The sequence below is a fragment of the Mytilus trossulus genome, chromosome 4 (assembly GCF_036588685.1).
Source record: "Mytilus trossulus isolate FHL-02 chromosome 4, PNRI_Mtr1.1.1.hap1, whole genome shotgun sequence".
Taxonomy (NCBI): Eukaryota; Metazoa; Mollusca; class Bivalvia; order Mytilida; family Mytilidae; genus Mytilus; species Mytilus trossulus.
In genome coordinates this window covers 77,060,615-77,163,135 of record NC_086376.1, presented here as the reverse complement: position 1 = coordinate 77,163,135, position 102,521 = coordinate 77,060,615, and the positions used below count along the sequence as shown (strand labels likewise).

General features: G+C 31.7%; 4 protein-coding genes across 5 annotated transcripts; 2 read left to right on the top strand and 2 right to left on the bottom strand.

Annotated features, from left to right (window-relative positions):
- Window positions 1–6,133: 6,133 nt before the first annotated feature.
- On the bottom strand, window positions 6,134–24,249 carry LOC134716013 (protein farnesyltransferase/geranylgeranyltransferase type-1 subunit alpha-like). Its single transcript, XM_063578673.1, has 8 exons — window positions 23,984–24,249; window positions 22,050–22,164; window positions 11,854–11,958; window positions 9,568–9,678; window positions 8,683–8,844; window positions 8,226–8,288; window positions 7,446–7,620; window positions 6,134–6,940 (listed from the first exon to the last, which is right to left on the bottom strand). Exons 1-8 carry the CDS (start codon window positions 24,117–24,119, stop codon window positions 6,812–6,814), a joined length of 996 nt encoding a protein of 331 aa, XP_063434743.1. The 5' UTR covers window positions 24,120–24,249; the 3' UTR covers window positions 6,134–6,811.
- A 5,249-nt stretch (window positions 24,250–29,498) lies between these two features.
- LOC134716012 (polycomb group RING finger protein 3-like) lies at window positions 29,499–38,761 on the top strand. 2 transcript variants are annotated; one of them, XM_063578671.1, is made up of 8 exons: window positions 29,499–29,656; window positions 31,726–31,865; window positions 33,242–33,338; window positions 34,798–34,853; window positions 35,843–35,902; window positions 36,692–36,921; window positions 37,525–37,605; window positions 38,002–38,759. In XM_063578671.1, exons 2-8 carry the CDS (start codon window positions 31,757–31,759, stop codon window positions 38,047–38,049), a joined length of 681 nt encoding a protein of 226 aa, XP_063434741.1. In that variant the 5' UTR covers window positions 29,499–29,656; window positions 31,726–31,756; the 3' UTR covers window positions 38,050–38,759. The 2 variants fall into 2 exon arrangements, with proteins under 2 accessions (XP_063434741.1, XP_063434742.1); XM_063578672.1 differs by lacking the exon at window positions 29,499–29,656 and having other exon boundaries at window positions 38,002–38,761.
- Window positions 38,762–43,988: 5,227 nt separating this feature from the next.
- On the bottom strand, window positions 43,989–55,311 carry LOC134716011 (polycomb group RING finger protein 1-like). Its single transcript, XM_063578670.1, has 8 exons — window positions 55,283–55,311; window positions 51,143–51,245; window positions 49,576–49,728; window positions 48,474–48,533; window positions 47,535–47,643; window positions 46,609–46,750; window positions 45,466–45,546; window positions 43,989–45,097 (listed from the first exon to the last, which is right to left on the bottom strand). The coding sequence occupies exons 1-8, from the start codon at window positions 55,298–55,300 to the stop codon at window positions 45,056–45,058; spliced, it is 708 nt and encodes a 235-aa protein (XP_063434740.1). The 5' UTR covers window positions 55,301–55,311; the 3' UTR covers window positions 43,989–45,055.
- Window positions 55,312–55,683: 372 nt separating this feature from the next.
- LOC134716010 (BLOC-3 complex member HPS1-like) lies at window positions 55,684–101,852 on the top strand. Its single transcript, XM_063578668.1, has 16 exons — window positions 55,684–55,808; window positions 58,950–59,102; window positions 59,479–59,600; window positions 61,206–61,314; window positions 62,058–62,209; window positions 63,553–63,766; window positions 64,187–64,235; window positions 69,238–69,332; window positions 70,156–70,303; window positions 71,341–71,531; window positions 74,768–74,932; window positions 78,055–78,167; window positions 79,129–79,324; window positions 99,192–99,350; window positions 100,060–100,173; window positions 101,106–101,852. The coding sequence occupies exons 1-16, from the start codon at window positions 55,695–55,697 to the stop codon at window positions 101,367–101,369; spliced, it is 2,358 nt and encodes a 785-aa protein (XP_063434738.1). The 5' UTR covers window positions 55,684–55,694; the 3' UTR covers window positions 101,370–101,852.
- The last annotated feature ends 669 nt before the right edge of the window (window positions 101,853–102,521 follow it).

Sequence of the window (102,521 nt, the reverse complement as noted above, 5' to 3'; positions counted from 1 at the left end):
CCTGTGAGGAGGGTGAATTTTGGGACTATTAAAAGATATCTATTTGGTCCTAGGTGCAACTCTGCATGTGAGCTGCAACAACTCATTAAGTGATTTGAAGTTGGACTGTTTTATTAAGGCAAACTTTCTACCATATCCAACATAACCTCATTTTCAGTGTCAGTCGCGCCCTGAATATACACAAAATGTACATGAAATATTTGCCACTGAACTTTAACTGACAAACAACAATTAATCAATAGACTCAAATTACTGTTTTACGATCGCAACTTTTGATTAGACGTGGCATTATGTACATGTAACTGCATTTTTCAAATTATTTTTTTATCTTTATACGTGATCAAAATAAAAGGAGTTGTCTATATTATTATATGCATTCATTATTTTTTTTTAATAAATCCGATGCCATCCCTTTAAATTTGATATATGCTACAATTACTATATATCTTCGACATAGAAACGGGGGTGGTCCTTAGATTAATTGCTTTTTGGTGGATATCGCCATTTTCTACCTCAGGAATAGATACCTTGGCTGTATTTGGTATAACTTTTAAGAATGGTTTACCATTAATGCTCTTCAACTTTGTCTTCGTACTTTAATTGGCCTTTTTTATTCGAGCGTCACTCATCAGTCTTTTGTATATTCGAAATTGTAATCCAGGTAGCTATGAGGAGTCAGTAATTTTCAGCGCCATTGGTCTTTTCCTGACAGACAATATTCATTAATGGTGGAAGCCGCAGTTCCCATAGAGAAACATGGATTTTCGCCAGGTTACCTGGCAGTCCTAGGCAAAGATTGGAATGATAGGCACCTGCCACATGTAGGGTTCAAAATAGTGTCAACAAGCTAGTGATACAGTAAATGAACTACTCCGACCACTCGGCTACCAATGCAACCACTACTGTGGTGATTTATAAGAGTCCTTTTGATACAGTAAATGAACTACTCCGACCACTCTGCTACCAATGCCACCACCACTGTGGTGCTTAAGGATGTTTGCTCCTCCATTTTTGTATTTTTTGCCAGATTTTCGAAATCCTCTGGTTTTATTTATCCATATATTGTCATTATTAAAATTTGCCCACCAACCCCTTCTTTTATTTTCATAATTTCATTACATAAAGTTTAAAAAGCCAGATTTCAAAATTTTATAAAATTCTAGTTATTTTTTTTGAAACAAATAAGGTGCCAATGTCAAATATATGAAAAGTCTAGAGAGAATTATTTCCCGCCAATTTTCAATGGCTTATATATCGAAAACAGCACACAAAACCTCCCATTTTTTTCTACTTTTTTGTTTCTTTATTAATATACTATCAATTCATAATAGTCGTTTAAAGAGCTTGTTATTTTTTAACATAGTAGCGAACTTTGTGATACTCCATACAGAACATACATTTTTGATAGAAATGAGTCCTGAAATATGTTTAGCATCCAATGCCGAGACACGACACCGTATATTAAACAATTATGATTGATTGTGGTTAGCTTAACGCCCAGTGGCAAATATTTCATGTATGTTCAGGACAAGGATAAACAATAGGTAGCATATTAACCTATTGCAATAAAAATTCATAATTTCAAATAAAATTTGTAGATTTAGCTTTTTAAGTCCTTATATTTGTATAAAATAACATTCGTTTACAGTGGAACATTGTTTTAACAATGAATTAGCTACAATTTAAATTTGCTTGCTAGTCACTCTCTGTGATGACACATAGATATATCCGGCTCATTTCCCAATCATTCTATCATGAATGGAAGTATATTCATGCAATTTTCATTCATAGTCTATTTCAAAAATGATAAAAAGTTCTTTATATTGGTATGTAAAATTTTTAAACGTTTCAAATTTATGAAATTATATTCGTACATCAATTGTTTTAATACATCAATAACAACAACTGAAATATATTGCATTGATTCATTTTGTAATTATTCAAAATTATATCAGAAACCTAAACATAATTATAAAAAAAAATTAACCTGTTAAGGGGAGACAATTCTCGTATAACTTTTTCGAATAGACAACTTTCGAGTTCATCCGTCACCGGAAAAAACTCGTCAATTATACGCGCCTTTATCGGGGTTGCACTAATGACAGGATGATTGCCCGGATAGTGACAGGACGGTTGACCGGACGACATATAAATAGTCATAACTTTTTTGTTATCCGATAGATTTGTTTAATATTTGTAAACCTGAAAGATATTAAACTATATTTTATGAAAATAAAAAAAAAAGAGAAAAAATAATTATTTTTTAGCAAAAAAAGTTGACCGGACGGTATTCACACTCGCCAATATACGCTATATATATATTCAACTGGTCGACGACAAATGTTAATATCTCTTTTGTTTTACAATATTTGTCCATGAAACTCAGGAATCTGTGAGATTTATAAATATATTATACGAAAATATAAACTTGATTGCCAAAAAATGGGTTTTTCTCAAAAAAAAGTTGACCGGACGGTATTCACCCTCGGCGATATACGCTATATATATATTGAAATGGTCGACGACAAGTGTTAATATCTCTTTTGTTTTACAATATTTGTCGATGAAACTCAGGAACCTGTGAGATTGAATAATATATTACACGAAAATATAAACTTTAAAGTAAAAAAGAAAAAAAAATCTGCAAAAAAAGTTGACCGGACGGTATTCACTTTCGACGATGTACGCGTTGATTATATTGAACTGAGCGACAAAAAAATGTAAATATTTATTTTTATAAACAATATTTTTTCATAAAACTGAGATATTTGCGAGATAAATAAATATATGCTATGAAAATATAAACTTTATGATAAAAAAAATATTTTTCTTAAAAAAAAATTTGACCGGACGGAACTATAATTCGCCGATATATGCCTTAATAATATTAAATTGATTGACACAAGTGTTAATATTGTTTTTTTTTTTACCATATCTGTCCCTGAAATTTATCAACATTGGAGATGAATAAATATATTTTACGAAAAATTAAACTATATATTTAAATAATAAAAAAAAAAAATAAAAAAAATTTGACCGGACGGATTTTACATTCAATTGATATATATATATGCCTTAAATATATTGAACTGATCGACACAATACTTAATATCTCTTCTTTGGTTATATTATTTTTAATAGCAATATTTTATGAAAAAAATAACCTTTAAAGAAAGGATTTGTATAGTGAAAAATCCTTCTTTATAGTTAATAGTTTATATTACTATCGAATAAATGAAATTGTTTCAATTTGTTCAAATGGTAAAAATTGGCGGCAACAAATTGTTAACCGACCCCTTACGTCTGCCAGAATAATTCTGCCCCCTGCTCACCAACGGGGAGGTGGAAGTGGGAATTTCGAGCAGGATATACCTTTTATTTCAAAATTACATCGTTATTACAAAAAAACAAATGTGGATCATTCACAAAGCAAATACAGGAAACAAAACCTTACATTTAGCACTATCACAAATAAAATAGCACCAACAAAACATAAAACTGTTTACATTTGAATTCAATTAAACACTCTTAAACTGTAAAAGTCTTACTGGAGCTATCCAGAACATAAATACACTGGTCATTCGCTGATTGCAATGAAGTTACCCAGTGGGATTTGCCAGTATGGTGGATTTGAACAGTTGGACACCCCCTTTGTGAAAAGCTACCAAACTTTTCTGACCAAGACTTGGTAGCTTCGTCAAAAACAGGTGAAAGTCCTGTTGGCTGAAATCCAGATATGTTTGGAAACTGCCGTGAAATGATTCCTGAATTTCATGGACAAATATTGTAAAACAAAAGAGATATTAACATTTGTCGTCGACCAGTTGAATATATATATAGCGTATATTGGCGAGTGTGAATACCGTCCGGTCAACTTTTTTTGCTAAAAAATAATTATTTTTTCTCTTTTTTTTTTATTTTCATAAAATATAGTATAATATCTTTCAGGTTTACAAATATTAAACAAATCTATCGGATAACAAAAAAGTTATGACTATTTATATGTCGTCCGGTCAACCGTCCTGTCACTATCCGGGCAATCGTCCTGTCATTAGTGCTTCTCCCTTTATCGCAGTCATCTGTGCGTTTAGGGGCGTCGTCACTTCCTTACAAGGTTGAGCGAGTGGTTGGAAAATTATAATTCTATATTGTACGAATTATTCGGCAAATTGAATTCTAAAAATAGACAATCAACACTGCTGTCATTAGGGAATTGTCAGTAAGTACCTACAGAGCAACCATTATTTCTAGTTTATCCTGCACAAAAACGATCACTAAGACGCTTGATGAACGTAAATAGTGCAGGGATACAGGCGAGCCCCTCTATCTGGTAAATGACGTCATAAAGGCGTGCATAATTGACGAGTTTTTGCCGGTGACGGATGAACTCGAAAGTGGTCTATTGGCACATAATACCACGGAATGTCACTCATCATACAAATGGCACATCAATATAATTAATTAACTGCGCAATCGTGCTCCACCTTCAATGATGATTCTGGATTATAAATATAACCAAAAGTTGTTAATCTATAGATGGTGAAGACTAATGAAAGCTAACCCACTGTAAAAAAAAATTTTTGCACTTTTTTAAAACTTTATCAGAAAAATTCTCGAGCCACTTGACTTTCATAGCTCAAAATTAACGTTTTTACAGAATTTTGGAATAAAGTAGTTACAGATTATTCGCTTCTCAAAGTGTAAGACGCAATAAAAATCGTATGCTTGCACAATCTTACCGAAATACGGATTTAATTAAGTCCTAAACATTTTGATATTTCTTCGTATATCTTTATCGAAAACCGGTTTAAACATATCACAAATACACAAAAGGATCCGACTAAATACCTATTTTCCGATAGGGTCAGGTAAAATTGCTACAATAGGTAGACCCTCCATTAAGAGGTCACAGAGTAAAGGGCAAAACGTTTGAAAGGTCACTAAAAAATGTACAGGACAATGGATGGGCCCTTGAATCTGGCAACTTATAGACACCTCTTATTGTTGCAAAGGTTCTCGAGTCTTAACCTATAGAGGGTTTCTTTCCACAATTATAAAATGTCCCCTTTCTGAATGGAATTTAGCAATAAATTTAAACCTTCAACTTTGGCAAGGGTTTTATTATTTGACATATGACCTTGACTTCTGAATAAATAGCATTAACTGTATTAATTTTACATACCTGCCAAATGTCACTATTTGCAGAGGATTGTAGGTCTACGAAAGCCATCTTGCATGGAAACCCAAATGGACATTTTATAATGTTGTCAGGTATTATTTTAATGCACCAGATATGCATGAAACATTCAAACCCTCTACACTGATGCTCAGGACGAAACATTTAAAAATCAAAAACTTTTGAAGTTCAAACTGATAAAACCAAAATTGTATTCAAAGCCAGACAAAGAATCTGAGCTATGCATGGGGAGATAATTCTATTATTATTTGAATATCCTTACTAGTTAGTAGTGAGTACTGGTTCCTGCAAAACTGAGGACGACCAAGAAACACCTGGCATAGGGACACAGAATCGGAAATAAAGCAGCAAGGACACAACTGGAACACACTAGAAAAGCTTGCCCAAAATCGAGTTAGATGGAGGGAGTTCGTCAATGGCCTATGCTCCCCGGAGGAGCCAAGGGCCTAAGTAAGTAAGTACTGGTTCCTGGACTGGTTATTTGTTCAAGAACTACCAATCTCAGCAGAGGTTATCGACCAAGTGGTAGTAAATGGTATTTAAGTACCAAATTTACTGCACCAGATGCATATGTTGACAGTTTTAACATCTCTTGAGTGATGATCAATGCTTAAGTATTTGAAAATCTGAAACCCTAATTCGTTCATGGTCTCTGAAGAATTCTCAATCTAATGTGCATACAAGACCAATACAACATTCTTTCTTCATATTTAAGATGCTAACTGTATCCTTGGTCTTTGATCTTGAAATTAAATATGGCCCATGTTCTCTTGTAAACAAGTGTCCACTTGACACTTCAGTTACACATGCTTTTATTAACCTTTAATTGCAACACACAAACTGAAAGAGCTTCACGAGAAGAGAACTTCACTGTAAGATTTACCAATCATTACAGGGCCTGTAGATATCAGTTACAAGGCATTAGAAAACATAGCAATATATTGACTTTTTATTATAAAGGGAAAACAAATATATAACAAAATATGAACATCCTGGCTTCGCTTAACAAAACCATTAAAGCAGCCTTCTCACAGAGCAACACATCTCAAAACTAATTTATACTATTGTTAACATAACAAAAATTTCATCATTACAATTGAGTAATACATTTATTTCATATAATTTCTTGACAATGTTTACTGGGAGAAAAAAACAGGTATTTATCTACAGTATTAACATTTTGATCTGAACATTTACTTTAAAAGATGTAAAATTTCATATTTCAGTGGTATGATTGCATATTCTAGTAGAAGATTTTGTGTTACATTTGAAACAACCCATAAAACAAACTATCATAGAAGATTTTGCGTTACATTTGAAACAACCCATAAAACAAACTATTGAATTTTCTTCCGTGTTGACTTGAGAAGTGAATATTTCTGCAAACAACAATCTTTCTACATCTGTGAAAACATCTAGTATTCCGTTATCTATTAACAATATGTTTTAAAAACTATTTACACACAGACTCATATAGCAGTGTTGGTTTAAATATGCTCATGGCATAATGCAATTACACAAAATGGCTGGAGGATAAGTGTATAATCACACGTATACATGGGAATGCATACGAAGACAAGTGAGGTTAACCAAACATTCTATATTGAGCTGATGCTATGATACAACACTTTGTTCTGTTGTTGGTGTTGTACTTTGTCCATATTTATTTGATAAAACACGAGATACATAGTTCCAATATTCACTTCTTATAGTGTCAAATTCATCTGCTAATGATGTGCACATCTGAAAAGATAACATATTTTCATTTAAAGAAGCAGCCTAGCTAAATATTCAAAAAAGATTTTTCAAGTTATTTTTCACACACACACACACATATATATACATTCTCTTTACTTTCTATACAGCATAGTGTGGAAAGTATGTTATGACGAAACTTGCATAAAATGTAGTATTGGAAAATATTGCAAATGTTAATTTTTAATAATGAATTCTGTATTAATTGTAATCCCTGAACTCTGTATACATTTCTGTTGAATGTTTTTGTTTTCTTTTTAAGCTATGTTATCCCCTTTTCTTTTTACACATCTTTTATCATCAAACTTTTAATACAGGGTTTTCCAAATGGTTTAAATGCAGTAATCAGGATACATATAGACTTTTTGTCAAGAAAAAGTATTTTTCTTGGGGTTAGGGTTAGTATTTTTCTTGACAAAAATTCCCCTTATGACTCTAAATGGTGTAAAAATGTAAAAATGTAAAAATTTGAAATATTTGTTTTTACAAGTACCTGTACAGATTTTTTGAGTGTTTCCTCTTGATCACCATTATTATTTTCTAACATTTCTTCGTATGCATCAATCATACAAGCTATTAAATAGGGTGATCGATATCTGTCATTGTATAGTTGTTGACAGAATTCCATCAAACCAGGATATGTACTTAATTCACGGTCTAACAACACCCTGAAAATAGACAAATGGTCATTAGGTCAATTTTAGTCCTTAATTCAGGTCTAGCATCTCTGAAAATAGACAAAAGGTCATAAAGGTCATTTATAGTACATAATTTACAGTCTTAAAATACTCTGAAAATAAACAAAAGATCATTGGGTCATTTATAGTCCTTAATTCAGGTCTAGCATCTCTGAAAATAGACAAAAGGTCATAAAGGTCATTTATAGTAAACAATATGACCCTTTTTGACAGCAAGATATACTATCTATAAAGATAACTGTATCCACAATTATACCAAGATGTTGTTAAATGAAATTGGATAACATACATTTATCTTGATTTTCAATAACATATGATCAAATTGCTGAAAGATCCCCTCCTAAATTTTGAAAACTACCATATTGCAATGACAATAATTTCTTTGGTGTTAATTAGATACACCCATTTGGGCTAATACCCTCAAGGTGTATTTAATACTACAACTTGTATATATAAATGGTTTTCCAAACATAATTGCTTGTCCATATTTACAAATGAAATTTCTCAAATTTTAGAACTATTTGTTTTTTAAAATGAAACTGTGTTATCTCCTCTTGTACTCAATATTAACTTACCCTTTCAAATAGTTCCATGCACTTTCATTGTTGGGGGCTTTTTTGATGAAATCTTGTGTGTAACTGAAATTAAAAAGATTTGTGTGTTCAAAATTAAATAAATAAATAATAAGAGAGGAATATAGGATATTTTGAGTTAAACAATAATGAAAAAATAAAAGCAAATCAGGTGATATATTAGATATCAGACGATTTAAAAGCAAAATAAATAATTCTCAATAATGCAATCCATGTTGTTGACCTAGTGAATATATTGTAAAACTTGCAGGATTGTTCACTGGGTACGTGTACCTATGAATTTACAGCACAATGCCAAATTATGAAAGAAAATTCAGATTTTCAAAATTCATATTTTTCTGCTATTTTTTGTTTATAAATCTTTAGTTACTCTTAGACCTCATTTAGGTTCAACAACAGTGAATATCTTGATTTTTATATCAATACAAAGAAGAATTACCTGACTTCACGATCGACAACTTCATCGTTGAAAGCTGTTGTGTTGTTGATGACAAAATATCGTTGATTCCAGGCTGAGTTGTTCCTTAGGTCGTCTACGAGTAATTTGTTGACATAATCTAATTCATTATCCCATAGATTAAATTCTCTAATAACCCATTGCCTAAAGAAAAGAGATTTGAATCTATTATAGCAATATGACATTGGATTTGTATTTTAAATATCTGATGTAATCAAAAACTTCATTAGTGACAAGTTTAAACTAAATATTGTTGATTTTGTTTATTCTGTGTTATTGTTTTGTTTTAAAACAAGCAAATAGTTATAATATTTTACATTCTAGTTTAACTGATGTGTACATTTCAATCTGAATAACAGTACTTTAAAACTTTCAAAACATTGACGAACAAATAGTACACATGTGTATTTATATAATTACGATATACAAAAGAATAATCAAGTCTAAAAACGGCATTATAAAAATTCTTACATTTAAATATCTTATATCATATTATCATGATTATACATAATATTTGTACAGTTGCACATAAAATTGTGATTAATTTGGACATTTTTAGAAGTTTGTATAATTACTGACAAATTGTCCCCACTGGTAACAGTTTACACTGGTGCCTTGTGGTATACCTGAAAAACATATTAGCAACAGACAAAACATTTAAACATTTTAAAATAAATGAGTGTTTAAAAGTCATTCTAATTTGAGAATGCATATATACTATTTATAATACACCTATCTTTAAAATTTTCTATTAACAAATATGTACCTTTTTGTTATGTCTGTTGTATATCAACACTGCCCTCTGTAAACTCGAGTCAAAATTTACAGAAGGCAATTAATCATACGACACTTAAGATTATGGCATACCGATGTTGCCAAGCATGGTAATTTTTTGCGTCCCCTCTAAGTATTTTTGCAGTAAATTCTAATTCTTCTTTTGGATCTCCTAACCATTCCACTATGACCCTTCTGTGATGCCTGTAAAACATAAAATATGGAATAAGGAAGACATTCAAACTTTCCCAATTAATGGGGGATATATCAAAAACAAAGAATTTAACTTGAAAAGAGTAAAAGGTAGAAATAAAGCTCATTCACAAAGTTAATTATTAATTTGTCTCTTGAATAGAAACCTATATATTTAATTTTCGAAATATCATGAAACCAAATACCTGAACATTTTTACATACTAAAAGAATATAAAATTTGACATTATTTTTCAACTCAAAGTTGAGATATGAGTAGATTTATTTGAGGTTTGAGTCATCATTTCTAGGATGTAATGAGCAGAGGCGGATCCAGGGGGAGGGTTCCGAGGGTTGGAACCCAACTTTGTTTGGACGATCAATGCATTTGAATGGGGACATATAGTTGGGACATCCCCCCTTGTCCTGGGTTGGGAACCCCCTTTTTGAAATGGCTGCTGGGTCAGTTTGTTGTTTTAATTTGCTTATAACAGCAACACATAGATATGTTGTACAATGAAATCTAATGTCAAATACTACACACACACAATGCTATCAAAATCTAAAATTGTTTTGGTTAAACCATTCTGGATTGATTCACATAATAAGTTTCTATCAGGAAACTGCAACATTTTAGCTACTTCCCTTTCCATGTAAAATTATAAATAATTTATATCAGTAATAATAAATAATTTAAAACCGAAAAAAAAAGAGGATTGGATGGACCCTGGATTATGTTTTGCCAGGTCTGGCAGGAAATAAGGTCAACATATGTTTTATTCATTATATGTGTTGTAATATACTTATATCATGTAATCTGGAAGTAACAAGCTACACAACCAATGTTTAACATAGAAATAAACAATAAAAGTTCCTTTGTATATAAAGGTACTTCAACTTTCATACCTTAGAAAATATGGACATGTATAGCTAATAAAAAAGCATTTTTAACTTTGGGTTTCCTTTCTTTTCTTTTCCACCCCAAATAAAGTCCTTTCAATCTTTAAACATTTCTTGCCGAACCCTGAAGTAAATTTTCCTGCACAGAAATTATAAAGACAAAGTTCAATTCAATATCTGATAGGATTGAAAGTATGTCTTTTTGGCACTTGGGCTGCTAACTAATGACTTACCTGAGGTTCTCCTAAAGCAGTTTGAATCAAATCAAACAGATTGCAATTGTGTCAGAACTTTAAATACATAATTGCAATAGGCAGAATGAAACACCAATACTGAATAGGCAAGTCACTGTCATGACTGTAAACTACTAGTAGGAAAGAAGTTGAAAAAAGATGTAATTTTTCATACATGTAGCATCAAATTACTAAGCAAACTGAGTCTAAAAACATTAATCATCGTAACCTGAAGAAAAAATCTCTTCGAGCTTCAGATAATTACATCAGCCAAAAACATGACCAAAAATCTATATATTGAGCTTCACATTTATCAGCCGAACCCCGAGAAAAATCCTCTATGAGCTTCACATATATTAGTCAGACACTGAGAGCAAAATATCTACGAGCTTCACATAATTACATCAGCCCCGACATGAAATATGTCAAATCCCATAATTTTCTAAGTTAAAAAAAAGTTGGGATTTTTAATGTCATCTACCTCTCGTCCCTTAACTTATCAATTTTCCTATGAATTATAACTACGGAGAATGATGACAAATCGTCATACAATGATGTCCACAAATTTGACAATTAAACCTTTGTGTTTCTGATTTGACATGACAAGAAATTAATTACGGGAAACTTAGATACATATCCTCTTGTTAAACATAAAACTAAGATTGATAATTTTATCATTCTTTAATACTGATAATATTTCAATGTAATTTTTCCTGGAGCTATAAAAAAATAATAGCACTGAATCATATCCTTCTTCATTATATAGAATATATAATAAAACTTACTTTCAGACATTTACAGGTTTTTAAGGCATCATTGGCTGACTTATATTTATAGAACTCTTTAAGATTCACGTACAGTACACACAATCAACAGTACCAGTAAAACATTTTCCCATTCTTTCAGAAGTAACAATATGAGGATAGTTCTTATTTTGTGGCCATAGTTTCACTTGAGCTCTATTCTGTGAGCACATTTTTTCATTAATTTAAACAACTTTACTAAGTATCGTCAACTGATGTAGTCTGCCCCTGATCAGATATTTCCTAACTTACCAAACTTGATAATTTTTAGGGTGCTCTGTAATAACTTGTGTTATATATCGTAATTCTTCTTTCAGATCTTTCTTTAATTCTTTCATTATAGTTCTTCTGTAGTGCCTGAAAAAATTTAATAGAATAAAACATTATATTTAACACATGAGTTGCCTAAAATTTCTGGGGTTTCGTTAAAAGACACATTCTTAAGGGTCCAAATATTAATTTTCAGTTTTCGACTTATCCCACATGATTTTCAAATGGCAAGATATTAGTATAACAGTATAAACATTTGGAAATCAGTATATACCCTGCCAGATAAACCTCTGAATAAGTAATTGTAAATCTGTATTCCATGTAACATTTTCACATGGATTTCATGTAAATGGTACAATAGAATTAACAGCTTCAGTTGTTTACCCATAGCAAACAAAAAGATTTTAACCATCCTGCTTTTAAGTGTGGATCAATAGATCCAATTCTGAACATAGGATTATTAAGCAAAGTTTGGCTTAACTTGATCGAATCGTTTCTGTGAGAATTTTATTTTAAAAGTTGGTTTATGGTATACATAAGAGACAGAAACCCAACAACATAGTATTAAAGACATTTGAAGGTCAACCAAGTTTAACAATGAGCAAGCATGCCATAATAGAACTTAAATATTGTAATGACTGTCAAAAAGTGGTGGTCTGAAATTCCTGACCACCAATATTCTACAAAGGACAGACAAGATTTTGGTATCAATTTGAACAAGAAATAAAAGTGAGGACCAGCATTTTTTTTAAGGACCACTGGGGTAAAACGCAAACTCTGGATTTGTGTTTCAGGGACCATAACACTTCATTTCTTATTCATGAGAAAATGTTAAGAACAGAAAACTAAATAAAATATGAAACTTTGATATATTAATAACTTACCGACTATTCAAACATTAAAGATTGCAAGTTTATTTGTTGTAACCAACTATGTTTATCCTCTTTAGATACATGTAAAGCCTTTATTATTGTTTTTATTATTATTATCACTATCAAAAGACGATACTTTGATCTGCCACTTTATTTAAGATAAGTGATAACCCAGATCTATATTCTGACTGACAATTGTGATAGTTTTCAAGGACAGTACAGTTTGTCTAGCAATGACAACACTGTTACTAAACAAAAGTACTTCATGCTTTTAGTAATTTTTTTATATGAAATTTTGTACCTAAAGGTATTCTTATTCCAATAGCCTAATTTATAGTCCAGTACAGAACTGATTAACCACAGAATCAATATTTTCAAGACTTATCAATGAACAAAAGTTCTTTGAAATAAGTAATATAGAGGAATACAATTTTCAAACATATACACCATTTGTCATTTATTCAAGGCATTAAGAAATTCAATACAATACAAATTTAAACCTTGAGTATTGAATTGGAAATAAGCCATCTTTGGTTCAAAAATTCAAATACTTATATGCACAGCCATTAAATATCCCTTTACAAATTAATAACCTTACAATGTTTTGTCCTAATTCAAATGCCATTTAGTTATTTCAAAATCGTCAATTTTTTAAATGTGCGTCATAATAGTCTGATAAACAAACAATATGAATAATTTCAACTTTAATGTGGGTCAATGTTTTTATTTTCAATACACTTTTTTGGCTTATCCTACCCTACAATTTGGTCAATGCGTAACTTTAAAAGTATCAGAATTATATGGTCTTATGGTCAGTGCTCTTTTTTTCAATACTACAATACCGGTAATCCGTTTATCCATTAATCCTAATCTATTTGTAATAATGAATCATTTGTCAAGTGCCCAGTTTATTGTTTTAAGGAGTTGGGTTCAATTCTCCAACATAGAATAGCAATTTTGTGCTTGGATAGGTGTTACGAAAACAAAATAGATATGGGATGTGGTATGAGTGCCAATGAGACAACTCTTCACCTAAGTCAAAATATGTAAAAGTAAACCATTAAAGGTCAAAGAACGGTCTTCAAAACAGAGCCTTGGCTCACACTGAACTGCAAGCTATATAAGGGCCCAAAAAATTACTATGGTAATACCAAAATCATTTAAACCTGAAAAAGCTAAAAATTATACATAATATAATTTTGAGCATTGACAAAAAAAAAATTACTTTACTCCGTCAGTCAGACTTCTTTCTATTGATGAGGTGACGGTAGGTAGGAAGTAAAAAGTGTCAATTAACTTTTACTGTGAATTACTGTGACAAGACACTATAATATGATCTTTCAACATTTAAAATCTTTATAATATATCACCACACAATAAAGTAAAATGATTGAGAAACAAAATCCCCATCAATTTAACAGCTCAGTGTAAAAACTTACAGACCAGAAGAATGTTAAGTAAATTCAAATTTGAAACTCCACATGAAGCTGACAATTCAATACTAACATGATTAACTGGAACAATGGGTTCAGAAATAAACACTACAAAAGTATGATACTGTTCTCTATGGTATGATTGCCAATGAGACAACTCTCCACAATAGACTTTAGAGAAAAAGTCTCATAACTAATAAGAATTATTTTGATAAAAAAAATCAGTTTTAATCATCCAGTTTGTTTTATAAGCCTGTACGAATGATAAGGCAGATACATTCTTTTTATAACCTCTACAGAAAAAAAGCCAGCTAGGAAAAGTCATAATTTGTAAATTTTAAATGGTATAATCAATTTTATGAAACAGAAAGTCCTGTAAACATATAGGTAGGTGGTCTGGAGACAAATTGACCAGGGGACTTGTTTACCTAACACAAACAGTTGATCAGAATATTTTCAAATACCCCAGTAAATTTGAAAATATATGAACACACCTTCACACAAAGTATTCAAGTTTGTTTTCCTAAAAATAAAAGAACTGGAAATCTTGACAAGTACTGATACCTTTGCTCCTTCTGTCAAAATTAAGAAGCTGAATCTACAATGTATCCTTACTTATGATATGTAATAATTTGCAATAGTAACCAACCACTTGGCATCTCTATAGCGACGAGAACAGGCTGAGATCTAATTATCTGAGATTCATTTTAAAATTACAGAGTAAATCAAAAGCAGATTCTGTTTTTGCCACGAGATGAATACTAGCAGATACGGGAATCCAAAATGATATTATGATCATCAAATGCATAAGTGATTTATACTCCACAAATCTCACTTATCATTTTTTTTGGAATATGTCTTTGCAATATATATTATTCAAAGCACCAACTCAACCCCAATTTTTCAATAGCAGTCTGTTAATACATAAAATTCAAAGATCTTCAAAAACGGACTTTCTTTTAAGAAGAAGTAAGCATTCTTTTACTTTAGGGGCGGGTCCAGGTGAGAGCGTAATGGGCATCCATTCCCCATTTAAAAAAAAACATAGACAATCCCCTTCTTTCAGATATTCTAGAAATGCCCCCGACTTTTGCTAAGTGGTCCCTAAATCTTAAGGGTGAGGGATCATTTATGGTTATGTTAGGGAATGTTCTAGGGCTAGTTCTAGCATAAGATTTAGGTTAGGTTTAGTGCTAAAGATAGTTAAGTGTAGCTCTAAATTGTTTGAGAAAGCTAAAGAAGCCATACAAATAGGACCTGGGTTTTTGTAATAGTTACAAAGAATGCCCCTGATAATGCTCTTAGTACTGATTGGAAATATTTTCTCATCAGATTATGTCATCACTGATTACTCATGGAATATCTCAAAAGATTATTGATTTCTGCATTGTTTACCATAGATTTCTTTTAAATCTTGTTGACATCATCATTATTAGTTACTTTTTTGAATTTTTAAACAAGATTTATGCAATTCACTTCACTTTCACCTCAGCATTCTGTCTCAATGCCAAGTTCTGTGAATGGAATATTGATTTATTCTGAATACATTACATATTCTTTGGGAATCAAAACAAGATTTTATTTTATTGATCTTCCAACCTTGGAGAGTAAACATGTTATTCTTTTGTATTTTGGAAACAAGGTTCTACATTACATATTTACTTTGACGTAGGAGATAGGGTAATGGACCAGGGACTCAAAAGAAATAACTATTGTTACATATAAAAGGAATAGACATAAAATAACCTTGAAGAAGAGTCAGTATACTTCTGGCAGTGTATTGATATTACCCTGTAATAGTCGTCAACATAGATAACATTCAAGATAATGAAAAAAATATACATCGATAAGTTCATCACATCATGCTGCAATCTTAAATGCATGTTCATTCTTATGAATGCCTAGTATACACTCTTTGATAACTAACAAGCTGAATTATTTACCCTGTTTAAACTCTGACGTCATGTGTTCTAGCAGAAACAGTAAACCCAGACCTCGTCTTTTGTTTGACTAGGACAAGCAGCATATATATCTATTGTAAGGTCTTTAATTTGACATTGACAGACATCAATCCTCCCCAACTTATTGAAAATACCACATGCCACCACACCAATGTTGGGTTATAAATTTTAAATATTGATGGGGATTGAATGAATTGATGTGGTTTCATAGATGGACTTCTTTAGAGGGAACTAAATTCAGAATGAAATAGAACAAATGTGTCCCATAATGATACAGTATTTTCAAATATAATCAGGTCAACAGCTCAGATCTCAACCACAGGTTTGACCTTGATTTCTTTGAAGACATATTGATTTACAATCAAGATTCTCATTTTTATATATTTACACTGACGTTAACAGTTTTTACTACATGTATTACTTTGATTATAAACAATGATAAAATTAAATACAAAATTTAATAAAGTACATGAATGTTTTACCATATATGAACCAATCCTCCCAAAGAGACATGTGGCTACTTTGAAATAAGACACTTCTGATGGTCCACATAGTCTTACCTCTGTCAGGAGGGGGTGGGGCTTAACCTTTAAATTCTAAAGCGGTGGCACTTTCTGATGGGAACATATAATAACAGTACACCTGATCAGAACAACCTTGCCGGTTTAACACATGAACTAATTATAATTACTCCCACGGGATTTGTATACTTATTAATTATGCAGGTCTAATAATATTGTTTTGTAGTATTACTTCCATGTCAAATGATCATAAACATTATGATATAAATTACCAACAGCCAGAGCTAATTAGGACGTGGAAAGCAACAGATTGCTGCCAGAAATCTTGAGTAGATAGAAACAGCAGGTGGTGTTATGTTTACAAGAAGCATACCCTGACATTCTATTCTCAACTAAAGATGTGAATAGTTGTTTTCCCGTTTTCTATACTACACATGACATTTAAATCTTTCTATTCTTGTATTCTTAGATAAATATAGAAATTATAAAGAAACTAAGGGAGGGGCAAATTTGACCTTTGATGCATTGGACCAATCTTGTAACAGTCTGTGCCAAACTATTTCAGAGTTTGTCTGACCGAAAAAGAAATTTGAACTTTTTTACTAATTATTTTGCCAAAAAAATCTAAAAGGTCTGCCGGATTGACTTGATTTTTTTGCCTGAGATTTTGTCGGTCAGACAGAGTTTGGGATACACTGTTGTAAGGTCTCTTTGTGGTTACAAATGTTTGGAGTATTTATACATCCGTGTCTTTCAAATATTTGTGTTAAAGTATTCCTGTTGTAGATAAATCCAGAAAAAGTCTTTTGTCATCCACAAAGTTATCAAGTGATATTTTCTATTTTTCATTTTCTTGCACTAATTCTGTTCAACCTTATATTCTGGAATACATTAAGGGCGCACAAAAAAACTACCAGATTTGAAATTAGACAGGATGGATATATCTATATCTATTTTTAAATGAAGCCTTAATTTAACTGTTAATACATTTGCAACTTAATCTGTCACCAAATTCACAATTTTTTGTATCTGTTGGCAAATAATTATGATGCTTAAAATTATAAATCTTATACTTTATGGAAAAGATTTGCTTTTGATTAATCTGAAAGTGAACCAGGAAGCAATTACATGTGTACTTTAATGGAAAAGTAAGTCCATTTTTCTGCAGTGCATTTAAATATGCCTGTCCTCCATTTGACATTCAAAAATGTATCGTTTTGCATAATAAATAACCTCTAAATGAATAATATTTTAATAAAATTTATATCCTTTTTTTTAACTACTTGATTGATAACATGTAAGTGTGAACTATTTCCATGTCAGGTATGATCATAAAATTTATTCAATTCAATCTGGGGAAGAAATTGTTTTATGGCCATTAGAAAACAGAAACAACCAGATGCTCCGCAGGGCGTAGCTTTATACGACCGCAGAGGTTGAACCCTGAACAGTTGGGGCAAGTATGGACACAACATTCAAGCTGGATTCCGCTCTAAATTTGGATTGTGATTAAATAGTTGACACAGCATAGGTTTCTAACACAGAATGAATGTATTCAAATGAACTTAAAATTTTTGTTTTCTCTTAGAGCAATTCACTATGCTGTTGAATATGAATCCTCTCAAAAATATGTTTGAAGAAATTTTCTTTTTATTTATGAAATTTCAAATGAGAAAAATTGAACCCAATTTTTTAATCACATCCCCCTTTCCCTTATTCCAAAACTAATTTCAATTAAAATATTCTAATGGAGTTTGCAACAATTACTACTCATTTAAATACATCATAAAATATTAAGATGTAAAAAAACTGCTTGTTATCACTGAATGGTAAAGATTATTTAAATTTATCAGTTGGTAGTAAAAAGTGAATATACATTGTATATTGTATATAACAAAGATTTAAGTTGATTCTGGACAAAGAAAGATAACTCCAATTTAAAAAATTCTTGCAGATATTTCTTGCTTACTATATTGGACAAAGAAAGATAACTCTTAATTAAAAAAAAAATTGCTATTTCACAATATTGTGAAATTAGATATTTCTTGCCATTGCACAATACTGTGAAATTGAAAAGACTTGCTATTGCACTATACTTAATATAATAATTTTAGATCCTGATTTGGACCAACTTGAAAACTGGGCGCATAATCAAAAATCTAAGTACATGTTTAGATTCAGCATATCAAAGAGGCCCAAGAATTTAATTTTTGTTAAAATCAAACTTAGTTTAATTTTGGACCCTTTGCACTTTAATTTAGACCAATTTTAAAACTGGACCAAAAATTAAGAATCTACATACACAGTTAGATTTGGCATATCAAAGAACCCCAATTATTCAATTTTTGATGAAATCAAACAATGTTTAATTTTGGACCTCGATTTGGGCCAACTTGAAAACTGGGCCAATAATCAAAAATCTAAGTACATTTTTAGATTCAGCATATCAAAGAACCCCAAGATTTTAATTTTTGTTAAAATCAAACTAAGTTTAATTTTGGACCCTTTGGACCTTAATGTAGACCAATTTGAAAACGGGACCAAAAATTAAGAATCTACATACACAGTTAGATTCGGCATATTAAAGAACCCCAATTATTCAATTTTGATGAAATCAAACAAAGTTTAATTTTGGACCCTTTGGGCCCCTTTTTCCTTAACTGTTGGGATCAAAACTCCCAAAATCAATACCAACCTTCCTTTTATAGTCATAAACCTTGTGTTTAAATTTCATGGATTTCTATTTACTTATACTAACGCTATGGTGGAAAAACCAAGAAAAATGCTTATTTGGGTCCCTTTTTGGCCCCTAATTCCTAAACTGTTGGGACCGAAACTCCCAAAATCAATATCAACCTTCCTTTTGTGGTCATAAACATTGTGTTTAAATTTCATTGATTTCTATTTACTTTAACTAAAGTTATTGTGCGAAAACCAAGAATAATGCTTATTTGGGCCCTTTTTTGGCCCCTAATTCCTAAACTGTTGAAACCAAAACTCCCAAAATCAATCCCAACCTTTCTTTTGTGGTCATAAACCTTGTGTCAAAATTTCATAGATTTCTATTAACTTAAACTAAAGTTATAGTGCGAAAACCAAGAAAATGCTTATTTGGGCCCTTTTTGGCCCCTAATTCCAAAATGTTGGGACCAAAACTCCCAAAATCAATACCAGCCTTCCTTTTATGGTCATAAACCTTGTGTTAAAATTTCATAGATTTCTATTCACTTTCACTAAAGTTAGAGTGCGAAAACTAAAAGTATTCGGACGACGACGACGACGACGACGACGACGACGCCAACGTGATAGCAATATACGACGAAAATTTTTTCAAAATTTGCGGTCGTATAAAAATTAAAACCAGTTTTTTTGTTGTTATCCAAGTTGAAACAATGACATAGAAAATTGCTTTCAATCAGTACATTTCATTCGTACAAAAGGAAGTCATATTTTGTTTTGTCAAAGTAATTTTCAATGCTAAAATGGGATAACTCTATTAACATAGGTTCCCCCCTCAATATTAGGCGAGATGAATCTGTATTGGAGTCAAATTTTCAACAACATCTGACATCTTATAAAGTTCTATGTTTCTCCAATGTTTGGCTATAATATTTCACTGTACTGACTGAAGCACTGAAAACTTCTTTCAAAATTGTAGTCTCAGGAACAAAACTTAAAGGGAGCCCAGTCGCCCATGGCTCCTAGATTTTGAGCTAGCACCTTAACCTTCAGGTAAATTTCAGTTGAACATATAGAAACTAATAATGAAATATCTGGTCTTGGCTACAAGCTTGAAATTCCCAAGTTTTAGTCCCTAATTATATGAGTAATCGTGGTGTAATTATGAGTTTACAGAATTTCTGACACAATGATTCTGCATAAAAGAAAAGAATGAAAAGACATCTCATAATTTGTTTTTAATATTATTGCATTCAAAATTCCCTACATTCTGACATCATACAAAACAATACTAGTGAGCATATTTCAAGATTTCAATTTACAACAAGTGGTATGTCTTGATACTAATAACTTTTTAATTAATTTCATGCACAACTGTTTTATGTTTTTTCAACAAGATGAGTTTCTGGAGAAGCAGTTCACAAAAAAATCAATATCTGCATAGATGTATAGATATATAAAGTTATTGGTAGAATAGCTACAGCAACTTTGTAGAAACATTAGCATAATTAAGAAGTTGATGTGATTTTTTACAGGATGGTCGTTTATAAAAAAAGATTTTTGTATAAATCATAGGCTAGCTTATTAATGCCTGTTTAACTTATGGAATTTTCAGGAAATATTAAATTTAAAGAAGTGTCAATATCATTATATTTAATAATTGTAATAGAATTATATATTTTATATATATCCAACGCAATCATAGGTTTGAACATAGTTTTCAATTTAGACTCGTTTATATATATATATATATATATACACAACTCGTCTAAACATCAACCCAACAATGTTAGATCTGTAAATTTGTTTTCGCAAATTTCTGGTTCTTCCCTCGCCGGGATTCGAACCCATGCTACTGAGATATCGTGACACCAAATCGCCTGCACTGCAGCCGTCCCGCTAGACCACACAACCACCTGGGCTCTCAAAAAAAGAGCTTTCGGTGGCCATATGTTACCTTTCCACGTCAGTTTTAATCTAGCGGCGTACTACAGTACATGATATATAAGGCATGAAGATGTTATTGTGTTTAGACGAGTTGTATATACATTATGTACACAGCCATGTATCACCATCATTGATGGCGATCCGATGGATACATCTGTTGTAGGGTTGTCACTGACTCAGACGTACTTATATATATATATATATATATATATATATGAGCCTATCAACTCTCTTATAGTATTATTGTATAAATAAAACTATTGGATATTTATATTAAAGCCCCAATCAAAATATTTAATTTACATTTTAGGTCAACTTTATTTCTGTTTTGCCATCAAAAGAGCAATTTTAAAATAATTTCTCCTCTTCAACTTACCCTACAAACAATTGTAACTTTACATTCTTTAAAAAAAAATATTGAAAAATAGCAAAACAATGTGTTACTAAATATAAGCCTGATTATATTCTGGTTTCTGAATGAAAACTTTAAATATGTCAACTATGACAGATGTAGACTATGTTGACACACTGAATATATATGTGATGTTGAAATTATGCATCCAAAAATGAAATTGATTTAGCCAAAATACTGGGACAATTTTACATTGGTTGATTCATAAGTTCTACAATTTGATAGATGTTTTACAAGTTTTGCAAATAAATCTCACCAATATTAACAATGAAGCCAGAAGTTAAGATATTTTTTTTTAACTTTAATACATGTAGTCTGCGGCCAATGAAAGAATACAAAATTATGTAACTCACCATACTGTGTAATTGGCTGCATTAAGCTCAGCTGCGTCTTTGGTCAGGTCTAATGCCCTATCACTTATCTCTTTCTTGGCAACAATGGCACGGAAATAATCATAAACATCCCTGACTAGAAGAAAACAAAAAGAAGTTTAACCAGAATGCATCAGACAATGTGATAACCCAAATATAATTAATAAAGTGCAAGGATCAAAAACAAATTGTATCAAAGGCCCCCAAGACCTTATACAATTAAAGATTTCAAGATTTTATTCATAACCTCAAACATATACATGTGTACCAGGCGACTCTATAAGTACAAACATAAAATGATACATAGCTCGACGGGACAGAAGAAACACAAATACAAATGTTCTTAGTATATTATAATTTTCTTTACGAAAATTGATAATTTCTTTTGAACTTGTAGGTTATGTATAGACAGAAAACCAGTAAATTTGTTCTTGATTGATAATTATGTATAGCAAAAGAGCTGTCAAATTAGTATCCATCAATTTGACAAAAATTCTCATATTTGTTGTATAACACAAAACTTTTCCAAATTACCAAAAAAAAAAAATATTAAACAATTAATGGACCACTATTTTGAAGCAACATTTCATCCATATATGCAATGTAATTAACCATCCATATGACCTTAGAACAGAATAAAGAATAGAAACAGTCAGGGTATGTGTGAAAAAGATGACAACCCGACCTAAGAGTGGAAAACAGGCGAAGGCTACCATTGGGTTTTCAATGTGGAAACAAAATCCTGCACCTGGGAGGTTGTCAGCAATGATTTTTTAAACATTTATTTTGATATTTTTATGAAACTGAACAAAAGTGCTATTAATGCCAGTTCAATTTAAGGAAATATAAAATGTAAACAAGAGAGTAATCGCTGAAATATCTTGCATGCTTTACTGACCGTTGGTTTTATGTTGAAAAGTCTAAACCCTTACCATTTATCAGGTTGGGGATAACCCGCCAAATGGGGAACTATTCCCCAAATGAGTAACAATCCCTCATTTGAGTAATCATTTCATAGTGCTAAAAACTGAATTTTCTAAAAATGGGTCTTTGGAGGTAAAATGGCACAAATTTATAGAAAATGGATCAACTTCTCCCAAAGACCTATATTTTTATTATGGGTTTTAAAAAAGTTAGAAGCCTAGAAAATAGTCAAATTTTCTGATTTTCATAGACTTGTATCTTCTCAGTTAATCAAGATAAGGATAATCATCTTATGGAAAAGTTGCTGCATTTTTCGTGAATATGTGCCATTTTAAGAAATAAAACTCAGTTAAGAAAAAAATGTTTTTTAGCACTACAAAATGATTACTCAAATGAGGGATTGTTACTCATTTGGGGAACAGTTCCCCATTTGGTGGGTTGTCCCTAACCTGTTTATAGTGACCATCATATGATGGGCTTTAATACCCAAACAGTTATTTGGCTCCAAACGGGTTTACTCGGACCTAAGAACTGTTTGGGTTATTGTGTTGACTGCAGCCTACAACTGGATACCTACATGTATATCAGCATCTATCGGTCTTCGGGTCAAGAAATAGTACAAAAAATTGTCAATATGACAACCTGATGACCAACTTTGGGACAATCATAAAACATTGTCATCACATGTAGAAAGTGCACTTTTGAAGATTTGATACCATAATCTGAAAAGGACCTCCCTGTATACTGTTTTTTTTTAACCCTAAAAACAGGTGATGCACAATTTTTCCTGACTCCAACTTTCTAGATGGTGTTAAACACTAGTAGTACATGTATGTCCATTCTAAATTCTAAATAAACAATAAACACAATGAAGCTGCCTGTATTACTGCAAAGGACAAGGAAGTAACATGTAAACATAATTTACAAGGGGCACATGTTACCCCCCTTTTTTCTTAGCAAATAATTTCTCAACTGCATAATGTCATGCTTACATTTTTCCGAATATGCTATCTGAACAATTGGGTGTGGTCCGTCGTCCTGTGGCACAGGCGAAACATCCTTCCATTCTTCTCTTTCTTTGTATGCAACCCAAGGTCCATCGCCACACTCTGATCCGCTGTCCGACATGGCGGTAAAAGGAAAGTGAAATTAATAACACCGGGGTTGCTAGAGGGCGCTTTACAATATTGATTACCGTCTTTGTACTACTAAATATACATTCCTGGCAAAGATTTTAAATCAGACTTTCAAATAAAACGATACTTTATCATGAGTAGTTGAAATGTTATGTTATGTTATGTTATGTTATGTTATGTTATGTTATGTTATGTTATGTTATGTTATGTTATGTTATGTTATGTTATGTTATGTTATGTTATGTTATGTTATGTTATGTTATGTTATGTTATGTTATGTTATGTTATGTTAGTTTTAACAATATTTATTCAAATAATTCATCATGACACGATATTATACAAAGAATATAATATTCAGGATTCAGAAACAAGCAATTTGCTTTTCAGTGACAAATCTGTCTCCTTTACAAAAATAATTCACTTATTGAACAATACATAAATATAAATACTGGCATGCTCTGTAATAAATATATGAAAATGAAAAAGGTGAAAGAAGGAGAAGAAAAAATTTAATGGAAAAAAACAACTAAAAAAAAACAAAAAACATGAATTATTGTTATGTATATGTAAAGCAAAATTATATCCGGGTGAAATTTGATCCTGAGGAAAAAATGTCACAGTAGTTGTTGTTATTTTTTTATCCGGAGGAGAATATTTCCTGGGATATTTTTTCCTTTGCCGTGAAATTCTATCTGGGTAGTTAACTTATTGAATAGTCCTTAGCAAAAACTTATCCTTTACAAACACTATGAAATAATAAAAGTGTATTTGAATTAAACCTCTATTGTAAACTAAAATGTATTATAATGGGATTCATTTCACAAATTATCATTGAAAAAAAATCCTGAAATATGCAAGTAAATATCATTCTTTTAAAAAGAAAATTATCATTAAACCATAGATGGGTATTACATCTATGATTAAACATAAGAAAGAAAACCAGAAATAATTTCAAAGATCGTAATTGTGAAATAATATCCTGATTAAATAAGGTAAGCAAAATACATGTAAAAGTGAGTTGTTTTCAGATCTCAGTACAATTATAATTTAAAAAGTAAAGGTAGAAATATAGTTGCATTACTACTGTTAAACAGTAATTGAAGAAGTTGATTATGATAATATTTTTAACTATATAAATAGTTTTGTCTGGTGAAAAAGATGTAGTTGCATATGGAAATCAGATAAATTATAGCATAACAATATATTGGAACAAAAGCAATTTTAACAGCTGGATAGTATTTACCTGTTAAATTTTATCTGTCTTATTAAAAAATTATGTTGTAAGTCATCTTTTTATATAAATGAATATACAAAAAATAAGATTCAAGGACAAAATTTCACTATGCAATAGATTCAGGAATATTATTATATTAATGTCTTTAAAATATAAATTGCTCATAATTACCTCCCTTTGATAAATTATGCAAATTTGTTCTACCTTTGTGAAACATTTTATAATAATAGTCAGGTATATATTGATTGTGAGTAACTTACTTACTAGTTAATGGGACTATATTTCACAAGGTTCTGTGAAATATTGTATGGCAAATATATACCGGTACATACTATCCGCACAACACAGATAGATTTTCACTCCTCTGAAAAAAATCTACCTGTGAAATACCATGCCTGGAAAAATATTACCGGGACAAATTATCCCCAGGATAAAATATCACAGAGGAAGAAATAAACCGTTACATATACAGTGTGAAATGCTATGGTTCCTATTTAGTGACGAAGCACTAACATAAAGGGTTAAAACGTTTACTTTTAATAAAAGATTTTTGCACCAAACTAAATAAAAGACTATTTTGCTCATCTGAGAGTACTGTTGATCCAAAAAGCAAAGTTTTTGTGTTAACTTGGACAGGAAGACCTGAAACAGAATCTAATAGTGCTTGTCTTAAATTAGTATATATAGGACAAGATAACAGGAAGTGAGATTTTTTTTCTACATCACCACAACGACAATTTGGAGAGTCTACTATGTTACGAAGGAAAAGGTGAGAATTCAATGAGCTTGAATCCATTCTTAATCGAGCATGAAGAATTTGACCAAAAAGATGTCCTATATACCCCACTCATAATACGCTGGGATCTTACTATTTTGGGCACTAATTTGTTTTTTGAATAATTATAGAGATTCACATTTTCTTATGCTAAGTTAAGAGTGTTCCATAGTTTTGTTGTTAGATATAATTTCTTTGTCTTGTATTATGATCATGCCTACTGCCTACTGAATCAGGCAATAAGTTAGTTATGTTATGTTGTTATGGTGTTATATAGATATAGGAAGATGTGGTGTGAGTGCCAATGAGACAACTCTCCATCCAAATAACAATTTAAAAATTAAACCATTATAGGTTAAAGTACGGCCTTCAACACGGAGCCTTGGCTCACACCGAACAACAAGCTATAAAGGGCCCCAAAATTACTAGTGTAAAACCTATGTTATGTTATGTTATGTTATGTTATGTGAGCTCTTTGAAATAAAGACTTAATTTGACAATTAGCATCGTTTTGTAATGTAAAATGCCACCGCAATGTTTTAAATTTTATTTTTGATACAAGTTTTTAAATCAAAAATTTATTATACTGAAATTTCCCATTGTCATTTGGTAGGCACTACTGAGACCCCGGTCGATGACATAGAACACCATTACCAATATTATAGTGTAACATAGAAATGTCATTGTACTCAGTACTCTATCAAAGAAGAAATGTTTGATAACTATAGAAACTATAAAGAGCTTTTGTCGCTCACCTTTGTCTATTTGCAGAAGTTCAACAAAGGACAATCTTCAACAAGAATATACAAGTTTAAGCTTTCTAAAAAGCTATGGACTGATTCGCAATACCCTAACTTTATAAGGTAATATGTGTGCATGTGGGGTTGTTGAATTTGTATTGGAAATGTGGAATTTTTAGATATTGATTGATATAAAATGAATGTACTTTAACGGAGTGTGCATAATCAAGGATTTTATAGTAGGATTTGTATAGTAATATACAAATCCTTGGCGTTAAACACCGATGCTTTAAAAAAAAAATCTTGTTGAATATTTAAACAATTACTAGACAAGTATGATAGACACGACTCTTGAGGTGTGACTAGACTGTCAGAAGTTATAAAATACAGATAATGCTTTTTTTGTAAACATTGTATAGGAACATTGTTTAAAAACAAAGCAATTCGTGCAAATTGCAAAGAAACAAAGCAAATAAACACGTATTAATAATTGATATTTCAATATTGAAAATATCTGTGAAATGCATAATAAAACGAACATGAATTAATGACAGTTAATTAGGTCTGTCACGGAATATAGAATTTCCTTCATAACATAAGTTCCAAAAGAAAAACACATAGTTAATTTTCCGGCATTTGATGTCTAATGCTGGTTGAGAAAAGTCTGTACTGAATTCTTTGTCTCATTTACGCCAATAGCCGTTGCTGTATCTCAGCCTCATAATAATGCAACTATCAACTCTCAAAATCTATACGTGATCAGTAATTTATTCCAGATTTCACTTATACTGTTAACAATGATAATGATTTTTTATTTCACATTCTTGATCATTCTTCAGACAAAAAACTATGAAGGGATAGATTATGGTCATCCTTGTTTCGATTGTACAATCGCAGTACAAAATGGGTCTAGTTATTTGCCAAAATCTACAAATTTGGAGCAGATTTGCGACGTTGTAGTTAGACTGTTTATTTATATATAGAAAAATTGGTAATTTATTGTATCATACGAAATATTTAAACAAGTTACAAATATCAAACCTTGTGTTTTAAGAATATGTTTTTCAAGTAAGCCATTTAAGGGGAGATAACTCTTTTAGTAAATACGCTATATTGGATTGACATGGAATTTTTTTAATTCTTTAATTCTTGTAGCTAGAAAAAAAAGTTCGGCGAAAATGTTTTTTATTTTTATTTTCTTAAAACATATAAAACCTATCATCTCATAATTTATTACAAAATTCTATCTCATAGATTTCTTTTTATGCCACACACAGTGTGATTTTTCATGAATAATCTAACCAAATTTAGGCAATTTTTCACGACCCATTCTTTTATTGTATTTCTACTTCACATTCTTGATCATTCTTCAGACAAAAAACTATGAAGGGATAGATTATGGTCATCCTTGTTTCGATTGTACATTCGCAGTACAAAATGGGTCTAGTTATTTGCCAAAATCTACAAATTTGGAGCAGATTTGCGATGTTGTAGTTAGACTGTTTATTTCTATAAAGAAAAATTGGTAATTTATTGTATCATACGAAGTATTTAAACAAGTTACAAATATCAAACCTTGTGTTTTAAGAATATGTTTTGCAAGTAAGCCATTTAAGGGGAGATAACTCTTTTAGTAAATACGCTATATTGGATTGACATGGAATTTTTTTAATTCTTTAATTCTTGTAGCTAGAAAAAAAAGTTCGGCGAAAATTATTTTTATTTTCTTAAAACATATAAAACCTATCATCTCATAATTTATTACAAAATTCTATCTCATAGATTTCTTTTTATGCCACACACAGTGTGATTTTTCATGAATAATCTAACCAAATTTAGGCAATTTTTCACGACCCATTCTTTTATTGTATTTCTACTAAAAGCATAGTTAAATCTTCATTTTGGCAAAGTATAAGAAAATTCTATTCTTGTTAGATATGTATTTTAAAAGTGCTATGCTGAGACTACTATAACGCAGAGATTGGTCACCTCCTGTACTGACCAGTCAAGGCGTAATTATTTTTGTGTCTCAGTGCTATGAAAGTATTTCAATATGCCTGTGGTGTTATATGTCTTCTGACTATCGGCGTGTTGTGTTTTTTAATGTTGTGTTTGTGTTATTTTATATTCGGTTAAAGCTATGTTTGCCGGTATGAAAAGTAAAATCACAAAAATACGGAAAATTTCGGAAAGTCCATAATCACATGGCAAAATCAAATAACAAAACGCATAAAAAACGAATGGACAAAAACTGACATATTCCTGAATTGGTACCGGCATTTTCAAATGTAGAAAATGGTGGATTTTTAGTGCTAGCCTAACCCTCTCACTTTGATGACAGTCTCCTCAAATTCCGTTTATTGTGAACCGAACCGAAATAAAACTTTCGTATTCTTATCATTCGTTTTCTATCACAAGAAATATATACCTATAAACATGATAAACCTTTAACATTATGTTGGTTTTTTTTAAATTTCATATGCAAGTAATCCAACATATGATTCATAGCGAGCACTTGTCGGGAAAGACGGTAAAGGGGTGGTACTTGTGGAAGTGTAATAATATTTTTGATTGGTTTAAAGATACATAATTGGCCAATCAATAAAGCTGTATTATAAAACTGTAATTGGGACTGGTTCCGGAAATAGAACCAGTTCACAACAATAGACAAAGCACTGATGATTTTTCTACTCTCTTATACTTCTGGAGAAACACACTTACAAACACATTGATTTCCATACAAACAGAAAAACCCTTAAACAAACGATAAAAGAATCATGGTAATTTTTAATAGATTTTACTTTAAAATGTGAACCAGCTACTCGATTTATTTATCATTTATCGGTGACAACCTATCCCATTTCCCCCTGAACTTCAAGATCTTATGGATTACTAGAGTAACTAGCATATGTAAATGGTGGTACAACAATTTCGTTATAGCCCTCTCCCTTTTTTTTAATAGAAGAGACCGAGATATTTTTTCAATTTCGTCCTGAACAGGATGATGCATGAAACATTTGCCACTGGACGTTAAGCCACCAACAATCAATCAATCATTTTTTCAATTACTGTTTTATGCTCCTGTTATCATGACAATTATTATGTTTTGGTACAATTAAATTTAATTTACATACTATCAAATTAAGATTACTTTTTACAGCAGTCACACATGTATACATTTTGTATTTTCATAGACAGAAGGTATCTCACTTTAAAGTTTATACGTATGTAATGATTGTATCTGAGACTACTATAACACATAGTGTTATAGTAGTCTCAGATTGTATGTGCTGCTCATAAGAGCTGAAAATTCCCAATTGAAAATTTGACTATATATTTTGGGCTTTCTATAACTGTCTTTGCCAATGTCATTTTATATTTTAGAAAATTTTAGGATTACATGTACAAAATGTAACTACATGTAATGATGTATCCAGCGGTTGCGATGTGATCTATTTGTATAAAGTTTATACTTCAAAAGGTAGAAGACCTTGAATGCAGATTTATGTACTTATGTTATGAAGTTTCTTTCTGTCTATATTGTCCCTTGATCTCAATTTTCATGGTTTAGTGACTTTTTAAATTTACAGATTTGTTGTCATGCAAATCTCTCAATTTTTATGGGCATGATGAGTAATAGGGTGCATGTAACTAAATTTGGTATATGAGTTCCATGCAATGCATACATGTCTGTCAGACAGAGGTCACTTAAACTTGACATCATTTTCAGTTTCTCACATTCTATAAGCAGTAGGTCTGAGAACATAGTTAAGTGTCCTTTGATTTTTGTTGTCCACAAATATAGTCCCTAGTGTGGACAGTGTGTTACTTGCCAATTTTTTTCTCTACCCCTTCCAAATTTATATTTTCATGATTTATGCCTAAAATACATGTAGCAAGTAGAGGGATGAAATTACACCATAAAAAAATTTGGGTCACAAATTTGAAGGTCAAGTAGTGATTTGGAAGCTATCAAAAGATTTCAAGACCCCCTTAACAAATTTGTTTTCATATTTTGAGTTAGAGCGGATGAAGTTTTCTACAATTTTGATATAATTTGTCCTAAAAGTAGTTCAACACACTGCAAAAATGTTATTCAGAAAGGGCAGTTGGGATTTTTTTAATTTTCATTTATTGTCTAAAGAAAATGCACTACGAAATAACTGTGGTCTCTTACCAGAAGGTCAACTATGTGTGGTGTATGCAATGAATGCAAGGGGTATATATCAGTCTGGTTGGTTTCATCTGCTCTTGACTTCATATTAATGGTTCATTTGTCAATGTTAGGATTTTGTGTTTTGGTTGGTTTCATCTGCTTTTGACTTCATATTAATGGTTCATTTGTCAATGTTAGGATTTTGTGTTTTGGTTGGTTTATAAAATACCGGTACTAATTACAATAGGCCACTAGTTCAGTCAGTATCATTTTCATAGAACATTGATAATGTAAATTTTATGTGATGCTTGTAGTAAAACATAAAAAGTTTATGTTACAACCTTCAAACAAAGACCAATGATAAGTAAATTTAAACAGGCAAGACATTTCAGCGTGTGCACTCTTGTTTGTTTGTTTATTTGTTGATTTAACAACAAACCAGATCATTTTGATAGGATTCCATGACCACTACAAATACAATGTATGAAGAGATATTGGTTTAAGGTTCCTGTTAAAATATTTGGATATCAAACAAAAAGGGGAATTAAAAATCTCTTCTATTTTTACTGGGCTATACATTTTAATCATAACCGTAGCATTTCATTTGTACATGTACATGATGGTACATGTAAGCTGTAATACTTAAAAAAATTAATTCAGATTTCATTCATGCTTACAATTTTACAATTACAGCTATTATGAGAACATTCACCAAAATACCAAAATGATGGAAAAAAGAGTAAAACTGAAAACTGTCAATACTCATATAACATGTACCTTGTGTCGGGGATATCTTATTGAAGCAACAACTATAACAGAATGTTTACATACATGTAAGTATAGTATAGTAGTTTGAAATATTGTTCTGATTATATTGGAAAGTAATTAACAAAGGAAATATTCTGGAAACACAAAAATTTTAATTCTAAAAAGTAGGCTATAACTTTAAATGAGACTTTTTTTGTTTGAGCATTTATAAACCACTTTGTCTGACAGGCATAATAAAAATTAGATAACATTCTCAATTGAAAACATTAAATAGTAGGAGGAATTTTGTTCATATATTAATCTTATAATTGTGATAATATTGCAATTAACATTCTAGATAATGATTTTGAACTTTTGAAAGTAATGATGCAGCCTATTTGAGGCTTTAAGATGGCTTGTTGGTTTAAATCAAATTTTTCATTTAAAATTGGATTTCGCTACATATTTGTATAAATGAACTTTATCTAATTCTAAATAGAAAAATAAAATTAAAAAAATAGGGTCGTCGTTCATTGACACTCACAATCTGCCTTTGAGAGAAGCATACATTTTTGTGAACTTATTTCTGTTGAACTAATAGGAGAAATAGAGGTGATATCGAAATAACAAAAGAACTTTACTACAGAAATCGCTCAAATTTAACAGAAGTTTAGTATAAGTACAGCTCATTTGAAAACTATGATAAAAAAAATATAGGTCACCAATGAATTAAAATATATATATATTTCAATTTTGTTTCAAAAAAATGACATTTTTGCACCAAAGGGAGATAATTCTTCCGAGTTCACAATTTTTTTTTCCTTGGTGGTCCTTGAAGAAAATCTGCTGGTCCTTATGTCAAGTCTATTGAAAAATACTGAAATTGTGTCGGTCCTATGCAATATTTTGGTGGTTAAATCCTGAGGACTGACACTTTTTGCAAACTCTGAATTTGGAGCTTTTTCAGTGATATCTACATTTTTAATTCATCTGGGGCCAACACAAATTGATTTTTTTAATAATTTTTGTACCATGTGATAAAGTAAAAACTACCAAAGGTAAAAAGAAAATTTGTAATGAAAAATAAATGTATAATTTTTTTTCTGAAATTTTTGTACCCTTGAGGCTTTTGATGCCCCCGCTTAAAAGCTTATCTTAAAAAACTAGTCTTAACTGTCGTGAAGCCTGCATCTGTTTGTGGAAAATGGTTCATGCATGTTTACAAGATGGGATTAACTGTGACTCATAGACACATTCTCCATTTATTTTGTAAGGGGTCATCCATAATTGTGTATAAAAGGTACACTTGGTGGGAGGGGGTTAAGAATGAGCATTTTAACAGTACGCTTTTTTTAAATTATCAAATAAAGCAGTCAGATATATTTCATTTTTTTTTTCAATGCAAATTTCTATATTAAACTAAACTATTGTGGATTTGAACTTCTTTTTTTTGTAATTTCAGTCTGCAAGACATGTCTGGTGAAGTATTTACATGAACACAACAAATGTCCTAAGTGTGGAATTCTGATACACCAAAGTCATCCATTAAATTATATCAGGTAACATAACATTAACATGAGCATAGAATTCTGATACACCAAAGTCATCCATTAAATTGTATCAGGTAACATAACATTTACACGAGCATAGAATTCTGATACACCAAAGTCATCCATTAAATTGTATCAGGTAACATAACATTTACATGAGCATAGAATTCTGATACACCAAAGTCATCCATTAAATTGTATCAGGTAACATAACATTAACATGAGCATAGAATTCTAATACACCAAAGTCATCCATTAAATTATATCAGGTAACATAACATTAACATGAGCATAGAATTCTGATACACCAAAGTCATCCATTAAATTGTATCAGGTAACATAACATTTACACGAGCATAGAATTCTGATACACCAAAGTCATCCATTAAATTGTATCAGGTAACATAACATTTACACGAGCATAGAATTCTGATACACCAAAGTCATCCATTAAATTGTATCAGGTAACATAACATTAACATGAGCATAGAATTCTGATACACCAAAGTCATCCATTAAATTATATCAAGTAATATGACATTTTCATACATACAGATATAAGACTATAAGTATTTCATATTGGTACATGGTTCCTACTAAGGAGAGTCAATTAGTCCTGGACTCATCAAAATCTGTCTGAACTCATCATTTTAGTGAGAATCCTGTTGGTCTTATTTATGTTGGTGCTATATCATGCACCCGTTTCTAATTTTAGTAGTGTCTGTAGACTACTGGTAGTGTAATTCAATAGGAATAGAATAAGTTGTGTATAGGATGTATTGGTATGGTTCATTAATTCTGTGATCGGTTCATTATTTATTTAGATATTTAAAACAAAATGTTGAGATGGTTTGTGACTACCATAGAGGAAGTCCAAATAATTATGACGTCTTGAAAGGCTATTATACTTTTAAGCAAAAAAGTATAATAGCCTTACTAGTTGTCTTAATTATTTGGACTACCAAGGAGGCAATCATCTTTCAAGACAAATTGTGTTAAAGTTTAGATATGAAATATTTAGGTTACCATACATTTACATTGTCATGATTGTGCTATCAATTGTTTCTATCAGAAATCAGTGCTTTGTATTCATACCAAAAATAGACTAATTTATATATTTTTATGTGTTAGACTGATCTATCTACAAAATAACTTATTGCACAGTATAATGAAATTGAAAAGCTTTTTGAATTCAATATGTAAAAAAAAAACGCTTTTGTTAATAAAAAAAAGGAGATGTGGCGTGATTACTCATGAGACAACTCTCCACAAGAGACCAAACGACACATAAATTAATAATTATATAGGTCACTGTATGACCTTCAACAATAAACAAAGCCCATACTGCATAGTCAGCTATAAATGACCCCAAAAATTACAAATGTAAAACAGTATAACAAGAATTTTTCTTTGATTTATTTCAACTGAGTTGAATTATTTAAAAAATATATTGCATTTTCATTTTCAGTCATGACCGTACCATGCAAGATATTGTGTACAAGCTGGTACCCAAGTTACAAGAAAGTATGTATATGTTTAACCTAATCTATAAACAAATAGTTTGTGATTCAACCTTGAACATTTTACAATTACAGAATATCACTAAATCTTTGCAAATTTTATAAGAATAATCCTCATTATACCCCCGCTTTAAAAAAGGGGAGGTATACTGTTTTACCTCTGTCTGTCCTTCCGTCAGTCCATCAGTCCGTCCATCCTATGAATATTTTTCGTCGCATTTTTCTCAGGAACAACAATACAAGGATTTCTGAAAATTGGTTTCAGGGTTTATCTAAGTCAGCTATACCGTGTGATGCGTTTTCAGATTGATCACTTGACAACTTTCTGTTTACCGAACACTTGTATGATTTAACACATGATAGCCAAGTTGAAAATTTTCGTCACATTTTTCTCAGGAAGTACAATACAAGGATTTCTGAAATTTTGTTTCAGGATTTATATAAGTCAGCTATACCGTGTGATGCGTTTTCAGATTCATCACTCGACAACTTCCTGTTTACCGAACACTTGCATATTTTTACACTATTAATAATATCCAATTGCAGCGGAGGTATCATCAGTGAGCAGTAGCTCGCAGTTTCACTTGTTTTATCCTAATTTTAAAATGGTTTCTTTTTTTGGCAATGATCCTAGAACCCAATTAGAAATTATGTTTTAATTTGATTCTATGGAACACTTTCTGAAGTCAATGTCTTGATTGGACAAATGTGTAAAGGGTACAAGTTTTAAATATACTTTAGTATTATTTCTCAGTTGAATGGAAAACATACAAACGTTTTTGAATTTCTTGTGATCATTCTTTACTTTAAGTTTTCCTTAAAAAAAAGCCAACACCCACAGTGGAATTTGTTGATTCTGTGCAGATTCTGTAGAAATGAACAAACAAACAAAAATTGTATATATATCAAACAATTAAAAGGATATAGGTTTTTAACACACATTTGCACAAAGCTACGATATATTCATACATTTGTATAAATTTACTTCCACAGAAGAAGCAAAACGTAAAGAAAAGTTTTATAAAGCAAGAGGAATAAAACCAGAACCAACAGGTGAGCTAATTATTTATTAAAGCATTGTCACTTATTTATTATGTGAAAGTTTCAAATTATAAGATTTTAACATCATGTAATATAACTTCATGTATCAAATTGAGTACAGATAAAAAAATGAAATAAAATATAACTGATCAATGAGTTCTGAAATAGGTTATGTTTTAATAACATGATTTGGTCAGACAGGTCATTTGTGTGTATTTGATACCAATTTGAAAGATAAGACAACCTAAATTATTTTTGTATTTCCTTAAACATGTAGAGATCCATAGTTCTACATTGAAAATGTTTTTCACATTTGATCAAGAACTGTAACTGGAAGTAATCAGCCTTTGATGTCAAAATAATGTAGTATCCATCCATGACACAAGATCAGTTAATGCACAACATCAACCTAAAATCCACACAAAAAGCAAAGAAACAGCACTTTTATTGCTGTTTATCTTCTCAAAGTCACAGTGAGCTTTCAACTCGGAGCAAAACAAATCTCACCTTACTGCAAGTTTAAGACTGGCCCTAGCGCCATCTTGTGCAGAATTCATTGCAAACTAGTTTGGATAGACTTTGTAAGATGTAACACCGCCCAATCCATCATGGTCACAAAAGAATATACTGGAAAGAAATACATATTTAAAACAATAGTTCCTACATGTATAGGTAAGTATTAAACTATGTATCATATATTTTAGTAATTTTAAAAGGTATTAGATGAAAGGTGAAGTACTAGCTGGGGAAAAGTTTTGTATAGCTTTAATAGATATTATATTTTTACTTGTATCATTGTAGAAGAACCTCTATTAAATGAAACAGAAATTAAAAAAGAACCAGTAGAAAAAGAAGAAAACAATGACTATCATAGAAATGATGAACAAGTGAATGTATGTTTAGAAGGACAGGATCTAGATATGAAATGTCTACGCAGGAAATTCTTACGATTATCTTCACAAGCAACAGTTAGCCATCTAAAGAAATTCATTGCACTCAAATTATTTGATGATATTAAGAGATTTACAGATGTAAGTAGTCTACAAATACAAAATTATTTGATGATATTAAGAGATTTACAGATGTAAGTAGTCTACAAAATAGTAAAAAAAATACAAACGTCTTTTCATTTTAGTTGATATTTTGATTGGTACACCATTATAATATTTATGCATGTTTAATTTTAATTGTACAAATATTTGTTACTATTTTGATAACTTAACTTTGACTCCTAAATTGATGGTTGAGAATTTATTTGCCTCCATATGAAATTTAAAAGGTTTTAGAATAACCAGCAAAGACCATGTTAAATATTGTGGATATGATTTGAATTTAAGAAATTGTTGTTGGTAAAGTACAGTGTAGGTGCCTAATAAAAGAGAAGCGATGCAGCAATTCATATTTATTAATACTGAATAATATCAAACGTGAATCTCTCATGTTATCATTGCGAAAAAGAATAAAAAAATTCTAAAGCTCTTTACAGATTTTAGTAAAGTTTATTGTTCATAAATGTTTACCAAGATTATGTAAACACTTGAAGATGAAATGTTCAACACATGCTTATTATGATTTGAACTTTACTGATAGTGAAAGTAGTAGTTTTTCATTAAATGTTCATTGTTCAATTTCAGATCGAGATTTTGTGTAATGATGAACTGTTAGGGAAATATCATACACTTAAATTTGTAGCAATAACAAGAAAAAGACAAAAGGTAAGAAATTTCTGGATTAATAAATCTTCTTTTCAGTAAATTGTTATGATTTAAAGTTGATCTTAATTTTATGAAATGATTTCTTAGTTCACAGAATGATTCTATATCATTTTTAAATAAAATTCATAACTTGTTGAAATATGTTAAAATGCAACAGTATTCAAAGTCAACTTTATTGTGAAAATATAAATTTTGCACAATTTTTCTTCAAACTTTAAGCTGTAATAGTGTTAAGAGATTTGAATTTATTGTTGAATTCAAGCTATCAATGGGAGATAATCAAAATACAAACCCTAAGGGAGATAAATTGATACTGCAATTATTGCAAACATACAAATCTTATGAATATGTCAAGTATAAATCATTTATGTTACTTATTTGTTTTTTTTTTCCTAGGATGGACCACTAGTTCTACATTACAGACCAAAAACTATTGAATACTGATGAGAAGACTTCCAAGTGGTTTATTTCCTGTTCTTTATAGACAAATACATATGCATGAAGAACCTGAAGGACATTATTAGACTCCAAAGCATTCATTGCTGTGTAAAATAAAACTTCAGTTTAATATTCATTTTGAATAAGGTGACTTTGAATCAAATGTATTTTACTAAAGGATTGCAGATAACTAAAGTCATTTTGACAATACATTGATTGACAATTTCAGTCAAGCATATAAGTGATATAAGTTTGCTTTCTTGGAGTTTTCACATGTTTAAATATACTTCCTCTTATTTATTGTTTTGTATTTATGCAATATATATTTATTGAATTAATGTTTTTTTATGATATTTTCTTTTTGCAAAAAACTGATGTTTATAAATAGTTTATAATCTTTGGATTAAGATTTATTTATTTTGAACTAGCAGAAAAGTTGTGTAGTTTCAAGAGAAATTTTATTTGATATAAATAATATTATGCTAATTACAGAACTTTTATTTAGAAAAAAAATAACAACTATTTTTATGATCAGTCAATCTCGGCTATTACTGCAAATTTTCAACTGATCCACTATGGCTGAAAGGAATTTCTAAAACAATGCAAAATACAAACAAATGTTAAAATTATGAGAAAAAACTTGGCTTGTGCAGTTCTAAATGTCTAATTTAATGAATGTTTTTTCTTTCCCCTGATTATAAATGCTCTTCTGTATTATAATTTCTTAACAATGTTGTATTCAACAACAGCTAAACGAAAACATATCGAAGTATTTCAGTATTTTAGTCTAAAGCTTAAACTTAGTATGGCCCAAATAAAAGTAGTTGTGATCAGGGTTTCCCTTCTTGATTTATTTTTTATTCCTAAAAATGCCTACTCTAATGTTTTAATTGTCACCTTTTGTAGAGAGTATTGACAAAATAATAGATTGTCCTTATTTGAAAATTGAATTAAAGAAAAGAAATTTCTTCCTCCTTTCCATTGTTTTTTGTTTTTAAAGAAGTGTGTCCTAAACACTATTTTTTGTTTTTTTGGCCTTAATTAATGAAGTAGTTAAGAGTTTATCAATGGTGCTTGTTCCATGAGGTAACATGTTAATTTGTGTATAAATATTCTTTATATATTAGTTTTATTCTTTGATTTGGAGTAGTTCAGGGATCATTGTAATCTGTGTTTTAACAGATGTAGACTGTTGCTAGTATAAATTTATCTAGTACAACTTATTTATACACAGAGGATTGCTAACTGTACAGTCATTTCTAATTTTTATACGACCGCAAATTTTGAAAAAATTTTCGTCGTATATTGCTATCACGTTGGCGTCGTCGTCGTCGTCGTCGTCCGAATACTTTTAGTTTTCGCACTCTAACTTTAGTAAAAGTGAATAGAAATCTATGAAATTTTAACACAAGGTTTATGACCACAAAAGGAAGGTTGGTATTGATTTTGGGAGTTTTGGTCCCAACATTTTAGGAATTAGGGGCCAAAAAGGGCCCAAATAAGCATTTTCTTGGTTTTCGCGCTATAACTTTAGTTTAAGTTAATAGAAATCTATGAAATTTTGACACAAGGTTTATGACCACAAAAGAAAGGTTGGGATTGATTTTGGGAGTTTTGGTTTCAACAGTTTAGGAATTAGGGGCCAAAAAAGGGCCCAAATAAGCATTATTCTTGGTTTTCGCACAATAACTTTAGTTTAAGTTAATAGAAATCAATGAAATTTAAACACAATGTTTATGACCACAAAAGGAAGGTTGGTATTGATTTTGGGAGTTTTGGTCCTAACAGTTTAGGAAAAAGGGGCCCAAAGGGTCCAAAATTAAACTTTGTTTGATTTCATCAAGAATTGAATAATTAGGGTTCTTTGATATGCGGAATCTAACTGTGTATGTAGATTCTTAATTTTTGGTCCATTTTCAAATTGGTCTACATTAAGGTCCAAAGGGTCCAAAATTAAACTTAGTTTGATTTTGACAAAAAATTAATCGGTTGGGTTCTTTGATATGCTGAATCTAAAAATGTATTTAGATTCTTGATTATTGGCCCAGTTTTCAAGTTGGTCCAAATCGGGGTCCAAAATTAAACTTTGTTCGATTTCATTAAAAATTGAATAAATGGGGTTCTTTGATATGCCAAATCTAACTGTGTATGTAGATTCTTCATTTTTGGTCCTGTTTTCAAATTGGTCTACATCAAAGTCCTAAGGGTCCAAAATTAAATTTAGTTTGATTTTAACAAAAATTGAAATCTTGGGGTTCTTTGATATGCTGAATCCAAACATGTACTTAGATGTTTGATTATGGGCCCAGTTTTCAAGTTGGTCCAAATCAGGATCTAAAATATTATATTAAGTATTGTGCAATAGCAAGTCTTTTCAATTGCACAGTATTGCACAATGGCAAGAAATATCTAATTGCACAATATTGTGAAATAGCAATATTTTTTTTAATTAGAGTTATCTTTCTTTGTCCAGAATAGTAAGCAAGAAATATCTAATTACACAATATTGTGAAATAGCAATATTTTTTTTTAATTGGAGTTATCTTTCTTTGTCCAGAATCAACTCAAATCTTTGTGATATACAATGTATATTAACTTTTTACTACCAACTGATAAATTAAAATAATCTTTACCATTCAGTGATAACAAGCAGTTTTTTTACATCTTAATATTTTATGATGTATTTAAATGAGTAGTTATTGTTGCAAACTCCATTAGAAATTTAATTGAGATTAATTTGGAATAAGGGAAAGGGGGATGTGTTAAAAAAAATTGGGTTCAATTTTCTCATTTGAAATGAAATTTCATAAATAAAATGAAGATTTCTTCAAACATTTGTTTGAGAGGATTAATATTCAACAGCATAGTGAATTGCTCTAAGAGAAAACAAAAAAATTAAGTTCATTAGAACACATTCATTCTGTGTCAGAAACCTATGCTGTGTCAACTATTTAATCACAATCCAAATTTAGAGCTGAATCCAGCTTGAATGTTGTGTCCATACTTGCCCCAACCTTTCAGGGTTCAACCTCTGCGGTCGTATAAAGCTACGCCCTGCGGAGCATCTGGTTATTTGTTTGAGGTAAATCATCCCTTTAATTTAAGTGAATTATTTATATGTTAAAAAAAATTGAAACATAATTTCCTGTGTTATGTCCTTATTATCTACAAAGTTTCATGAAATTCTGTTCTATGGTTTCAGAGGAGTTGCCACGACAAGAACAGGAATGGGTCTAAACATAATACTTTGTTCCGTGCAGTACATAATCATCTTTACAAAATGATCCTGGTGATATAATAAGTATTCATTAATGCAAAATGATCCTAGAAATAGAACCACTATTTTTTATTCAAGCGTCACTGATGAGTCTTTTTAAGACGAAATGCACGTCTGGCGTAAATATAAAATTTTGATCCTGGTATCTATGATGAGTTTATTTTCACATAATAATGCTAAAAAATTATTTGTTCTAGTTAATTCCAATACACTGCATTTTCATTTTATTTCAGAACTCAAATGTTTCATTGCCAAAAAAAACCTTTTAATAACATTCATTGTTTTGTTTATTTGTTGTACGTGCAGTTGTACTTTACATGGCTGTGGTACGCTTTTTATGTAAAACCTGATCATGCAAGTTTAATGTACAGAATCATTGACATTTTATATTCATATTATTAAAAATTGTTGATAATTTTTAGGCTTGTTTTATCATTTGTTTTCACGATATTCTTACTTGGTTGGCTTATTCATACAATGAGACATATGACATTTTTACAATTTAAATTCACATTATTTTTTAATTGCATAAGAAATAACAATAAATCACTCACAAAAATTGGTTCATTCACAGAATTCCGAATGAGTAGTTCATAACAATGTACAAAAAAAAACCAATCAAAAAGGTATTAACAAATGTAATCTAGTCTTTATCCTTAAATGCTTAAATTTGGAATTGTTTTTGAAAAGAAAGGACATGTTGTAACAATTCATGACACAAAATCACTACCTGCACACGAAAAACTAGAAGGAAAGGAAAATCCTTTTTCTTGGGATTCTTCATAGTAAAGCTTTCAACACTGAGAAAATAAACTACAAAACTAATTGCCTCAATGCAAGACAGCCACTAGCACCAATATGAACAGAACTCTGCTATATTTATGCATTGAAGAATATGATCCCATTTTGCAGAAGCAGTTGTTGCTTTTTATTGTTATTTTTCTCCATATGAGTGTAAGTTTTTTGTTCAATCTTTTGTGATGTGTTTATCATATGTTCATAACTTAAAAGTATCTGAGGAATGTGTCAAAGAGTCAACAGCCTGACCAAAGAGCAGTAAACAGCCTAAGGCTATGGAACGCCATGACTGCCTTATGTTGATGATCAGCATTATATGCAGTGGTCACAGTATTATATGAAGTGCTCACATCATTATATGCAGTGTTCAATGGGTCTTCAATATGGAAAGAAAATCAGGCATCCTGAGAATCAATTCAGCTGGCCTCCTTGTTAAGAATGTGTATTAGTTCAGCAAAGAAAGATGTCACACTTAACTGAAACATAATTCCAAAATTAAAAAAACATAAAAGACTAACAAAGGATTGAGACTCCTGACTTTTGACAGTACTCAAAGCATCCCACCTGTCTTCTAAAACCAATTCTGTCTGGCCAACATATTTGATAGATGTAAAAAACAAAACAAAAAACCTTAATGTGACGGAGAACAATTGCAACACATGTTTGGGTGTACAGAAGCCAGTTCTTGTATAAATCTGTAATGAAGTGACCTAATTGGATAAAGGAGAAGAAAACAAGATTGGAACAATATATCATGTTTCTAAGATGTAATGTAAAGCAGTATTTGGGTAAATCTGTAATGAAGTGCACTACAGTTAGTATTTAGGAAAATCAGGAATGCAGGGACCTACTCAGCCTACTGGCATAAAGGAGAATAAAACATGATTGGGACAAGATATTATTTCTCTAAGATACTGTGTTCTTGCAATCATGCTATTAAGAATGTGAGTAAAGGTGTAATACCACCATTGATTTTCCCCTATTAGTCTCTGTTAAATTAGCACTTTTCAAAAAAATTGTGCAGAATTTATCTTTGTTTCAAATTAAGAAATACTTGGCATGAGTAAAGTTTTATCCTGTCAAATACCATAGAAAAAAAATCACATTTCATTGCATATAAGAAAATACCTATCACTGGAAGTTAACCAATCACATTTTCCCCAAGGTTTAGTAACCATGTAACCTCAAGTTTACAAAACATTCTATAGAAACCCCAAATAAAAAAAAAATAGTGCTTTGAAATACCCAAGACTATGACACAGAAATGTTGGATTAATTACCTACAAATTCAAGGGAATATTTTTTCTACCCATTTTCTTATACAACCAGATGGGGCGTACCATGATTTGGTGGTATTACACCTAAATCATCATGAAGCCTGGCAGTCGAATACCAAATAGGGTGGGTTTATATGACCTTCAATTGCATGGTTTACTGGATATCGAAAAGACGACTCCTCAACGAATATGTAAGTAATATTCTTTGAGATAGAGATGGGTTCTGACCCTTTCCATCAAAATTAAATTAAACTAACCTACATTCCATATATCATTGATACTGTAAATTCAGAAATTATTGCATTTATTGTTGTGATTTTTAAAAAAGGCAAAATTTTTATATTTATTGTGATTTGGGGAAAATTTGCAAAAGTCATAAGAATGGAATATAGAATGTCAGTTGTTATGCTTGCTACAATCATACACTATACAAACCTCACATTAATTTCTAAATTTACAGTATTTAAATTCTTTCTATATTAACTCTTAAGGTCTATGATCTCATTTACATATATTTGTTTTGCATGATGTAGCATTTTCTTGGATTTTTTTTCAGTTTCTGACCGAGTGGGTCATCATAGAGTACAAAAACAGAAAATGCAACAGTTTTTAATCAACAACCAAGCAATAACTACAACAACATATAAAACATTAAAATTCATATTACAGTAAAATGAGGACCAGCCTCTGGCCAGTCATGTCACAATAATAGTTATCACTGTTCTTATTCAAGAGTCTTTAATCTTTATAAAATAAAAATGGGTCAAATGACTATTGAAAGTTGCAGTTTGTTATCATTGCTTTAAATTGCTAAAATGTTGTAAACAGGACAAGAAGGGGAGATAACTTGCTTAACCACACCATAACATCTCATAATATGCTAAAAATTATCTCCCTTCTACATGGTAATGGTGACTGTTGTTTTCTAAACATTCAGTTGCAAATATTTAATGCATTTTCAGGATCACCCTCCTACTTGACTAACTGATTAATTACTGAAATTTACTGACATAAAATGCCATTGCAATAGAAGTTTTCATATAGGAGTCAATCTTTTTTCAAAACTTTTCATGTATTAGAAATTTAAAAGAACAAGGTTTTTTTTAATTAATGCACTTCATTTACATTATATCAAAAATATTTTGATGCTAAAAATGATCTAAACTTTTCAGCAGCTGGTCAGTTTGAAGAGACCAGTTATAAATGAAAATTGAAAAAGTGTCATGAATCATTGATATCCTAAAAGGGCATGAACTCTTGCATAAGCACAGTAATGATACAATTAGCTATTTGATATGTCACATATAAGCATATATAGCATAGTTTAAGTTTAAGACTATAAATGCAAAAGTGTTTAAAAAATAACAATAGTTGAAAACAGTATAAACATTACATAAGTTTGTCATTTATGAAATTAAATAAATGCACTGTAAACATTCAAAAGAAGAAATAGTTCAATTTGTAAAGGAATATGGAAAAAATATTAGTTTTAGGATGATAAAAATTTCATTTATAAAAAAAATCAAACTTTTGTATCAGTTTGTTTTGTAAGTTTTTCCAGTCTTGTTGAGCAACTCTATGTGACAGAATATTCTATCATATCTAGCACCAAGCCGTCCTGCAGCTCTACTAGGATGCATTTAATGTAAAGTGTCAGAATTCATCCAGGTTTAAAGCAGTAAAATAGAAACATTGGTGATCCCTGGAATAAATTTAAAAAAATATATAGAAATGTACTGATAACAGAACTTAACAATTAAATAATTAGAGACAATCGAGAGAAATTGTTCTGTACCTTTGTACATCTAATTTACAATTCACTGTTTAGACTGCATAGTTTAGTAAAAATTGAAAATATACTCTACGGTAAGAAAATAATGTTCAAAATAAAACAAGTGATTATTAACCATTAATTACAGACAAAAAAAATTACTACAACAAATAGACTCAGTGATGACTTATATTTAATTAAATGTTAAGCTCATTTACCTCACTATGTTATTACTGAGTGTAACTCCATATACAGTGGCAAAAGAGAAGTAACTCTATAATTTGAAGAAAAATATTTACCTTTGGACTCCAGTACATCAGATATACTTGTTTCAGTGACCATTCTTTTGTCAGTTCATGTCCATGGCATATTAGTGTTAACTGAAAATTACAAAATACATTAAAGTAAATTAATATTATTAATGAGAAGTTCTTACTTATGGCATCTTATCCAATAATAAAAAACAACATCCAAAGAGCAAAGTTATACACAATGTTTTTTTTCTTTCCAAATGACATCTTAATTTAAAATTACAGATAAACAATTTCAGGGCATCAATAATAATCATAGGCGGATCCAGGGGGGCCTAGGCCCCCCTTTTGTGGGTAAAATTTGGTTACTTATATAGGGAATCACTGAGGCCAAGTTCGGATGGATGTCTAGAGTAGATAGGATTGACATGGTCATATATAACACCTGTTATGATTGGATATAGTTTTCCCGCCATTAGAACTCAATGAGCCCTGGGTTGTGGCAGGGTTACTAGAGATCGACTCGATATCTCGGATGTTATGATGCGATACAATCAAATTTGAATGTAAACATATTCAGAGTCGGGGCCTTGTACTTCCGGTAATCTAGAGTCCTTACTCTTCAAAATTATTTACCGTTCATATGGAACTAGAGTCAGAACTCGATTTCCATCCGAACTTGGCCTGAAGCATGACTGGAGCAGGCCCCCCCTTAGGTCAGTCAGAGGCCCCCCCCCTTATGGAAAGTGCTGGATCCGCCACTGATTTAATTGTCTGCTTTGACATTTCACCTTTAGGTGGACCATTGGGTCTCTAATCTCTATAGTAAATTGTATTGTCTAAACCATCGTGTACAGAAAGAGGTATATTTCATGACCAAATCAGCAATTCCTTACCGGCTTACCTGCACTTTCTTTTTGAAATAATGTTTCACTGTAAGACTTTGTACTTTTTGGAAGTATTGTTTCACTGTAAGACTTTAATTTTGAAATCTTTTTTTTTTTTTTTATTATTTTTTGGAGAAGATTGTAAAACTTGTGTCTGATAGATTTGTCATTTGAACATTAAAATATGTTTAAACTTAAAAGCCAAGTACATCAATCATGTGAACAAGAGGATTATATATCATGTATAATAATGGCCCTCAAAAACTGTTGGTCCTGAATTATAAGAAAATACATAAAATAATACCTCTGCTTCTGATGGTATCTCTAATCTTTTCATCAGTAGGTTAATAACATCATGAACTTGTAGTCTGTTTGAGCACCGTATGAATTTTTCCTGTAAAGATGGTACCTTGCTGTGACTCCCTCTGACTGGCATTGCATGGACACTGGAAAAATAATAATTATCCATTATACAAAATATGTACCAACAATTATTAACATGATTAATATACCCTTAGAATTAGACAATTATAAATACTCATGGTATCAAATACATATCTGATGAACCCTTACTTATTCTTATATCTCAAAATTCATATTTCTTCAACTATCATATGCGTTTATCATTCAGTTACACTTTTTGATTAGTGAGGGCAGTAAACTAGTTCAAAAGGCTTCATATTGTGTAGATAAGCTGATATTTTAGTTTTATTTACACTATGATATCTTATATTCCATTTATCACTATATTTGTGTGTTTTTCATGATAGAAATTCCTTGTTTTTACCAGAAAAATAACCATGACTTGATAAGTGTGTATCAAACTTATCAACATCTGTGACAAGTCAAACTAATTTTTGTTCTTTAAAACAAAGTTTAATGTCGTGTTGTACAGTTTTGAATAAATCGTGTGTATTATATGTTGGAGAGTATATTTTCAAATTGATTCAGATCATTTCCATTCTCAATCTTATTAACTGTAAATACAGAAATCATTGTGCATGTTGTGTGCATTTATTATTACTATTTTTGAAGAATGAACATTACTGTGAGATTATTTTTTGTGTTTTCAGGAAAAGCTGCATTCATATTTGGGGTATATGCATCAGATATCAAAATGTCAGTTTTCATTTTTATATGCATTATTTGCATTGAGGAAAACCTCACAATAATTTCTGAATTTACAGTATATGGAAAATTTTATCAATCTATTATTTTTTTCTATCTTACTGATATCTTTCTAAACAAATGCTGATCTTTTCATCATACTTGTACATATGTCTATCATCACTGGCTTGTATACAGGTTAGTTTGGGCTCAGGTATTTTCTCCACCACACCTTAACATTAAAATAAATATTTTTTTATTATTCTCATCTCATATTGTTAGCAGCCTGGTTCATATAAAGAAATGAATATAATTTTTCAATTTTTCCTTGGAGTTTAGTACTTTTATTACTATTTGTAAAGGAATTTACCAAAATATTTATATGAATTTACTTTGCAGAAAGAATAACCTTACCAGTATGTGAAAGTAACATTTAGTATATTTCAAAATGATTTACTCCATCAAACAATAACAGTTTATAAAAAAGAAATTGTGCAGATGATTACCTCCCATTTCTTAATAATTTGAAAAATACTGCAAAAAAGATAATCAATGTAATGGATATTGTTATGATGATAACTCATTTAACCTTGAGTAAAACTGGTTTATCCCAACTACATTTTGTGCTTGCTATCTAATCCATTTGATATTCATCGTCTGTTTTCCTGAGGGTACTGGTGATGGTGATTGGTGTGGTCTGTTGGACTGTGTGTCATTTTTTATGAAACTTGATATATCTGTTTTTGTGTATTATATATAATATCACTCTCTTATAAGAAATGCTAATTATAGATTATCGTTGATCATCTCAACGAGATTAGTTTTCTTGATTGAGCCAGGACGGCGAAAACAAGAAAGGCAATTGAATTGAGATGACCAATGATAATCTGTTTCTCATTATTTCACATATGACGACGTTGTCAATTTCATGTCAAATTTGTTAGTAAAGTCACATGTCTTCTTAGCTTCTAGCGATAATTTTCCATCTCAAGCAAGTAGCATGATATGAAACATTATCACAAAAAAGATCAAAGAAAAAATGCACAAAATAGCGATAATTACCTTTCTTTAATTTAGAAAATCCTCTGGAATTGTAAAACTCTTCTCTTCTTTTTTCTTCATCTGCAAAATTTTTTAAATTTCTTTTAAATCTATTTTTTTAAGTCATCAATGTTATCAGTTTCATGGTATTAAAAAATTATTTCATAAATTAACATTGATTAAAAACTTCGATTTGTAAAAAACAAGAGTGTACAAGCTGAAATGTCTTGCCTTCTATACTAATCATTGATATTATGTTGATAGTCCTAAATATAAAGCTTTACTACAACTGTCTCATAAACTAAACATTAACCAAGATAACTATACATTGACCAATGAACCATGAAAATGAGGTCAAAATCGGATGAACCATGCCAGGCAGACATTTTAATTATTCTTCAATACAACAAATATAGTTGACCTATTGCTTGTTGTTTAAGAAAAACAGACCAAAACACAAAAACTTAACACTGAGCAATGAACCGTGAAAATGAGGTCAAGGTCATATAAAACCTAAGCGACTGACATATACATCATAAAACGTTTCCATACACCAAATGTAGTTGACCTATGGCATATACATGTAGTATTAGAAAAACAGACTAAAGCACAAAAACTTAACTATAACTACTTAAAATTAATGAGAATTTAACAATAAAAAAATCTGAACTTTTTTTTCAAGTGGTAATTGAACCATGAAAATGAGGTCAAGGACATTAGACATGTGACTGACGGAAACTTCTTAACATGAGGCATCTATACACAAAGTATGAAGCATCCAGGTCTTCCACCTTCTAAAATATAAACCTTTTAAGAAGTTAGCTAACGCCGCCGTAGCTGTAGTCCTAGCCGATGCCACAGCTGGATCACTATCCCTATGTCAAGCTTTCTGCAAAAAAAGTTGCAGGCTTGACAAAAATGAAGCTGGAGTGGCCAGAAAAAAACCACCATCAATAGGAAGACTGACAATCCGAGTCAATTAAGATTGGAGTTGAGTGCACCTGCGCAAGCAAGGTTTAAACTCACAACTTTAGTGTTGAATTGTTAGTGATAACAGTAGTAAAACTACTTAGACCACTTGGCCACCCAGGCCCCTGGACATATCAAAAAGGTAGTTACTTACTCTCAAACAATGCTGGTACAATTTTATAGACAATATCTTGCATGGTACGATCGGCTCTCAGATGGAGTTGTGGCTGAGTTTCATGTATTTTCACACCACACTGGGGACATGACTTGCTGGTTTGTAAGTATTTCACTATACAACTTTTGCAAACTGAGAAAAAAACAATTATTAAATAAAGAATCATTCAATAAAAAAATATTACAATTTTCAAGCAGAAAGTCAATTTAATGTCATGAGATTGAATAAATTGTAATATACAAAAATATACAACCAAACAAAATAAATGATTGTGAAACTGTATTTTAAAACATAATAATGAATATGAATAAAAGGAAAACTTCTACCAAAAGACACTAAAAATCCCACTTAAAATGTTTCCAAAGGAATACCCTATATAATTATTTTGCTTTAAAATTTCATAATACACTTTATTATCACTTCCTGCTAATTATAATTCATACATATTATTTATCAGCTTATCTCACTTAGTTGCAGTATATTTTTTGTAAATTGTTATGGCCTATGAAGTGACCTTTTTCCTTAATTCATTTGATAAGTTAAGGAGATTGAATATTTGAAAACAAATTAAATTTTGGCACATTCTAATAAAATTGAGAATGGAAATGGGGAATGTGTCAAAGAGACAACAATCAGACGATAGAAAGAACAACAGCAGAAGGTCACTAACAGGTCTTCAATGTAGCAAGAATTCCCGCACCAAGAGGCGTCTTTCAGCTGGCCCCTAAACAAATATATACTAGTTCAGTGATAATGAACGCCATACTTATTTCCAAATTGTACACAAGAAACTAAAATTAAAATAATACAAGACTAACAAAGGCCAGAGGCTCCTGACTTGGGACAGGCGCAAAAATGCAGACCTATTTGTTACATGTCAGGAGCCTGTAAGGCTGTTATTCATTGGTTTAATACTATTGTCTTACTATTATAATAAAAACATTGGCTTATAGTATGGGTTTTGCTCAATTTTTGTTAAGGCTGTACAGTGTCCTATAGTTTTTTGCATTCCAATCATGAAATGTCTAGCTGTCTCAATTGCAGTCAAACCAAATCTCTTTATTTGATCACATACATGTATTGATGCTTGTTTTATTTCCCTGGGTTAATCAAGAACCTTCCATATCATGAGAGTATTATTTTCATTGTTGAAATTTCTCTTATGCTATGGAAATTTATTCCTTTCCGAAACCCATTGCCGGTTGCCGGTGATCTCAAACATCATTGGATGATTTTGATGGTCATAACCTTTTTAGCTAACTGGATGAATCAAAATATGCTAACAGGTGTTAATGAAATTGACAACATAATGGAATGTGAAAGGCACTTGAAGGGGATTTTCATTTAACAAAAAAAGAAAATTTATTTTTTAATCATTAGAGTAACAAATTTTTACATGGTTACTCGTGGATTATCGGATTTATCCAATGTCGATAGTTAAATTATAAATTTTATTTACAATTGATAATCTAACTATCTCCATTGGATGAATCCGATAATCGAGGGGTATCAATGTAAGAATCTATATTTACGAGATATTACTTACATGTGTGTAGACATTCTGTTGTAGTTGTAGCATCAATGAAGTAACCATAACACAATGAACAGGTGATATGTGAATTCAAATGTGAAATATTGATCTTAAGCAGCTGAAAAATAAATAGCAAATTAATCAACATGTAATAAAAAAAATATCAAATCTTATGAAAATATATGAAAATGTTTTATCAGATAATAAAAACTTAGGACTCAAATGATTATCTATAAAGTTTTGACGGAAAATCAAATGTGGGCTTAAAAATTTTAATGCATATGTAAACACTTACATGGAATTTCATACATCTGTTTTTGCTAAAATGAGGAGTTCATAACAATAACCTTCATTGATAATGTAAAAGGGAGATACAGAAAACTTTCAAGAAATGGAAAGCCTTGAAAATTTTGTAATAGTAATACAGATGAATTAAACCATGTTTTTAGGAATTTTAAATAATGGAAAACCAAAAGTACAAATAAAGTTCATCTATAAAAGTATTTAAGTAAAAAATAAAGCAAGACGTGGTCTGCTAGACCAGCTTTTTTTTCTAATATGATGGTTATCAAATATACTTTACAAAATTTCATGCAGTTGTAAAACAAATAACAGGCGTTATTATGATGTAAATTCTGATATGAATCTTACTGTTTTAAAAAAAGGAGTCAGAACAAATCGCCTCACTGGTAAAATGCCCCACACAAAATCGCCCCACTTTTTCACCTACTCACCCCAAACTGGTTAACCAACTCGCCTCACTTGTGAAAAGGGTAAAATACAGTTACGTTTTCCCCTGTCAACTCGCCCCACTTGTTATAAACACCCGAAATTTATTTTAAAAACCTTTTTAACATTCTTAAAATATAATTGCAAATACATTTTCGTAACATTATTTGAGAATAACTTTATACTTGTAAGCTTAGTTATTTGTATAACAATTAAAAAAAAACCCTGTTAATTGTATAATAATCATACAATTTAAGGATTTCAATTAATAACTATATATAACTTTATTGCAAAAACAGAGTTCTTAACAGCAATTTGATTTATATCACTTCACTAAAGTTTTCATGGGTATTGACGTGGGGCAGGGACATAGATATAAAACGGTATTGCATCTTTTTTTATAAGTGGGGCGAGTTGGCATCAATAAAGTCCTCGTGGTTTATCTATTTGTCATGAGTGACATGAGTGGGGCGAGTTGACAGACCGTATTTCAGCGGGATTTAAACCGTTTTCATAAGTGGGGCATGTTATTAACCTATTTGCAATGGGTGTTTACTCTTTTACATAAGTGGGTCGAGTTGGTAAACAAGAGTGGGCAATTTTTTTGAAAGTGGGCCGTGTTTGTGAAAAACTGGGGCGATTTGTCATGGATTCTACAAAATAACCTTGCAATTGCCTTAAAAGATGTAATAACTATATTCGAACTGTGTGGTTTTACTTTTGTTATTATATTTATTTTTGAAACCATGCCATATATGACAGCATTATCCAACACAACAAATAAAACAAATTATTTATTATGGGGAACAGGTTAGAGGTCAAACAGACCAGGAATCCTCTATAGCTAACACTAAACAAAAACAATCCTTAAGCTACTGTGACCTATAGTTGGTAATTTTGTGCCATTTCAGTCTCTAATTGAGAAATTTCTCATTGGCAATCATTATAAACTTAAATTGTACAGTAAATGAAGCTCATAGCCTATCCTGTCAGGAATCTGATGTACAGTAGTTGTCGTTTGTTTATGTAATATATATGTGTTTCTCATTTCTCGTTTTTTTTATATAGATTAGACCGTTAGTTTTCCCATTTGAATGGTTTTACACTAGTTATTTTGGGGCCCTTTATAGCTTGTTGTTCAGTGTGAGCCAAGGGTCTGTGTTTAAGGCCGTACATTGACCTATAATGGTTTACCTTTTTTAAAATTGTTATTTGGATGGAGAGTTGTCTCATTGGCACTCACACCACATCTTCCTATATCTATTTACAATAATTTGGACAAAACAAACATCACTGAACTAGTATATATTTGTTTAGGGGCCAGCTGAAGGACGCCTCCGGGTGCTGGAATTTCTCGCTACATTGAAGACCTGTTGGTGACCTTCTGCTGTTGTTTTTTTATTTGGTCGGGTTGTTGTCTCTTTTACACATTCCCCATTTCCATTCTCAATTTTATATAATACAGTTGCTTCCAACACACAGCTTCTTGGAAAAGGTATGTTTCACAGTTGGTAAATAAATGTCTGATCAATCTGTGTACTCATACCTGCCAACTTTTGAAAATGCCCATGGGGGTTTTAGCACGCGACAACAATTTCAAAGGTTACAATTCTTTGCGACACCTATTTTGCACGTGCTGTTTTGTGGTCTAGAAAAAGTGTCATATTTGTAAGATGAGCTAGCATGTTTTTTTCTAAAGTTTATTTGCATGATTCTAGTTATTATATCAGCAGAAAATATGAACATGTAGCTGTAAGACCAGGAATTATTTTCTTGTGTAAGGATACTAAATAGTTGTTGACTTTTCCAATTCAAAATTATACACAAAGAAGGACCTTTATCAGGTTGAGAACAACACCTAGGGATACTCCCTCAATGTTAGGACATTAAAAAACCCTTTTTAAGTACAAATGAGAATACATTCATATTATTTGAAGAAACTTTTCCCAAAGAACTATACATCTTGTAATCTATCTGGTATTATTGATATATTCTTGGCCTTATATCTTTTTTATTATTAAAAATAATTGGACCCTTCATTTGAAAAAGCTGTTCCAAATATAATATCAGAATTTTCAATTTTTAAGTTCAAATCTACATTTTTCTATTTTATTTTTTACAAGAGTAAAATCACCCCTTGAATAAGGGTAGTCCCTTATTTAAGGGATTCCTCATGATGATGTGGGGGTGGGGTTAGGGTTGGGGGTGTCCATGTGAAAAATAAAGAATAGTACATTATACTTTAAATGATTTGGTAATTTAATTGAATACATAAATAACATTATTTTAAAGCAAGTGTAATGTCAATAAATTAGTGAATAAACTACTTTTTATTATCTTTATGGTAGTACTACATCATTGAAGTTTGTCAATCTGTGTAAGAACCTCCTTGCAGGTGAAAAATCATTTGCCATGTTCACAATTTAACTATTCTGACCAACAAACAGGAATACACAACACAAGTTCAATATCTAGCATGTTAAAATAATCTTGAGAGAAAACGTTTTTGATTGGCTGATTAATTTGATCATGAGAAACATACATTTTGATTGGCTGAACACGATTTTCTTCCATTGAACACAGTTCAAAATCGGGAATAATCATATTTTTTGTGTAGATTTACACCAAATTGTGTTTTAGAGGGTTTTTCAGGAACACGATCGTGCAATCGTGACAAAGAGTCAAAATCGTGTAGTACACGCCTAAATCGTGAAAGTTGGCAGGTATGGTACTTTATATGGGGATGAAGTCCCCAATTACGGTAGAAAAATCAATAAAAAAAAAAAAAAAAAAAAATTCGGGAAAATTTCCTGAATTTTTCATTCTACTAATGAACTCAAAATCGTTAACTTGTTTTCTTCAGATCTACTTCCTGTTCCGGTTTTCCCCGAATTTTCACAGAAATCTGTCTTGTTTGCATGAGACTTTGAAAAACAAATTATATTCATCAGTCTAGTAAAATATAAGATTGGAACTCAATACAAATTCATTTTTAATAATTGCTTGATATGAGAAAACGTTACCTGAGGAAAGCGTTTCTTTTGTTTACATTGAATATGACGTCATAACTTAAAGAACGTCACAGCTAAATCCCGAACAACAGAACCAAAATAGGGAACGTTAAGGTATTTCCGTTTCTTTTATTAACATGTTTGAATTAAAAAAAATTATAGACTTCGTCCCCATTCACAGGTTATGCCTGCCTCATATTATACAATGACCAGATGTCAGAGATATACTTCAAAATATTGAATGACATTTTCTCTATTTTGTAAACATTGAGAATTTTTTAATTTCTTAATGTATATATATATTTCATTGTATATTGTTATTAATTGCATAAGCTAGCATACATTATGTAAAGGAATGATGTTGTATTAATGATTTGTCATAGAAAATTTGGGTAAAATGAAAGTGAAACTGAACCTCTTCTTCCAAATCCATTTCTGGTAATTCCCTTTATACGCAGTTTCGCATAAATTTTGAAAAGGGTGTTTAAGGTATTTATCATGTTTATTTAATTGTTTTAAAATTATTCAATATTTTATTTATAATTACAGAGAAATTATATAATGAAAAGCACTGATAAAAGGGTAATGTAAATTTTTAACAAATATACGAAAATAAAGGAGCCGGCTACATATGGTCTAGATCAGCTGACTGCTTATCCAAATCACAAAAACATAATATAAAAGTTGTTTCGATAAAACATCGAAGAAAAGTAAACACCCTCTGAAACGACAAACTCCGAAACAGTGGTGACATCTTTTTTTGTAGAGAAAGGGAAGTATGACCCGAACGATAACGCTGTATGGAGTTTGCTGAAACGAATGATAAAATGAAAGGGTTTATTGTTGCAAATAGAATAAACGATATTTATTTCATGGATGTTGATGATGAATTTGCAAAACATGTCAACAAACAAGCAAAAGAACAAGGACTGATCAATGAGGTAAAATGTCATCAAAAAGACATCATGTTCAAAGGGGGTCTCATTGGGGTGGGGAGTGTGTGGGGGGTCTCATTGGGGTGGGGAGTGTGTGGGGGGGTCTCATTAGGGTGGGGAGTGTGTGGGGGTCTGATTCCAGATCTTGCTAACTGTTTTGATAGATTCCTGTACCCCCCTTACACTTTGTACTTAAGCAATTCTCAATTTTTTTTGGTGTAATTTCCCGTGACCCGTGAGACTTCATTTCCCCGTTCACACAACAATAATTTGACTTTCACTTAAACCTCAATGAGACCCACTTTAAAAAGACTGTGAGGTTTTATCAGGTTAAGAACAAACCCCCTGAATGGTGATTATACCTGTATAGAGGGATAAAATTATCTCTCTATAGAGGGGTATTTTTGTTTGCACTGGATTTAAAGCAAATTAGGGCAGAATGGCATTTTCTAGGTATATTGGATATAATCTCTATCATTATATGCATCACCATATGCACTTTACTAAAAATTGAGATAACCAGTTTTCTGCTAAAGTGACAAAACTTGCAATCTACATGTATTGTATGCCTATCTGAACACCTGATCAACCACAAAAGGAATAGTTGACCTTTAAATTTCATGTTAAATCTAACAATCATGACAATAGAAATTCTGTTCAGTGAGGCATAAGTGAGTAGAATTTACCTGATCATCACAGCTTTCAATCATGGTGAACAAAAGATTTTATATTTAGTCAGATAAGCATCAATCTGGGCATGTGCATATTAAACTATGTACATCAATTGGTGCATCAACTGTTCCAGGTTACTGCCATAATAAGTAGAGAATGCCAGTCTGCCCTATTTTAAATTAAATCCAGTCTAAACAAAAATACCCCTCTATAGAGGAATAAATTTACCCCTCTATGGAAGGATTATCCCTCTATACAGGTATAATCACCATTCAGGGGGTTTGTTCTCAACCTGTTTATATGAGGAGGATAGGACCTTTATCAGGACTCTGGACTCCAGCGGTTCAATAGTCTGACAGCACCAAACGCTGACAGTTCGATAGTGTGACTATTATAGTGATTCAAACACAGTTATTCAGCATCTATAAATCATATACATTTTTACATGTATTAACTGATCTTCATTTCTTTATTTGCTTTTAACTAGGTAACATGTTTGCTTTTTTTCTATTGACTATTTTTTTAAATTTCATTATGGTATATAAAAACAAAACGAGAAAAGAAAATGAAGATCAGGAAATATGCTCTTTATGTAAACGCTCATATTTGTTTGGATGTTTGGATGTTATTTTATAACAATTCCACATCTGGGGAGGGAATTCAACCTGTTGAAATAGATTTTTTAGAAGTAATGAAGAAAGTCCCTCAGTCCAGCTTATCAACTGATTAGTTTCAGAGTTTATGTGATGTTTTCTAAAGAAGAATATTTGGGCTCACAACAGGTCATTTGGGCCATAATAAATAATAGGTTTGTTTGCTACCTACCCAGAAAAAAGCTGCCTACTCAAATTATTTTATTGTCCTGATTTGAAGAAGTTTTTTTTTAAACAAATAGGCATGAAGACTATTAAACATCTGATACTTCAATTTCTTTTTTTTTAGAAAAGAAAATTTTTTTAAATTTCATTATGGTATATAAAAACAAAACGAGAAAAGAATTTTTTTTAAAATTTCATTATGGTATATAAAAACAAAACGAGAAAAGAAAATGAAGATCAGGAAATATGCTCTTTATGTAAACGCTCATATTTGTTTGGATGTTTGGATGTTATTTTATAACAATTCCACATCTGGGGAGGGAATTCAACCTGTTGAAATAGATTTTTTAGAAGTAATGAAGAAAGTCCCTCAGTCCAGCTTATCAACTGATTAGTTTCAGAGTTTATGTGATGTTTTCTAAAGAAGAATATTTGGGCTCACAACAGGTCATTTGGGCCATAATAAATAATAGGTTTGTTTGCTACCTACCCAGAAAAAAGCTGCCTACTCAAATTATTTTATTGTCCTGATTTGAAGAAGTTTTTTTTTAAACAAATAGGCATGAAGACTATTAAACATCTGATACTTCAATTTCTTTTTTTTTAGAAAAGAAAATGCCTACCTTCATTGTACCTACCTACCCACTGTCTCAACCTTTGGGTAGGGTTTGGGCAAACCAAATTTTTTTTAAGTGTGGCCTTGTTGGTAGGCATCCAGTGGTCATAATTTTACAGACTACCCCTTTTACTGCTGGTTGTTGTCTGTAACTTGCCACTAGACCAAAGTTCTGAACATTTCACCACAAACTCTGATTAAAGTGAAAAAAAGCACCAACTTATCAATGTGTAAAGCATGTGGTAGATCAGTTTTAACTGATGCTAACTGAGTGAACTCACAGTCACTCACTTATATGACTTTTCTTAGGTGCCATCTGCACTCTGTGATTTGACGAGTTTTGACTGTATTTGCAATACATGTAAGTGGTCATGATTACACAAATAAAAATGCATTTTATTTCTGTGTGTCCGTTTATACCTTCAAACCACTTTACATGTAGCCTATTCTGATGTCATCAATGTGGATGAAATTTAAAAAAAAGGAAGGGCAGTTTTGTGTAAAAAAAAGTCAGGATGACAATTTATGTGAAAAAAGTTAGGATAAACTATAAAAAACATAGATGTTGATTTGAAGTTTTACAAAGCATGCTGAACATTGCTGTTAGGTTTAAAATTCAGTTATGTTTACATACTTGATATACATGTACAGAAAAATTTCTTCATTGCTTACACATGTTACACTTACTACATGTACAACTGTTGGAAAAAAACAAAGTTAACAAACCAAAGAAAATGAATTACAGTATGCAAAAATGATATTGAGAAACTAGCACAATGACTGAGCTTAGTTAGATATACGTCTACTTAAATTAATAGTAAAGAATGTTTTTTCAGTTAAAGAAAAATTCACTACACATCAGGGTCCTTATGCATCATAAAGCTGCATGTGCAACAACACAGATTATATAAATTATAAGAAAGAATTGTTTGTATTGTCTTTTACAAATTCTTATTGTTATGATATGACATGTACATTGAAATACATTTCTTGTATGACATAAATATTGATAAAACTGTATTCCAAGGAATTTATTTACAGATAAGTGATGATGAAGCTCACATCCTTGAAGCAAATATTGTCATGCAGTTGTTTTCACCAATTTTTATGTCACAGTGGTTTATGATAGATCAAAGAAAAAATCCATGTAAATCTATAACTTGTGAAAATGGTTTTGTTTTTGTTTTCCAACATGTAAGTTTATTCTTTAGATTGATTTAGACAGACTGGTCACTCAGGCCTTCAGTGTTGTTTCCTTTGATGCCCTTGATACTTTTCTATTAATAAAGTCAAAGTGTTTTTTTTCAAATAACAGTAACCATATTTTTGCAAATGATATTTATTTAATACGTAACAAACTGTTATGATGACAAAATATTTTATTGTCACATTTTCTACAAAATATAGTATATTCCTAATAGTAAGTAAAAGAAATGGGTGATGTAAATGGACCAATCTATTGACAAAGTCAAATATTTTTTTTTCAAATTGAATTTGTTTTCTCTTCTCTGAATTTTTTTTTTTTTTAACTTCTAATGATTTTTGATTTAAAAAATGACGATTTATTTAGGTTGAAGATTTATTGATTGTTGCTATAAATGGAGATGGAAGTGAGACTGAAGAGTACCTGACAAGAAAAACAAATATGTTTGTACGCATGGTAGAATTTCTCTTTGGACCTGTTACTGATGAGTAAGTATAAAGATAAATGTAAGTAATTTTCAGACATCTATTTCTTAATTATTGGATTTGTACATACAAAATTATTGTCTGCTTATCATAAAAATTTCTAAATAAGTGAGCAATTTCCTTTCTTTGGAAATAACTTTTGAATTGACAAATGTAATAAAGTTACTCATCAAGTAAAACAAAAACTGTTTAGAATTTTTTTGAAATTAAAATGAAATTCAGAACTGCCTTAAAATGCATCTGATAAGGTGATTTGGTGTCATTGCCAATAAAATAACTAACCACCAAAAGACCAAATGGAAATGATATAAGCAACTAGAGATATTTGTACAGCCTTCTACAATTAGCAATATCCTTACTGTTTGAAATTTAACAAATTTTTTGATTTAATAATTTTAATGTTTTCAAACGAGAAAACCTTAAATTGATAAACATATTTAGATAAAGAAATATGTGGTATGAGCGCTAATGACTGAATGCGACAACTCTCCATCTAAAATTCACAATTTATGAAATTAAACCATTATAGGTCAAGGTACGGTCTTCAACACAGAGCCTTGGCTCACACGGAACAGCAAGCTATAACCTTACCTTAACCTTAATTCTCTCCATGCCAGAAGTCGCATAAGGCCTCCATGCTGCTTTCAAACCCCTTTCTATCTTTTGCAGCTGTTCTGGCCACATTCCAACTTGACCATTCTTGTTGGTTCCTTTCTCTCTCTGTTGTTCTTCTCCATTCAGGTGCTCATTGTAAAGCTACATAGCTGTTGTTGTCTCTTTCACGCCTTAATATGTGTCCTATCCATGTCCACTGTCTCCTTCTGATTTCACAACTGATGTTTCTTGTGTTAGGAATTTCTTTTAAAGTTTTGTTTGATGTTTTATTTTGCCATCTTATTTTTAGAATCTTTCTTGGGCATTGATGTTTTGAATCCATTGAATAATACAGGTCTAACTTATGACTTATACAGATAAACTTTTGTTTTTCAACCAATTTCTCTTGCATACCATATATTTCTCAGGCAATGGAATGTCCCTCTTGCTTTCTGTATTCTGTTCTTGATATAGCTAATTCCTCCCCCCTCCATGACAGCTCCAAGGTATGTCATCAGCAAAGTCAAGATCTACTAGAACAGTATTAAAGTTCAATCTTATCCCTCTGGATTTGTCTACAATTGTTTTTGGCATGATCCAGTCTATGACTAGAAGGAAAAGAAAACCTGACATAACACAACCATATTTCACCGATTTTCAGCAAGCTATAAAGGGCCCCAAGAAAATACTAGTGTAAAACCATTCAAAAAGGAAAAATAAAAGTCTAATCTATATAATAAAAAATGCATGTATGTGATATGATTTACTTTCAGGATGGAAGGGTTTAATTCTATTTGATTTAATGAATTAACTTACAAAATTTGTTGGATCTGATCATTCTCCATGTGCACTAGAAAATGTTTTCTGTGGAACATAAAATAAAATCACTTCTAAAGTCTATTATATTATTTATAATGTTTTGTTGAAATTATAGCTGTTTTAGTTTGACTTATTAACTGAACAAATATCATCATTTAGTTGTATAACAGACTTCTTTTTTTTTTGTTATTTCAGAATAGGATACAGCAAATTTAGTAAGAAAGCAAACAGGTGGAATCTTCTGAAGGGTATTATGAAAACATGGAATCAACTTGCTTTGGAAGAACATGCTTTTTTAGTGGAGGTAGGTATGAAAAGCAGGAATTAGTTTGTTTTTATATAGTGATTATTTAAAGCTGGTCAGTGCTTTTATTTTTTAACATTTGTTCAAGTTTAAGTTTGTGTTTTTACCTATCCAGTTAATTCATGATCCCAAGCATATGAGGAGGCTACAAGTCATCTAGAAGATGATTGTGTGTACAACATAATACAACCAAACAATAAGTTACTTGTGCAAAATAAAAGAGACTTGTCTCTTTGAAAAATTGTTTAAATTCAATCTTTTGATAGTTGTCTCATAGACAATCATGCCACATGTCCTTATTTTATATTACAGGGTACATATATAAATATAGATTCTATCACTGTATCGAGTGTGGTACCATATTTATCCACTCAAACAGTTAAATTTTGAAATTTAAAATGCAAGGCTCTCCAAGTGTTTAAAATGTTTAAAATTTAACTGTTGAGAGTGCATAAATATCGTATTGCATGAGATTTGGTGGTGGAATCTGTTTCTCTAATTATTTTTAGACAATGTATAGACAATCTTAATCCTTCTCTTTGAAGACCTATGAAAAGATTTTTTTTTTTACATTTGACGTCACAATAGGTTTGTCCAAGGAAAGCAAGAAAATTTGACATCATAATCAAATTTTGATCAATGAAGAACTGATATCAAGCAAAAACTCAATAGTAATCAACATGTCATGAAAGGATAAATCGAGTAAGAATAAGAGAAATATATATTAATATGCATTATTTCAGGCAATTGAGAGAGTACATATTAATATGATAGTTAATGAAAGATGTGTGGATGTATTAGACCATGCTGTCAACAAGTTACAGAATGCAGGAGAGAAGAACACATACCATGGCTTACTCTTTGTTAACAGTAAACTCCTTACTTTGTATTCTGGGTAAGATCAGGAGAGAAGAACACATACCATGGCTTACTCTTTTTTAACAGTAAACTCCTCACTTTGTATTCTGGGTAAGATCAGGAGAGAAGAACACATGCCATGGCTTACTTTTTGTGAACAGAAAACTCCTTACTTTGTATTCTGGGTAAGATCAGGAGATAAGAACACATACCATGGCTTACTCTTTGTTAACAGTAAACTCCTTACTTTGTATTCTGGGTAAGATCAGGAGAGAAGAACACATACCATGGCTTACTCTTTGTTAACAGTAAACTCCTTACTTTGTATTCTGGGTAAGATCAGGAGAGAAGAACACATACCATGGTTTACTCTTTGTTAACAGTAAACTCCTTACTTTGTATTCTGGGTAAGATCAGGAGATAAGAACACATACCATGGCTTACTCTTTGATAACAGTAAACTCCTTACTTTGTATTCTGGGTAAGATCAGGAGAGAACAACACATACCATGGCTTACTTTTTGTTAACAGTAAACTCCTTACTTTGTATTCTGGGTAAGATCAGAAGAGAAGAACACATACCATGGTTTACTCTTTGTTAACAGTAAACTCCTTACTTTGTATTCTGGGTAAGATCAGGAGATAAGAACACATACCATGGCTTACTCTTTGTTAACAGTAAACTCCTGACTTTGTATTCTGGGTAAGATTAGGAGAGAAGAACACATACCATGGCTTACTCTTTGTTAACAGTAAACTACTTACTTTGTATTCTGGGTAAGATTGCAAAATAAGAGGCTTTTATAAGACGGAAAAACAGATATGATTAGATACTTATGAGGAAAAAAAACAATAAAAAGAATGGGTTAAAAAAGCAGATGATTGAAAAGCTGTTAATCCAATGATAAAAAACGATTTTTAACAAAGAAATAGATTCTACTTTCTAAATTAATTGGATCTGAATTATTTATTGTTTTTTTATGAAGTCATTAGTCACTTCAATATTAATTTTAAACATGTTCTAAATCGTTTTTTTTCTCTCTCAGTGATATTCAATAAATTTGTAAAATAATTATAATCATTGTGCAATTAACTTTCAATTAATGAAACGACATTTATAAATATATTTAGTTGTAATTGATAATTCAGAATCTAAAGGTCTGGACTATGGGTGAATTAAAATGTTTGTATCCTAGAATGAAAATTATGTCATGCCATCAGTTGAATTTCTAATGTTTGGATCTTTTTTAACCAATCACAATGTTTTGGTGTATGCTTTTAAATAACTGCCCAGAATGCATTCAATTCAGAAATAGCCAATTCATTTCTATTTCAATAGTTTTTGCGACAAACATTAATAACAAAATCTTCTGATTGTAGGAGAAATGTACCTGAACTTAGACCCTCTGATACTCTAGCTATAATATTGCTGATAAAACACTTATTTCCTACCAACGAGAAGCTGGAGGATTTGTTCTCCTATTCCTATAGAAAGTCTGAGCAGGGATCCACAAAGATGGAATACCAGCCTAGCAGCCCAGGTTCAGATAGATATGACAGTGCACAAGATGATATGGAGGATGATGATGAAAAGGTTAGAATTTACAATTGTTTTGTTTAGCTAATTTAACCTAAATGTTTTGTTTGATCTATAACAATCATAGTGATTCACTTTTCACAGATCAATGCTAGTGTAAGTTTATTGTATTTTAATTCATATTTAGTAGTATTTTGTATGGCTGTTGTCCAAATTGTCGATTCCTTTGGTTGTCAAAAATGTTCGAATAGATTTTTAAAAATCTGCCATTTTAAAGCTCATATCGTCTTTTGAGTAAAGTTCATATTTAATATTATTGTATATGAAACAAGCACAGTTACTACATCTATGTATGTAGTGAAATATATGTTAAGAAAAATGAGTTTCTCATTATATTTTTTATGCTAATAATTGCTATATCTGAGAATTTTAATCTGATTAATCTATGAATATTCATATTATCCATTATATTTGCAGTATGCTAGTGCATTAGAATCACCAAATCCAGAAAGAGGATCAGATTCAGGTAAGTTCAATTTATTTGTCACAAATGCTGAACTTTTTATAATGGTAGTTAAGAAATTGATGTAATAAATGCCATCCTATTGAATATCTAACTGGCGTCTAACTGTTTTAGCCCCATTCATCAAATTGGGTTGATTCCGTTCCATAGGCGGATTTAGGGGAGGGCAGGGGGCCCGGACCCCACCTTTTTGGGAAAAAATTTGGTTGCTTATATAGGGAATGACTGAAGCTTGACTGGAGCGGGCCCCCTCTTAGGTCAGTCAGTGGGCCCCCACTTATGAAAATTTCTGGATCCGCCACTGCGTTCCACCATTTAAGGGTATTAATCATGTTAGCAGATTCCTCAGAGAATTTCCAATTGAATTTAGCCTGCTGCTTACATTTTCGGTTCATATGCTGATATGGGATTACTGATTTAATAATTTTCAGCGTAAAAAAAATATATTATTTACAAACGTTATGTATCAGGAATAAAATAATTCTATTCTTAAAAGGAATGACTGTAATATTTTTTCTGTCTATGAAGAAATAAGATAAGAAATGTGATGCAAACTGAATAACCTGGGTAGCAGGTTATTTAACGGTGTGCACCACATATTTTATGTTATTTCGAATAGGCAGAAAAAATATTACAGTCATTTTTTATAATTTAATTCTAAATTCCATTTTAAGCCGTAGAAAACCATAAAAAAAAACGTTGATGACGTCACAACACATGACTAAATTATGTCTATGGGCTGATAACAAAATGTCGTCAGCCAATTAGAAGACGTGTTACATCCAAAATTAAATTATTCTAGTCTAATCATGTATAGGCATAGTTTTTAAAGGCAGTGCTTTAAGGCCTGACTTTTAAGTCATGAGGTTCATCTTTTCATACGCAATCTTTGCTGGGGGTCTTTTGGCCAGAAATAGATCCGGAAATGTTTGAATTTCTCCTCTTCTTTTTATGGTATGATATGGTTTTTGTTTCTTTCTTTTACATTGGGGACTAAAGAAATGATCAGTGTGTATTGTTCGTTTTATAGAACTTGTTAATAGTGTGTATTTTGCATTATAAGCAGTCAACCTGACTACAAACTATCATTATTTGTATATTCCGTGTCGAAAGAGGTCGGGTCAATTTCAAGTGTTATCTGACATCTAAAGATTCTTTAATTAGTTCAGACGTTGATATAACAATGAAAAGACGACTGAACATGATTAATATTGCATCTTCTATAATTCAAAGCGGAATTCGGTTTATGAACGAGAAACTGTAAAGCGTTTTCAATTTCGGTATCAGTTATGTATGTTGTCTACGTATTATCCTGGTTCCCGGTACTACGTTCCGGGTATTAGCTATTTGATATATTTGATGTGTAACATTACAATCGGGTACCAGCCAATCTACGTGTGTATGTGTACATGATTTTCCGCCAAAATGACCGACTTAAAAAATAGTCCATAAACGTTCCGTATAATGATATGCAAATTCATAATTAATCGTAACTTTTTTTTATCTTTGTATAATTAATATAACAAAATGGATTCCACAAAATTGAAAATAGCATTATTTTACGAGGATTTCTCATATTTTTTTCACTTCCGGGCGCAGTAATATGTATGTTTTGAAGAAGCTCGAAGAATTTGACAAAATTGAGAAGGAAACGGATAGATATACGTCCTTGCTATCAGGTAAAACAATTTAAATGTTCAGAACAAACACATTTACTTCACACAAATAGTACAGGCTTAAGCTTTTTATTGTCTAGCTTATACACGACTGTAATCAAGTGTTTAAACGACGGCGGGGACCTACAAGGTACGGGTCATACTGGGTCAAGTCTAAATATGTAAACATATCCACGTGCTATTAGGTAGAACGCATCGTAATGCAATATCTACAATTTTTTCCTCCTTTATACATCGTTTAACCAGATATATTTCTCCTTTTTACATCGTTTAACCAGATTTATTTCTCTTTCAAATACACTTAAACACGGGTTGTACAAACCCACTTTAAAGAGACTTGTCTACTGCCATACCCATCCTATTTTCATGCACCATTTGCAAGCAAGAGACTGAATGGTTTGCAAAATTATAAATCAGGACGGTGTCCAATTTAAACAAAAGAACTAAACTGGATGAATATTGTAGGAAAAATCTAGAGCCAGAGGAAAGTTTTGATTTGTGAAATTGCTTTTCCTGAAAAGTCATTCATCCTAGCCTGCAGAAAGGAACTATAACTGTCCACCACAACTGACGAGCTAATGTTGAGCTTCACATATGGAATTACTCAAATAACATCAATGTCTATGTTTTCAGCACAGATTTCACAATTTATGACACAGCAGACTGTCAGCTGTGCTTTTTTTTTTATACCTGTTAAAGAGTTGTATACTAAATTTAATTTTTTTTATCAATAAATATATATTATATTAATTGTGTCATCTAAGAACTTGTATTTTGCCAAAAGATGCATACTAGTGAATGAAAGTGGTGCAGTTCATTTTGCTTTGGTATATAGAATTGAATTACAATTGTTCATGTTATTGGAATGCATATAAAAATAAGGAGATGTGGTACAATGTATATGATATTTAGTGAGTTTATCAAGCAAAAGTGAATAAGAAATAGGTATAAGCAGTTACTGGTACTACTGTACAATCTCAAACAATGAGAAAAACTCATACTGTAAAGAGAATTTCATATTTACAAGTAAGTTTTATTTTTGCGTTGAATAATTTTCTTCTATTGTTTTAATTGCAAATATGGGAAGTGGTTAAAATGCTAATGAGACAGCTGTTATGGCCACAGAGCCTTAATTGAAAACTTCTTTTTCATTCATAACGGTAGATTTTGCCTGGAGTTAGAAACATACATTTGTATCTGCCAACTTTTCAAAATGCACATGGGGGTTTTACGTGAAAGATGGTTCATATAGTCATACAAAACCTTCAAGGGGGCCTTCAAATGGAAGCAGGACAAGTCGCCCCACTTTTTAAAAAAACACCACAAACTGATTTATCAAATCGCCCCACATGTGAAATTGGTTAAATCATGTTTAATATTACTCCTGCCAACTCGCCCCACATGTGAAATTGGTTAAATCATGTTTAATCAGGGTTCTCGATAAGGATTTTTGAAGGCGAGTTCAGGGACTCGTCATTTTTGGCGACGGTGAGTCATGGTAACTGTGTTCAGTTTATACAAAATATTTCAATATTGATGTATTTGTGGACTCACCAGTTTTGAAAATGGTGAGTCCAGACAGATTTTGATGAGTCCAGGACTCATGGATTCGCCTTAGCTGGAACCCTGTTTAATATTACTCCTGCCAACTCGCCCTACTTATAAAAAAACGGTAATTTTTTATTAATATATATATATATATAATTAAAAATAAAACTCGCACCACTTTAATGAAAACTAATCTACACAGAATACAAACTAACAGAAAATTAATTTAATTACTATTATTGATATATACTGAAATTATAATTCTAAAAAAAAAACTGATTGTTGAAGAATAAATGTAAGTTTTGAAGCTTAGTTATTTGCATAACAATTGAAAAGAAACCTGTTAATTGTATCATAATGCAATATAAGGAATTGAACTTATATTCAATGGGATAACATCTTTTTCCATACGTGGGGCGAGTTGGCATTACTAAATTCATCCTGGTTAATAATATATTTATCTAGATTTCACTGATTTCCATTAGGTGGGACCAGTTGGCAGGAGTAATATTAACAGAATTTAACTTATATACAACGGGATAACATCTTTTTACATAAGTGGGGCGAGTTGGCATTACTAAATTCTTCCTGGTTAATAATATATTTATCAAGATATAATCGTTTTCTATTAGGTGGGGCGAGTTGGCAGGAGTAATATTAACGGGATTTAACACAGTTCACAAGTGGGGCAATTTGGTAATCCAGGTTGGGGCAGATTTTTTATAAAGTGGGGCGAGTTAGTGAAAAAGTGGGTCTATTTGCTAATGGGGCGATTGTCATGGATTCCCTTCAAATATATTCTAATGTGGTTTTTAGCTTCTACTTGCATTAACAAGCTTATAGCCATTGATTTAATTGTCTTCTTTAAATAGTCGACAAAATTGCTCTTACAAAATTTCCATTTGGGAGCCTCGAGCTCGATGGGGGAAATACTCTGCAAATACTGACAGTTGGCAGGTATGGTCATCAAAAAAGTTGACATGTTACTATGTACATTTACCATTATGTTACTTGATGTTCTTGCTATACACACATGCAGTACAGAGACTAGTCAATCTTTGTGAACTATTTTTTATGGGAGTCATAGAATATGCGTATACAATTAATAATTAAAAATAGTCTATTTATATTGAAAAGGAAAAGTTCTTATATGTCTAAAGAAGAGGGACGAAAGACACCAAAAGGACAGTCAAACTCATAAATTTAAAGCAAACTGACAAGGCCATGGCTTTAAAATGCATTTCATGGCGAGGCACAGAAAATATACTGTAAACAGTAGACTATAGATATAGGTGAACTAGGTACAAAAGAACTCTAAATCTTAAATTCTACAAACCACCTCTGTTCTATGGAACATAATGATATAACTGGACTAGAAATACACACAACCTGTAATTAACTGCCTTTACAGCGCCTTCGCGCGTTGATTCAGACAAGTGACAGTGCATTCAACTTTACTGCTGTTACTTTGGTTATGCAGTTTATTTGACATCTTTCTCTGTTTGTACTATATGCTGTTGTCTTTTGAGTATAAAGTAATGAAATATGAATAACAGAACAATTTGAAATATCTTCATGGATTAGCTTACCTCCATTATATTAAGTTGAAAACTATGTCAAACAAAAGGTTTTGGAATTATATTTTAACTTCTTTACTTCAATGCCAAATACCCAAAGGTGTAAAAACGTCAATTGAAAGCTTCTTATAATTATAGTTGTCTATTTACATACTCTCATTATCAGATGATTCTAAGCTATTAAGTATATTGTTGCTATTTCAGATAATCCTTTTCCAGAAATGTCAATATCGCTGACAGATGAGAAAAGATCCACACCGATAGAATCAAAAACACCAACTAGAACTCCTACTCCGGAGGTGAGCACATAATGAATTAATAATTATAATTATTATAAACTGTTGTCAAGAGTTAGATTTATAGATACAAGGAGTTACAGTCCAATGTAATAGAACAAAATTGATGCGTCTTTGGAAAATTGTATTAACCAACTGAATGTATTCTGTAGTGAGATCTTCCCCTGAATTACTTTAAGACGTACTGCAAGAACTTAAAATGTCTTTGTCATTAAACAAAATACTTTGAGTTATAAAACTTATTGAGACAAGAGCAGAGGTAAAAAAAAAAATAAGTGAAGAATAAAAACAATTCTTTAATCCATGACATAATTTTAAATATAGAAATATTCATTATAAAATTGAAAAATTATCAAGGTCTCATGCAGCAAGCAATTTCAGAATGATAGTCTATTTTAAACAACATTCATGTTTTATCCTAGATAGAGCCTTAATGGTGTATTAAGGTGGTACCTAACACTACAGAGAGATAACTCTGTAAAGTCAGCTAAACGTTTTAGTTACGTTGTGTTGTAAAGGGAATATTGAGCTGCTTAAAATTGGTGTTTGTCAAACTGCTATATAACCAGTGTAATTTTTCTGTCAAAACGGTTGGTTCAAAATTTTTGATTTTTTTGTTAAAGGATCAAAGTAAATAATTTGTCAAAATTTTATGAAAATTAAACGAGCCAAATTAATTTTAGTGAAAGTGTTAGGTACCACCTTAAGCAAACTAGGTCTGGCTGCAAGAAAGGAAAATAGTTATTGGATAAGGGGTACCAGCTTTGGGATAGATAATTGACTAATTCTATTGAGGATTCTTAAGATACTTATCATTGTTTTGTAGGCTCTTCACAAAACCAACTCTCTGCCTTCGATTGGTCGAAGAAGAAGTAGGACATTTGAAGGTGAAAATGTTCCTGGTGTGAATGTTGCTAAACAAATTGTAGGAGGTGGTAGGGCTAGAAGTAGTAGTTGGGTAGAACCAAGATATGGTATATTTTACATTTTGTTAATTGCTTGAACTAATTATTTTATGCTTTCAATAGTTGGGACCAAGAAAATCTTGCACTGTAAACATCTAACCATGAGTTTAAAGAAAATGATTACCGGTATATTTGTTTTTCTGGAATAATAAAGAATCCACATATCACAGTACTTATTCAGGAATTGTCATGCAGTTTCCTGAATTATATATTATAAATATGGAAATTGTAACAATAAAACACAGATCACCAAAGACATTCAACCAATGGCTGTATGGCAATTTTATCTATTAATTTTAATGGGGTGTGACAGTTTCACACTGTCTGAACCTGTGCAATCACCATATGGCCTTAAACAAGAAATAGTGCAATTAGATGCTAAAAGAGGAAAAATGTCCTGGGACATGCACTTATAGATTGTTTTGGTTGTTCTAATTTCAATCATTTCTTTACTACCAAGTTAGAGGTAAAAATGCACAAATCCTATTTCCTTCATTATTGCACCATATTTGACTTGTTTATGCTGACTGCTTGACTTTAAGAAATGTTTTTTGAACAATCTTTATTCTTTTAAGACTTGTATTATTCATCACGGTGTAAAGGTCTCTATTTATACTTGCTTTTACTACATGTTTTAATTTGGTTAGCCCAATATCAACAAATTGACCGGCCATCATTGAAGACAAGGGAAATAACTCCAACTTAAAAGAGGGACAAAAGATACCAAAGGGATAGTCAAACTCATATAAGTCATGTTAAATGGAAACTATTTATTGTTATCAGTGAAGTTTATTTTATGTACATAGTTTCAATATCTAAAAAAAAAAAATACAGGTGGCAGTATTATTTACAGTATATATTTCATCTACTTTATTTTATATGAATTTGCATCGAATATCATATCTTTTAATTATTCCATCTTGATATAGGGGAAAATAGACTTCCATTCTGAATTTTATTATTTTGAGTTTTTAGATAACAAATTGAGGAGGCCTCTTCCTAATCAACATGCTGTTATTTTATTACACACCTATCCTCTTTTTCAGATGACTCAAGATCTACACCACCTGAAGTAAGAACCAAAACTGCGACACCACCAGTGCCCGAGGAAGTGGAGTCCATACCATTCTACATGTCTCACATAGTGTTTCTACAAAATGAACTATGTAACCACTGTCCACATCAGCTCCATTGTATACAGGTGTTCCCTGGCATCACACTTGTTCTTGTCAGTGAGGTAAAGTTCTCTCTCTCCCTAATGTCCACATCAGCTCCATTGTATACAGGTGTTCCCTGGCATCACACTTGTTCTTGTCAGTGAGGTAAAGTTCTCTCTCTCCCTAATGTCCTCATCAGCTCCATTGTATACAGGTGTTCCCTGGCATCACACTTGTACTTGTCAGTGAGGTAAAGTTCTCTCTCTCCCTAATGTCCTCATCAGCTCCATTGTATACAGGTGTTCCCTGGCATCACACTTATTCTTGTCAGTGAGGTAAAGTTCTCTCTCTCCATAATGTCCTCATCAGCTCCATTGTATACAGGTGTTCCCTGGCATCACACTTATTCTTGTCAGTGAGGTAAGTTCTCTCTCTCCCTAATGTCCTCATCAGCTCCATTGTATACAGGTGTTCCCTGGCATCACACTTGTACTTGTCAGTGAGGTAAAGTTCTCTCTCTCCCTAATGTCCTCATCAGCTCCATTGTATACAGGTGTTCCCTGGCATCACACTTGTTCTTGTCAGTGAGGTAAAGTTCTCTCTCTCCCTAATGTCCTCATCAGCTCCATTGTATACAGGTGTTCCCTGGCATCACACTTATTCTTGTCAGTGAGGTAAAGTTCTCTCTCTCCCTAATGTCCACATCAGCTCCATTGTATACAGGTGTTCCCTGGCATCACACTTATTCTTGTCAGTGAGGTAAAGTTCTCTCTCTCCATAATGTCCACATCAGCTCCATTGTATACAGGTGTTCCCTGGCATCACACTTGTACTTGTCAGTGAGGTAAAGTTCTCTCTCTCCCTAATGTCCTCATCAGCTCCATTGTATACAGGTGTTCCCTGGCATCACACTTGTTCTTGTCAGTGAGGTAAAGTTCTCTCTCTCCCTAATGTCCTCATCAGCTCCATTGTATACAGGTGTTCCCTGGCATCACACTTGTACTTGTCAGTGAGGTAAAGTTCTCTCTCTCCCTAATGTCCTCATCAGCTCCATTGTATACAGGTGTTCCCTGGCATCACACTTATTCTTGTCAGTGAGGTAAAGTTCTCTCTCTCCATAATGTCCTCATCAGCTCCATTGTATACAGGTGTTCCCTGGCATCACACTTATTCTTGTCAGTGAGGTAAGTTCTCTCTCTCCCTAATGTCCTCATCAGCTCCATTGTATACAGGTGTTCCCTGGCATCACACTTGTACTTGTCAGTGAGGTAAAGTTCTCTCTCTCCCTAATGTCCTCATCAGCTCCATTGTATACAGGTGTTCCCTGGCATCACACTTGTTCTTGTCAGTGAGGTAAAGTTCTCTCTCTCCCTAATGTCCTCATCAGCTCCATTGTATACAGGTGTTCCCTGGCATCACACTTGTACTTGTCAGTGAGGTAAAGTTCTCTCTCTCCCTAATGTCCTCATCAGCTCCATTGTATACAGGTGTTCCCTGGCATCACACTTATTCTTGTCAGTGAGGTAAAGTTCTCTCTCTCCATAATGTCCTCATCAGCTCCATTGTATACAGGTGTTCCCTGGCATCACACTTATTCTTGTCAGTGAGGTAAAGTTCTCTCTCTCCATAATGTCCACATCAGCTCCATTGTATACAGGTGTTCCCTGGTATCACACTTGTTCTTGTCAGTGAGGTAAAGTTCTCTCTCTCCATAATGTCCTCATCAGCTCCATTGTGTACAGGTGTTCCCTGGCATCACACTTGTTCTTGTCAGTGAGGTAAAGTTCTCTCTCTCCATAATGTCCTCATCAGCTCCATTGTATACAGGTGTTCCCTGGCATCACACTTGTTCTTGTCAGTGAGGTAAAGTTCTCTCTCTCCCTAATGTCCTCATCAGCTCCATTGTATACAGGTGTTCCCTGGCATCACACTTGTACTTGTCAGTGAGGTAAAGTTCTCTCTCTCCCTAATGTCCACATCAGCCCCATTGTATACAGGTGTTCCCTGGCATCACACTTATTCTTGTCAGTGAGGTAAAGTTCTCTCTCTCCCTAATGTCCTCATCAGCTCCATTGTATACAGGTGTTCCCTGGCATCACACTTATTCTTGTCAGTGAGGTAAAGTTCTCTCTCTCCATAATGTCCTCATTAGCTCCATTGTATACAGGTGTTCCCTGGCATCACACTTGTTCTTGTCAGTGAGGTAAAGTTCTCTCTCTCTCCATAATGTCCACATCAGCTCCATTGTATACAGGTGTTCCCTGGTATCACACTTGTTCTTGTCAGTGAGGTAAAGTTCTCTCTCTCCATAATGTCCTCATCAGCTCCATTGTATACAGGTGTTCCCTGGCATCACACTTGTTCTTGTCAGTGAGGTAAAGTTCTCTCTCTCCATAATGTCCTCATCAGCTCCATTGTATACAGGTGTTCCCTGGCATCACACTTGTTCTTGTCAGTGAGATAAAGTTCTCTCTCTCTCTAATGACTACATCAGCTCCATTGTATACAGGTGTTCCCTGGCATCACACTTATTCTTGTCAGTGAGGTAAAGTTCTCTCTCTCCCTAATGTCCACATCAGCTCCATTGTATACAGGTGTTCCCTGGCATCACACTTGTTCTTGTCAGTGAGGTAAAGTTCTCTCTCTCCCTAATGTCCTCATCAGCTCCATTGTATACAGGTGTTCCCTGGCATCACACTTGTTCTTGTCAGTGAGGTAAAGTTCTGATCCTTGGTATACTGGTGTACTGAGACATATTCTTAATATCAATGACAAATAAAGGTGTACATTAAGTAAATTATACAGGTGTTCTCCGATATTCATTGATTTATATTATATCTATGCACGAAATACAATTATGAAAGACTGAAACTATTGTCAATCACTGTATGTACATAGATATAGGAAGAGGTGGTGTGAGTGCCAATGAGACAACTCTCCACCCACATAACAAGTTTATTTCTGTAAATCTAGAAAATGTAAGCTTCAATGCATTTTATCAATTGATCAATTTGATTAGAAATTATATAAAAATTTATGAGACACTTTTATGATTTTAAGTTTTGAGGATGTGCCTATTAAGTGAAGGCCATATGGTGACCTATAATTATTAATTTCTGTTTCATATGGTCTCTTGTGGAGAGTTGTCTCATTGGCAATCATATCATACTTCTTTTTTATAATACAATATTTTGATTCACTCATTGAAAATGTTAATTGAATTATGAATAATTATTAGAAAGTTATGTCAGTAATTAGTTTCTATACTCAAACTGTAATATGGTAATATTGAAAAGTTAGTGATAATTTTTTTCAGATGCCTAGAGCCAGTTTAGCTAACACTCTCTGCCAAGTGTTATTTCTTCTGAAACAAGTTGTGTTAGGAAAAACAAGTCATGGTCACTGGGCTCAGGGACAGAATATGTATGACACTGTTAACACCTTGATAAGCAAAATGTCTGCACCTCTTAGAAGAGCAAAGGTAGGAAATGTTATTTTGTCAGCTGATATGTTCTACAAAATTCAACTCAGAATTTAAATTACCATAGATTTTAACTTAAGTTGCATTAAAGCCGTTTTCTTTTTTTGTGCATATTAAAAGATTTTTTAATGGTGTTTTGATAAACTGCATGTACTTTAGCAATTGAAATCCCCTGTCTAATTGATTTTCTGTGCCACACATATTTTCAATTAGAAATTGTGGAAGGAAGCTGTTTTCATATGCTGCCTACTACTGTACAATAACAGGTGGAACAGCAAACTGTAACTGCTACTCCTCTACAGTTGGATTCACACATGTTTACATATGCCAAACCTCTACTAAACAATAACAGTTGAATTTGAATATGTTTATATATGCCACCACCCTTCTACACAATTACAGGTGGATTGGCACATGTTTACATATGCCACCCTCTACTAAACAATAAAAGTTGGAATGACATATTTAACCTGCTTCCCATAAGGGTTATCTTGCTTTAAGCAAGAAGTTATTAAATTAAGAAAAAAAACTGAAAAAGCCTTCAGGTATTGTAGCAAACATTTGTACCAACGAAAGTAAGGGTCAATATTTCAAGCACCTGAGATAAAGTACTGTTTTTATCATTATTCTTGTCATTAAAGAGTTATATTTTTGTCAAGTCTGCGGCTTTAGTTGCAGATAGCTCTACATTGGGATAGTGATCCGGTGGAGGCAGTGGCAGCATTAATAAACTTCTTAAAAGAGTTATATTTTGAAAGGTGGAAGATCTGCATGCTTCCTACCTTGTACATAGATGCATTATGTTACAAAGTTTCAGTCTATTATATGTCAATTGTCCTTGACCTCATTTTTATGGTTAAGTGACTACATGAAAAAAAGTTAAGATTTTTTGTAATGTTAATTTTTTGCTTATTATCAGTAATAGGATAACTATATCTGGTATGTGTGTACCTTGCCAGGTCCTAATGCCTTTCAGGCAGTTTTCACTTGACCTTGACCACTTTTCATGGATCAGTGAACAATGTAAAGTTTTGGTTGTCAAGTCCATACCTCAGGTACTATAAGCAATAGGTCTAGTATATTTGGTGTATGGAAGTAATGTAAGGTGTACATGTCCAATTGGCAGACCTGTGTCATCTGATCTTGAACTCATTTTCATGTTTCATTAGCGCCCTATAGTGATCAGTCTGTCCGTCCGTCCGTAACACTTTAACTTTGTGTCTGCTCCATATCTAGAGAACCATTATGATTTCATACTTTATACTTTACAAGATTATTAACCACCACCAGAGGGCGTGTCATGATGTATGTACAACTTCCTAGGTCAAAGGTCAAGGTAAAAAAACTTTGGTTTCAGTTGACAACCCTGTGTCCTGTGGTGAAGATCCTGTCCGCTCTTTATCTTGAGAACCGTTATGATTTCAAAGTTTATACTTGACATCCATTTTAACCAACACCAGAGGGTGTGTCATGATGTATGTACAACTTCCTAGGTCAAAGGTCAAGGTCAAAAACTTTGCTTTCAGTTGACAACCCCCTGTCCTGTGGTGAAGATCGTGTCCACTCCATATCTAGATAACCGTTATGATTTCAAAGTTTATACTTGACATTCATTTTAACCACCACCAGAGGGCGTGTCATGATGTTAGTACAACTTCCTAGGTCAAAGGTCAGGGTAAAAAAAAAATTGGTTTCAGTTGACAACCCCGTGTCCTGTGGTGAAGATCGTGTCCGCTCTATATATTGAGAACCGTTATGATTTCAAATATTATACTTGACATCCATTCTAACCAACACCAGAGGGTGTGTCATGATGTATGTACAACTTCATAGGTCAAAGGTCTGTCTGTCTGTTGGTCTGTCCATCGCTTACAAATTTGATCCACACTATATTTTAAGAGGACAGCTGTTATTATTTCATACGTTATGCCTGACAAACATTTTCAACTTAACATATATATTAACCAACACCAGAGAATGTGTCATAATGTATGCATCCTAGGTCAAAGGTCAGTCTGACAGTCTGTCCATCCGTTTGTTGTTATTAACAAATTGTATCCGCTCTACCTCTCGAGAACCGTTGATATTTCATACTTTATACTTGGTGGGTCATAATATATTGAAGACATAATTCTAAAAATATGTGACAAATATCAATTGGGCAGCACCTGTAAACATATTGTTCAAACATCAATCCATATATCCAGAAGTCACCTTAGAGTAGTCAACAATGAGTTCACATCATGCAGTCATATCACTATTATACTATGAAAGTAATTTGAGAATATTTATGAGTTTTAACTTAAAATCTTAGAATAAAATCACACATGAGACTATGTAATAACTTCAAATAATGCTTCATATCAGATTATCCATACAACTTATTTACCCCACGTTATTGACAGCGGGGCCCTCAGAGATGGCTCCCATCTCAATGGTATCTAGTTGATTATATTTTAGTGTTTGTTTTGGTCTGTTTTTCTGATACTTTATCATGTCTATATTTGGTGTATGAAATGGTTGTAAGGTTTTCATATCCAATTGGCAGGTGCCATATGACCTTGACTTCATTTTCAGTTAAGTTTTGGATTTTTTTTTTTTTAAATTCTAGTACTATATGCAATACGTCAACTATATTTGGTGTATGGAAATATTTTGTGTTGTACGTGTCAGTCTCACGGTTTTTATTTGACCGTGACCTCATTTTATGGTTCATTGCTCAGTGTTAAGGTTTTGCCTTTTTGTGTTGTATGGAAGGATTGCAAACTGTACATGTCTGCCTGGCTTGGTTCATCTGACCTTGATCTCATTTTCATGGTTCATTGGTCTGGTTAAGTCTGTTTCTTAAAAACTATAAGCAATTATATGTCAACTATATTTTGTGTATTGAATGATTGTAAAAGAGGGACAAAAGATACCAAAGGGACAGTCAAACTCTGAATCTAAAATGTGTACTTGTATTTCTCGTTTGGTATATATGACCTTGGATCATATTGAGTTAATGTAATAGCTGTAGTAAAGCTTTATAATTAGTACTATCAACATATTATCAATGGTTAGTAAAGAAGGCTAAACATTTCAGCATGTCTGACTGCTTGATATTTATTCTTGCATTATTTCAGGGAAATGTTCCGGCAATATTTAATGATGTTTTGAAGAGATGGGATGATCCAGTATTCAAGGGACTTCTTTTAAGTTATTTAGAACAACCAAGGGATAAAGAAATCCCTCCAAGGTATTTAGCTTGAATAAAGAATAGCCAATATATTGATATTTTTTAAATGCAGTAAGTGATGTAGATCAAGAAATGATAATTATGGATAGGTACTTTTCACTACATTATTATTTAATTCTATATGGATTACCAATTTTAGGTGCCAATTATAAGATTGATTGATTGATTGTTGATTACTTAACATCCAGTGGCAAATATTTCATGCATATTCAGGACGAGAACAAGTTAACAATATATACAATAGGTAGGTCTTGTAAATTGAGAGGCCATCTGAGATGATTGTATGGGAAATTTAGACTGCCACTGGAAAATAAGGATATATTGGATAGGGATAGAAATTTTGCCTTGCAATAGGCCACCTATGGACCCCTCAAAGAGTTGATGCAAGGGTTCTTAACGTGCAAAGAATGTGGCACTCTCTTTACACGAGGCTTCAGATTTAACGTCCCCATTCTGATTTATAAGATTGATATATGAAGAAATAGTCTTTATATACTTATAAGACATATTCAGTAGGTTTCATTTGTGACATATTTAACATTGGAACTAACATTATAATTTTCGAAGATATTTGGTTACAACATTGAGAAAACAGATTTTAATTTCTTTTTCTTGACCATTAATTACAATCAACCAAAAATCATTCAGAAATAGAAAATAGATTTTATATATTTGTGTATTTGGTTTGAAAGCTAATTACTGATGAAATATGAAAGCACTCCCTCAGCAGTATCAACTTAAAATGATCTTTTCATGGGTAATAGATTTTGTGGTTATGGCAAGTTCTGCATACAAGACAAATTTGAATTTCTTTCATATAAATTCATGTTTAATCTGTACCCAGATAATTAAAAATAACAATACCCAACAAATAATAGTAGATCAATATTACCTTATGTATTCTTTAATACCCTTTATCTCGTTAAAAAAACAAAATATGATAAATTACATTTGATTTTAGTATAGAAAGATCCCTTACCTATCTGTTGAAGAAGATGAAGGATCTGTTTCTATTCCTGTACTTACTACCTCGTCCACTGACACCACAACTGGAGAGAATGGTGACACAGATTAGAGAAAGAGCAGGACAAAAGCTAAGAGATTTCAAAGAATATTTGTGTGTCAAAGCACAACGTAATATCACAATGACATCATATCCTTTACATATTATCTGTACATGAGGCGTAACATATCAAAATACCTTGAAAGATTAATAAATCAAAGCTGATTCACTAAGAGGGGGGGGATCAAAATCAACAGTAGTCACTAGAAATTACTGGAGAGTACATAATATAACAGTGACTAAGTTTTGCAGTGAAAGCCAGAGTTACTTTTGATTTGGAGACTACAAGTTTTTGTATTGATGTGTGACATGAAAGATGACGACAATATGTATGTCTTTATACTAGACTTTATGGTATTGGTTCGTCTCGTTGTTGAATGATGTAAGATGATTTTTGTTTCCTTATCATTTGAACTCTTGTGGATAGTTGTCTCAATCGCAATCATACGACATCTCCTTATTTTTATATCCTTGTAAAAATTTACCAATTATAATAAGTCATAATAATATATTTGGTATGTAAATATATAGTTGTGTTAGCATCCTATTTTAGTGGTGATCATTCCAAACCAGTGAATATAGCATCTATTCTATAGAAGAGTAAAATGTACTGAAAGACAATATCTATTTTTTTAAGGTTTTATTCTAGTAATATTAACATTTTATCATTTCATAAGCACCACACATTCTATATAACAAAACAACAAATAACAAAGTTAAATTGATAAGCACTATTTTCTTAATCACAGTTTAAGCACAAGTTTAGTTCATAATTGTTCATTGTGAATTACAACATGTTCTGCACAATGGAAGGTGTCAGCTTTTTCTGTTTCTTCTTGTAAGGACGAGCATTCTTGCAGCGATTACGTTTGTTACCAAACCACTTCTTAATCTGTTCTTCTTTGAGGTTAGTCTGTTTAGCCATGGATTGGATGATGGTGTTGTTTGGGTATGGGTGGTGGAGGTTGTCATAGTACCAGGTCTCCATTACGTTGACTGATTTCCTAGACAGCACTGGTCTTGATCTGCAAACTTGTTGTTGTTGTACTGGAGTGATAACCTGATAACTTGTAGTAACGCTGTTGGAATACTCAAGAGCTGCTAAACTACACTGTAATGACAAAGAACTTCAGTTAAAATATCACAAAATTAGATTAGTTGAAATATGATTAAATTCAAATTGATTAAAAACAGTTTAATATTTTATTAAAATAAGCTCAAACTTGTGAAATTGAAATATTGTAATAACATGTAATCATATTTAAATAATAAATTTTAGATAAACAGGAAAGATTAATAAATAAGAATGAAAAATTATTTTATAAGCAGCTGAATTATTGAAATAATCTTGAAAAATAAAAATAAAAGAATGTTACCTCTACTTTATCAATGATGTGATGGAGCTGGTTGTCATAGTAACTGTTGAGTGAACTATAGTAGTATGGGTAGTTTGAGTACTGCTGAAGAGCCTCGAAATGACTGGTCTGTAAAATAGCTGACTGGTACCGGTAGAAGCTGGATAACTGCTGAATCTGTACAGGGAAAGAGTTTTGAAGTAGATGAAATCTCTTTTGCAGTTGGAGTTCTCGGTTGTTGGCACTGTGAAGGTTGGTTGAGGTTGGTAGTTGAGTTTGAAGTTGAGTAGATAGTGTCTTCACATCAGATCTGATTAGTTTCTGGAGTTCTGTAGCAGTAGTATGGTGAATAGTTGGTGTTGGTGATCCAAGTAGATTAGTGAGTGACTCACTGAGTCTGCTGTCTGAACATGGACTGCTACAGGTTGGTGGTTGAGCCTGAGTTGGAGCTGCTTCCTGTGTCTGCTTTGGAGTCTCTGTCTGAGCTGTTTGCTGAGTAGGTGGATCATTGAGTAAGCTGTTGAGTAGTATCTAAGTAAGCATCTGGGTTAGTTCTAAGTGCTGTCATGGCCATGTCATCCAGAGGTTGAATATCCAGTATGGTGGCATTGATAACATCACTGAGTGTAGAGGTAGAAGTGATATTCATGGCTGTAGGAGACTCTGGTGATGACTGATAGACTTCTGTCATTCTGTACTGATTATTCTGCCTTAGCTAATAATTGCTTTTTTGTCTTTCAATGAGAACTGAATTTTGGACCATAATGAATTTCTACTTATACTATCTTGAAAATAGGCTTGGGTGGCATACACTGGCTTTCCATTGGCTGAGCTGGACATCAAACCATTGCTGGGCTTGTAAATGATTATGAGTGATCATTATTGTGAAAGAAATCATTAATTATTAATAATGAGTGATAATCACTTTGAAGTTCATAATAATCAGAATTATTATTAATTAATCACATTTGTGATTAAAGCTCAATACAAATAAATTTATCAATGATTATTAATAATCACTTTGAAATTCCTAATAATCAGAACATAATTAATGAATCACATTTGTGATTAACATGATTTAGTCTTAAAAAAATATATTAATGATTAAAAATAATCATTTTGAAATATGCTATAACTATGCCTATAGAACTAATCTCTGATTTAATTAAAATATTTATTATTTTTTTTAGAAAAAAATACTTTGAATTTGAAATGATATAAATTACCAATTGCAATTTTTACATTCTTTGTAGTTTGCATTATGACCATAACTATCAAATGAAGATATCTTCATTTTATTTTCAAATTAAGTGATATTTTAGCAACATAATTTTGCCTTATATTTTGTTTTTTTACAATAACTCTTAATTAATTTGTGTGAATTGAATGTAGATCATTGCAAAAAAAATTATTCTAAACATTTATGTTAATCTTAGGTTTTAGTTAAGTTTTGCAAGTTATACAAAAAAGTTTAGTAAACAATAATTAGCACTAATGATTTTGAAAACAATCACTCAAATCAAGTGTGGCTTGTGCATGTTGTGTGTGATTAAAGTGATTATGATTTCTATGCCAATGATGATTAGTGATTACTGATTGTTTTTATTTTTATTATTGAATTAGACATATGATTAAAACTTATTAAATTCAATTGAAAATCAATAATTTTTAATGATAACTTTGATGAATTTAACTGTAAAGTGATCACTAAACGAAATTAAATTAAAAAACTAGGATTTATGATCCCTTTAAGAAATTAACAAAAGTAATGTGATTGATGAATTAAATTTGTGTTTAGAGTTATTAAGTTTAAAAGTTAATTAAAGTATATTGAAAATAAATTAACTAATCAAAATCTACATTATACTGAAATACGATATTATAATTTCTTGTAAAATTGCAACTTTTAAAAATTCATATTTTGATAACTGGAGAAGAAAATAAATTCTTAAAGAAATAAAAATACATAAAAGTTATTACTTTTATATTGAAGTTTATTTAATCTCAAATTTACTGCATATCATTCAATGAAACTGTAAAATATCCTTAAAATTGCTGAAAGTAGATCCTAGTAAATGTTTTAAATTAAATAACCTTAAATGAACCTATTATAATTCAAGTTTCTGTAATTTTATGAAATCACCTACTGTTAGAGGAAAACTTATATTTGTTTTGCTTTTTTTATACGACCGCAAATTGTGAAAAAATTTTCGTCGTATATTGCTATCACGTTGGCGTCGTCGTCATCGTTGTCGTTGTCGTCGTCGTCGTCGTCGTCCGAATACTTTTAGTTTTCACACTCTAACTTTAGTAAAAGTGAATATAAATCTATAAAATTTTATAACAAGGTTTATGACCACAAAAGGAAGGTTGGTATTGATTTTGGGAGTTTTGGTCCCAACATTTTAGGAATTAGGGGCCAAAAAGGGCCCAAATAAGCATTTTCTTTGTTTTCGCACTATAACTTTAGTTTAAGTTAATAGAAATCTATGAAATTTTGACACAAGGTTTATGACCACAAAAGAAAGGTTGGGATTGATTTTGGGAGAGTGTAGGAATTAGGGGCCAAAAAAGGGCCCAAATAAGCATTATTCTTGGTTTTTGCACAATAACTTTAGTTTAAGTAAATAGAAAATAATGAAATTTAAACATAATGTTTATGACCACAAAAGGAAGGTTGGTATTGATTTTGGGAGTTGAAGTCCCAACAGTTTAGGAATTAGGGGCCAAAAAGGGACCCAAATAAGCATTTTTCTTGGTTTTCGCACCATAACTTTAGTATAAGTAAATAGAAATCTATGAAATTTAAACACAAGGTTTATGACCATAAAAGGAAGGTTGGTAATGATTTTGGGAGTTTTGGTCCCAACAGTTTAGGAATAAGGGGCCCAAAGGGTCCAAAATTAAACTTTGTTTGATTTCATCAAAATTGAATAATTGGGGTTCTTTGATATGCCGAATCTAACTGTGTATGTAGATTTTTAACTTTTGGTCCAGTTTTCAAATTGGTCTACATTAAGGTCCAAAGGGTCCCAAAATTAAACTTCGTTTGATTTTGACAAAAAATTAATCGGTTGGGTTCTTTGATATGCTGAATCTAAAAATGTACTTAGATTCTTGATTATCGGCCCAGTTTTCAAGTTGGTCCAAATCGGGGTCCAAAATTAAACTTTGTTTGATTTCATCAAAAATTGAATAAATGGGGTTCTTTGATATGCCAAATCTAACTGTGTATGTAGATTCCTCATTTTTGGTCTTGTTTTCAAATTGGTCTACGGTACATTAAAGTCCAAAGGGTCCAAAATTAAACTTAGTTTGATTTTAACAAAAATTGAAATCTTGGGGTTCTTTGATATGCTGAATCCAAACATGTACTTAGATTTTTGATTATGGGCCCAGTTTTCAAGTTGGTCCAAATCAGGATCTAAAATTATTATATTAAGTTTTGTGCAATAGCAAGTCTTTTCAATTGCACAGTATTGCGCAATGGCAAGAAATATCTTATTGCAAAATATTGTGAAATAGCAATTTTGTTTTTAATTAGAGTTATCTTTCTTTGTCCAGAATAGTAAGCAAGAAATATCTAATTGTAAGATTTTTTTTTATTTGGAGTTATCTTTCTTTGTCCAGAATCAACTTAAATCTTTGTTATATATACAATATACAATGTATATTCACTTTTTACTACCAACTGATAAATTAAAATAATCTTTACCATTCAGTGATAACAAGCAGTTTTTTTACATCTTAATATTTTATGATGTATTTAAATGAGTAGTAATTGTTGCAAACTCCATTAGAAATTTTAATTGAGATTAGTTTTGGAATAAGGGAAAGGGGTATGTGATTAAAAAAATTGGGTTCAATTTTCTCATTTGAAATTTCATAAATAAAAAGGAAATTTCTTCAAACATTTTTTTGAGAGGAATAATATTCAACAGCATAGTGAATTGCTGTAAGAGAAAACAAAAAATTTAATTTCATTAGAACACATTCATTCTGTGTCAGAAACCTATGCTGTGTCAACTATTTAATCGCAATCCAAATTTAGAGCTGAATCCAGCTTGAATGTGATGTCCATACTTGCCCCAACCGTTCAGGGTTCAACCTCTGCGGTCGTATAAAGCTACGCCCTGCGGAGCATCTGGTTGCTATTGCTACTATTTGTTCCATTCTTTCTTGGCTGAATATAAAGTTTTTGTTGTTCCTTACATACAGCCAGGTGTTTAAAGTTCTTTTGATGTATATGTATGTGTCTCTGTCTTGGTCTTTGTATGTGTCTCTGTCTTGGTGTTTGTATGTGTCTCTGCCTTGGTGTTTGTATGTGTCTCTGTCTTGGTCTTTGTATGTGTCTCTGCCTTGGTGTTTGTATGTGTCTCTGCCTTGGTGTTTGTATGTGTCTCTGTCTTGGTGTTTGTATGTGTCTCTGTCTTGGTGTTTGTATGTGTCTCTGTCTTGGTGTTTGTATGTGTCTCTGCCTTGGTGTTTGTATGTGTCTCTGCCTTGGTGTTTGTATGTGTCTCTGTCTTGGTGTTTGTATGTGTCTCTGCCTTGGTCTTTGTATGTGTCTCTGTCTTGGTCTTTGTATGTGTCTCTGTCTTGATCTTTGTATGTGTCTCTGTCTTGGACATTGTATGTGTCTCTGTCTTGGTCTTTGAATGTGTCTCTGTCATGGTCTTTGTATGTGTCTCTGTCTTGGTCTTTGTATGTGTCTCTGTCTTGGTCTTTGTAGATGAAGTCATGCAACTCCAAAGTATCGCTTTTTATAGGTATAAATTGGAAAGTCCAAAATATCCATCACATGTATAGTCTGTTGCAGGTCTAAGCATACTTTTTTTACTTTTAGTCCTTTCGTGAAAGTAAGAACATTTAGTTGTCTCTTTTTTAACCCACCTGGCTGAAAAATACCAAGTGATATAAAAAAGAAGATGTGGTATGATTGCCAATGAGACAACACTCCACAAGGGACCAAATGACACAGAAATTAACAACTTGAGGTCACTGTACAGCCTTTAAAAATGGGCAAAGCCCATACCACATACCGATAGTCAGCAATAAAAGACTCTGATATGACAAATGTAAAACAATTAAAACAAGAAAATTAACAGTCTAATTTATGCACAAAAGATGAATAAAAAATAAATATGTAACACATCTGAGCTTTTCTCATCGCCTGGCCTCTGTCCTCCGTTGTTGACAGTAAACTTTCACAAGAAACTTCTCCTCTGAAACTACTGGGCCAAATTTAATCAAACTTGGCATAAATTGTCCTTAGGGTAACTAGTTATTAAAACGCATCAAATGATTCTGCCCATCAACTAAGATGGCCGCCATGGCTTAAAATAGAACTTGGGGGTATAATGCAGTTTTTGACTTTTATCTCTGACACTAAGTATTAGGACTTAATCTGAGAACTCTAAAATGGATTCTCATGTCAATTTCTATCAACCAGTTGTTAGGTTGCTGCCCCTGAATTGGTAATTTTAATGAAATTTTGCACTTTTTTTACGATTGCACATTTTTTGGGGGGGGGTTGTGTAATGCTATGATGTTGTCGTCTGCAATGACACATTTGGTTTCCCGACAATAACTTTAGTTTAAGTGAATGAATCTCTATGAAATTTATGAAAAAGAAGGTTCAAGACCACAAGAGAAAGGTTGGAATTTAGTTTTGGGATAATGGTCCCAACCATTTAGAAATTAGGGGCCAAAGCATTTTTAGTTCACCTGGCCCGAAGGGCCAAGTGAGCTTTTCTCATCACTTGGCATCTGGAGTTTGGCGTCTGGTGCCTTGTTGTTGTTAACTTTTTACATTTTGAACTTCTTTTAGAGAACCACTGAATGGAATAAAACCAAACATAGCATGAATGTTCCTTATGAGGTGCTGACCAAGTGTTGTTACTTTGTAGCCGAACCATCATCCAAGAGGGCCGCCAGCGGTGGACTTAGTTTAACATAGGACCCTATGGGAAATGCATACAAATGACTTCTATTAGAGAACCACTAAATGTAATGAAACCAAACATGGCATGAATGTTCCTTATAAGGTGCTGACCAAGTGTTGTTACTTTGTAGCAGATTCATCATCCAAGATGGCCGCCAGCGGGGGACTTAGTTTAACATTGGACCCAACGGGAAATGCATACAAAAGACTTCTTTTAGAGAACCACTGAATGGAATAAAACCAAACATGGCATGAATATTTCTTGTAAGGTGCTGACCAAGTGTTGTTACTTTGTATCCGATCCATCTTCCAAGTCGGCCCCCAGTGGGGGACTTAGTTTAGCATTGAACCCAATGGGAAATGCATACAAATGACTTCTTTTAGAGAACCGCTGAATGAATTAAAACCAAACATGGCATGAATGTTTCTTATAAGGTGCTGATCAAGTGTTGTTAATTTGTAGCCGATCCATCAACCAAGATGGCCGCTAGCGGGGGACTTAGTTTAACAGAGAACCCTAAGGGGAATGCATACAAATGACTTCTTTTAGAAAACCACTGAATGAATTAAAACCAAACATTGCATGATTGTTCCCTATAAGGTGCTGACCAAGTGTTGTTACTTTGTAGCCGATCCATCATCCAAGATGGCCGCCAGCGGTGGACTTAGTTTAATACAGGACCCTATGGGAAATGCATACAAATGTCTTCTTTTAGAGAACCTCTGAATGGAATGAAGTCAAACATTGCATAAATGTTCTTTATGACATGCTGGCCAAGTGTTGTTACTTTGTAGCCAAATTTTATCTTTTTATATGATTTCAAAAACCCAAGTAGAATCAGGTGAGCGATACAGGCTCTAGAGAGCCTCTAGTTCTTGTTCAGGATAATTACTTATCTATAAGTATTTCAATTGCTCTGAAATTGTACCACAATGTTTAATAATACATGTAGTATAAAAAAGAAGATGTGGTAAGATTGCCAAGGTTGGGTTTTATTTTGGGGGTTATGGTGCCAACAGTTTAGAAATTAAGGGCTATAAAGGGACCAAAAACAAGCATTTTTTGTAGTTTCCTGACAATAACTTGTGTGTAAGTATATTGATCTCTCTGACATTGTAGCAAATTATTCCATATTACAAAGGGAAGGCTGAGATTGAGTTTAGGGGTAATTGCCCAAAACATTCAGGAGTAAGGGAAAAAAAAAGGGCAAAAAACAAGTATTTTTTCTAGTTTCTAGTCAAAATTACCAATTGACCACATAAAGAGTTTTTGCTTAAAGGGTTAATTTTTCACAAATTGTCATAAATACATGTAATCTTATACAAAATCTTTTTCTCTGAAACTGTAGGGCCAAATTTTTAAAAAAATAGCCAAAATCATCCTTAGGGTATCTTGTTGTAAAATTGTTTCCAATGACCCTGTCCATCAACCAAGATGGCCACCATGGCTAAAAATAGAACATAGGGGTAACATGCAGTTTTTGGCTTATAACTCACAAACCAAAGCATTTAGAGCAAATCTGACAGGGCGTAACATTGTTTATCAGGTCAAGATCTATCTGCCCTGACATTTTCAGATATTTCGGACAACCCATTGTTGTGTTGCTGCCCCTGATTTGGTAATTTTAAGGAAATTTTGCTGTTTTTGGTTATTATCTGGAATATTATAATAGATAGAGAGAAACTGTAAACAGCAATAATGTTCAGCAAAGTAAGATTTACAAATAAGTCACATGACCAAAATTGTCAGTTGACCCCTTTAGGAGTTATTGCCCTTTATAGTCGATTTTTAACCATTTTTCATAAATCTTTGTAATCTATTACAAAAATTTTCTCCTCTGAAACTACTGGGCCAAATTAAACCAAACTTGGCCACAATCATCATTGGGGTATCTTGTTTAAAAAATGTGTCTGGTGACCCGGCCAACTATCCAAGATGGCCACCATGGCTAAAAATAGAACATAGGGGTAAAATGCAGTTTTTGGCTTATAACTCAAAAACCAAAGCATTTACAGCAAATCTGACATGGGGTAAGATTGTTTATCAGGTCAAGATCTATCTGCCCTGAAATTTTCAGATGAATCAGACAACCCATTGTTGGGTTGCTGCCCCTGATTTGGTAATTTTAAGGGAATTTTGCTGTTTTTTGTCATTATCTTGAATATTATAATAGATTGAGATAAACTGTAAACAGCAATAATGTTCAGCAAAGTAAGATTTACAAACATGACTAAAATGGTCAATTGACCCCCTATGGAGTTATTGTCCTTTATAGTCAACTTTTAACAATTTTCATAAAATTTGTAAATTTTTACTAACATTTTCCACAAAAACTACTGGGCCAAGTTCATTATAGATAGAGATAATTGTTAGCAGCAAGAATGTACAGTAAAGTAAGATGTACAAACACATTACCATCACCAAAACACAAAGTTGTCATGAATCCATCTGCGTCCTTTGTTTAATATTCACATAGACCAAGGTGAGCGACACAGGCTCTTTAGAGCCTCTAGTTATTATTATACGTTCGTCTTTTAGACGGGACGAATTATGGTATACCATTGTCCGTCCATCCGTCCGTCGTCTACACTTCGGACAATAACCCAAAAACACTTTCACCTATTTCCATGAAACTTAAGTGAATTGTTTATATCTATTGACATATGCTCCCTTTGGTTTTTTTTTAAATTTCAGATTTTAAGTTTTGGATTTATTGGGCTTTATTCATATAAAAGGGGTGATTTTCAACACTTCGGAAAATAACTCAAAAAGGCTTTCACCAATGTCAATGAAACTTTGGTGAATTGTTTATATCTATTGATGTAAGCTCCCTTTCAATTTTTATTAATTTCAGATTTTAAGTTTTGGATTTATGGGGCTTTATTCATAAAAAAGGGGGATTTTTAACACATCGGACAATAACTCAAAAAGGCTTTCACCAATATCCATGAAACTTTAATGAATTGTTTATATCTATTGATGAAAGCTCCCTTTCAAATTTTATAACAGATTTTACATTTCCGTGTTATGAATTTTTATGCTTAAAAAAGGGGGGATTTTCCCATTTTGGGACAATAACTAACACTTTCACAGAATGTTATGCAACTTTGATAAATTGTTTATATCTATTGACATAAGCTCCCTTTCCATTTTTATAAATTTAGGGCTCACACTATTTCTAGTTGATCATATAAATTCATTTAAAGCATAATAGACAAGTTAAAAGAGCAAGGGGTGTATCATGCGCTAAAGCGCAGCCCTTTATCTTGAATATTATAATAGATAGAGACAAACTGTAAACAGCAATAATATTCAGCATCTACAGTCAACATGACCAAAATTCTCAATTGTCCCCTTTATAGTTAATTTTTAACAACTTTTTGTAAATTTGATAATCTTTTACAAAGATAATATTAGACTGTGACTCTTTGTAGAAGTGATTGCCCTTAAATGAGGATTTTTTATATCCTCTTTTGTGTTTTGAGCAAAAACTCAAGAAAATAGAGAGAAACTAAACAGGCTAAATGATAAGCAATACAAGATCAATAAAACAGATTTTTTTCATGAATTGTATTCTTGTCTACAATGTTATTTATTGAATATGCACACAGATCAAGGTGAGCTACACATGATCTTTAGAGCCTCTAGTTATGTAGGTTTTGTGTTGCTCAGTCTTTATTTTTCTATTTTGTGTACTGTTGTTTGACTTTGTTTTTAGCCATGGCGGTTTATTTCCAACTTATTAGCTCTAATGTCCCCATGATATCTTTCTCTTCTCATACCATGCAGTTGGATAATATATCGGTATAGAATTATATAATATATCAAAACAATATTCATTTTTAAGATTTTATTCAAGTAATATTAACATTCTATCATTTAATATGCAATCATTTATCACAAAATAACAAATAACCAAAATAAATAAGCACTATTTTGTTTATATCACAGTTTAAGCACAATTTGATGAAGAAATTTACAACATGTTCTGCACAAGAGAGGGTGTCAGCTTCTTCTGTTTCTTCTTGTATGGACGAGCATTCTTGCAGCGATTACGTTTGTTACCAAACCACTTCTTGATCTGTTCTTCTTTGAGGTTGGTCTGTTTAGCCATGGACTGGATGATGGTGTTGTTTGGGTATGGGTGGTGAAGGTTGTCATAGTACCAGGTCTCCATTACGTTGACTGATTTCTTGGACAGCACTGGTCTTGAACGGCATACTTGTTGTTGTTGTTGTTGTACTGGAGTGATAACCTGATAACTTGTAGTAACGCTGTTGGAATACTCAAGAGCTGCTAAACTACACTGTAATGACAAAAAACAAAATAAATAACATGTAAATAGAAATCGGTTTAAATATCACTAAATCAAATTTGTTAAAATATTATTAAATTCAAATTGATTAAAAACAGTTAAAATTTTATAGAATTAAATAAGCTTAAACTTGTGAAATTGAAATATCAGGTATTCATATCTAAAAAATAATTTTCGACCTGGTAAACATTTATATCTTGCAGGAAATAATTTAAAAGAATGAAAAAAACATGAAATATTTGATAAGCAGCTGAATTATTGAAATAATTGTTAAAAAAATAATAAACGAATGTTACCTCTACTTTATCCATGATGTGATGGAGCTGGTTGTCATAGTAACTGTTGAGTGAGGCATAGTAGTATGGGTAGTTTGAGTACTGCTGAAGAGCCTCGAAATGACTGGTCTGTAAAATTGCTGACTGGTACCGATAGAAGCTGGATAACTGCTGAATCTGAACAGGGAAAGAGTTTTGAAGTAGATGAAACCTCTTTTGCAGTTGGAGTTCTCTATTGTTGACACTGTGAAGGGTGGTTGTGGAAGGATACTGAGTTTGAAGTTGAGTAGATGGTATAGATTTTGTCTTTACATCAGATCTGATTAGTTTCTGGAGTTCTGTAGCAGTAACATGGTGAATAGTTGGTGTTGGTGATCCCAGTAGATTAGTGAGTGACTCACTAAGTCTGCTGTCTGAACATGGACTGCTACAAGTGGGTGGTTGAGTCTGAGTTGGAGCTACTTTCTGAGTCTGCTTTGGAGTCTCTGTCTGAGCTGCTTGATGAGTAGGTGGATCATTGAGTAAGCTGTTGAGTAGAGTATCTAAGTAAGCATCTGGATTAGATCTGAGTGTTTTCATGGTCATGTCATCTAGAGGTTGAATATCCAGTATGGTGGCATTGATAACATCATGTAGTGTAGAAGTAGGTGTGATGTTCATGGCTGTAGGAGACCTTGGTGAGGACTGGTAAAAATCTGTCATTCTGTTCTGATTAATCAGTCTTAGCTAATAATTGCTTTTTAGTCTTTCAATGAGAACTGAAATTTGGACCATAATGGATTTCTATTTATACTATCTTGAAAATAGGCTTGGGTGGCATACACTGGCTTCCCATTGGCTGAGCTGGACATCAAACCATTGCGTGGCTTGTAAATGATTATGGGTGATCATTACTGTGAAAGAAATCATTAATTATTAATAATGAGTGATAATCACTTTGAAGTTCATAATAATCAGAATTATTATTAATTAATCACATTTGTGATTAAAGCTCAATACAAATGAAAATTAGCAATGATCATTAATAATCACATTTGAATTCCTGATAATCAGAATCATTATTAATGAATCAGGTTTGTGATTCACATGATTAAAGCTAAATTAAGATTGAAATCATCTATAATCACTTTTCCATAATTATTGTACTGACTTTGTGATGATTGAAATATTTAGATTGTTTTTATTTTTCAGAAAAAAATACATGTTATATTAACTTCCCAAAATAATGCATTATACATTCATTGTTGTTTGCATTATAACCATATTATACTATTAAATGAAAAATTCGGATTAATTTGAAAATTTGAAAAGAAGTTCTATTGTAATGGAGATGTTTTAGCAACATAATTTTTTTTTATATTTTATTTTTCATCTTTTGAAATCTTTAAGTTTTGGTCAATGTAAAACATTTTATTCTAAAATTCATATATCATTTAGTTTTGAAAATAATACACAAAAGTTTAATAATAATAATGATTTGTTGCACTAATGATTGCAAAAATAGTCTAAATTCATATTACTCAAATCAAGTGGGGCTTGTGTGTGATTAAAGTGATTATGATTTCTATGCCATTGATGATTAATAATCATTGATTGTTTTCTTTTGATTATTGAATAAGAGGAGACATATGATTTTAACTTATGAGAAATCAGTTGAAAATCAATTATGATTAATGATCACTTTGATGCAGGTAACTGAAAGGTGATTACTAAATTAGGTGAGTTTATTTTCAAACTAATTAAGTTATTAAGTTGAGCAGAAAACTTTATTGTGAATATTGAAAATTTATTAAATAATTATCATTTTCATTATATTAAGATTCCATATTATACTCAATCTTATTAAAATAAGTTCTCATCACACGGCGACATAAAAAAAATCGGGGAGCAAGTGATGAGAACTTATTTTAATAAGATTGTATTATACTATGTTGTAAAATTGCAAATATTTTGAAAGTAAATTCAACTTCAATTGAAATTTTAAGAAGTTGATTTAATACCATCGTCTTTCAATAACAGTAAAAGAAACAAAAAATCATATAAAAGAAACAAAAATATATAGAAATTAGTACTTAAATTTTTATGTTTATAATTATGATATATTATCTCATTTTAATACATATCATTTTAATGTAAAATAAATCAAAAGACCTTAGAGTAGGTTTACTTAATAATTTAAATGAAACATTAAGAACTTATTTATATCCTAATTTTATTTTATTTTATGAAATCACCTATACTACTTTGATGTCTAAAGAACCTTTAAAGTTTTGGATTTGTTAAGGATTGCAATATCTGTGTAACGAAAATGTACATGTCCACATCTGTCAATCGGTTGTTGGGTTGCTGCCCCTGAATTGGTAATTTTGAGGAAATTTTGCTGTTTTTGGTTATTATCTTGAATATTATTATAGATAGAGATAAATTGTAAACAGCAATAATGTTCAGCAAAGTAAGATCTACAAATAAGTCAACATGACCAAAATGGTCAGTTGACCCGTTTAGGAGTTATTGCCCTTTATAGTCAATTTTTAACCATTTTTCGTAAATTAAAGTAATCTTTTACAAAAATCTTCTCCTCTGAAACTACTGGGCCAAATTAATCCAAACTTGGCCACAATCATCTTTGGGGTATCTAGTTTAAAAAATGTGTGGCGTGACCTGATCAACCAACCAAGATGGCCGCCACCGCTAAAAATAGAACATAGGGGTAAAATGCAGATTTTGGCTTATAACTCAAAAACCAAAGCATTTTGAGGAAATCTGACATGGGATAAAAATGTTTATCAGGTCAAGATCTATTTGCCCTGAAATTTTCAGATGAATCGGTCAATCGGTTGTTGGGTTGCTGCCCCTGAATTGGTAATTTTGAGGAAATTTTGCTGTTTTTGGTTATTATCTTGAATATTATTATAGATAGAGATAAATTGTAAACAGCAATAATGTTCAGCAAAGTAAGATCTACAAATAAGTCAACATGACCAAAATGGTCAGTTGACCCGTTTAGGAGTTATTGCCCTTTATAGTCAATTTTTAACCATTTTTCGTAAATTAAAGTAATCTTTTACAAAAATCTTCTCCTCTGAAACTACTGGGCCAAATTAATCCAAACTTGGCCACAATCATCTTTGGGGTATCTAGTTTAAAAAATGTGTGGCGTGACCTGATCAACCAACCAAGATGGCCGCCACCGCTAAAAATAGAACATAGGGGTAAAATGCAGATTTTGGCTTATAACTCAAAAACCAAAGCATTTTGAGGAAATCTGACATGGGATAAAAATGTTTATCAGGTCAAGATCTATTTGCCCTGAAATTTTCAGATGAATCGGTCAATCGGTTGTTGGGTTGCTGCCCCTGAATTGGTAATTTTGAGGAAATTTTGCTGTTTTTGGTTATTATCTTGAATATTATTATAGATAGAGATAAATTGTAAACAGCAATAATGTTCAGCAAAGTAAGATCTACAAATAAGTCAACATGACCAAAATGGTCAGTTGACCCGTTTAGGAGTTATTGCCCTTTATAGTCAATCTTTAACCATTTTTCATAAATCTAAGTTATCTTTTACAAAATCTCCACTGAAACTACTAGGCCACAATCATCTTTGGGGTATCTAGTTTGAAAAATGTGTCCGATGACCTGGCCATTCAACCAAGATGGCCGCCCTGGCTAAAAATAGAACATAGGGGTAAAATGCAGTTTTTTGCTTATAACTATGAAACCAAAGCATCTAGAGCAAATCTGACAAGAAGTTAAATTGTTAATCAAGTCAATATCTATCTGCCCTGAATTTTTCAGATGAATTGGACAACTGGTTGTTGGGTTGCTGCCCTCCAATTGGTAATTTTTAAAGAAATTTTGCCGTTTTTGGTTATCTTGAATACTATTATAGATAGCGATAAACTGTAAACAGCAATAATGTTCAGCAAAGTAAGATCTACAAATAAGTCAACATGACCTAAATGGTCAATTGACCTCTTAAGGAGTTATTGCCCTTTATAGTCAATTTTTAACAATTTTCATTAATTTGGTAAATTTATGTAAATTTTTACCAAATATAGTTCTCTGTTACTAATGGGCAAAGTTCATGATAGATATAAGAAGCAAAATCGTTCAGTAAAGTAAGAACTTCAAACACATCACCATCACCAAAATACAATTTTGTCATGAATCCATTTGTGTCCTTTGTTTAATATGCACATAGACCAAGGTGAGCGACACAGGCTCTTTAGAGCCTCTAGTATTTATATCAGTTGAAGTACCAAATTACACCAACAAGGAGTGACCCTTTCTAACATCTTTTTTTTAAATTTCATTCTAATTATCGAGGTGGAAAGACCTTCAATTGTTCTCTGAAGAATTGGTTTTTAATTATTTTTATACATTGTATCCTCTTTTGAGTTTTGAGCAAAAATTCAAGAAAATAGAGAGAAACTAAACAGACTTAATGATATGCAATACAAGATCAATAAAACAGATTTTTGTCATGAATTTTATTCTTGTCTACAATGTTTGTCCTTTATTGAATATGCACACAGATCAAGGTGAGCTACACATGTAGTTATGTAGGGTTTGTGTTGCTCAGTCTTTATATTTCTAATTTGTGTACTGTTGTTTGACTTTGTTTTTAGCCATGGCGGTTTATTTCCAACTTATTAGCTTTTATGTCCCCATGATATCTTTCTCTTCTCATACCATGCAGTTGGATAATATATCGGTATAGAATTATATGATATATTAAAACAATATTCATTTTTAAGATTTTATTCAAGTAATATTAACATTCTATCATTTAATATGCAATCATTTATCACAAACAAAATAACAAATAACAAAAATTAATAAGCACTATTTTGTTTATATCACAGTTTAAGCACAATTTGATGAAGAAATTTACAACATGTTCTGTACAAGAGAGGGTGTCAGCTTCTTCTGTTTCTTCTTGTATGGACGAGCATTCTTGCAGCGATTACGTTTGTTACCAAACCACTTCTTGATCTGTTCTTCTTTGAGGTTGGTCTGTTTAGCCATGGACTGGATGATGGTGTTGTTTGGGTATGGGTGGTGAAGGTTGTCATAGTACCAGGTCTCCATTACGTTGACTGATTTCTTGGACAGCACTGGTCTTGAATGGCATACTTGTTGTTGTTGTTGTTGTACTGGAGTGATAACCTGATAACTTGTAGTAACGCTGTTGGAATACTCAAGAGCTGCTAAACTACACTGTAAAGAAAAAAAACAAAATAAATAACATGTAAATAGAAATCAGTTTAAATATTACTAAATCAAATTTGTTAAAATATGATTAAATTCAAATTGATTAAAAACAGTTAAAATTTGATAGAAGTAAATAAGCTCAAACTTGTGAAATTGAAATATTGTAATATCATGTATTCATATCTAAAAAATAATTTTCGACCTTGTAAACATTTTTATATTGCAGGAAATAATTTAAAAGAATGAAAAAAAACGTGAAATATTTGATAAGCAGCTGAATTATTGAAATAATTGTTAAAAAAATAAAATAAAAGAATGTTACCTCTACTTTATCAATGATGTGATGGAGTTGGTTGTCATAGTAACTGTTGAGTGAACTATAGTAGTATGGGTAGTTTGAGTACTGCTGAAGAGCCTCGAAATGACTGGTCTGTAAAATTGCTGACTGGTACCTGTAGAAGCTGGATAACTGCTGAATCTGAACAGGGAAAGAGTTTTGAAGTAGATGAAACCTCTTTTGCAGTTGGAATTCTCTGTTGTTGGCACTGTGAAGGGTGGTTGTGGTAGGATACTGAGTTTGAAGTTGAGTAGATGGTATAGATTTTGTCTTTACATCAGATCTGATAAGTTTCTGGAGTTCTGTAGCAGTAGTATGGTGAATAGTTGGTGTTGGTGATCCCAGTAGATTAGTGAGTGACTCACTGAGTCTGCTGTCTGAACATGGACTGCTACAGGTTGGTGGTTGAGTAGGAGCTACTTTCTGAGTCTGCTTTGGAGTCACTGGCTGAGTTGCTTGCTGAGTAGGTGGATCATTGAGTAAGCTGTTAAGTAGACTATCTAAGTAAGCATCTGGATTAGATCTGAGTGCTGTCATGGCCATGTCATCTAGAGGTTGAATATCCAGTATGGTGGCATTGATAACATCATGTAGTGTAGAAGTAGGTGTGATGTTCATGGCTGTAGGAGACCTTGGTGAGGACTGGTAAAAATATGTCATTCTGTTATGATTATTCTGTCTTAGATAATAATTTCTTTTTTGTCTTTCAATGAGAACTGACTTTTGGACCATTATGGATTTCTATTTATACTATCTTGAAAATAGGCTTGGGTGGCATACACTGGCTTCCCATAGGCTGAGCTGGACATCAAACCATTGCTGAGCTTGTAAATAATTATGGGTGATCATTACTGTGAAAAAAATCATTAATTATTAATAATGAGTGATAATCACTTTGAAGTTCATAATAATCAGAATTATTGTTAATTAATCACATTTTTGATTAAAGCTCAATACAAATGAAAATTAGCAATGATCATTAATAATCACATTTGAATTCCTGATAATCAGAATCATTATTAATGAATCAGGTTTGTGATTCACATGATTAAAGCTAAATTAAGATTGAAATCATCTATAATCACTTTTCCATAATTATTGAACTGACTTTGTGATGATTGAAATATTTAGATTGTTTTTATTTTTCAGAAAAAAATACATGTTCTATTAATTTCCCAAAATAATGCATTGTGCATTCTTTGTTGTTTGCATTATTACCATAACTATTAAATGAAAAAATCAGATTATTTTGTAAAGAAGTGCTATTGTAATGGAGATGTTTTAGCAACATTAAAAATGTTTATATTTGATTGTTTGTCTTTTGAAATCTTTAAGTTTTGGTCAACTCTTATTTTTGTGTGAATTAAATGTAGATTAATGTAAAACATTTTATTCTAAGATTTCATATTTCATTTAGTTTTGAAAATAATACACAAAAGTTTAATAATAATAATTTGTTGCACTAATGATTGCAAAAATAGTCTAAATTCCTATCACTCTAATCAAGTTGGGCTTGTGTGTGATTAAAGTGATTATGATTTCTATGTCAATGATGATTAATAATCGTTGATTGTTTTCTTCTGATTATTGAATGAGACATATGATTAAAAACTTGAATTCAATTGAAAATCAATTATGATTAATGATAACTGAAAGGTGATTACTAAATTAAGGTGAGTTTATTTCAAACTAATTAGTTATTAAGTTGAGCCGAAAACTTTATTGTGTATTTTGAAAATTTATTAACTAATTATCATTTACATTATATTATATAATGTTGTAAAATTTCAAATATTTTGAAATTAAATACAAATTCAATTAAAATTTTAAGAAGTTGATTTAATATTATCGTCTTTCAACGGTAGAAGAAACAAAATCATACAAAAGAAAAAAAATATCTAGAAATTAGTACTCATATTATGATAATATTTCCAATTATGATATATTATCTCTCATTTAATGCATATCATCTGATTTTAATGTAAAATAAATCAAAAGACCTTAGAGTTGATTTACTAAATGATTTAAATGAAACATCAAGAACTTATTTATATCCTAATTTTATTTTATTTTATGAAATCACCTATACTACTGATAGAGGAAAACTTCTGCTTTGATATCTAAAGAACCTTTAAAGTTTTGGATTTGTTAAGGATTGCAATATCTGTGTCATGTAACGAAAATGTACACAGTAGCAAAGGAAGACAAGAGCAAATTCAACGTTAAATCACAATTTTGTGGCCTAATTTTATATCTCAGATACTGTAAGCTTTTGGACTCTATTTACTTGTATGTAAGTTCCCAAACGTTAGAAATCCATAACTAGATAAAATATGGGTTTAGTTCCCCTCTTTTAGAGTGAAATGTCATGGTTTTTTTTTTAAAGTTTTGGTCAAACATTATCTCATTATGTATCTGAAATCTTTGTAGTCTATGCACAAAGAATAAACAAATTACAGAAACATCTCTGTAAATTATGATATTAAAACAAGCTTTCCTTAACAAATTTACATATATAGAACAGTTTCCAGGCCTGGTGCATTTCATATACATAGATAGGAGGACCAATCAAGTAACTGCTCCATCGTTTAATATTACTTCTGGAGAAACAACACTAGAAACAGGGGAGACAACATTCAAGGAAATGGATGCAACAAGATTATTAAAGGATAAGGTAAATATAGTTTGTTTTTTTATTATATATCAATCAATGTTTACCTAAAACTATTAACTGGCAGCTTTAAATATGATTTCCTTCAATATGTCTGTTTGGCTCAAAAATCCTAAAAATATCTTGGTTTTCTCTTAGTTTTATTATTTGCAAAATCCTCATTAGTCATTTTTATGGAAGTAATGAGACTATTTTTTTTTTAGTATGCGACAATAAATTCATGTGCATACAACTCCTCTAAGACTGTTTTACATAAAGCTCTTGTATATATGGTGGGATTGTTTGCCATTGAATGTAGTTATCATTTTTTGTAGTATCGTTTTGATCCCACATAATTATGAGAGTTATGGAACTTTGGTGCCTTCTTTAATATTTTAGTACATGTAGTGACACATGAATGCTATTTCTCTAAGAACTTTTGACAGAAAAAACTCATACTTTGTTGGATTGTCTCACACATTGTTGACCATTTTATACTAATATTTTATTCACTGGTGAACACATGACTTTGACTTTTTTAACTGTTGTACCACAATAACACGTTTGCCAAAGACAAAATCACTAGTTTCTTTCAAAGTCAAAACAAATAATGACATGGGATTTTACTTTATTTTAGCCGGTGAAAAACAGTAGACATGCTTTGTTTAATATATGTTATTGTTCAGCAGAATATGTCTGTTAGTTATATTAACAATCATTAATTTGTTTGAAGGTTTGGAAAATGATGGAGTTTATGCAGTTAAAACTGAAAAGTGGGACCACCTGTGTAGCAGCAAGAGAAGGAGACTATTACTTCTCATACTTCCTGTGGTTTGGAGATTCTTCGGTTAGTATATGTTAGAGGACACTTAACTTCTCTGTTCTGTTGCAGTAAAAGAAGGGAGATAACTGTATATTGCTGTATTAGAATGAGATCGTAAATTCTTTTCTTGTCAATGATTTGATTATTCTCTTGTAGCAATAGATTTGAGAGTAGGATACTTCCATTAATTATGGGAGACAGTAACTCAACAATAAAGAATCGACAAAAGTCATCTAAATAGCAACATACAGTCTTCAACAATAAATTAATTGATCTCTAAATAGTTCTTGGTTATTGTCTCACCTGCAACAACAGTCACAGTTACTGACAATTCAGAACCAGACCTCAATTAAACTGTTTCAAAGAATATGTCTTAATTATTTGAAGTTTCTATATAAGTCTATTGTAAATGTGAACTTTGTTGAAAAATTGAATTCCTTTTTCATTAATATCTAGGAAATCAGCAAGTAATGGTATAAACAAGGAATTATTTTAATCTGGAATAATTTTTAATTCTGGAAAAATGATTAGAAATTTATAATGAAAACTAACCCAACTAAATAGGGTTAGCCATGCATGCATGGCTATGGTTAATTTTACTTTCCCTATCATTTCAGTATGAACTTACTAACCCCCCTTAGCCATGCATGCATGGCTTACCCTATTTAGTTGGGTTAGTTTTCATCATAAATTTCTCAACAATTTTCCAGAATTCAAAATTATTCTAGATTCAAATAATTCCTTGTTTATACCACAAATAAAAATGAATCCACAATTTAATTATTTCACCTTTTATTCTTTATCCAAATAATGTTTGGGGTTTCCCATAACTAAAAGGGACATTGTCATACCTTATCAAATGATTAGTAAGAATTTGTAAACCGTTTTCTTGTTTTGTACATATTTTCAATGAAACTTCTATATCCTTTATTAAAAATCAATTCATATCTTTTCAGGGTAATATTATAACACCACAACAGCCTCTGCAAGTATCTATACCCTTATCAAGTCCTGGTGTATTAACCAGTAACTTTTACAGCATGCTACTGAGACGATGTTTCCCTAATATGGTACCAGGATCTATTGCTTGTTTTGAACTTATGATGATGCATGTAGGATTAGTCAGTTTGTCATACATAACAGACAACAGGACACGTCTGACTGCATTGTTAAGAAGTAGTTCTGGAGAATCAGTATCACCAATGACTTTAGCATTATAATGATATTATTTTATAGTACTGTTATTCATTTATTTGTGTGGGTACCAAATTCTGTAATTAAGAAAAAGTGTTTTTGTGTGTATTCGATTTCTTGGTTTTAACAATGTCTTTATACATTCCTGTAGACAATTTGTTATTCTTTGATATTTAAATTTGTGGTTCCCCTGTACCCATGAAATCCACTTAAAAAATTACTTTCAAACAAATAACAATGAATTCACAGTATTGTGAAGGCTCCAAAAAGGAGAAAAGGTGTTATAAATATATCAAATTGCATACTTGGGAAGTTCATAAGAAATTAAGTCTGTCAATTATAATTATTTATATTTTTATGTGTTTATCGGATATACATGAATATGTGTATTGGCATTAGGACACCAAATTTTATTTAGATTAGTTTGTAAACTGTCAATGTATTTTAACAAATTAGACTTAAAGAACATCTGTGCTAGAGATTATTGTCACCAAAATTAAGAGAAATAACAGTACTGACTGTACAATACCCTTGTATGTAGTGGAGGTTGTTAAACACCCCTAGTGATAACAGAAAGTTGAACATACATGTTGTATTTATTTTTATAAATTGAACTGTTAAACATATTTTTTAGGGAAATTATGTTGGAGAAATTATTGTTCTGAATCATTTACCATATGAATGAAATGGTTTACAGATTTCTTCATCTTAGTTTTTTTTTAATTTATTGAACCTTTTTGAATTGAATATTTATAATTGTTATTATGAAAGTGCAATATATGATTGTTAGGCAATTAAACATGTTATTATTAATTATACACAATAAATTTATTTTGTTATAAACAAGCATTTTGTTCTGACAGTAATCCAAAGTGATTAGAAACAAAGGTTCTGTAACACAGGAAAAAGAATTAGAATTAGCTTTAGCTTTATGTCAGCATTTCCTTCTGCAACTAGTTTATAGTAAGGTGATTTGGTATGATTGCAAATGAATGTCATTAGAATAAATTTTCTTTAGGTTAATGGAACATGCAGATCAAACATCAACAAAGGTATATAATAGAGTCTGTAGTAAATTTGATGTTTTCTTTTTGGCTCTGATTTTGATAACATCGTCCATTTGTGAGAGGACATTATTTTTTTTTATTATTTTTTTTCTGATTTTAGAGTTTTATGTC

What these genes read in the sequence shown, in the direction of transcription:
- LOC134716013 (XM_063578673.1), bottom strand. Translation starts at nt 24,119, where the DNA reads ATGTCGGACAGCGGATCAGAGTGTGGCGATGGACCTTGGGTTGCATAC. An exon ending in CCTAAAAATTATCAAGTTTG is followed by an intron (nt 9,679 to 11,853) that starts GTAAGTTAGGAA and finishes TATGTTTTACAG; the next exon opens with GCATCACAGAAGGGTCATAG. An exon ending in TACCATGCTTGGCAACATCG is followed by an intron (nt 8,845 to 9,567) that starts GTATGCCATAAT and finishes TCTTTTCTTTAG; the next exon opens with GCAATGGGTTATTAGAGAAT.
- LOC134716012 (XM_063578672.1), top strand. Translation starts at nt 31,757, where the DNA reads ATGATGGAAAAAAGAGTAAAACTGAAAACTGTCAATACTCATATAACA. An exon ending in CATCCATTAAATTATATCAG is followed by an intron (nt 33,339 to 34,797) that starts GTAACATAACAT and finishes TTTCATTTTCAG; the next exon opens with TCATGACCGTACCATGCAAG. An exon ending in TAACAAGAAAAAGACAAAAG is followed by an intron (nt 37,606 to 38,001) that starts GTAAGAAATTTC and finishes TTTTTTTCCTAG; the next exon opens with GATGGACCACTAGTTCTACA.
- LOC134716011 (XM_063578670.1), bottom strand. An exon ending in TGTACCAGCATTGTTTGAGA is followed by an intron (nt 48,534 to 49,575) that starts GTAAGTAACTAC and finishes AAAATTTTGCAG; the next exon opens with ATGAAGAAAAAAGAAGAGAA. An exon ending in ATTTGTTTAGAAAGATATCA is followed by an intron (nt 46,751 to 47,534) that starts GTAAGATAGAAA and finishes TTATTTTTCCAG; the next exon opens with TGTCCATGCAATGCCAGTCA.
- LOC134716010 (XM_063578668.1), top strand. Translation starts at nt 55,695, where the DNA reads ATGAAAGGGTTTATTGTTGCAAATAGAATAAACGATATTTATTTCATG. An exon ending in TGGAGGATGATGATGAAAAG is followed by an intron (nt 63,767 to 64,186) that starts GTTAGAATTTAC and finishes TTATATTTGCAG; the next exon opens with TATGCTAGTGCATTAGAATC. An exon ending in AGAAAGAGGATCAGATTCAG is followed by an intron (nt 64,236 to 69,237) that starts GTAAGTTCAATT and finishes TTGCTATTTCAG; the next exon opens with ATAATCCTTTTCCAGAAATG.